Genomic DNA, 117,741 nt, shown 5'->3' with positions numbered 1-117,741 from the left:
CTAAGTCCTATGTTCCTATCAGGGAGATCATCTGACTAATGCAAAATTATGAGAAAATGCTAGATATATTTAGCTGTTCAATCAGACATCATCTGTAAAAAGAAAAGAAAGGCCTGCATTTGTATAGAGCTTTTCACGACCACTAGACATCGCAAGGCACTTTACAGCCAATGAAGTACTTTTGAAGTGTAGTCTCTGTTATAATGTAGGAAACACAACAGTCAATTTGCACTCAGCACACTACCACAAATAGCAATGTGCTAATGACCAAATAATTTGTTTACTTGTTCTGTTGATTGAAGGATAAATATCAGCCAGGACACCAGGGATAACTCCCTTGCTTGTCTTCAAAATAGTGCAATGGGATGTTTTACATCCAACCAAGCAGGCAGATGGAACCTTTAGTTTAACAGCTGATCCAAAAGACAGCACCTGCAACAGCGCAATTCTCTATCAGTTCTGCAAAGGAGTGTCAGCCTTGACTTTTGTGCTGAAGCAGAACTTGAACCCCGAACCTTGTGATTCAGAGGTAAGAGTACAACCAACTGAGCTACAGCACCACCATAAAAGAAAGAAAAGTTAAGACATTTCAGTTGTGTACCCTTCATCAGAATTGAATACTGATTTACAGACCTATTTCCAGAATTTTTGGATTTATTTCAGATTTCCAGTATTTGCAAGTTCTTTTTTTTTGTTTTTATCTAAATCTTGTGCATCACTGTGGGCCAGTTCTTGTCTATCAATATTCATATCACCCTCCAATGAACTGGACTGTCCAAGCAGGGGAAGGAAAAGATTGTTATGCTGGAGTGGGTACAATTTTATATTTTATCTTTTTAGTCAAATTTCCTAGATCACTCCCTGAACAAGAGTTAGAATAAGTAGGCAGAATTACTGAAATATGGGAAGGTGAAATTGCAATAGAACATTAACACATTAAACAAAAGCAAAATACTGTGGATGCAGGAAATCTGAAAAAATCAGAAAATTCTGGAAATTGATGTGGCTTTGTAAAGAAGGTCTGAAGAGAGATGCAATGGTTTTGTCATGGTTCATCCCAAGTGGCTCCTTGACGCAGGACTCTGTATTCTGCCGGCTGTTCCCAGGGACGCACACCGACAAAAAGATCAGTTGTGGCTGGAAGACCATCAATTTGGTGAAAGATACTCATTGGTCTGCCTAAAACTCACTGCTCTTACAGTGCATGGAGTTGTCCTCAACCAAGTATTGCAGAATGGCACATTCCAAGGTCCAAGACTATGTGCTGAGAGACACACTAAAGCTTGGGGAAATTGCCACAGAGGCATAATGGGGAAAAGCCACTGTCTGTGGTCTTCCAGCCATAGTACTCCGAGGGCTTGGACACTGTGTAGAACCCCACTCGCTGTATGCCTGACATGGAATGTGTATTGTGAATATCAAGACTATTGAAATTGTATTGAGGCATCTCAGAGTGGAACATATACTGCTTGGATAAAAGTTGAATTACATTACATTTCTGTAATTTTCGATTTGAAACGTTTTGGAATGCACTTTTACAAATGTTATGAAAAAAGAAGAAAGTGCTGGAAATACTCAGCAGGTCAGGCAGCATCTGTGAATATTTCTAGCATTTTCTGTTAACTGATAAAACGTCTCGTGAAATAAATCATTTTTGGAGTATTGAGCTGTGTGGTCTGGAATAAATCTTTCCCAACAACTATGTAACTCTGAGTACATTCACAGTTCTTGACTTTTTTTTTCCCGGAGTGGGACATGAACCCACTACCTTCTGACTCAAAGGCGAGGGTGCTATGAACTGAGCCACAGCAATAAATCATTTTTGGGGGCGGGGGGCGGGGGGGGTCGTTTTTGTGTTCATCAAGGTGAGTGATTTGAGTGCTAGAGGATGGAACACTTTACCTGTACTACCTTTTGGATCTAGTGTCAACCCAGTACATACAGGTTGTGTATACATACAAAATGCAGAGTAAAGTTCTGTCCATTAACATACACCATCCAAATGGATGATTCTGACCAGTTAGTATCAATTATGCTACATACTAAATAAGAGCCATTCAGTAAGATCATGGCAAGTCTCCTGTTGACAGGTGACCAATAGAAACTAGAGTACGTCTACCGAAACCCTCGGTTGAGTTGGGAACGTAACAGTTGCCAGAGAGGAGACAATAGATTAAGGTGAAACCAAATCTAGGCCCTAAAAAAAAACATTTAAAAAAATCCAAATAGCGAACTTGCCAAGTGTTGGCGAAGTTGCACAGCTATGTAGCCATTTCTGAGTTTGTTTATGAAAGTGCATGTTTCGGTGAGTGCAATACTTCTGTCTGTGTTGGTCTGTCAGTTTATAGCCGTGTTTAGGTGGAACAGTCTTAGACAAGCCGCTGTGCAGGATGATGCTGCTTTTACGCGTATTGATTGTGGGCTGAGGCTCTTCCTGCTGCCGCCCATTGCAGATTCTCCGTTAGTGTGCAGCTGCACAAACTGAAGGGCGGGCAACCGCGGACTGGAGGGAAAGCAGCCGCCTGGCCTAGCTTCGGAGCCCAGCCTCAGACACCCTGCGGGACTGACTGACTGGCTAGCCGGAGGGAGAGCAGCCACCTGGCCTTGGACACCCTGTGGGAATGAATGGCTTGCTAGAGGGAGAGCAGCCTGGGAGGCTGGCCTCGGACACCCTGCGGGACTGACTGAGTGGCTGGCAGGTAAGTAGCGAGTGGAGCGGGTAAGGAGCACAGTGTTGATGATCTGACTCTTGGAGGTAGTGGCAGCCATTGAGCCGATGCCTGTTGCCAGGCGGGGAAGAGTTTAGTTACTGGCGGCAATGCGAGCGCTGGCCTAGGGAGCGAATTGTGTTGCTGCTGGAAGGAAACACGTTGTCTCCCACTTTTTTAAATTTCTGTTTTATTTTACTTTTTTTAAAGTAACTTCCCTTGTTGCTTCTAAACTGCAAACTTCTAAACGTTCATGCTTTTCTTCTCCCTAAATCAAGGCAACTCGTTTCTTATCTAAAACAAAAACAAAAATACCTGGAAAAACTCAGCAGGTCTGGCAGCATCTGCGGAGAGGGACACAGTTAACATTTCGAGTCCGAATGACCCTTCAACAGAACTAAGTAAAAATAGAAGAGGTGAAATATAAGCTGGTTTAAGGGTAGGGTGGGACAAGTAGAGCTGGATAGAGGGCCAGACTCACTTTGACCCTCAAAACTGTTGAACCCCTTTCTTTCTCACCTTTTCCTTCTCCCTACTGTAGGAAGGCTGAAGTTTGCCATCGCCTAATCATTATCCCTTGGTTTGTGTGATCTTCGCTGTTTTCGTTCTTGGTATTCTGTAATATTAACGTTGGCTTTTGGTTTCTCCGTCTAAAAAGTGCTGATTGACTTCTCTTTACTGAAGGCATTCAGACAATGCAACCAGCAGTCAAGGTGGGCCAGCTTTACCAAAAGTTTTGGATCAACACTGGCTACAGTTTAGAAATTTAGCAAGTTAGTATAATCCAACTTAATATCTGCACACAATCTACTTATGCTAAAGCTTGGTATATATCGACAAATAACAGTTTTTTAACAGCCTAGCTATCAGAATGAGACCAGGGAGGCACAAGGGCTGATTGATGTATTGCAATTTCAGTGTTGCTAGTCAATAGCTATTAAAATCAAGGTCCATTATTAGTGATAGGAACAGAGTGCAGTTCCATTACAGTGTAAAATTCCATCTATGAAAACTCCTATGTTAATATGCAAGACACAATAATTATAAGAAAACTAGTGAATGATTTTTCATTTTTGCTTTATGAAGTGGTTATTGGGGATTATTGCCTCCAATTCCATGGTAACTCCATATTGAGCTCATTATCACTTTAATAGGTCAGATTCATCAAGTTCATGGAGTGAATTTCTCGTCACTGAGATAATGTGAATGTTTGAAGTGAATGAGCAAATCTTTTGGGTACCACCAAGCTTTGTTCATGGGTATGATAACATTGAGATGATAGAACATATAAATAGTTAAAGTGGAACTATCGGATAAAAACGCCATACAATTCTCTCAAATATATTTTGAAGTAAACTATTTTTGAGGTGTTTTTGCTGGATTGTTCATTCTTAAAATTGAAAGAATAGACATTGGTTTGATACAGACAGGTGGTGAAAACGAGAACTAGCAGTACAGTAAGTCCTCACTTAAAGTTGTGGTTGTGTTCCTGGAAAATGCAACTTTAAGTGAAACTTCAAGCAAATCAGATTTTCCCATTAAAATCAATGTAAAAGCTATAGTTAGGTTCTGTAGGGTCTCGTTCATCAGAAAAAAACATTTATGCCCTAGAAGTCAAAATTCTTTATATTGCTGGATTCCTATATTGTTAAAGAAATAACTTTCAAAATAAGATGAATTTAAAAATATAAAAGAAATATGCTAACTTTCAACACACCTCCTGCTTGCTGCCTCTTCTGCTCGCTGAACTTACTGCTCACCATACATCCCACTCCCTGACTCCCTCCCTCTCTCCAGCTCATGCCCTCTCCCACTCCTTGACCCTTCATTTCGCCGAACCTCCAGCTCTCTGCCTCTCTCAGTCACCGCTTCCCTCTCCTGAATCTTCTCTGTGAGTGAGGGCTCTAGAGATGAGCAGCAAGAGGCAGGAAAAGGCAGCTTCGACTTGCAGTGGGTAAAGCATGCGTTGGAGGGCTGGCGGTGAGAGGGAGGGTCAGGGAGCAGCAGAGGCCGTGAACCAGAGAAGAGTAATATGGACTCGAAACGTTAACTCTGTTTCTCTCAGATGCTGCCAGACCTGCTAAGGTTTTCCAGCATTTTCTGTTTTTGTTTCAGATTTCCAGCATCTGCAGTATTTTGCTTTTAGCTGTGAACCAGTGGGTTGGCAGCAAGTGGGAGAGTCAGGGAGTGGCAGAGGCCACGAACAGGAGCGTTGGCAGCGAGTGGGAGAGTCAGGGAATGGCAGAGGCCATTCCAGAATGGCACCAATCTGGTCACTTGGCCCTTCATCGGAGCTGGTGCAAAATGACTTCAAAATGAAATTCCTGATGCTAAATGCAAATAGGTGCCTCATTAACTGACCAGAATTAAAGCAGAATGACTTAAAGCAGAGCGTTACTATAGCTGACTCCATCATATGGAACTGAATGAAGCCAGCGTTTTCACATGAGCATTTTTATTAATGAGACCAAGTCAGTCTTGATTGTTTAAGATATAAGCGACTTATAGTTTTTATTGCTGTCATAAAACCAACTCTGTGAAATAAAATTATTTCCTTTTCAGCAGAAATGGAGCAGCCAAGTGTCCGTCTTTGGGTAAAATATGAAACCTTCATTGTTGGGGTCTTGCAGATCCCACCTCCTTCAAAATTCAGTATGCACTACCTTCGAAAGATGGCAACATACGTTCGAACAAAGGGAGGAGATGGTGGCTACCCCAGACTTTCTTGGCCCATGTGGAGGCACATCGCTTGTGGGAAGTTGCAACTGGCTGAATGTTTGGCATGGCTGTATTTTGAAACATTTGACAGTCTTCTTGAGAGAACTGCAGAGGAGAGGCTGGAGTGGGCTGAGGCAGTATCTCATTGCAGGTCAGAAGAGGAAATTGACAAACTGAAATACAAGGTATAGGCATTTTTTTGTACCAAATTAATTATTTTTCTGTGCAATAAGGAAATTATAGTTTTACATTTTAAGTTAGACATAGAACTTCCCTGTAATTTACTGTTGACTAGTGCTTGATGAACCTTGAGTAGTGATATAAAGAACACCCATTAAGAGCATGGATTGCATGAACAGGGTGTGCTGGCACAATACATGGATAACATCTCTACGCATACCCTAAATTGTGCATTTGTTTTATTAAAAAGCAATGCAGTGAGTGATTTCAAGTCTACATTGGAATGACAATTATAGATCTAAACTGCTTTTGTGATTTCTAACGTAATCCAGATTTCTTTGTTTAGAAACAGCCTCGTGAACACATTAGGTATCCATTATTCTCTACACAATTGACATTGCAATATTTTTTTGCCTGTTTCAAAAAGCTAATGGAATGGGAGTGATCAAACATCTCTAATGCCAGAGTTTTGACCCCTACCTGTCACAGGTAATTCAGTTTGAATCTCAGCCACCACTCTTACTTAAATTAAGTTTCCCTCATTCAGTCTTGGCCAGTAGATGGAACAGTGAGTCCTAGGGGATGTTTGTCCCAACTCAAAAAAAACTGTGTTTGCTGTCCATTGGTGGAGGAGCAAAAACTGTAATGCTGGACACATTTTTAATCAAGTGTGCTGCCACCTTAGCTGAAGAACTGTAACGGTAGGATAGGATGGTGAAGGGCGAGTTCACATAAGTTTTGCTCACTTAGTGAAATTTGCTCCAAGTGTAATGAAAAATTGGATTTTAAAATTGTTCAGTTTTTAATATGCAATGTAAATTTCAAATATCTTTCTTCATGAGTAATATAATACAGCTGAGTTTGTAAAATACAATTTTCCTTAGTTTTTTAATTGCCTTTTATCTGAATCCTTGAATGAAAGCCAGGAGTTCCTACATAAGTTAGTGATAGACGATCTGCTGTAATAATTGTTCCAACATTGGCTTGGTAAAAAGCTGTAATTTACAATAAATCTATTATACTGATTTATAGTGTCCCTAGTTAACCTTCACAGTGTGGTGCCTTCGTCCTTCAACCTTAACCTAATTCAATGCTGAACACAGATTAGGGCTGGTATCATGACAGCTTCCTGGTCCATGTGGGATTGCTATTTACCATGTGATGCATTGACTTACTTCCAATTACCCAATGGCTTGGTATTTTTAATTACTGTTGGCACCTCAGTAATAAATTTCTAACTGTGATTGTAACAGTAAATTATACTGTAGGACCTCTCACATCTTGTTGATTACAAATCAGTGCTTATAAAATCACATTTCGGAGAATTTGCATTACAAAAAAAGTGAAGGTTAAAAATGGTGTTGAATTAGAAGATTTTCTAATCTCAGCCCCAGCAGATCTTGACAGCTCCTCCCTTGAGGAATGAACTGATATCACTGGATAGGTATTTTGGGCAGGAGGCCACACGGAGGCATGGTATCTTGCGAATATAAAAAGCTGGGAAATCAGATGATATCCATATCAGTAGGTATGAGAAAATTCGGGAGAGATCAAGAGCATGTCCTCTGAGGCCATCAGGACTCGCATCTTATTGAAGAAAAGGTTACATGAGGATAAGATGTAAGCACTCAAAAGTTTATCTAATTTCCTGTAATCGTCAAGCAGTTTTTACAATGGATCTTGTTATGACATTAGCTTTAAATAGAGGAAAAAAACAAGAAATCAGCATTATGCTGTTGATAAGACCTCAGTGTTAACTGCATTGGAATAACAAGTAGTACTTTAATAGGTTCTATAAAAGGCTGTAAAGTTTTCAGAAATATCATTTTACTTTTAATACATTCTATGTTTGCAAGATACTTTATGGAAGACATTTATATATTCGATTTTTTTTTTAAAAAGCACTAATCTAAATTGAGCCATTTGTTTCCTCACAGCTATCAGTGGACACACTGCAGTTCCTGCTGTTTTTGTATGTTCAGCAGCTGAACAAAGTTTCCCTACGAACATCTTTGATAGGAGAGGAATGGCCAAGTCCCAGGTCACGATCACCTGATCTGGATGGAAAATCTAATTCTCAGAACAAGGTAGGCTTTTTTAAATGCTTCATATGCAGATAAGGGATGGTGCACAAACAAGGAAACTATTTCTCATAATTGTACTATTTTTTGAGTTCAACGAAAAGCTGTTCAACACTCAATATCAACTTGAATTAATTGAATTTGATGTTCTAGTTACAGTAATGAGCAGAAACTCTACCAAAGTACGTCAAGATGTAATTCTGCATTCCCCAATGTGAAAACTGACTTGTAAATAATTGCAATGAAGCTTTAGGAACTGCATGCCAAAAAGTTAATAGTTCTAAATAGGAATATTGTTATTCATTCGCTATGTCCCTTTCACAATTGGAGCATGCTAGTTTACTGCTGAAATCTTCCATCAGTACCTAACTCATTTTCAGTCCAAATAAATATTTGCAGTTTATTGATGCCTTTTGATTATAACTATTCACAAAGTTAAAATTTTCCTGCAGTATTAATAGTTATACTTTTGATTATATCAGTTCACTGTTTATTCATGTAAAACATGAATTTTAGTCAAATGTATTGTGCAAGTTTAAGGTGTATTTCTTTTAAGTCTTTAACTCAGTTCCTGAATGGCTTTGTGTTTTAAGCTCCTCTTTTTGTTTGAGTATCAAAGACCAGAAAAAGCCATAAGACCCATTTGTGCTTGCCTCCATTCTCTTCCTGTAGCTGATTTGAGGTTCCTCACAAAAAAATCCTCAATTGTTCCATTATAGGTCCCAGACCTGTTAATTATTATCCAAAATGATTTACTGTTGCCTCCCTCATGCTGCAATTACCTCTTTTTCCTGAGTTCATATATTGCTTCCTTAAAGGACTGTAAAGAATCAATCTTAGCTACCTCTGGAATCCTGTTCCATTGGGTCAGTCATTTTAGGAAAAGGAAAACTTCCAGACACCTAACTTTCTTCCATGGTTCCTCCATTTATGTGGGTAGCCCTATTCTGCCTATCTCCATCAACTCAAAATACACTACCCACTTTTATGTTGCTCTTACCTTTAAGCATCTTAAATACCTGGATCAGATTGCCTTAATCTCTCCATTTCTCCAGTGATACATATCTGCCACATCAAGTCATTCTTTATAGCTCAGTGCTCTCAGGCTGGGGATTGTCCTTGTTGCATTGCTATAGCAAAGAGTTAATGGGCTAAATGACCTCCCTCTGTGCTGTAAGTAGCTATGGTTTCAAGAGTCAGAATATTCTTCCTGAAGTGTGTGCACTAAAACTGGACCCACAACTCTAAATTAAGCCAAAGTTTTGTATAAACCAATTATTATGGTCCTAATTTTCATAAACTGTTCAGACAATGTTTGCCTTGGAAGATTTGAAGGAACATTCATTGGTCACTGTCACAGCTTTCCCCTATTTGTTATCTTTAAACACCACCCACTCATGTTATATTCATGACCTATTAACTCCACTTAAGTTGATAACTTCATATTTGGCTGTATTTAATGCTGTTTGCAAAAATCTATCTCCAGTCTATCCCAAATCCCTTATCCTCCTGTTAAAGTCTGCTGTACAATTTGGTGTCATTGACAAATTTTATTATTGCATTACCAATGTCCTCCTCCAGACCATCCTAACTTGGAAATATATTACCATTCTTTCATTGTCACTGGGTCAAAATCCAGTTCACTAATGTGTATAATAAACAGAAGAGGATGTAACACACACTTGGGACACCTACTTGTGATAGAATCCACTTGGGAAGCTACACCTTTTAAAAGTACCTTTGTTTACTGTCTCTTGGGCAATTTGCTATGCATATTCCTATTCCACCCCCACATCATGTAACCTAAATTTGGCATATAATATCTCATGTTTTATCAAACACTTAGTGGTGCATATGGTAAACACAAACAGTACATTTGAGTGTTTTTTTTCTAGATATTGAGGTGAGGAATATCAATCTTTGGAAATGCAGTGTTTTTTCTGTTACCCAATGTCAGCATCAATTTCCTCTACTCAATTTGGTAATTTTAAAATACATCTTGCAAAGAAAACCAGCAATTTTTTTTTTCTTTTCCACCAATCCTTACATCATTTCTTTGTTAAATTGCCAACATAAATTGGTCTGCACCAAGTTATTTGATTGTTGTTTAACAAATCATGACTCTATCCCAAGCTGTGATCATTTTCTATTGTTAGTTTTTTAAACATTTAATTGGATATTAACAATCTAGTAATGAAATGTTTTATAATAAATTGCTGAAAATTGTTATTTTTATCTCTATATAATCCAGAATATGGATGACCATAGCCATCTGGTATTTGTTCTGAACCACTTGTCAGAGTTGTTGGAGCTTCTACTAGACCCTGAGCAACTCACCTCTTCAGCCCACACAACCCATGACAGTATGGTATCTGTAGAAGCAGTTAAAGCATTGAACTTTCTCATAGAAGGAAGCATTGGTCAGAATGAAGTAATTTACCCTGTGCACGAACTGGCTCTCTGGCAACCAATTCTAGTCACATCTGGCTATTCCAGACTCTCCAAGATGTTCTGTTTCCATAAACTACAGGCTTGGTTGAGAAGTGTGTTGGGACCAAATCCATTCGGTACAGCAGTCTGCTTCCAAAAAGGGAAGAAACTAGCATGGGCACAGCAAGGTAATTTAACTGGACAAATCTTGAAAGTTAAAGCAGTATAATTTGTTGTAAAAGCAAAATATTGCGGATGCTGGAAATCTGAAATAAAAACAAAAAATGCTGGAAGAATTCAGCAGATCTGGCAGCACCTGTGGAGAAAGAAACAGGGTTAATGTTTTGAGTCCGTATGACTCTTCATCAGAACTGAAGCTCTGAAGGAGAGTCATACGGACTCGAAACGTTAACGCCATAATTTGTTGTAATCTGAGTTTGTCTTTTAGTTCAAGACAACAAAATATTTATGACAAAAAACTGTATGTAAAGCAACATTTTTGGGGGGGCAGTTGGGAGTTGGATAGTAAGCGAAAGTTCTGTTATTATTTTTGAGGTTCAGGTAGCAGCACTTCAGACAATTTTTCACTGGCCCATAAAAATAGCTACCAAGTTCAATAATTACTGCATAATTCTTTAGCTACATATTCCTGAAAACCCTTCCATATTATGCCAAGGCTGCCAATAATTTTTTTTTCCATTTTCTTTTCAATTCTCCACCCGTCTCTTACCACTATAAACTATCATATTTGGAAAGGAAATCACTCTCCAGCATTTGCTGATAGTGATAACTAGTTGTAAGGAAGTGTGTGGGAGCTGTCCAACAGTGACTTGTCTTTTTTTACTTCTTTTGGCTTAAAAGATGCACTTTTTGGCCTCTGCTCAGCAGCACTCTTTAACAGCTCAGTTGAAATTGGAAATATCTTTTAGGGTGATAATTAGCACCTGATTGTCAATCGCTCCATAGCCCACTATGTTAAACACTATACTGCATTCTTGGTCTTTTAAAATATATATTATGTTATATTGGAGATATACAATCGGGAAACAAAAGAATTACCACGAAGGCTGTCTAAAGTAAAGAGCATTTAAATGCTGCATTCCTTAACATGCTTAAAGTACTTTAATTTATGGTGACATGAATTGTGTTGACCAAATTTACACAATTAATACATTTTGGAATTTAAAAAATTGAAATTAAGGATTCCTAAAATTGCCTTTTTGAATTGTTGTAGAATTTGACATTATGGGCTGCATTTTAACTCTGTGTCACTATGTCAATGGGTTTCGAGTCAGTTAAAATAGGGCCTTATGTGTCACTGAATTTTGAAACATAGTTTTAACAATACTAAAATCTGCCAAAGTGCATATATCACTAAAATTTATTTGACTGGCAGGCAGGTTTGAAAACAACAATATTTCAAGTATTCAAAACATTTTTGGAATTGTATCGGCAACTATTATGTCGTCTTCCATGTGTGGCATGGTACTACATATGTTGACATGCTGTAAATTTTTTTTTTTAACTATGATGAAGGGAAAGTTTCCCCACTGAATAAATACATCACTTGATATTATACTGAGCCATACAAACCCAGAAAAGTGCAGATTCAAATCCTGATCGAAGAAAGCTGCCCCACAAAGATCTGGCTATAGGAGATCTCTGGGACTGATGTCATGAAGCAGGCTAAATCACATTGAAGAAATCCTACAGACAGCAAAACAGAAGTTAAAAGCACTGATTATCCTTCACTTTGAATCATTTTACCAAGAGCAAAATAAAGATAGGGACATACACACAAGATTAAGGTAGAAGCTGAAATAGCATAAACTTTATTTTTTATTCTTTTAAAAATCCATGGAATTTTATTATCATACTAGAGATATGTGTGGGTGTGTGTGTGTGTGTTCCTTAGTTGAAAGAGCTTGTGCTTAGATATTGGTTCGCGTACAGGATTTTTTTTTTCTTTATTTGCATCCATAGAGAAATACCTACCAAAATTCAGTGGCTTAACTCAAACATCATGACTTGAATAAAGTATGCAAGGTTGCCGACATGTGTGGAACTCGACCAGGTCAACAGCTAGTGAGGCAACAATGAGAGAAGTGCTTAGATGTGTAAAGCCTTCTATTTTGATTCAGTCACATATACAGTTTTTAAAATTAAATGTAAAAATCTTCTCAAAAAGATCCCGCTTTGATTTAAGACATACAAGTATTTTAAGATATCATTCAGGAATTACTCCGTACAGTGCCTTGGCCCAATTGTCCTCAGCTGCTTCATCAATGACTTCCTCTCCATCATAAAAACACATACATTTGTGTAATTCCTTTCCCAACCTCACAACATACCAAAACACTTCACACCCAGTGAAGTACTTTGAAATGTAGCCATTGTTATAATGTGGGAACCACAGCTGCCAATTTGTGTACAGCAAAACCTCCACAAACAGCAATGTAATAATGATCAGGTAACCTGTTTCTGTGACATTGATTGAAGGGAAAAATATATTGGCCAGCACAAAGGGGGAATGTCCCCTGCTCTTAAAAATAGTGCTGCGGGATCTTTTATGTCCTCCCTGAGAGGGCAGACAGGGTGTTACCTCTCTGATCTGAAAGATGACAGCCCGATGGTGCAACACTCCATCCAGCTTAGATTTTGTGCTCAGGTCTCTAATGTCATAAGTCAGGATGTTCATGATTGCAAGTTCTTCAGTTCTATTTGCAGTTCCTCAGTAATGAAGCCGTGTGTTCCCACATGCAGCAAGACTTGGACAATATCCAGACTTGGGCTGTTAAGTAGCTAGGAATGTTCATGCCACTAAAGTGCCAGGCAATGCCATATCCAATAAGATAAGAGACTAATCACCTCCCCTTATTATTCAATGGCATTACCATCACCAAATCTCCTACTATTAACAGCCTGGGGAGACACCATTGATCCGCAACATAAATATTGTGACTACAAGAATAGGTTGGATATTTGGCAGATAACTCCGCTCACAACTACAAGGCACAAGTCAGGAGTGCGATAGAATGTTGTCCATTTGCTTGGATGGTTGCAGCTTTTACAAGACTTGAGGAGTTTGACACCCATCCAGAACCCCATTCACCATCCTAAACATTCACTTCCTCCACTACTTGCACACCTAGGCTGCAGCGTGCACCTTCTAAAGATGCACTGCAACAACTTGCCATGGTGTCTTTGACAGCACATCCCTAATCCTAAAAGGACAAAGGCAGCAGGTGCTTAAGAACACCACCAATTTCAAGATCCTTCCAAGTAACACCATTCTGACTTGGTCATATGTTGCCTTCCTTCATCGTTGCTGGGTCAGCTGCCTACCTAACAGCGCTATGGGAATACATTCACCACCAGAGACCACAGCAGTCCACTAGCACCTTCTCAAGGACAGCTGGAGATGGGCAGTAAATGCTGGCCTTGCGAGTGAAGCCCACATTCTGAAAATGAATTTGGAAAAAAAAATGACCGCTACATTTATAGAGGCATGACCTTCTTAATCACGGCTTTCCTGATTCAATGGCAGTAATTAATTGAGCTGGCACCCATATATTATTTACATTACTATAATGAAGAGTAGAATCTTTTAGTGAATAGTTTTGGCGCTCATCAAATTATCTAGAGAAACTATATTATAACCATGTGATTTCTGAGACGAGTTTTAAATGAGTATCTAGTTTTCTGTTACATTTTAACTAATTTAAAATAGACTGAGTTATTGATCTCTAATTTAGATTGTGCTGTTGAATATATGACCATATGGCATCAAGTGGGTCTGCTGCAGCCAGCCACTGACTTTTGACATTTAAACAGTCCAAACAATATTACTGAGCTACTTCCTCTTTCTAAGTTGAAGGTACGACAAAGCGGGCAAAGATTGCATGCAATATTTATTCCGCACCTAAAGGCCACAAGGTGGTGGTAATGACACAAGTGTACAAGCAAACCCTGGCTAAGAGCTCGGATCAACTGGTTGGAGCTCATATTAAAATTCATCGCTGCAATGACTGCTATATATATCTCTTATCTCCTTTAAGGTGAGATTCATGTTTATGCAACAAAAAGGTTGACGAATTTGCATTAGTTTTAAACTGACAAAATATAGCTGACTCACTAAACAGCCTTATTGGTAATGTCAATATATTTTTATTTCTGTGAAACTGGTTTTATTTAGATTTTTGGGTAAGCTTTAAATGATCTAGGTTGTCAGAACTAATCTACGGACAATTATGCCATTACTTCACTGTTAGGAATTTTATATTACTTTTGTGTCATGAAAATGTATTAAGTAGAATACCTATACACTCAACAACAATTGATATTGATATAGCACCTTTAATGTATTAAAATATTCCAAGGTGATTCACTGGAGCAATATAAAACAAATTATGGCACCTAGCCATATTGAGACAGATAATCAAAAACTTGGTCAAACTGGTAGGTTTTAAGGAGTGCCTTAAAGGAGGTAAATTAGGTAGGGAGGGAATTCCAGAGTTTAGGGCCTAAGCAACTGAAGGCATGGAGCATTTAAAATTGGGGATGCTCAAGAGGTCAGAATTTGATGAGCACAGATATACCAGAGGGCTGTGGGACTGGAGGAGGTTAGAGATTGGAGGAACGGGCCATGGAGGGATTGGAAAGCAAGGCTGAGAATTTTAAAATCAAGACATTGCTTGACAATGAGCATAGTGTTGATAGGTGAATGGGACTTGTTGCATGTTAGGACATGGGCAGCAGAGTTTTGGATGACCTGAAGTTTAGGGGAGGGTAGAATGGAAGACCAGCCAGGAGTGCGGTCGAATAGTCAAGTCTAGAGGTAACAAAGTTGCCAGGAGAAGGATGGAGCCAGTAGCTAGGGAACAGAATTTAGAGTGGGGTGGGGGGAGGGCACAGTCTTCCAATATTTAATTGGAGGAAATTTCTGATCATAGATGTCGGTAAGCAGTCTGATAATTTTGTAACATTTGAGGAGTTGAGAGAGCTGTGTATCGTCAGCATACATATCAGAACTAATGCTGCACTTTTAGATGATGTCACCGAGGGGCAGCACATAGATGAGAAATAGGAGGGCGCCAAGGATAGATTCTTGGACACCAGGGTAATGGTACAGGAGCAGGAAGAGAAGCATTTGCAACCGATACTCTGACTACCATGAGATAGATAAGATTGGAAACAGATGAGGGAATTCCCACATAGCTGGATGACAGTGAAGAGGTGTTGGAGGAAGATGGTGTGGTCAGCCATTCCAAAGACTGCAAACAGACAAGAAGGAAGAGGAGATATGGTTTACCTTTGTCACAGTCATATAGGATGTTAGTAAAATTGTCCAGGAATCTAAGGTGAATGAGCTGCATTGTGCAGAAAATTGAAATACTAACATATTGCAGCTTGATGTGATACAATTTAACTTTGTGCCTGTCATTGCGATTTGCCAGATTGCGAGTCACTGTTGATAGCTGGTTTGTCTGCTGGAGGCACAAAATGGAGTCCTGGCATTTTTTGCACAAGAACGGCATAAAGTTCACCTGGACTACTCAAGACAGCAGCACTGGCAAGGGCCTTGGAGTGAGTTATTTGCTCGGTCCCAAGCCAGAAAGTGGTACATTACAGCAGGGGATTCAGATCTTTAGAATCTGAATTAGAATTAGGAAGAAGAAAATTTTGTAAAGTCAATGCATATGAAGATTTGTCTTTTTTTTCTGTATTCTTTATGTGCATATTGTTTTCTTGTTGCAGGTCTGTCAGTATCGAGAAGTGCAGAAATACAACCTTTGTTCTTGGTCCTGTTCAAACAACCATCCACGTCCATAGCTGTGATGATGTGAAAGTAATAGCTATCTGCCGCAGACTTTCAGTCTCATCATCTTCTTCATGTACTTTCCACTGTCTCACACCTACCAACCCTCTAATCATGTCTGGGAACATGAGCTTAACATTTGCTCCATACCATACTTACTATCCAATGTTGGAGGATCACATGGCTAGGACAGGGATAGCCACAATCCCCAATTACTGGAATAAACCATTGTGCATTGGTGTGGACAACAATGAAATGCCTGTCTATCAGCTGCTGTCCCCCAAAGAATTTTATCTATTTGTGATTCCATTTGAAATAGAGGGCGATACTATGGAGATCCCTGGAGGACTGCCGCCGCCGTATGAAAAGGCTATAAGACAGAGGGAGCAGAAAATACAGAATTGGCAGAAGACTATTAAGGAAGCAGGACTTAGCAAGTTAGTAATTATACACTGAAAATACTGATTGAGATAAGTGTCTCTTCCGTCTCCTTTCCTGAAGGTAGTGACTGTTGCTGGGAATGATTTTATTTGTGACAGTAGCACTCGTATTTGATGCCTAAGCAACCGTTTTTCATATTTGAATCTAAGACGATGATCGTCAGGAATGTTTGTCTGTGGAATCATCAGCACTAACCCATATTCTATCTTGATGTTCACACTGACAACCAGAAGCTTGATCCTCACTGATTTTATTTTTATGCTTCTCCCTCGGCAACCTAGGGACAGTGAGGCTACTTGTAATGCCTTTACTGTCACCCCAGTGGAGATCAGCGATCTCATTGAAAACTGATATTGAACTCGAACCTCCAGATCAGTGTAGCTCGGTATAAGGCGGTGATTTATTTATTCACTGCACCTTATGGTACAGTCATCCATCACACTGAGACCTGTCTCAGATTCACCCTTATAATAAAAATAAAATACTGGGGATGCCGGAGGTCTGAAATAAAAACAAAAATTGCAGGGAAAACTCAGCTGGGCTGAGTTAATGTTTCGAGTTCACTCTTGGATTTGAAACATTAACTCTGTTTTTCTCTCCACAGGTGCTGCAAGCCCTGTTGAGTTTTTGCAGCACTTTGTTCTTATTTCAGATTTACCTTTGACCTGGACTGCATTAGCCAATTTCAGTTGGGGTGTGGAAGGATGCTACTGTTAACCTCAGAAAGAGAAAACATTGGCAGGCATTTCCATTTCTGACTGCTATTTAGTGAGTCTGCTGTGAGAATGGTGAACGATCAAGGTCCTGCAGTAAAATACCGCCTGCAATCATTTGTGGAGTGGAGAACATGCATCTCTGGAAGGTCCCACATTCACTGGTTGTCATTTTTTGTAAAAATCCTGTTGTAAAGATTAGTAACTTTAAACCATATAATATTATCAGCAGAGCTCAGTTCTCTACTACAATATATACTAGCTATACAAATTCCTGTTAATTGCAGTTTCTCAACTTGTTGTAAAGGTGTAATTGTTAATCATTCAGTATCAACATCCATTACACAAGCTGTTAAGGTAGTTTTTCTCAATACTGGCAGCACCTATAATCAAATTAAATCACCCCACAACATTTTGCAATATGTAATGGATGCCCTGAGATAATTAAAGAATTGTCATTGAGAGACTCAGAAAGCTAGTATCGTTGCTCTAGTTTTTATCACTATTGTTGGCATTGTCTGAGCCCTTTGATTACTAGGCAGGCAGCTAATTATTCTCAGGTAACATTCTGTTTTGTTATCTTTGTAGTTGTCTGAAGCATTAAATGCTTTTATTCCTTGTATCCTTATTCCAAAGAAGCACTGTTATAGGCATAGAACTGCACATTAAAATTTATAATGGGAGAGCTCTGAAACATTTGGGCTTTGAATGCTGGCAGTAGAGCTTTGCATGTCTACTGCACTGCACCATCATGATAATGAAGATGGCAAACTATTGCGTTTGCAGTACATTAATTGTTAATAGTATGTTAAGTACAGAATGTGTTAATTGTGTATTTTAAGGATAAGGAAAATTGTATTGGATTCAAGAGCATAAACAAACTACATTCCAACTGAACTTCTGATCTCAATGATCCAGATTTTTGTGCTCAATGATTGGAAAATACATTTTTCCACTCTCATTTTAATTGTTTTTTCCTTCCACAAAGGAACACAGTAGTACAACCTTAATTTTGATTTGCATGTGAAAGTTCAAATCTGCAGGGTGGATGAGAGTTGATAGAACAAGGACTTTACTTGTTGTTCAGTTGTTGAACTTGGGGAAATGAAACAGATTCCTCATTTCTGACTTAACAGATTTATCCTGGTGGAAAGTTTTGAATATTTTCACAACTTTGCTAATATTATTACTGCTCTCTTCCAGAGAACAACGCAAGCTGTTTCAAAACCTGGTGGAGCAGGAGTTCTGTGAATGGCTAGATCAAACTGGACATCGTCAGCAGCTGGACAGTCTTATTCCAGCTCCTACTTCCTCAAAACAGACTACATGTTGATAATTCACGAGCTCTGTGATGAGATTTGCGTTCATGGCTATAACTGAAACAAATTTGGGCTTGTCCTTTATTGCACTTCTATCAAATATACATTCTTTGTGTGAGTCTGCATCATTCAATTGTAGTTGGGCCCTAATGAATTATGCATCTCATAAAAATGTAATACAACAAATTGTAAGTGCACATTTCAGACATTAGTGCCATTATTGTCTTTCAAATAGCATTACATTAGACTTTGTAATTTGGATCAACAATGTAATTCTTACAATTATGATACTGTTCAAAGGTTCATTTCATTTTTGTTCTTAGCACCAATATAATGGCAGTTTATACAGAATTTTTTAATTCATGCAGTATAGTTTTATACTTAGCCCTAATTAAAATTCACTTTCCACACAAGGAGCTTCAACCCTAACTGTGGGCTTAGCTTTAAGTACCAGGGACAGAGAGAAAAATATTTAATATTGCATAGGAATATTTTATTAGTTTATTTGAAGCATGTGTCATTTGCTCACTTCCTCAGCAGTCCTGAAAGCTTTCATGGTGTTCCTGACACCATTCAGAACTTTTATAGGAAATTTAGAGAGCAGTTTGTGTATTGCTCTAATAGTGTGTATTTCCTTAACCCCAGAGTTTTAATTTTTATTCAGTCGTATTCAATTCTGCCTTGGGTTTATTTTTATATAAGCTGAAGTAATTTAAGACTTCCCCCAGTGCTTGGATAGTTCTTCTTGTATTATCTCATTTTCTACTGATGCCCTTCTAAGCTGAGGCACCTGAATGATATCTTGGCTCTTAACCAAATTGTTGTGTGAACTGCTAACTTAGCCCTGTCGCAAGCACTCAAGTGTCTTTTCTTCTATGCTAATTGACAACCACAACCAAAGTATTTGCCCAAAACATTTTGCCCAACACTCAAACATTTTACTTTGCTTTTATCCCCATCATTATTTTTCTTCCCTACTCCCCTTGAGGTAAGTGTTTGCTCTATTTGCAGCAGCCATCCTTCTACATTGCTTACTTATGTGTCTATTATACACATGAACCTCAACAATGAAGAGTATTGACAAGTTGGTCTATTCTGGGGAGCATCGGTGCTGAGCTAGATCCTGGCCTGTATTATTTTTACAGATATGTATTTCCAACAAAGTTGATGGGTAGCAGTCAAGAGGAGGAAAAGTGGATGCTTTACCTTTCTTTAACAAAGGGATGCTGAGGCCCGTTGTATCACTCTTACTGCCAAGACTAAACTGGTGTCCCTCAAGTTCCAGTGGTTCAACTGTTTACTACCTAAACTTGCTGATCCAACATGGGAGCACCTTTCAAAAAAACTTTCAATCCATTTGAAAATCAAAATTGTTCAACATTTATCTTGAGTCAAAAGTTAAAAACTGGTTATTGTAACATTCTTGAACTGCACTTGTTTGGTCAGTAGCTTTTGTTGTAATTTTATCACTTTTAGGAATACTTTGCAATTGTCCATGACGAATAGCATTCTATGAGCACTCAGTATGGAATAATATGAAAAATAATAAAATACCCTCTGGTGCTAGTTAAATAATAAATTTACCTTTTCAACCATTTCAACAAAATATAAAATATTAAATCCCAACTATGCTGTGTTCCTCTGGTTTGTTGCCTAGTGCACCATACTAAATGCAACTATGAATTAATAAAACTGATGACATTATGTAAAATTAGCATTATTTCTGTTAGTGGTTTTATGGTTTCATTTTATTTCTATTCAATTTTAGGAAAGGTGAAAAACCTTTGTTAATTTATCTGTGGAGCAATACTTGATTAGTTATAATATTGTCTTCTGTTTTAAAAACTACCCTTGGTGTCCATTTTTCTGAGAACATGTAATGTCATCATTCAGTTCTGAAGATGGTCTTGGTCAGCTACAGGAGTCCCAACAATAGACCTTGGAATACTCCCGGCTAACTTTTCACGATAGGGAGATGTCTGCCTCCAGTTGGCACCTCTCTGCAGTATGTTAGCCACGAGGCAGATTTGAAAGAGTAAGTTATTTCTGGCCTTTTTCAGTTTTATTCTTAGCCAATTAATGAGCCAGCTCATTAGTATTAATTAACTAACTCGACTTCAGCTTCATCTTCCTCAATGCAAGTATTTAATTGTCACCTGTGGCCTTGATTGAGATTGTATAGGGAATCATGGATTTAGCTTTAACATATCCTTTTCCGGATGTACTAAATTATTCTGTAAATTCCAGTAAAGGCTGAGTGTGCATGAACTGTTTTATATTTTGTACACAAAATCCTGAGACTTGGGTTCACATCCTGAATTGCCTGTAAGATGAGTTGCTGATACCAGCCATACTACTTTACCAGATACTTCTTCATAGAGAGGCTACAGAAAGCTACTCCTTTCAACTAGTCATAGGCAGATAGCCATGAAACATTGTTATTGGAACTAAACGTGTGCGCGACTTTGGCCAACTAGGGTAGACAGCAGAGGGAACTTAAGATAAAATGGTTTCTGTAAGCAGGGTGAGATGTAATCGTGTAATGTGCTAACAAAGGCTGGAATGAGAAAATGGCATTTAGCCAACCGGGCCCCTTCCAATTACAATCCAAATACCATCCTCTTCCACCCCATCCCCAGTTCACCCCTTTAGGAAACATCAAGTCCCTTCCTTGAATAACATCAAGCAGTACTGTAAGTTTTATAATATTGTGGATTGTCTAAGTTGGTTTCCTTAGCAATAGGCAGAGGAATTAAAAAATAGTAGGCACCTTATCCTGGTCTATGCTTACGCGCTTCCCAATGGACAGATGAATATAGAGGTATTAACATTGAGGCTCAGCACGGGCGTTAAAGAGGAAGGCATACATCGAAAAAGTAAAATGTGAGTTAGCATTTGAAGCAGGAGTCCCGTACTGCTTGATGTCATTCAAGGAAGGAACTTAGTGTTTTTTAAAGTAAGGGGTGAACTGGGGATTGGGTGGAAGAGGAGGGTAGTTGTATTCTAAATGGAAGGACCCCGATTGGCTCAATGCCATTTTCTCATTCCAACCTTTGTTAGCACATTACACGACTACATCTAATAATGCTTACAGAAATCATTTCTTCATAAATTCCCTCTGCCGCGAATCTTCGTTAGCCAAGATCGCAAACAAGTTTGGTTCCAGTATCAGTGTTAACCAGCAAATCAGGTGCTTTTCAGTGTTTTGGAGTCTCTTAGCACGATTTTACTTTCGTGGCACGGTTTAATGTTGAATAACATTCCATTTAAAACACGTCAGTTCAGAGAAATAGGTTAAGGAATAATAAAATGCAGTTGTAATTTTTTGAACAAATAGATGTAACTCCAATACTTCAGACTTCTATCAACTGAGCGCGTCTCAGTCTGAAGTGGCTTGTGGTTGAAAAGTAAATGAAGTTTGTAAAATTATTTTTTGTTTATCGACTATAGCATAATACAATAACTAATCTGACAAAAGCTATAATTTATTTCCCACCTGTGTTTTACTTTTCTCTTGAAGACGTTGACTTAGGCTCGAAGGGCCGACTGGCCTATTTTGTATGTTTCTCACTAACACGTAATTTCACAGCCATTGGTATTTCGCACGGTTCTTATTCATCTGGTGCCTAAACTTGATCCTGTCCCCATTCATCTGCAGCCTCTGTTTAGGGGGATGAGTATATAACAACTGTTGAGGTTGTTTAACAGGAAATTGCACCGTTGAATAGGTTGTTTTTCCGCTGACCCAATTGTATCTGAAACAAAGAATATATTAATTTTACCAGTTCTTAGCTGTGCCAAGAATAATATCCCCTTCCCTAACCCAGGTCTCCATGGCCAATTCTTGCTGCAGCTGAGGTCAAGAAACACCACAGATCAGCGAATGACTTTTAGAGGTGAAATTTTTACCGATGAGTTGCCAGGACATCTGTTCGGAGCTTTATTTTTGTTCAGCAGCTTGATTGAAACAAATTACTCCAATTATTCTCATCGCTGATTGTCTACATGCTTTTATTGAACTGATTCAGCAAAGCTGGTAAATTTATCCACAACAATTGTCCAACAGGCATAACAAACAGTTAAGAGGAATTCACGCTCCAGTTATTTTATTATCCCATCAGTTTTTCTAGAAAACTTGCTGGATTTGAAACGACTGACTCGATATTTTGATCTAATTTCCATGACAAAAGAGCTGTATCCTGTAAATCCTGCAGCGTATAAAAGCACTGTCCATGTTTCTCATCGCACAACAGTTAGCAGAAGATTCCAAAGATGGGGAAAGTAAGTATGACTGAAGTATATTTTTGCCTATTTCATTTTTGTTTATGTTGTTTCGCAAGAAATTGCACAATGTTTAATTAGATTGTCTTTTGATGTCTCAATGGTATCTGACAAACTGTCCAATTTTGTCAGCCCTTAGCTGCGCTACAACAGAGCTGACAGCTTGCCATTTTCTTGTCCCGTGACAATATGCAGTTTGCTGACGCTAAAAGCGATGTTTGAAAACATACTGACAGGCTTGTGTTTAAATTTTCCCTTTTGTAAAGAATAGAACATACAATGGCTAACTAACGCTTAGCAACGGGATTCAGGTAAGAGGCGAAACAGGAGGCTCCTACAACGGTTGCTGGTACACATTGTGTCTGTAATAATGGCCCTAAAAAGGGACAGTTCAGGTTTCATCCCTGAATTCGCTAATCACTGGGGCAGTCGTGACAATACTAGGTCTACCAGCAGCCTGTCGAGAAAAGCGTATACTGGGTAGGATAGGATCGGTTTCGATGGAATATCTCTCAAAATCAGATAATCCTGCTGACATTCACGTGAAGAATGGTAAATGGGATTAGCAACATTTACTCTGATCTCAATGCCCCAAATACTGCGGTAAGGATTGGGATTGGTAGTTAAGATTACTTGCTTATTCAAGCCTTTGTCATTCAAGGTCTCACTCTTTATGATTTATAAACTACCAGGCAGGAGTGCCATATCCCCTACGACATCGAGCCAGGATAATCACAAGCATCCAAACCGGTGGTCCCAGAAGAAGTCTTTATTTCTGAAACCTGAGATGTACTGAGCAGCTCTTTCACGTACTCACCAGTGTGAATGAAGCTTACAAATTTTTGAAATCTCCAACTTGTTCCAATTCAGTGTAGCCAAGCATGACTGAATGCCTGCAAGGGAGAAGGAGAAATAAAGGTGAAAATTGGAGAAAAGGAAAGGGGGAAGCACCTCTCCATCCCTATAGAAGCTATATATATATATAAAATTCCTCTGTTGAAACTTTTGCGAATCATTATATGGATTTGACATCACTGTTTAGAAATAGAATTTTGTCTTTCGAATGACATGTCTGCCCTTTCCGGTGATGTGAAAGGTCCGATGGCATTAATTTATGAAGAACAGTGGACCTCTGCCCGGTGTCCTGGTCAATATTTATCCCTCAACTATGATCACTAAAACAGGCGATCTAGTCATGATTACATTGCTGTTTGTGGGAGCTTGTTGTCTGCCGTGTTTCTTTCTCATTATAACAGTGACTATGCGTCAAAAGCACTTAATTTGTAAATTACTTTTGAATACCCGGAAGATACATGCAATTCTTTTTTAGAACAAAGTGACCTACAAATTTTTGAAGTTGATAAAGGTGTAGAAAAAGCACAAGGGATCCTTGGCTTTATAAGTAGAGATATTGAATAGAAAAGCACAGAAGTGGTGATAACCCTTTATAAATCATTTGATAGATCTCAGTGAGAACATTGTGTCCAATTCTGGGCACCACATTTCAGAAAGGATGTTGAGGCTTTGAGTTGAGGAGGAGATCTACCAGAATGGTACTAGGAATGAGGGAATTCAGTTATTTGGAGAATCTAGAGTATCTGGAATTGTCCTCTAGATTTTATTTTACACAGCAAATTGTAATGGGAAGGGTAAACGAGGGCGGTATGATTCATGCTGTGTATATGGAATTTCAAAAGGCCTTTGATAAAGTACCACATAATAGACTTGTTAGCAATATTGAAACCCATGGGATTAATGTGACAGTGGCTGAATAGATACAAATCTGCCTGAGGGAAAGAAAGCAGAGTGAATGGATATTTTCCAGATTGGAAGGAAATGTGAAGTCATGTCCCCCAAGACTCGGTATTGGGAGCACTGCACTTTATATATATATATATATATATATATATATATATTAATGGCCTGGACTTGGGTATACATGGCATAATTTAAAAGTTTACAGATGGCAACTAACTCAAATCAGCAGTAAACAATGAGGAGAATAGTAACAGAATTCAAAAAGAGACAGACAGACTAGCAAAATGGGGGGGGTGCATGGCAGATGCAAGTGGCATTTACTCGACAATAACCTGGTCACTGATGCTCAGTTTGGGTTCCGCTAGGGCCACTCAGCTACTGAACTCATTACAACCTTGGTCCAAACATGGACAGAATAACAACTCAAGAGATGTGGTGAGAGTGACTGTCCTTGATATCAAGGCAGCATATGACTGAATGTGGCACCAAGGAGTTCTAGCAAAACTGAAGTCAATGAGAATCGGGGGGAAACTCCACTGGTTGGAGTCATACCTAGCAGAAAGGAAGATGGTTGTGGTTGTTGGAGGTCAATCATCTCAGTCCCAGGACATCACTGCAGGAGTTCCCCAGGGTAGTGTCCTCGGCCCAACCATCTTCAGCTGCTTCATCAATGACCTTCCTTCCATCATAAGGTCAGAAGTGGGGATGTTCGCTGAAGATTGTACAGTGTTCAGTACCATTTGCAACTCTTCAGATACTGAAGCAGATTGTGTCTATATGCAGCAAGATCTGGACAACATTCATACTTGGGCTGATAAGTGGCAAGTGACAATCGTGTCATACAAGTGCCAGGCAATGACCATCTTCAACAGGAGAGAACCTAACCATCTCCCCATGACATTCAATGGCATTACCATCACTGAATCCCCCATTATCAACATCCTGGAGGTTACCATTGACCAGAACCTGAACTAGACCAGCCATATAAATACTGTGGCTACAAGAGCAGGTCAGAGTTTGGAAATTCAATGGCGAGTAACTCACCTGATTCCCCAAAGCTTGTCGACCATCTACAAGGCACAAGTCAGGAATGTGATGGAATACTCTCCACTTGCTCGGATGACTGCAGCTCCAACAACACCATTCAGGTCAAAGTAGCCTGCTTAATTAGCACCCCATCCACCACCTTAAACATTCACTCCCCTCACCAATGATGCACAGTGGCAGCAGTGTGTACCATGTACAAGATGCACTGCAGCACCTGCCAAACCCATGATCTCTGCCAGCTAGAAGGGCAGCAGATGGATGAGAACACCACCACCTGCAAGTTCCCCCCCAAACCACACACTACCCTGACTTGGTGCTATATTACTGTTCCAACACTCACTGGATCAAAATCCTGGAATTCCCTTCTTAACAGCACTGTGGGTGTATCTACACCACATGGACTGCAGCGGTTCAAGGGCTAGGGATTGGCAATAAATGCTGGGCTAGCAAGCGATGCCCACAACCCATGAACGATGAACATATTTAAAAAAATTAACACAGAGAAGTGATTCATTTTGGCAATAAGAATAACCAAAGGTAGAATTTTAAAGGGAATGCAGTAATGACAGATGTGGGGATGTGTACACACAAGACTTTGGAGGTGACAGGACAAGTTGAGAAGGCAGTTAGAATAGAATATGGGATCCATGGTTTTATAAATAGAGGCATAGAGCAAGGAAGTTAGGGCTGAACTAATATTTCGTAAAGGTTTAATCTAACAGCAGAACTGTTGCCAATTCTGGACACAACACTTTAGGAAGGATGTCAAGGCCTTAAAGATGGTGCAGAGATTTACTAGAATGGTACCAGGGATTATTAGAGACTTCTCTTATGTTGTTCTCCTCAAAGCGGAGAAGGTTCAGAGGAGATTTGATGGAGGTGTGCGAAAGTCTTGAAGGGTTATGAAAGAGTAACTAAGGAGAAACTGTTTCCAGTGATGGAAAAGTCAATAACCAGAGGATACAGATTTAATATAATTGGCAAAAGAATGAGAGGTGACATGAGGAAAAATATTTTTACACTGCAAGTTATTACGATCTGGAATGCAGTTCCTGAAAGAGTGTTGGAAGCAGATTCATAATAACTTTCAAATGGGAATTGGATGAGTACCTGAAAAGGGGGGAAAAGTGCTGGGGCGTGGCACTAATCACACATATCATTCCATGATTCTGTGATCTGGAATGCTGTACCTGAAAGGGCACTGGAAGCTGATTCACTAGTAAATTTTAAAATGGAATTGGATTTATATTTAAAAGAGATAGTTTTGTAGGGCTATGAGATACAACAGGAGTGTGGGTGGGGCTAATTGAATAGCTCTTTCAGGCAGGATGGGCTAAATGGCCTCCTGTGTTTTATGATTCTATAACCTAACATCTTTGTTGATCTTACAGTACTACAAATGCAGTGAGATATGAAGCACTTCTGTAGCATTGTCCCAGGTTCATTGTTGTAAATCAACCAAATTATTTTTATTCTGAAGTGTATATAAAAATAAAAAGCAAATCTCAAAATCTAAGTTTGTAAGAGATCTTAGGATGGAAATATAATTTAACAAACTTGGTCAACAGCATGGTGAATATTTTGGCAGTCAAGCACCTGCATATTTCTATATTTAGGCATGACACGTTGTTAGAAATTATAAAAGACTAACCGATATTTTTTTTTGAGTAGCTGTTGCTAAACATGGAAATAGAAGAAAAAGATCCATCTTAATTTCCATTATATGTCAAACAACACGAGTTTAATTTTCCCTTTATTCAACTGTAGATCACTTTCTTTGAAGAGAAGAATTTTCTGGGCCGTCACTATGAATGTGACAGCGATTGCTTAGATTTTCACACCTCTCTATCCCATTGTAACTCGATCAAAGTTGAGAATGGGGCTTGGGCAGTGTACGAGCAACCAAACTTTACAGGATTCTTGTATGTTCTTACCAAGAGGGAATATCCTGACTATAAGAGCTGGATGGGATTCAATGATCATGTTGCTTCATGCCACAAGATCCAACAAGTAAGTTTATTCTTTTGCATACAACTTCTAAACATTTCAACTTATATTTATGGCAGCAGGTTGGTCGATACATTTGTAATAAACTCAAATATTCTATTGACTGTGCATAACTGGTGATCAAAAGAACAATTAACACTTACACACTGAGCATTAGAGTACCATGATATTTGCCTCTTCCTCCATTATAATACAGGTTTAGAATTAAATATCAGTAAATCAATCAGTTTTCAATATTTCTATACATAAATGGCACATTTGCTTGCAAATAGACAAGATAAAATACAATTTTAGAAATTTGAACACAATTTACAGCTTATTAAGTTTATGAAAAATAAGTTAAATGGGACAATAGCATACAATCTAATGTAAAATGTTTTCAAATTTGATCTACTTTTACATTGTGATATGGTTCAAGAGTTGATTATAGCATAAAGAGAACTGGTTTGGTTTAATCCAGTTTGTATGCCTAACTTTGAATAAAACATCATTACTGGATGAGCAAAGTACTGTGAATGCTGAAATTCTGAAATAAAAACAGAAAATGTTTGAAATACTCAGCCAGTCTGGCAGCATCTACACAGAAACAGTGTTAACATTTCAGGTCAGTGGCCTTTCATCATAACCCAGTTAGTAGATAATAGTTTTGGAAATGCAGACTTTCAATTCCAACAACATTGCTGGTCCAGCAGGTGAACTGATAGACAATACAAACCATTAAGGATCTGGGTACAATTCCAGTCAGTAATAGGCTCACTGATAACCAGGGCAACAGTAGAGGCAGTACAGTTCACCTCAGTGTTCCTGGATGAGTAAGGATGAAGTCAACAAGATTTCCGTCCTAGATTTCTATAAAATAAATCCTGATGGAAATGTGTGGATGAGACAAGATCTGTTGCGCTGTAATCGTCCCTATGTTTAAAGGGCCAGTTGACATAATTGACACTTACGGAACAATGGTACCTGGGCAGGCATCTAGCAAGAAATCATTGCTTTGAAGAGAGAAATGGAGCAAATTAATAGAACAACAAACAAGAAATAAATTCAGATTTTTAATGAGTGAATTAATGCCATTGTCTTTATGATGCTTTGTATTTTACAGACAGGCACAGGCAATTACAAGATCAGAATCTGCAATAAGGGTGATTACGAAACTCAAACAATAGAATATACAGATGACTGTCCATCTGTCTTTGAACAATTCCACATTCAAGATATTGACTCCTGTACTGTCCTGGATGGTGCATGGGTTTTCTACGAACTTCCGAATTATCGTGGAAAGCAGTATCTTCTTGAGAAGGGTGTGTACCAGAAAGCTGCAGATTGGGGAGCAACCACCTCAACAGTGCAGTCCTTCCGTCGCATCATTGTCTAACTTAGAAAGCAGTGTATTTCTTTGCAGGTTTCAATTTATTGATTTGACTCTAAAAAAATATTTAAACAGCATTAATAAAATACATTACATGTGTTTTTCTTGGAGGAAAATTTGCTGAATATTTAGGGGTCAAGTTTTGGCTTTGGACGCAATTGGAAAATTCTTCCCAAACTGTGCTTGCAATTGCATTGGTTAGGTTACACTTCAAATTTCTGCGAAAATGTTTTTGCATAATCACAAACATAAAATCTTCCATGAACCAGCATCATAAAATCGTAGTGTTTTTTTCCATTTGAAAGTATTCCTTGATGTATTTAAGTGTGGTAACCCAGTGTAGTTTTTACAAAATGGGTTTATCACGAAAAATATGCTCACCAACACCTTCTCAAGGACAATTAGGGGTGGGTAGCACCAATGCTCACATTCCAGGAACCAATATTTTTTTAAAAGTTCTCCACCCATGAGTAAACTGATTTAAAAATCACAGAATGACTTTTAAAAACTATACCAAACTATTTAAGTTTTATTGGTGTACACCTAGTCAGTTTCTTAGTAAGTAAAGTATTTTTTAATATGAAAATATTCTTAAAACATGCCTACTATTGCCTGTATGCCTAAGAAAATGAATGCAAAGTGAAGAGCCTTCCCAAACCAGTGCATTTGGCGGAATCTCTCAATTTTGACTTTGGGTTATGTCCAGTTTTGAAGGAAGGCCTGATTCAGGCAAATCGAATCTTGAACTAGCATAAAGGATTGCAGAAAACATGAGCCTAAGTGCTCTTGGGTGCAACAGATGTTTAAGATTCCATGATTGTACTGATATAATTAGGGGAAACTCTATTCACAAGTATTCATTCCTTGAAGCACAACTGTGCTAAACTAATGTACTAACTTATGTTATGACTCTAAAAAGTGCATGTCATGGTAAATAAGTGCCTAATTAAACAGCACTAGAATCAACAGCCTGCAGTAGCGATGATGGGGTTTATTGAAATTAAAAGACAAATTATGGAACTACTATATTGACTCAAATTAAAAAATGTTTTCTCTGAATTAAGTTGTGCCTTTTTTGTTAAGAATGAAATAAATTGTTACAGGGTAATCTGATTTCAATCATCCTAAAAAGCTTCATACAATGTTTTATCTGCCAATGGAATTCATTACTCGGAACAATGTAACTTCTAACTAGAAATTAAAATACAGGGCTAACTATTTCTTCTGGAATAAAAGGATGCACTAAGCTTTGGCTGTAACTTGCAGTGAGGGACCTCTATGGAATCTTACTAAATTGTCTTGTGTTCCCAGTAATCATAAGGGATATTTAAAATATTCAGAGACATTTAACCTTACTGAGCTGCATAAAATTTTCTTCTCTAATTCACTCACTTAATCTTAATTCTAAACTTATGATATAAAGAAGCAACCACTACCATGAATAAAAAAGTGCAAAGTTTTAGATTAATTTCTCTTCTGCATGTATTGAATGAAGTTTATCCTGACATACATATCCCTAACATTTTGGAAGCACAATGCAACAAGGGCATGGTAGGTCAAGGGAGCTAGTCCTGACATTTTCTGGAATACTGGAGTTGGAAGGTGAAATAAATGCAGACATGCTAACATCATGCATATACCATGGATTATTAAAATTGGTAATTATAAAATGGGGATAGAGTTCAGCATGGGTGTAATGTCCACTTAGAACTTTGTTGAGTTAACTTTATAAGAATTTCATTGATCTTATATTATACTGAACAGGCGATACTTCTATCACTGAACCACAACTGACACTTTGCTACTTAAACAACTAGGGTTTGGATAATTTGCAGATAACCTCCAATTGAGAAACTCCGGATTTTTTCCCAGCTCAACTATATCATGGAAGACCCATTATCACCAGGTCCAGCCAAATAGGACTGTGGTTAATTACATCCAGTCTTACAGTGCTATATTAGCCATACTAGGTCTCGGTAGAAAAATAATTGATCTAGGATTGAGGAGAAATCCTCTTTTATTAGTGCCTCTTCAAATAACATTAGATCCTCCAGTTGCATTACCCTTACAGAACTCTTAGTGTGCTCTAGAAACCATTATGAGAAACAGGCAGGCTATTGCTTCTCTAGATAATTTAGATTTTCCATATTTATAATCCAAGACATACAAAAGACAGCCAAAGTATGGAATTTGGAGTTGAGTGAAAACACACACATCAGGCATGTTAGAACAACCCTTGAAAATAACATTTCTACTGTTTGAATCTATAGAAAAGGTAATCTCAAGTGAATCGATTAGGTTATTTTGCATATTTGAGCACTTTGTGGGAGGGGTGATGGAACTGATTGGGTTGCTCTATAGTGCCAACATAGACTCGAGGGACTGAATGGCCTCCTGTGTGGTAATGAGTCTATAACTCTAAATGTTAATCTTTTCTTTCTACACTCAGTTGGTATTATTGCTAGGAGTCAGGTGGGTCTCCTGAACAAAAATATTCTCACCTGAAAAAGGTGGAGACATGACTTAACAAAACAGTAATTTCGGGTGTTTCCGAAGAAATCTCACAACATTTCACATTAATACCCCTGAGGGAAATTAAAATATGTACTGCAGTAACTGTGACTGGTCTGATCATTTGAAGATAGCATGCTTTATTATAGGAGGGATTCTATTGGTTCAACATGCCAGTGAGCTGTTTGACAAACAGGATCATCAGCTCCATCAGCTACAATGAAGATTTATTAACTTTCTGAGCAGGTTCAAATTCTTCAACATATCCCCTATTAAAAAGATGTTTTCAAGTCAACTCTTTCCAATGGTATACAAAAGAGAATCCTGTAAATATTATTAAAAGTAACTAACAAAATTTGTCTTTGAAAATGTGGGTTTACTTGTAACATGATACATTATCAGAAAATGTAATTATTGGTCAGATCCTAGAAAATGGCTAAGATTATGAATTGAACACCTTGCTGTGATGTAAGACTGCCTCAAATATATTGTGCCTAAATATTTACAAATTGGCCAACATTTTAAAATAAATTAGGAATCGACAATCATGGGTATAACTATTATGATAGAGTACAACTTAATATAATTTCCATGATAAAATATTTCATATATACCACCCCCTCCTAAACAGTATAAAATCCATCACATTTCTACTCTTTAGCTCTGAAGAATAGTCACATGGCTCGAAACGTTAACTGTTTCTCTCTCCACAGATGCTGCCAGAGCTGTTGAGTTTTTCCAGTATTTTCTATTTATGTTAGTATTTAATTTACAGCCACTTCTCTTCCAGGAATGCGTACCCTGAAGAAGTACTGCTCTTCTCTCCGACAGGATTTCCGTTTGTCTCTTTCACCCTGTTCACCTTCATTTCTTTCCATTTCCCTCCTGGTAGTTGACAAAATGTTTACCAAAACCCACTTTTAGTAATATTTCCTTCCTCAGCAGCTGTCTCTGTCTCCGACTTATCCCACGTGGATTCCAACTGAAGTTCCATTCCTCATGTTTCGAATCCACCCAGGATTACAGGTACCTCCGGGACATACAACATTCCTCGGAATGCTTTTCTCACCACATCCTGAGATCCACACTCAGTGCTATGCGCCGCCATATGTACACACTCGACCTCTCTCTCCAGCTGCACCAACTCACCCTATCTCAAAGCTGTCCTTGTCCCCAGTTCCCATTTCATTTTGTCTCATCTGACGCCTTAACAAGAAACTTTTTCCTTTCAGGTATTAAGGAACGCAAGCTCCAACAACTTATTGACACCAATGCCCATCTGGGACCCTCCACCCCTTTCTGTCCCTCTGACCCCATCCCTTCTTCTAATCCCAGCCCTTGCTGTGTATTCATTATATGCTCTGACCTTCTCCTCTCTGATGCTGAATGTTCTGTACCCAGCAAAGCACTCAATTTCATCCCCATACAGCCTCGCCTCAATGAATTTTGGGCTCAGCACAATGTTGAACTCTTCTTCCGTTGCCTTTGTCTCCATGCCACTTCTTTGGGCAGGAGTCCTCCACCCATTCAACGGTTCCTTTCACCCGCTTCCAGTATTCTCCCTTTACCTGGAACCCTCCCTCTGGTCTCTTACCTGCTCTTGATCTTTTCATTGAGAACTGTCGGTGTGACATTGGCCATCTTAATTTCTCTGCTCCTCTCTCAAACTCCAAACTGTGTCCTTCTGAACTCACTGCATTCCATTTTCTCAGGTCCAACCCTGACTTTATCATCAAACCTACTGACAAGGATGGTGCTGTTGTTGTCTGGCGTACTGGCCTCTACCTTGCAGAGGCTGAGCGCCAACTCTGGGACACTTCTTCCTACCTCCCCCTGGACCATGATTCCACCACTGAACATCAAACCATTGTTTCCAGGGCTGTCATTGACCTCATCTCCTCTGGAGATCTTCCTTCCACAGTTTCCAACCTCAGTCTCCCAACCTCAGACCTCCTTCCCAAAATCCACAAACAGTTGTCCTGGTACACCCAGCATGTCAGCCTGTTCCTGCCCCACAGAACTCATTCCTTTCTATCTTAACTCCGTTCTTTCTCCCCTTTAGTCTCTTCCCACCTACATTCGTGATTGCACTGATGCCCTACGTCATATCAACAATTTCCAGTTTCTTGGCCCTAATCGCCTCTTCACCGTGGACATCCAATCCCTCTACACCTCCATCCCTCACCAGGATGGTCTGAGGGTTCCCCACTTCATTGAATAGGTGCCTGAACAATCCCCATCCACCACCACTCTCCTCTGCCTGGCTGCACTTGTTCTCTCACTGAACAATTTCTCCTTTGTCTCACTTCCTCCAAATAAAATCTGTGGCTATGGGTACTCGTGTGGGCCCCAGTTATGCCTGTCTCTTTATGGGCTATGTGGAACATTCCTTGTTCCAGTCCTACTCAGGCCCCCTCCCACAATTCTTTTCTTGGCACATTGATGACTGTATCGGTGCCGCTTCATGCTCTCGTCTGGACCTGGAAAAATTTATCGATTTTGCTTCCAATTTCCACCCTTCTCTCACCTTCACATGGACTCTTTCCAACACTTCCCTTTCCTTCCCTGACCTCTCTGTCTCCATTTCTGGTAATAGACTGTCTACCAATATTCATTACAAGCTCACCAACTCCCACAGCTACCTTTACTCCTCACACACCCTGCTTCCTGTAAGGACTCCATCCCGTTTCCCCAGTTCCTCCACCTCCGTCGCATCTGTTCCAATGATGCTGTCTTCCAAAATGGCACTTCTGACATGTCTTCCTTAACCGAGGATCCTCCCCCACTGTGATTGACAGGGCCCTCAAACGTGTCCAACCCATCTCCCGCACCTCTGTACTCACCCCTTCCCCTCCCTCCCAGAACCATGATAGGGTCCCCCTAGTCCTCACTTTTCACCCCACCAGCCTCCGCATTCAAAAGATCATCTGCCGCTATTTCCGCCAACTCCAGCATGATGCCACCTCCAAACACATCTTCTCCTCACCCCCACCAGCATACCTTAGGGACCATTCTTTCCGTGACACTCTGGCCCACTCCTCCATCACCCCCAGCTCCTCATCCCCTTCCCACTGCACCTTCCCATGCAATCACAGAAGATGCAACACTTACCCCTTTACCTTCTCCCTCCTCACCATCCAAGACCCCAAACATTCCTTGCAGGTGAAGCAGCACTCTACTTGCACCTCCTTCAATTTGGTCTATTGTATCTGCTGCTCCCAATGCATTCTCCTCTACATTGGAGAGACCAAACACAGACTGGGTGACCACTTTGCGGAACACCTTCGCTCAGTCCACAAGCATGACCCAGACTTTCCTGTCGCTTGTCATTTCAACTCACCACCTTGCTCTCATGACCACATGTCCATTCTTGGCCTGCTGTAATGTTCCAGTGAAGTCCAACGCAAACTGGAGGAACAGCACCTCATCTTCCGATTAGGCACCTTACAGCCTTCTGGATTTAACATTGCGTTCAACAACTTCAGACCATGAACACTCTCCTCCATCTTCGCCCCTTTTTAAAATCCAATTAAAACATTTTTTTCCCACCACCCCACAACAGAGCCATCTGTCACTTGACCTGTTTTGCTTTCACAGACTGTTGACCCTTGTTCTGCTATTAACTCTATGCCACTCAGCCTCTTCTTTAGTCTTTAACACTACCATTAACACTCCCTTTGTCCTGTGTCCATGATGTCTTTGTCAAATTTCTCCTTAGTTCCCACCTATCCCTGACCTTTGTTCCACCCCCTCTTAAACAGTATAAGATCCACCATATTTCTACTTCTCTTTAGCTCTGAAGAAGTCATATGGACTCGAAGCATTAGCTCTGTTTCTCTCTCCACAGATGCTGGCAGATTTGAATTTTTCCAGCATTTTCTGCTTTTACTTAAGAAAATATTTCAGTTTTAGAAGGTGCACTTTCCATAAATAGGTGCACTTGGGTCTGTAGTTTTATTTATAAAAGTTGTAGGCATTTGGCTTGAGGAGCACCATAATTCATTTATTATATTCTTTCACACACATCCACTAGCTCAAGCTACCACTGTGCCTGTGCCAGGGTCCAAGCCTTGGACCATCAAGGATGTAAAATGTTCACTTCAGCTTAGAAAATACTTTCAATACTATAACAAAACAAGTATGTTTCAAGTTAATGTATTTGTAGACAAAGTAACCACCTCATTTTAAGGTACAAAATATAAAATATAAGGTATAAAAGATAGAAAGATAAAATGCATACATTGTAATTATTTCCAAAAATATATATTCACTTTTGAGAAAAACAGCAAAGTATCAGTCAACCTGATTCAGCTGTCTGGTCTCCAAGACCAAACTGCTTTCTTAGATAGTGCTGATTTCCTTAACTTATAGAAGTTTTTTATGCAGCGAGTGAAGGAGGTCTGGAATGCACTACCCGAGTGTGTGGTGGAAGCAAGTTCAATCGAAGGAGGAGGGAATTAGACTGTTATCTGAGAAAGAAGGATGTATGGGCTTACGGGGAGAAGGCAGGGGGATGGTACGAGGTAAATTGTTCAGAGGGCTGGTGAAGACATGGTGGGCCGAATGGCAGCGAGTAACTCAGGAGGTGAATTACTCGCTGCAGGATTCCTAGCCTCTGACCTACTCTTGTAGCCACAGTATTTATATGGCTATTCTAGTTCAGTTTCTGGTCAATGGTAATCCCGCAGTATGTTGATAGTGGGGGATTCAGCATGCTAATGCCATTGAATGTCAAAGGGTGATGGTTAGATTCTGTCTTGTTTGGAGATGGTCATTACCTGGCACTTGTGTGGTGTGAATGTTACTTGCCACTTGTCAGCCAACCCTGGATATTGTCCAAGTCTTGCTGCATTTGGACATGGACTGCTTCAGTGTCTGAGGAGTGGCAAATAGTGCTGAACATTGTACAATCATCAGCGGACATCCCACTTCTGACCTCATGATGGAAGGAAGGAAATTGATGAAGCAGCTGAAGATGGTTGGGCCAAGGACACTACCCTGAGGAACTCCTGCAGTGATGTCCTGAAACTGACATGATTGGCCTCCAACAACCACAACCATCTTCCTCGTGCTAGGTATGACTCCAAACAGTGGAGAGTTTTCCCTCTAATTCCAGTTTTGCTAGGGCTCCTTGATGCCACACTCAGTCAAATGCTGCCTTAACGTCAACGGCAGTCACTCTGACTTCACCTCTGGAGTTCAGCTCTTTTATCCATTTTTGAACCAAGGCTGTAATGAGGTCAGAAGCTGAGTGACCCTGGCTTAACCCAAACTGAGCTTCAGTGAGCAGATTATTGCTAAGCAAGTGCCGCTTAATAGCCCTGTTGATGACCCCTTCTATCACTTTGCTGATGATGGAGAGTTGACTGATGGGGCGGTAATTAGCCAGGTTGGATTTGTCCTGCTTTGTGTGTACATACATACCTGGGCAATTTTCCACATTGTCGGGTAGATGCCTGTGTAGTAGCTGTACTGGAACAGCTTGGTTAGGGGCATGGCCAGTTGAACTCATTCATCTTGTTATACTATGATGAAACAAAAATGGTTCCATTTTGTTAAAGAGCATTTCTTCTTAGCATATGAAAATGGCTGCAAAATAGCAACAATATTTTTTGCACCATTTTCAAATAGGATTCCTTCTATTCTAGTTCATACAAACATGCACATTAGGAGCAGGGGAAGACCATTCAGTCCCTTTGAGTCTGCTCCACCATTAAATATGATGGCTGACCTTAAATCTGCCTTCCTGCCTATCCCCCGATACGCTTTGATTCCCTTGTTAGTCAAGAATTTATCTACCTCTGCCTTAAAAATATTCTCCACTGCTTTCTGGGAAAGAGTTCCAAATACTCTCAACCCTATGGAGAAAAAAATTCTCCTAATCGCCATCTTAAGATACCCCCTTATTTTACAACTGTGTTCCCTGGTTCTAGTCTCTCTCAGAAGGGGAGGATCCTTTCAGCATCCACCTTGTCAAGTTCCCTCAGGATCTTATTTGTTTCAATAAGATCATCTCTCATTCTTCTAAACTCCAATGGAGATATATATATATATATATTATATATATATATAAAAATAACTGTAGCAAAACATCCCTACTTATATATTCTATACCCCTTGCAATAAACATTCCATTTGCCTTTCTAATCACTTGCCGTATCTGCTCCTCCTGTCATTTTTCACTGTTCAAAGCTGACAGGCAAATGTTATCTTTCAACTTCTTAGAAGCTAAGGCAATTACTGATTGACTTATTCTTTCATAATCCTTATGGGAACAGGGTGAGTGTTCAGAACACAGATTGCTCTCATGGTGGCAATTTTGAAATTATGGGGAAATTCACTTCCTAATACTAATTCAACTCCAAATTTTATTTTCATCGTGCTAACCCAAAAATAATTTTTACTTTTAAAATTTGCATTGATCCCTAAAAATGGAAAAACATGTTTAAAAAATGCCAGGGGTGTAACAATGTACATTTTTCTGATAACGACCAATGATGTTTGTCAAGATCATTGACACTTAAGTTCATAATATTTCACATGAAGCTTTCAACAAATTCAACAGAACAGCTGTTAGGTCATAACTTCAAAGGTTTCCAGGAGAGGTAACATTTCACTAATGAAGTTTCGGATTATACACTGGCTGTGCTCTGAGCCTCTAAGTACACAGGTTCATCTGATCTCGGGTAGCTGCAGTAGAACTGGTTGATGATTCAGGTGAGTTCCAAATGAGAAGCAGTTCCCTCCTCCTCCTATAACCAGCACTTGGTGCTCCTTCACTAACAACACACTACTGTGATTGTGCAACATTAGAGGCCACTTCACAAGATTCTGCAAACAAAGAGGAAATAATTAATAATCCAACTCAACATCAATAGCATAATGAAAGTTTTGTAATTGATATAGTTTCTCTCCACATTACTCTTACATCACGAGTAATGTCTTTTACCAAATCTGTGGTCAACATTTACAATGGAAAATCCAATGTCAACATTTGGCTGTCAGACTGAGGTTGCAAACCTCTGACTTCTGCACTGATCCAGCTTTTTTCAGTCTTGGACTTGAATCTACCTATTCTCTACCCACTAGCGGTTGAGGCTACCACTTCTTTCTTGTGCTCCCCCATCAGCTTTCAGCCGCTGACCTCTTCCCCATTCCAGATTCCCTGACCCACTTCCATACCTCTATATAGATACCCTCACTTTTTCACTTTGGGGCTTTCAATCTCCACACTGGATAAACCGACACTGAAATTTTAAAAACACTCAAAGTGATTATACCTTACACCTATATAGTATTAACTCATTAAATGTTTTCACAAATGAATTGCCTTTTTTAATCTCTATGGTTTGAATTTTTGTTGTTTACTTATCTTTCATGCCAAGGCAAGTGCACAGTGATTTGTTGGCTGTGTATGTAGTCATGGGAATGTCAAACAGTGTACTGTCTAATTTACCATGGAAGATTAGCTAGCATTTAAAAGCAAGTCAAAATGCTACTATTTAAGCTATTCATATTCCTCAAAATCATTCTAAAAATTAAGTTAATCATAATTACACCTGAAAAAATAATCAATTGATCTGTTTGATCCATGTTATTATTGTGCTTATTGAAAAATATAACAAACTTTTAAACACAAATCGAAATCCATAGTTTTTGCTTTCCTCCTGCTGATGATTTATTCTGAATTAGTTATATATATTCAAAAATGATACATCCCAGACAATATAGTCACAGTCCCCTTTGCATGAGTGACACCAGTCAACATTGTAAGCATAGTGTTAACAGGCCTTTGGCAAAAACTGCCCTCATATCTTACTTTGCCAATATTCTTCAATGCTAATCTCAAAAAAAGAAACCTAGTCCTTTGCCTCAAGTTTCACTCTCTTGATTTCTGAGCTCTAAATAATAAGAATTTCTAAGCCAAACAACAAATTAAAAACCTATGGGCTTGGATTTAGCAGTTGTAATGATGGTGAAACTGTCAGCATTCATCCTCATTACTCTTGTGAAACTGACTGACTTCTGGCATTTGCACATGAGCAGTTAAATGTGGAAATCCAGAATTTCTGTCATGTTTCCTCCCTCCTCCACTGTTGAGGTCCTCACAGATGGAAATCATCTTGAAGTCACTGGCTGTGAACTTTTAACGCTAGTATTCTCATTGTAAAAGCCCCTGAAAAAGTTATATCGTGTAACAGCTTGTTGATTGAGGTGCAACTTGGTTTTTAAAAGGCCATACAGGAGGAATGGGAGGAAGGGCTTTTTTATGCAGTGAGAGGTAATGGCCTGGTACTTGCTGCCCACAAAGGTGGCGTAAACACAGACAATGAGTTTAAAAGAAAATTTGATAGGTTCCAGAGGGAAATAAACTTACACGGCTATGGGAGGGGAATACAACTGACTGGGTTGCTCTACAGAGAGCCAGCATGGATTTGATAGGCTAATTGCCTCTTTCTGTGCCATTACGACTCTTACATCTTCATTTATGTGGGACCAATGACATGCAAGCTGACTTTATGGAACTAGCTTCTTTGAACTTGAAGCACAATAAGACAGTTGTGTAGTGAAATTTGCTGACAAGCTATGCCATTGATTGTTACCAGGTCTAAAATAAGCAAAAATGCTGAAGAAACAAATTTGAGAACCAAATACAACAGATCTATTTTGTTTTCATCTGATATATTGTTTGAACAGTTATTACTTACTGTGTCAATGCAGTGGTCAAAACTTTGTCCTGTTTTAAGGTCAATAAGAGTTACCTCATGGAGTGAATCAGAATGGATTGTCACTCCTCCCAGTAAAAGAAGTTTATCACCAATAATATGGGCTGTGTGTGAGTATCTGTAAAGTAATTACAAATTATCAAACATTCATAGAGTCATATAGTTTATACAGCACAGAAATAGGCCATTCAGCACATTGTGTCCATGCCAGCCATCAAGCACCTATTTATTCTAATCCCAATTTCCAGCACTTGGCCTGTAGCCCTATGGGGTTATGCTATGGGGTTTCAAGTGCTCATCTAAATACTTCTTAAATGTTGTGAGGGTTCCTGCCTCCACTACCCCCTCAGGATGAAAAACGTTTTCCTCAAATCCCCTCTAAACTTCCTGCCCCTTACCTTAAATCTATGTCTGCTGGTTATTGACACCTCCACTAAGGGGAAAAGTTTCTTCCTATCTACCTGATCTATGCACCTCATAATTTTGTATACCTCTATCATATCCCCCCTCAGCCTTCTCTCCTCTAAGGAAAACAACCCTAGCCTATCCAGTCTCTCTTCATAGCTGAAACGCTCCAGCCCAGGCAACATCCTGGTGAATCTCCTTTGCACCTCTCCAGTGCAATCACATCCTTCCTATAGTGTGGCGACCAGAACTGCACACAGTACTCCAGCTGTGGCCTAACTAGTGTTTTATACAGCTCCAACATAACCTCCCTGCTCTTATATTCTATGATCGGCTAATAAAGGCAAGTATCCCATATGCCTTCTTAACCACCTTATCAGCTGCTGCCTTCAGCGATCTATGGACATGTACACCAAGGTCCCTCTGATCCTCTGTGCTTCCTAGGGTCCTACCATTGATTGTGTATTCCCTTGCCGTGTGAGTCCTCCCAACATGCATCGCCTCACATTTCTAAGGATTAAATTCCATTTGCCACTGCTGTGCCCATCTTACCAGCCCATCTATATCATCCTGTAATCTAAGGCTTCCCTACTCACTATTTACAACACCAATTTTCGTGTCATTTGAGAACTTACTGATCATACCTCCTATATTCACGTCTAAATCATTAATTTATACTACAAACAGCAAGGATCTCAGCACTGATCCCTGCGGTACACCACTCGTCACTAGCTTCCAATCGCAAAAACAACCTTCGACCATCATCCTCTGCCTCCTGCCACTAAACCAATTTTGGATCCAATTTGCCAAATTGCCCTGGATCCCATGGGGTCTTACTTTCTTGACCATTTTCCCATGTGGGACCTTGTCAAAAGCCTTACTGAAGTCCATGTAGGCTACACTACCCTCATCTTCACAACTAGTCATTGCCTCGAAAAATTCAATCAAATTTGTTAGACATGATCTCCCCTGACAAAGCGATGCTGACTATCCCTGATTAATCCCTGCCTCTCCAAGTGGGGATTATAATCCTGTCCCTCATTATTTTTTCCAATAGTTTCCCTACCACTGATGTTAGACTCACTGGCCTGTAATTACCTGATTTATCCCTACTACCCTTCTTGAATAGTGGTACCACATTCACTGTCCTCCAGTCCTCTGGCACCTCTCCTGTAGCCAGAAGGGATTTGAAAATTAATGTCAAAGCCCCTGCATTCTCCTCCCTTGCCTTACATAGCAGACTGGGATACATCTCACCTGGGCCTGGGGATTTATCCACTTTTAAGCCCACTAAAATCGCTAATACCTCCTCCCTTGCAATGCTAATTTGTTCAAGTATATCACATTCCCCCTCCCTGATTTCTACACCTACATTATCCTTCTCCATAGTGAACACAGATGAAAAGTAATCATTCAAAACCTCACCTATGTCCTCTAGCTCCACACACAGATTGCCACTTTGGTCCCTAATGGGCCCTACTCTTTCCCTGGTTATCTTCTTGCCCTTAATATATTTATAAAATGCCTTGGGATTTTCCTTTATCTTGCCTGCCAGTGTTTTATCATGCCCTCTCTTCACTCTCCTAATTACTTTTTTTTTTAAGTGCCCCCCTTACACTTTCTATACTCTTCTCGGGCTTCCGCTGTTTTCAGCCCTTTTATCTGCCATAAGACTCCTTTTTTCCCCTTCTCCAATCTTCTATATCCCTTGACATCCAAGGTTCCCTGGACTTGTTGGTCCTACCCATCACCTTTATGTGAATATTTTGGCCCTGAACTCTCACTATTTCCTTTTTGAATGAATCCCACTGGTCTGATGTAGACTTTCCTACAAGTAGCTGCTCCCAGTCCACTTTGGCCAGATCCTGTCTTATCACATTGAAATTGGCCTTCCCCCAATTCAGGACCTTTATTTCCCGTCCATCTTTGTCCTTTTCCATACTACCTTAAACCTTACAGAGTTATGGTCACTATCCCCGAAATGCTCCCCCACTGACACTTCCACCACTTGTCCAGCTTCATTCCCTGAGATTAGGTCCAGTAGCATGCCATCTCTTATAGGACTTTCTACCTGCTGGCTCAAAAAGCTCTCCTGGATGCACTTTAAGAATTCCGCCCCCTCTAAGCTTATCACACTAAGACTATCCCAGTTAATATTGGGGGAAGTTGAAATCCCCTACTATTATTATCCTATTATTTTTACACTTCTCTGAGATTTGCCTACTTATCTGCTCCTCTATCTCCCCCTGAGTGTTTGGAGGCCTATAGTACACTCCCAGCAAAGTGATTGCCCTCAAGTTCTACTCATATGGCCTCATTTGAGGGACCTAAGATACCAACTCTCTTTACTGCAGTAATTGAATCCTTGATCATGTGCAATGCCACCTCCTCTTTTATACCACCCCCCGTCACACCTGAAGATTCTATACCCTGGAATATTGAGTTGCCAGACCTGCCCTTCCCTCAACCATGTCTCTGTGATAACAATATAATATTCCCATGTGTTAATATACGCCCTCAATTCACCTGCCTTACTTGTAAGACTCCTTGCGTTAAAATAGATGCAATCCAGCCTTGCATTATTCCCTTGTGCCTTAACAGGTCTATATTTGCTTTACCTTCCGGACTGACTTAGTTTCTCTTCTATATTTGGCTGTGCTTCGCCCCCTACTGTACCTCCACTCTGTATCCTACCCCCCAACCAACAGCACTAACAAACCTCCACGCAAGGATGTTGGTCCCGTTCTGATTCAGGTGCAACCCATCCGACTTGTACAGGCCCCACCTTCACCAGAAACAGACCCAGTGATCCAGGAAACTACAGCCCTCCCTCCTGCTCCATCTCTTCAGCCACGCATTCACCCTCTCTATTTTCCTATTCCTATACTCACTAGCACGTGGCACAGGGAGTAATCCAGAGATTACAACCTTTGAGGTCCTGCTTTTTAATTTGCTACCTAGCTCCCTAAATTCTTGTTGCAGGACCTCATCCCTCTTTCTACCTATGTCGTTAGTACCAATGTGAACCATGACCTCTGACTGTTTGTCCTCCCCCTTAAGAATGCCGCAGAACCGCCTGTCTGCACCCCTCATTGAGTCTCCTATCACGATTGCTCTTGCACTCTTACTCCACCCCCTTGTGCAGCTGAGCCATCCACAATGCCGTGAACTTGGCTCTGGCTGCACTCTCCAGAGGAACCTTCATCCTCACCATTTTCCAACAGATTCTTGAGTGAGATGCACTCTGGGACTTTCCTGACTACCTGCCTGCCTCCCTTATTCTGACTGGTGGTCACCCATTCCCTCTCTGACTGCACTTCCTTAAGCTGTGGAGTGACCACATCTAAAAACGTGCTATCCACGTAACCCTCAGCCTCGCGGATGCACCGCTGTGTCTCTAGCTGACGCTCAAGCTCCGAAACCCGCTGCTCAAGCTGGTCAAGCCAGTGGCATTTCCTGCACATGCGGTCATCAAGGCTGCAGGGAGTATCTAAGAATTCCCACATGCTACAGGCCATACAACACAGGGGACTGAGCTCCCTTGCCATATTTTTTGTTTGTTTTTAATTAAAAGACTATTTCCTTAAATTTAAGCCTTGCTCTGCTCACTGAAGTCTCGCTCTTTACAGCCCTGCTCTGCTCACTGAAGTCTCACTCTTTACAGCCCTGCTCCGCTCACTGAAGTCTCGCTCTTTACAGCCCTGCTCTGCTCACTGAAGTCTCGCTCTTTACAGCCCTACTCTGCTCACTGAAGTCTCGCTCTTTACAGCCCTGCTCTGCTCACTGAAGTCTCGCTGTTGACAGCCCAGCTCTGCCCGCTCCTTGGAGTTAATTTTAACCCTTATGCCCTCAAGGCCCTGCCACCAGCCCAAAGCTGGCAGGGACCTTCTTCAGATATGCAGAGTCCAGCAGCCTCTTCTTGGCCAACTGCCATTTGTTCTGAGCAGGAAATGGATTGACAGCACGTTAATGAAGCCTGGGAGTTAACGTAGCCCAATTTATCTCTCCACCAAACTTGCCCACTCACCGAAAACCTCAAGTTAAAATCAGGGCCCTTGTATACACACAAACTTTTCAGTTTTCCCAGGCTACAATACATTATTTAATGGGAAGGCTTATTGTACAATTTGTTTAGTTTTTACACGATATAGCTGTGAATAATGATGACTGCTCTTTAAAGTGTAAAAATTCACACAATCTCACAGTAGAGGCACTTTTACTCACATGCTGTGCCTGATGCTGCCAGCAGGTGATAAAAATGGCAAAAAAAGGATTTTATTTATCCTTCACTTTGATGAGCATGAAAATGTATGCTTAAATAAAATTGAAAAAGATAATAAGATTAAAAATAAAGTATTAATCATAATTTGAATACTCATAACAAGCAATGAAATAAACTGGGCTTACATGTCAGAAATCTCCCCAGGTGCTATATAGCCAATGAATAGAGTATAGTCAGCACTGTAATCTTTACATTATTCTTGACTAAACCGATTGTCAGAAATTAAAAACCTTGGGACAACTAAGCTGCTTGGCAGTCAGCAGACAAACTAACTATTGTACCTTCCTAGGTCACTAAGAATATCACTTGACAGGTGACCCAAAGAATTGTAGTGATAATGCTCGGTTGTATCAATGGAGGATAGCATAGGATACAGGCAAAACAAAGAAAAGAGAGGAAAATCACTATCAATTTTGGTTTGTGCTATTAAAGGGATTTATATTTGTACCGTGGAATGAAAGAAGAAACTGCTTCTATTCTATCCCAAATGAATCCAGACCAGGTTGGTCTAAGATGGAAAATGGATGCCAAAGGGATCTGAGTTGCTCCTAATCCTCCAGCAATCAGCACACCACCTTTCCATGAGCAGGCACTGTGGGAATGACGACTTTCTGGAATGGGCCCATTAACTGGAATCTGCAAATGAATAAAAAACGTGCATCATTTAATTAAGTTTGTGGTTGTAAATTCTGATTTTAGGATTTCAAACAGTAACTTTTTTATATCCTAAATTAGGATGCTTGTGGAACAGTTAACATACTATACCTATCGAGATGTTTCATTATCCCCTCTTTCAGGATGCTGTATGGTCTACCCACAAGAGATATTCAGCCGACTGGCCTGTTGTGTCCTGGGTTGTCCTTATGTACCCTTTTAATGACATTTTATGTTAGCTATTTTCAGATCTTGAACACTATTCCCATTTCTAATGATTCCCTAAAGAAACTGTCAAATATGTGGCTAATTTAATAGGTCACTTTTTTATTCATTCACGGTATATGGGCTTCGCTGGCTGGGCCAGCATTTATTGCCCATCCCTAGTTGCCCTTGAGAAGGTGGTGGTGAGCTGCCTTCTTGAGCTGCTGCAGTCCATGTGGTGTAGTTACACCCACAGTGCTATTAGGAAGGGAGTTCCAGGATTTTGACCCAACGAGAGTAAATGAACGGCAATATATTTCCAAGTCAGGATGGTGAGTGACTTGGAGGGGAACTTCCAGATGGTGGTGTTCCCATCTACCTGTTGCCCTTGTCCTTCTAGATGGCAGTGGTCGTGGGTTTGGAAGGCGCTGTGTAAGGAGCATTGGTGAATTCCTGCAGTGCATCTTGTAGATGGTACACACTGCTACTACTGTGCGTCGGTAGTAGAGGGAGTGAATGTTTGTGGATGTGGTGCCAATCAAGCGAACTGCTTTGTCCTGGACGATGTCCAACTTCTTCAGGGTTGTAGGAGCTGCACTCATCCAGGCAAGTGGGAAGTATTCCATCACACTCCTGACTTGTGCCTTGTAGATGGTGGACAGGCTTTGGAGAGTCAGGAGGCAAGTTACTTGTCGCACGATTCCTGGCCTCTGAGCTGCTCTTGTAGCCACAGTATTTATATGGCTAGTCCAGTTCAGTTTCTGGTCAATGGTATCCCCCCAGGATGTTGATAGTGGGGAATTCAGTGATGGTAATGGCATTGAACATCAAGGGGCGATGGCTGGATTCTCTGTTGTTGAAGATGGTCATTGCCTGACAATTGTGTGGCACGAATGTTACTTGCTACTTGTCAGCCCAAGCCAGGATGGTATCCAGGTCTTGCTGCTTTTGGACATGGACTGCTTCAGTATCTGAGGAGTCCCGAATGGTGAACATTGTGCAATCATCAGCGAACATCCCCGCTTCTGACCTTATGATGGAAGGAAGGTCATTGATGAAGCAGCTGAAGATGGTTGGGCCTAGGACAGTACCCTGAGGAACTCCTACAGTGAGTCCTGGAGCTGAGATGACTGACCTCCAACAACCACACCATTTTCCTTTGTGCTAGGTATGACTCCAGCCAGCAGAGAGTTTTCCCCCTGATTCCCATTGACTCCAGTTTGGCTAGGGCTCCTTGATGCCACACTCAGTCAAACGCTGCCTTGATGTCAAAGGCAGTCGCTCTCACCCCACCTCGGAAGTTCAACCAAGGCTGTAACGAGGTCAGAAGCTGAGTGGCCCGGGTGGAACCCAAACTGGGCATCAGTGAGCAAGTGCCGCTTGATAGCACTGATGATGACCCCTTCCATTACTTTACTGATGATGGAGTAGACAGATGGGGTGGTAATTGGCCGGGTTGGATTTGTCCTGCTTTTTGTGTACAGGACATACATGGGCAATTTTCCACATAGCCGGGTAGATGCCAATGTTGTAGCTTTACTGGAACAGTTTGGCTAGGGGCGCGGCAAGTTCTGGAGCACAAGTCTTCAGTACTATTGCCAGAATATTGTCAAGGCCCATAGCCTTTGCAGTACCCAGTGCCTTCAGCCATTTCTTGATATCACGTGGAGTGAATCGAATTGGCTGAAGACTGGCATCTGTGATGCTCGGGACCTCCGGAGGAGGCCGAGATGGATTATCCACCCGGCACTTCTAGCTGAAGATTGTAGCGAATGCTTCAGCCTTATCTTTTGCACTGCCGTGCTGGGCTCCTCCATCATTGAGGATGGGGATATTTGTGGAGCCACCTCGTCCAGTGAGTTGGTTAATTGTCCACCGCCATTCACGACTGAATGTGGCAGGACTGCAGAGCTTAGATCTGATCCGTTGGTTGTGGGATCGCTTAACTCTGTCTATCATTTGCTGCTTTTGCTGTTTGGCACGCAAGTAGTCCTGTTTTATAGCTTCACCAGGTTGATACCTCATTTTTAGGTATGCCTGGCACGCCCTCCTTCACTCTTCATCGAACCAGGGTTGATCCCCTGGCTTGATGGTAATGGTAGAGTGGTGGATATGCCAGGCCATGAGGTTACAGGTTGCGTTCGAGCACAATTCAGCTGCTGGCCCACAGCGCCTTATGGATGCCCAGTCTTGAGTTGCTAAATCTGTTTGCAATCTATCCCATTTAGCACGGTCGTAGTGCGACACAACACGATGGAGGGTATCCTCAGTGTGAAGGCGGGACTTCATCTCCACAATGACTGTGCAGTGGTCACTCTTACCAATATTGTCATGGACAGATGCATCTGAGGCAGGCTGGTGAGGATGAGGTCAAGTATATTTTTCCCTCTTTTTAGGACTTGGCCAGCTCGGTCAGTAGTGGTGCTACCGAGCCACTCTTGGTGATGACATTGCGCCCTTGCCATCTTCAGTGCTTTCTCCAAATGATGTTCAACATGGAGAAGCACTGATTCATCAGATGAAGGGGGGGCGGTACGTTGTAAACAGCAGCTTCATGGAGTCCAGAGTCAATGTTGAGGACTCCCAGGGCAACTCCCTCCTGACTGTATACCACTGTGCCACCACCTCTGTTGGGTCTGTCCTGCTGGTGGGACAGGACATACCCAAGGATGGTGATGGTGGAGACATCTGCTGGGACATTATCTGTAAGGTAGGATTCCATGAGGGTGACTATGTCAGGCTGTTGCTTAACTAGTCTGTGAAACAGCTCTCCCAATTTTGGCACTAGCCCCCAGATGTTAGGAGGACTTTGCAGGGTCGAAAGGGCTGCGATTGCCGTTGTCATTTCCGGTGCCTGGGTGCTCCGTCCGGTTTCATTCCTTTTTTGTGTCTTTGTAGCAGTTTGTTACAACTGAGTGGCTTGCTTCAGAGGGCATTTAAGAGTCGACCACATTACTGTGGGTCTGGAGTCACATGTAGGCCAGACCAGGTAAGGACGACAGATTTCCTTAGTGAGCCAGATGAGTTTTTACAACAATCGACAATGATTTTATGGTCATCACTGGACTTCTAATTCCAGATTTGTTATTGAATCCAAATTCCACCATCTGCCGTGGTGGGATTCGAACCCTGGGTCTCTGGATTACTAGTCCAGCGACAATACCACTACGCCTTCACCTCCCCGTACTTCATAAGTACTTTTGTATAAAGCCCATTAGGAAGGACCCAATGCCTGCTTCATTTTGACTTTTCCAGCCACAATTAACTGCCCCATTGTATTTCTTTCACTACTTCCTTCACTCAACCCCAAATTCAATTTCTGTGCTGAAGAAAAGTCTCCTCTGTGAACACAAGAGAGTTAATTTTGTATGTATGTCATGCCTTGGTCATGACATTATGTCACCTCTGGCATCTGTCAATGGGCTGTATATTTCCGTTTTTACCTACTTGATGCAAATCTATTTATAGAAATGCTTGATTTTAAAAACTATTTCCCCACTGTACTAACTTCACCTTCTGCTTTAACTTTCCTGACTAGTTTCTTAATCTTTGCTACCTTATTTTTATATTTGCCTTGGTCCATTGTGCTACCACTTGCTTTATATTTTAGGCACAATTTCCTTTGTTTTTCAACACCACATTACTTTCATTGTTGCTCAAATTGGTCTTTTCTCTCTTACCTTGAGTAGTAAAAGTCTGTTGTGTGTGTAAAGTATTTATAAACGGGATCAATAAAAAGCAATGGAACTGCAAATGTTGAACAACAAAAACAAAAAAGATGCTGGGAAGGCTCGTGTAGCTGATTCATCAGAAATGGGGAAAATTACACGGCTAGCATTTAAGAAAGAACATGACAAAGGGGAAGGAAGGAAAAACAGCACACCCATGAGGAAGTAGAATGGGCAATCATGTTTAAATGGAAAACAGGAAAAGGATCTGGTTTTTCTTAAATGCTGTTCATACCATTTTTGCCAGTGGTGGTGAAAGGTTCATTCCTGTAACAGTAACTAGTCTGTTCCCTCCAAAGGAGCTCACGGTCAGGTTGAACGTTTGTAGCATTTTTTGTTTTTATCTCTAAACGTGATCCATTTATCTTCCACCCCTATCCCTCTAATAGTGCTTTCCAGTGCAGTTATTTTTCATCCCTCAATACTTAAAATCAGCTTTTCTAAAGTTGCATGTTCTCAGTGTACATCCATCATATTCCATCATAAGCTTATACTCCACCACTTGTCAAGATACTCTGAGCTACTCTACCATCTCCTCACTGTACTTAATATCAGGTCCAATAGCACCTTTGTTCATGTAGGTTCCCCTAGGCTAATTGTTCCATGTAACTAACAATCGATTATTGTGTCTTGCATGATGGCTAATTTCTTTCCCTTTGTGCAGCTCATCCATATCCGATGTTTCCCTCTTCTTTGTCCTCAGAATAGATAAACCCAACTCTGCGAGAGTCAAGTTCTCCTTCACATAAAAGGCTGCACATACCACTGCTTTTTCCTATCTCTGCAAAGTAATTTGTAATCCTGTACATTTGCCTGATCCACTGTTGAATCAGATCTGTGATGCTCATGAATTCAGTCTCCCTTTCCAACAAAGATCTCAAAAGTTTCCCAATTTATTCAAAGACTTTTAGCATTTACACATAGAACTTTGAAACATCCACTTTCCCTCATCCTTAGTCTGATGTGTTTATTTTGTTATTATTTCTTTGTGTGGTTATATCCTTACTGACATTAAATGCCAAGAGAACATAAAGCTTAAGATTTATTAGGATGACTACAAAGATGGGAAGCTACAGTCATAAGAAGAGACTTGATTATTTCCACTGCAGCATAGAAGGTGGAGCGGTGCCATAATAAAGGTTTTTAAAATTACAAAGAGCTTTGGTAGAACAAATAGGGAAAAAACAATTCTCCTGGTTGGGGCGTAAGTGATGAGTGTCATCAATTTAAAATTATCAGTGACAAGTTAGGAGAAATTTCTTTACACAGAGAGTTGTTGGAGGATCGAATGCTATATCACAGGGAGTAGTTGATGCACAGACCACCATCATTTAATAGAACGTTGGGAAAATTTCCTCCTGAAAGAGGGAATAACGAAACATCTAGATAGGTACAGCACACTAAAATAGCTTTAAACAATAATGATTTCACTTACATCTGCCCAGCTGTAGTCTTCCAGGTTAAGGAAATGCCAGTCACTTAGTACCAATTCTCTGGAAGAGCGACCACCAAAGACAAACAGATATCTCTGACCTTTTTAAAAAATGTAATGATCTTCAATTAGTCATAAAACACAGCAGTTCTAAACAATGATCGTATTGGTTTTCTGTTAGCATTTTGGAAAGAATGGATCATAAATTAGAAATAAAAGCAGGGCCTAGAGGCCATCTGGTAATACCGGTAGTAAATCCCTCAGCAGACTGAATCTCAACCCCAACTGTCACTGAAACTAAACGATCTCCACTGGAGGTGACCCGGTTAATTTATGGTGAGTTGCATAAGGGAACTTTTTTTGGTCCAGATTTTGGACTAGGGGCGGGCGGGGGAAAGAGGGACCACAAGTACAATCATCAGCAAAACAGGCAATGACACTGTCAGTACCTTGGCTGAAATTTATTCTTTTTTTTAAATTAGAGAACAAAATGGTAATGAAATACAAATATCCATCTCAGTTTGTAGCATTTTCTGAGAAAACTGAAATTTGATTTTTTCTTTTGATGCTGTAATGTTTCTGAGATTCTACTTTTGTAGCTCTGCAACTCCCATTAAACTTACAGCTCTATCATGGAATCTGGAGCAGGGATAAATTTCAACCTCAAGATTATGCAAATGCAGATAGATGCCAAATGACCAAATATGAAGTTGCAATTAAATTTCCAAAGCTAGTAATTTATTTCCATTTGTGTTTTTCATTGGCATTTATAATGCTAGAAATTGGAAATAGAAAGCCATAAATTATTTTAAATCCTTTATTACAATTTTGTCTTGTTTTGTAATTAATGGAACTTATATATAATATAATCTTTTTCTGATCTATTATTTTTACCTTTGTGAATCACTTCTGTTGCTGTGTGTCGCCAGCGTGGTAATGGCGCATTACCATTGCATTCGATCTCCTTTACTGACAAGCTGATGCTGGAGGTGGCACCATCACCCATGTCACATTTCATACAAAGAAGATTTGTGATTGGCTTCAGTGGAGACGTACGGCCACCAAAGATTATACAACGACTGTCACAAAGTGCAGTCATGCTGTGAAACATTCGTTCAGCTAAAACATGAACAAAAATACAAGCTTAATATACACCAAGTACAATAGATTACGGATCCTGTGAATATTTAGTAAACATTTCCAGAGCAGGCTCTATATGTGAACCCATAAAGTCTTGGTAAATTTCAGTGCAAACCATTTAACTTACATACAGATTCCAAATATGTTTCTGCATGAATTATTTTTATATCTAATTTTTGTCAATGGTATTTTTTGAAAAGTGCAGCAAGTCGAAATATTACTGAAAACTATTCTGGGATTAAACAAGCAAGAATAAGGGTGCTTTCTTATAATTTTTCTTCTACCCCATCCTCTGATAACAGCATTGACTGCTTGGTTGGTATGTTTCATTACCCAAATGGCTGTTATTTATGTTTTTACAGTGTCATCAACCTCTCAACAGAAGGGGGCATCACAGCTAAGCCCAATCAAGTTCTCAAGCAACATTCACCACACACACTCCACGTGATATCGAGAAACAGCTGAAGGCACGGGCTTACTGGAAAGGCTATGGGCCCTGACAATATTCTGGCAATAGTGCTGAAGATTTGTGCTCCAGAACTTGCCACGCCTCTAGCCAAGCTGTTCTAGTACAGCTACAACACTGGTACCCACCTGGCAATGTGGAAAATTGTCCAGCTATGTCCTGTATGCAAAAAGCAGGACAAATCCAACCTGGCCAATTACCGCCCCATCAGTCTACTCTCAAACATCAGTAAAGTGATGGAAGGGGTCATCAACAGTGCTATCAAGCTGCACTTGCATAGCAGTAACCTGCTCATTGATGCTCAGTTTGGGTTCCGTCAGGGCTTCTCAGCTCCTGACCTCATTACAGCCTGGGTTCAAACATGGAAAAAAAGAGCTGAACTCCCGAGGTGAGGAGCGAGTGACTGCCCTTGACATCAAGGCAGCATTTGACTGAATGTAGCATCATGGAGCCCTAGCAAAACTGGAGTCAATGGGAATCAACGGGAAAACTCTCCACTGGTTGGAGTCATATCTAGCACTAACAAAGATGGTTGTAGTAGCTGGAGGTCAATCATCTCAGTTCCAGGACATCACTGCAGGAGTTCCTCAGGGTAGTGTCCTGGGCCCAACCATCTTCAGCTGCTTCATCAATGACCTCCCTTCCATCATAAGGTCAGAAGTGGGGATGTTTGCTAACGATCAAACAATGTTCAGCACCATTTGCAACTCCTCAGATATTGAAGCAGTCCATGTCCAAATTCAGCAAGACTTCGACAACATCCTTGGGTTCAAGTGGCAAGTAGCATTCGTGCCACACAAGTGCCAGGCAATGATCATCTCCATCAAGAGAGAATCTAACCATCACAAAATGACATTCAAAGGCATTATCATCACTGAATTCCTTCACTATCAACGTCCTGGGGGCTTACTATTGACCAGAAACTGAACTGGACTAGCCATAAAAATAGTGTGGCTACAAGAGCCGGTCAGAGGCTAGGAATCCTGCGGCGAGAAACTCACCTCCTAACTCCCCAAAACTTGTCCATCTACAAGGCACAACTCCAGAGTGTGATGGAATATTCTCCCCTTGCCTGGAAGAGTGCAGCTCCAATAACACTCAAGAAGCTTGACACCATCCAGGACAAAACAGCCCGCTTGATTAGCAACTCATCCACAAACATTCACTCCCACCGCCACCGACGCACAGTGGAAGCAGTGTATACCATCTACAAGATGCAATGCAGGAACTCACCAAACCTCTTTAGAGAGCACCTTCCAAACCCACAATACCTACCATCTAGAAGGACAAGGACAGCAGACACATGGGAACACCAACACTGGAAGTTCCCCTCCAAGCCACTCACCATACTGAATTGGAAATATATCGCCGTTCCTTCACAGTCGCTAGGTCAAAATCCTGGAACTCCCTCCCTAATAGCACTGTGGATGTACCTACACCATATGGACTGCAGCAGTTCAAGAAGGCAGCTCACCACCACCTACCTTCTCAAGGGCAATTAGGGATGGACAATAAATGCTGGTCTAGTCAGCCACATTCACATCCCATGAACGCATAAAAAAAAAACACATACACTTCCAGCAGGGATCAATGGATAGCAATCTGGATTGACATCCTAATGCCAACCGTTTCACTGAAATCAAGAGCATAGACTAGGGACTGAAACTGGGTCCTATTTGGTCTACATGGCTCAGTTATTCACTGGATAAACTTGCAAACCCATAGGGGAGCCAAACAATGGATTTAAAAACAAAATATTTACTCACATATACACCACATAGGCATCAGAAACCTTTGTATAAAAATATTGTGATTTTAAAAAAATCCTCTGGTTCTGCAATCCCTTCCCAATCCTCATCATCCCATGGCCTGTCATATAATATCTATGACCTGAAAGGATGGGAAAGCAACCTGCTCCCACTCCTTGCCTTGTGCCGAAGGCTTTGAGAAACTGGTGTTTGCCTAATTCATACTATAATTATGGAATATATTATATTGCTTTAATTTTATCTTGTGTTCATTGAGGTACTGGATTGGTTCTTGGGATTCTAAAAATTGAATACACACTGGTGATAAAGGTCAGTAACAGCTTCTTCTCCTGATCACTGTCCACTAGTCCCAGCAGGGTGAGCACGTATGCAGGCATCAGATTAGAACATGATCAAGCCCAGCTGTAATGCATCCCATAATTCAATAGCTGTTGACACTTATCGTCCAAGTTCACATATGAAGGATAAGCATTAGGATAAAGTGCAACTGTGGTGTCGGCATCTGCGAAGCTGTACCCCAAAATTAATTATCACCTTCAGAAGAAAAACGGAACAAATGGGCAAAATACAGATTGACAATGCTTCTCGCTGCTTCTCTGACAAGATACCAACCAACCTTTAATACTTAGCTGAGGGCGGGGAGGGTGGAAGAAGGAGGACAGGTATTATTGCTTCAAGCAACTTAAGCTTTCAGTGTGGCAATATGGAATGTGCCATATTATCCAAGGCATCAGAAATTCAAACATTAGTTACATTTTCAAGGTACTGAGTATTACCACTGCTATTTTTAAACTTACTCAATAAATGGATTGATCCCTGATCTCTAACAGAGCTGCATTTCCAAACGGGTCCATTTTTAACCATCAGTGATACATTCCTGAGGCGTCCATGCTGGCCACCTCTGCTGCCAAATCCTCCACTGATAAGAACTACATTGGGGGCAATAAGTGAAGAACAATGGGCAAACCTCCTCAGGAAAGGATTCTTTGTTTCTGTCTCACACAGAGGCACAGAGATCCGCAGTGGAGCAAGAGTATCTAATTTGGGGATATTGAAGTCTGTAGAGAGAAAATATATATATATTTGGGTTTAAATAGTCACTTGGTAATACAGAACTTGAGTATTGCTGAAAAAGAAATATGCTGTCAAAGCTTTCATCTTGCTCTCATCAGGACGGAATTGCAAGAATACCAAATCTCAAAGGGAAAACAATTTATACTGCACAAGAAAAGGGTACTGATTGGTTGGCAAGTGGACACTAACTGGTGGAGGCGTTGCCACAGAGAATGCACCAGGGAACAGTTAACCGCCAAGCTTTTGTTTAAATTCAAACCAGGCAAGTCAACTCTGATGGGTTTAGGCATTGCCATGGAGAATGAGCCAGGAAATGGCTGGCTCCCAAGCTACTGTTTAGTTGAAAAATGCACAATGTGTGGACATATTCTATTTGCTTTCTATTTCGTCCTGATGAACTTAAGATGAAAAGCTTCAAAAGCATGTCTCTTCTTTCAGCAATATATTTGGATTTGAAAAAAGTGCAGCATTTTACCAGTGTTCACAAAAGGTAGCATTTCTACTGCACATAGTGGTCTAGAATAGGCACATCTCCAAGCTACAGCGCCACTCATGAATTTGATATCTTTTAGCAATTTGAAATTGATTCCTTATTCCTGGCTGTATGTATAATTGAACATAATGACTCCATTTTTTTATGTACATGCACACAGTAGACCAAATATCTCAACTTAAATGTGAAAACTGAAGGAAAAAAATCTTTTACTGAACTTTTACTTAGAGTTGCTTAGTGCAGTTAGAGAGAGAAAGATAGTCAAGTGCGGACATTGGAGACGAAGACCTAGCAGCCTTGCTCTTGAAACAATTGAAGGAGAAATTGAGGGTTAAAAACTGAAGATTAAGAAAAATTGGATAGCTGGATAACATTGAGAAATGGACAGAGGGAGCCTTGAAGAGAGCCAGAGAAGAAGCAAGACAATGCTTCACTAATACAATACTAAGGCTACGGTGAAAGCGAACATAATTGTTCATTCTAAAACAAATACAATATTATCCATCAGATGTGGATTTTTCTCTGCAGAATTTGGGGCTAAGGATGGCATGGCGATTGATGTCACTGTCGGTGCTGGATATGTGGTGTTTATTTGTTGCAACATCAACATCTGATCTATTAATCTGTTGCTACCTTCAATCTTGGCAGACTTGTAACTTGGAGCACTGGGTTCCTACTGGCGCTGGTAGTGATTAGGTATAGTTGCTGCGAGAGATTAAGTTTAATGGCACACACTTATACATATGAGAGAGAGAGAGAGAGAGAGAGAGAAAGAAAGAAATATTCCTCCTTATAGTAAGTCAATTTCTGAAAATGGAGTTAGTATGTACAAGGGAAGCTATATCTCAAAAGTCAATTAAGTCCAGTTCAACAATAAAGGTACAAAAAAGCTTCAGAATATTAAAGAAAGGTATGCTGTTAGATTTCAGTCAATGGGAAAGGAGAAGACAACACAAGTAAATGCCTGATCCCAAAGAGTAATAATGGAAGATGGATAAAGTATTTTAAAGGCGGAACCAGAGCTGATACTGAAAACAGAACCATTATTTGTGGAGAGACACAACCATCTGATTACACCCACTAGAACACAACTGGACCTAACCAGGCAGTCCACAATAAATAAACCACAGCCACAACAACAGAGCAGAATAGACCTTGACAGGTAATCAACCAAGTGAGCCAGAAAAGAACTGGAATCTATGATTAATAAAGCATCTCCCCCAAACCTAATAACGAGAAAGAAAGAGTAATGCAAACGCCATACAATAACAATTTTCATGTCAGTGACTTTATAAGAAGTGTTCTTACAGGGCCTGTTGAAGTTTATTATAGTTGATACAAATGTTGCTGTTGCTGATGAAATGCTCATAATTAAACGTTTCTATTATTTTGAGGAAGGAGGTGCATCAATTATCATATCCATAGCCAAAAACAGCAAGTTCCCTGATTGCTCTTTATGACCTCACAGCTTTTGTATGCTTTCCAGTGATACAGTAAGTCCTCACTTTAAATCACCCTGCTTAAAGTTGTTCTGCTTTAACATCATTTACTCTTCAGGACCTTTTTTTCGATTTGCATCGCCATTTTCGTTTCTATATTGTGCACACTCTGCCTCCCCCAACCCACAACACCCACCCCAGCACTCTGGGCTAGCCGTTGCCATATTTTGATGCTGGAGTCGCCGACGCAGTCACCAGAGGCTCAGGCTATGGGGAGAGGGAAAAGCCCAAGATCTGGGAACAAGAGTGTAGGGCAGAGCATGAGTGAGGGGGAGTTAGCAGACCCCTGGCTTCTTCCGCAGCACACCCCACCCCCGTAACGGAACCTTCTGCGGCGTACCCCGGGACAGGGGCTCGACCCCTGCAGACTGTCAGGAAAGGATCCAGGCTCTGGGGAGAGAAAGATAAAGGTAGAGATAGGGAAAGGAAACAGAGAGAGAGTGGAGGGGGGGAAAGGAGAGAAAGACAGAGTGGTAAAGGAGTGAGAGAGAGAGAGACAGTGAGGGCAGGACAGAGTGGGAAAGGAGAGAGAAAGAGAGAGTGTGGAAAAGGGGGGAGGGAGAGAGAGAGAGAGAGAGAGGGAGGGAGAGAGATAGCGAGAGAGAGAGGGAGGGAGAGAGACAGTGGGAAAGGAAAGCAAGCAAAAAGTTGAGTCGAGTTGAGTTTCAGGAGTGCTGTGGTGAGACACAGAAGCTGTGCTCCTCGGGGCTTGTTTGGGTGATTTAGTGCTAACTAATTTGAATTTATATAGTATTTATGTTATATTCAGTGATTTATTTTAATTTGCAAGTTATTCATGCTGGAAATGCACAATGCTGCACATGTACGATACAGTATTTCAACTTTTCCATTGGTTTTTCAGGCAAGAAATGTCCCAAGGAACCCAACTCTGACTTTAACATTGATTCCTATGGGAACCCATGATTCACTTAAAGTTGAGATTCTCAGGAATGCAACCACAACTTTAAACAAGGACTTACTATATGTGGTTAAAATGGCTAATCAACAAAGAACACAAGTCCTTTCTAGTTTGTTACCAATCAAACAATAGCAAATACTTCAACTTTCCTGTCGCTATGGCGGTGTATGAAAATAGCTTAAAGCAGTGGTTTCCAAAGTGGCATACAACAGATGTCCCATGGGGTACTTTTAAGCCTCCCCCCTCCGTCCAGAGGTTCCCAAATATAAGCGTCTCAGGTGCTCAGACTCAAGCGCCGCCATTCACCTTCCTGCTCACTGCTCCTCCAATCACAGGGTGCTTCACTTCTACACTTGCTGCTAATAGGCACACTAGTGGGATGCACTCATGCCTATTAGCAGCAAGCGTGGGAGAGAAACAACCTGTGGCTGGGGGAGCAAGCGAGCAGCGGGGAGCTGAATGGCAGCACACGAGCCTGACCAATGGTGCAGCAGTGGTGCGGGAGCAGCTGCTGGCTGAAACACTATCCCGTGGGAAAGCTTGGCCTCCAGGGCAGCAGACTGTTGGGTGGACACGGCCTGCCTGGCCGAGGCCATCACCCTGGTGGAGCCGTTTCACAAAGGTACAAAGGAGGTAGAGGTGGGGAGTTTAGAAGAGGGGATGCTGTTAGAGTGATCCTGTGGGAGGGTGGTTTGGGAAGAGGAGCTGCTGAGTGAGTTGGGAAGAGCAGCTGCTGAGTGAGGGAGAGGAGGGATTAAGAGGGGTTGCTGATTGAGTGATTCTTTGGGGGGGGGGGGGGAGAGGGGAAGTTTATTGATATATTTCTCCCAACTTCAAGTGCTTATGCTCTAACAAACAAGCTCATCCATCACATTAATGGTAAGTAAAAAAATCATTATATGTTTACCTGTAATGTGTAATTATAATGATTTACAAAATGTGCAGTCATTAGATGGGTAGTTAAAAAAGAAGCTGCCTGTAGGTATGCAAAAAAGTTTGTAATCTAAATAGAGGTACACACGACCAAAAATGTTGGGAACAACTGGCTTAAGATTTGAGCTATGGGCCAATGTAAATTAGAAATGACCAGGCAAATTTTCATTATCTCCCTGCCCTCAGAACATTTCAGCAAATCTAAATATAAAAGATGACAGACTTTTAAAAAAATAAATTCTCAAAATTGAGTTACATAGTTCAGTTTACTTTTCCTGACCTTACCTGGAGGAGGATGGAGCAACAGACACTCTTTCAGGTCTCCTTTTGACGCACTCAGAATTAAATAGTGAGAACACTTTAGATGCCATTCCTTGATGATAAATGAATAAATGATGTGGTAGGGAAAGAGAGGTAAGAAATATTTCTCAAATGAATTTAAGTATTTGAAATATTACGAAATGAGAAAATATCATGAAACGAGGAAATATTTGCTTTAATTAGTTAGTATCTCGTAGGGTAACTTGCACAATAACAAATCCATCTACTTACACATGTTAATTGATAAGTATCTGCAATTGATTTGAAATTGGGGCAGATTAATGGCGTAGGTTTACTGTCATCTGCCTAACTTGCCCATGATAGGTGAAAAAGTACTTCCAGTGAACATTTTTTTTGAGTCAGGAAGAAATTTTACTTTTGAAATAGGTTTACAATGCATAAACCATTCTCAAGTTTTATTTTGGCATATTTATCCCAGAAATTATGGAACCGAATTGATATATATGGAAAATTGAAAGACTGTTCCACTGCTCAAATAGTTACATTTAACTGTAACATGTTACATTTACCTCATACTCATCAAAAGGTTCCAACATTTCAATCCTTCGTTTCTCTTCTTCCGGAATAAATCCAACATAAAACTCGTTCATGTCAATACAATGACATTTCTCCCAGCCCTAAGAGAGTAAGGGACAGATAAATGCAATTGTTACCTGGACAATAACTTGCTTCTGTATATTTGCCCAGTCATAAATTCTACTCTCGGTATTATGCGCTTTAATATTTGCACAAAGTGATTGAAACATCTTTCCCTCCCATTTTTGCAGCCTCCATTTGCAGACACATCTGAGATTTGTAGCTTGTCATATGGGGGAACTATTCACACATCATACTTCAAAATAGCCAGGGTAGCTCAAACTGGGAGAGCATTATGATGGATTCTCATGTCACTTCAATGGATAAGTGTACAGCAAATAAAAAGAAAAAAAACTGGTTTACAATTTAGGTTGTTGTCGTCTCATATGCGACGTTAGATCAAATCTTGATTTACATAACCAATTGCAAATACTGCATATGAAGTCAGTGTTGGAGGAATGGATGGAGGCATTGGCTTTGCACCACACTCGCTTGTTGGGAAGGCACTTGACTCTGTTCTCCTCAAATGTTGAAATCGCTTGATGCCAGAGACTTCTCCATTTGGGTCTGGCAAGGTTTCTTCCCCCCCACCCCATGTATTGAAATCCAGTTTGCAAGCTGAGGTTGGCTTTCAGATTGTCTTTACATCTAAGTTTGGGACGTCCTGTGGTGGAGGTTCCCATGATCAGCTGGCTATAATGTACTGCCTTTGGTATGCCGGAATTCTCCATGTGAACATGACCAACGCAGTGAAGCATTATAGCGAAGATTTAAAGGCATTTGGTTTAATCCCAGATTACAGTAGCAAAGTAAACTTCTAGAATCATAGAATGATACAGCACAGGATGTCATCTATTCCACTGTGCCTGTGCTGGCTCTTTGATAGAGCTATTCAATCCATCACACTCCCCTACTCTTTTCCCCAAAACCTGGTAAATCTTTTCTTTTCAAGACACTCAACAACTGAGCAGCCACAGCCCACTGGGATAAAAAATTCCAAAGATTCACAACCCTTTGAGTGAAGAAATAATCCCGATTTCAGTCCTAAATGGCTAACATCTTAACCTGAGACTGGTCCCTTTAGTTCTATACTCTCCAACCAGGGGAAATAGTTTCTCAGCATCTACCTTGTCAAGCCCTTCACAATTAAGGCAAAGAGTTTTCACTGTTTTTTCTCCCTGGCCCATATACAACTGCAATTAAACAGGTAGGCAAGAGATTTACCCTTAGGAATCTAGCAATTCAGAGCTGGCTGCTAGAAAGCATGCAAGATGACTGCCAAATTTTCCTTCTGTTTATGTGTGGGGATAGCATTACCCATATCAGTAGTATCAAAAATTCTTTTGCGCACAGGAAAATTAGACCTACGACCCACCACTACATAGCATCATGCACTAACATCTAAGATGTCACCCTCCTTTTCAATATTTTAATAAATATCTTAAAAGACTTGGAGATAAGGGTAGATTAACATTCATCAAATTACCTCTAGGACCCTGGTTTTAACCCAGTCTGGACTGATGGGGAGAAAACCTATGAGGATACTTAGTGGAAATAAACCAGGGCAATCAACTTTCATCCTAGTGAGCATTAGTTCTACAGCACAAAGCTGCCTAAAACAGTGAACAAATTGGTAAAAATTCAATACCAATAACTCAGAGGTATGGTGCTACATGAAGTGTAAAAATTCAGAGGTCCATGAGGTTGCTCATCTATGATTAGAACTAAGCAACATTGATATTTCATCTATGCAAGTCATTTTGTAATTGGCCTCTACCACAGCTGACTAGAAACTGTTTGATGCTGACACTAGATCATAAAGATAGAAGGTGCTTCTCTCAGCATTTCATTTTGATGAGTACAAAGTGTTAAATATATCTTTTTGAAATATTAGTTAAGGTTCTTACAGATGATATTAAGATCCTTACAGATTTATCAAGCTCAAGATACTTACTTTAGAATTTAATGGGAGGATAACTGAATATGTAGACCATATGTTTTATATCCGACAAAACGTACCATCGCTGTCTAATTATAAAATACATGGAGGGTATTCATTAAATTATCTTCACTTTTGGAATATCATCACAGAAGTCCTCATTAAACATTAAAGAATCCGTTTGAGAATTCAATCTTGATTTTGAACTTAAACATCTTTTCACCGCTTTAAAAAAAACTGTTAATATACATTTCAATGAGATTTTGTCAATAACATCCTTGTGGATACTGACTTCCGTAGCAAATTGTGTTGCTTTTTTCACACAAATAAAGGGTCAGGTCAAATACACACCACTATAGCCTCTCCTTCCAGTAGTGGCGCTGTTGTTGGTGAAAAAACATATATTTGAGCAGGTGAGAAGTGGATCAAAGAAATTAGAAGATTTACACTGTAACAAGTTTGCTGTGTGGAGAACGCACAGCATCATAATTGTAATAGATGGAATATCTGAGATATTCAACTGACCTCATTTAAAAAACGTTTCCGTTGAGCTTCCTTTCCAGGAAACTGAATAAGTGCATGCAGTGTGGAGTTCAATTGCGTAAAATGTCGCTGCATGACCTGGCCAAAAGGGTCATCTGGACGTATCTGCTCATAGACAACAAACACTGCTGACGAAAATCGGTCCGCTGCCCAATGGATTACTGCTGAAGAACTAGACAGATATTTCACTTTGTCACAAATCTTAGACTCATTACTTAAAATACAATCTCTTGGTTACTCCAGAAATAACCGAACAAAAAAAATAAAGATTTCTATTCTCTTCACAATTAACTGACTCTTCTCTGAGCTAGAATTCTGAATTATTAGGAATACAGTGCTGAGGAATAGTCAGGCACCTGCAAAGAGGCCTTTGTCAATGATGCCTAATAGGTTGTTACCAGAGTTGTCTGGCCACTATTGATGATGGGAACAGCAATTTTCTGTCCCTCAAAGAATAATACATTGTCTTTACTGTACACCACCTATGATGTTTAAGGATCTTTAAGAGTTGCTGACAATGTTCACCAGTTTGGACATTAAACGCCTGCAGGATTTATATTCAAAATATTATACCCTTGCATCCTATGAACAGGACATCATTTTTAAATGTTTTAGAATGGTTCCTTCTCCCTAACATCCAGGCTGATAAGAGTGGAAGTGGCAGCATCAAAGTTGTTCTGTGTTTTTCATTGGTAACTACAAATTAGAACAAATTCTAACTATTCCCACACCAAGCTTTCTCAAATTGCTTCAAATTACCTGGAATGCATAAACTAAGCCATCACTAAGCAGAAACAACAGCTATGGCTCAAATTTGAACTTTGACAATCTCCTGGCTAACAACCCAATTGCAATGCTTAAATATTGCAACTATGAAGCAGCCAATAATTATTCCTTCTCTTAATTTGAAATTTGTAGTGGTTTGTTCTCAATTTAGATACACCGGACCATCAGTATGGAAGATTGAACAGGTCTGTAAGAACAAACACCTTTGCTGCTTGTCTCTTTGAAAATAGCTGCACACCCAGAAGCCCAGTAGAATAAGGCAGCATTAATCAACCCTGCAAATCCTTACCTTTCATCTTTCATATATGTCAGTACAACTTCTGATAGTATCAGGGTCGGGCAAGCAGGGTTTAGGCCAGTCTCCATCAGTACATTATCTAACTCCACTATTTCAGTCAGGTCAATGCCAAGCAATTTGTAATCCATACCACTAAGATACAGGCGACCTGCAAATCCAAAAATGAAATATGACTATTAGAAAGACTGTCAAACCAAAATGAGATGTTTGAAAAAATTTAAGAAAATCAAAATGTATAATGTATTATACAATTCCTGTATAATTGTTTTTCTTAAGGTTAAAAGTTTTGTTTGCAGTATGTACAAATTGGTAGCCATTGTCTATAGAACATATAAAAGGCTCAAAAATGAACATTTGTGGTATACATAGACATCCAAATTTTTAATGTCATTTCTAATATATGTTTAAACATTTTGTGCAACCTTAAATTCGGCAATATGAAATTATGAGACAAACATACTGAGCAGTCCTTGCATGTAAGCTATAATCCTAGTTAGCAGGAATGCTTGATATCATTTACCCATTGTATCATTGTCAAAAGCCCTGCCAAAGTCAGCAAGCATTTTCAATGAAGCATGTACTTGAAAAATAATCATACCCATTTGGGCTGGTCTAATTTCATCAATGCAGCCTATGAGGTCCACAAATTCCTGCTTGTTTTTAATCAGAGCTGCTTTGCGCTGAACAACATCTGGAAAATCCACCTCATATACAATCACATTTTTCAGCTCCCCGTTTGCCTTTAGCCGAAAGTACAAGGAATCAAACCCAGCTCCAAGCGAGAGGATCTGTAGAAATGGGAATGCATACAAAGCTACAGCATTGAGTTTTAATATATTACTCTCATTTGCCATCAGAACATAAATGTTCATAATAAGTATGATCCTGATATATGCATGCAATTACTCACAATTCAGTTGCACATTTGTAGGCTTAAACAGAATAAATTTTCTATATCTTTCTGAGAATATGCCCTGACAACAGATTACAAAATATTTAGAATATTGTTTCTTGAAACTCAGTTTAGACTCAGTGAGAAAATTGACAGATAAACAAAAAAAGACTATCTATTCTAAGGTGATGAAGCACTGAGTACTGTATTAAGATACAAATTTGTTTGTGGTTCCTACAAGCACAGTTCCCAATCTTGATTGGCTGGTCTGATTGAGCCACTGAGCATTCTTCACAGGAAAGAAGGGAAAAATCACACCCAATCATTACCTTGCACAGCATGGAGATAGCCATATAATAGCATGAGCAAAGGGACAACAATTAATGGCCACATGCTTTCCTGCTTAGTCACAGAAATGCACTGTGTGGGACTGAAGAGGGGCAACATAAAGGTGGGAAGTTACATATGTTTAATAACTATTTTCATGTAGTGAATGCATTTGTAGCAGAACTAGGCAAAATTCCCCCCTATACTCACCTGTCTCTGAGAGTAACTCGCTGTCTGTTGCAAGAAGCAACGCAGACTATAATCCACTGCCTTTGCCCTCACACAGTAACCACTTCAGAGGGAAAAAAAATAAAATTAGAACCATTCTAAAACATTAGTGCAAATCTCAGACTATTCCAAGATACAACATCTCTATTAAAGTACAAATTAGTGGTTAAACAGTTCATCCTCATCAATTTCAAGGCTTTGGATGGAATCCTTAGTCAAGCTCAAACTCCCTAAACTGATGAATACATAATTTATTGACCAAAGTGCAGAAAACATTTCTCATTTTGGTTTACAACCCACAAAAATCTGCATGAAGTTGCAATTCATGCAATGGGTTTCTTTGTTAGTAACAAACAAAAGCAGTGCTCTGAATAAATTCAATGTTGAAGCCATTTTTGTGTTGGTACTCATTTAATCTCGATTCCAAGATTGGCATCTGTCATCTGGCTCCCTAATTCTGATAAAAACGTCAAAGGTTTAGCTTACTGTGGATGTACGATTCTGCCAGACCGAGTTACATGATCTAGATTATTTACAGATTCACAAAATGGTCACAGTATAGAAGGAGGCCTATCAGCCCATTGTGTCGTGCCAGTTCTCTGCAATACTTGTCCCATATCACTGCAAATTTTCTCTCTTCAGGTGCTTAACTTCATCCCTTTTGAAAACCATAATTGAATCTGCCTCCACCAGGCCTTTCAGGCAGTATATTCCAGAACCCAACCACCTACCATGTAAAAATGTTTTTCCTCACGTCGCCATCGATTCTTTTACAATCGCCACACATCGGTATTTCTTGAGCCTCCACCAATGGGAACAGCTTCTATCTACTCTGCCTAGGACCCACTTGATTTTGAATGCAGAATCACTTAATCATTACAGCACTGAAGGAGGCCACTCAGCCCATCATGTCTGCATGGCTCTCTGAATGAGCAATTCACCTAGTGCCATTCCCCCGCCTTCTCCCCAAAACCCTGCACATTCTTCCTTTTCGGATAACGATCTAATTCCTTTTTGAGTGCCTCAATTGAACCTGCCTTCACCAGACTCAGACAGTGCAGTTCAAATTCTAATCAATTGCTGCATGAAAAAATTATTCCTCATGCACCATTGCTTCTTTGGCCAATTAGGTTAAATCTTTCATGATCATTCTTGATCCTTTCACAAGTGGGAACAGTATTTCCTTATCTAGTCTGTCCAGATGCCTCATGATTTTGAATACTGCTATCAAATCTCCTCTCAGCCTGGTCTTCTCCAAGGAAAAGAGTGCCAACTTCTCCAATCTATCTTCGTAACTGAAGTTCTTCATCCCTGGAACCATTCTCATGAATCTTTTCTGCACCATTTCTAATATTTTCACATCTTTCCTAAAGTGCGGTGCTCAGAACTGGGCACAATACTCCAGTTGAGGCCGAACCAGTATTTTATACAAGTTTAGCATAACCTCCTTACTCTTGCACTCTATGCCCCTATTAATAAAGTCAAGGATGTTGTATATTTAATTAACCGCGCTCTCAACCTGCCCTGCCACCTTCAATGACTTATGCACATATACACTCACATCCCTATGCTCCTACACTCCCTTTAGAGTTGTACCTTCTATTTCATATTATTTCAGGGCTCTTCCTACCAAAATTAATTCCTTCACACTTCTCTGCAATGAACTTCATCTGCCACTTACCCGCCCGTTCCATCAGCTTATCCATGTTCTTCTGAAGTTCTACACTATCCTCTCCACAGTTCACAATTTCCATTTTCTTCTCACTCAAGGGGCCTTTGAGCAAATCTCAGAAAGATAAGGTTTTGCATAGCATTAAACATGCATTTGAAATTAAAGTTGAGGTATGAAGAAAAGAAGCAAATTGCTGAGCAAAAATAAAGCAATAAATTGATAACTAAAGAGTGATGAATAAAGATTACCAGACAGAGTCTGCCTGTCTGGCTCATTCTCAATCTCTTGATGCTCACTCACCCTTGCACACTGTGTGAGTGGGCATTGATGTGTGGGGGTGAGAATGAGTAGGAACCTGAAACTAGGAGCGAGCTAGACACACACACACACACACTTCCCACGCCCTCACCCCCTCCCCTACACTCTTGCGCCACCCCCCCAACGACGCACCCTCACACTCTTCACCCCACACTGACGCACCCTCACTCTTCCCCCCTCCACACTCCCTCACACTCTCCTCCCCTCCACACCCCCCTCACACTCCCCCCTCTACAGCCTCTCTCACTCTCCCTCCCTCTACAGCCCCTCACACTCTCCCTCCCCCTCACACACTCCCCCCGCCACACTCCCTCATTCTTCCCCCCCACCACACTCTCTCACATCCCCCACAACACTCCCTCACTCTCCCCAACCCCCCCAACCACACTCCCTCACTCTCTTCACCCCACAGTCCACACACTCTCACTCACACACTTGGGCAGCGAGTCTTTTCAGTCTCACCATGCTCGCACCATCACATCCTCTTCTGGCCTGCAGCGAGTCCCTCCTTCTCCTACCTAGCCTGAAGCAAATCCGTCCTTGCCTGGCCCAGCCGGGCCTCCCCCACCCAGCACGCTGCAGTCTCTCTCTCCCCAGTACCTGTGTTTCCGGAGCCCACTCGATGCTGCCACTGTTGCTGTTCTTCCAATCACAGACTGCATCTCTCTCACATTTGCTGTTGTTAGGCTTCGTTATGAGAGAGGAACAGCCTGTGATTGGAGCAGCAGTTTCTTTAAGAATCTTCCACTGCATTTACCAGCATTTTGAAAATGGGGGCCAAATTGGGGAGCCTTGCGGGCCACATCCAGCCTGTGGGCAGGAAGATATACATTGTATATATTAATGTATACCAGGAAGAGCAAGGGTCCAAACACTGACCCATGGGGAACTCCATAGGAACATTCCTCCAGTCCGAAAAACATCCATTAACCACTACTCTCTGTTTTCTGTCACTCAGCCAACTATTTTTCATGTAGCTCCTGAACCTTTTATTCTATGAACTATAACTTTGCTTGCAAGTCTGTTGTGCAGCACTGTATCAAATGCCTTTTGGAAGTCCATGTACACCATCATTACCTCAATCACTCTCATCAAACCTCTGTTATCTCTTCAAAAGAAACTCCAGGAAAATAGTTAAACACTATTTTCCCTTAACAAATCCTTGTTGGTTTTCCTTAATTAACCCGTATTTGTCATGTGACTTAATTTCGTCCCGAATTATTGTTTCTAGAGGTTTCCCCACCACAGAAGTTAAACTGACTGGCCTGTAGTTGCTGTGTTTATCTTTACACCCCTTTTTGAAGAAGGGTGAAACATTTGTAATTCTCCAGTCCTCTGGCATCACCCTTGAGTCTAAGGAAGATTGGAAAATTATGCCTCTGCAATTTCCAATCTCACTTCCCTCAGTATCCTTGGATGCAACTCACCCGGTCCTGGTGCCTTATCAACTTTAGGTATAGTCGGTCTATCTAATACATCTCCCTTTTCAATTATAAACTCAAGTGTCTGAACTAACTCCTCTTTCACAATGACCCGGGTAGTACCCCCTTTTTGGTAAAGACAAATGCAAAGTATTAATTTAATACTTCAGCTGTGCCACCTACCTTTTAGTCCCTAAACAGCCCCACTCTTCATTTTACCTTCCTTTTACTATTTGTATGCCTATAGAAAACTGTTGGAATTCCTTTTATGTTAGCTGTTAGTACCTTCGCATACTCCCTCTTTGCTTCTCATTTGTTTTTTCAATTCCGCTCTGAGCCTTCTATATTAGTCCCAGTTTTTAAATTGTATTATCCACTTGACATCTCTCATAAACACACTTTTTCTGTTTCATAATAATCTCTATCTCTTTCATCATCCAGCAAGTTCTGGATTTGTTTGCCCTACCTTTCCCCTTCATGGGAATATACATTGACTGTACTCGAACCACATGTTCTTTAAAGGCAGTCCATTGATCAGTTACAGTTTTGCCTCCTAATCCTATTTACATGCCAACAGGAGACTTTGGATTCCCTTTTATATTAGCTGCCAGTCTCTTTTCATAAGCTCTCTGTGCCTCTCTTATATTCTTTTCACTTTCCCTCTGAACTTTCTATATTTTTAGCCTAGTTCACACTTGTAATATAAACCAGACATCTGTCACATACATCCCTTTTTATTCTTCACTTTACTCTCTCTACCACTTCCATCATCAAAGGAGGCATTGCTTGATCTGGCTCTGGGGAATGAATGTGGGTCAAGTGGATCACGTGTCAGTAGGGGAACATTCACGAAGCAGTGATCAAAATATCATAAGCTTTAGGTTAGCTATGGAAAAGAATAAGCAGCAATCTAGAGTAAAAATAGTTAATTGGTGGAGGGGCAATTTCAGTGATGTGAGAATGGATATGTCCTAGGTAAATTGGACTGGTGTGAGAAAGAGGGGTTCCTTTTCATGGGACCCTGGCACCCAGTTCAGGGAATGGAAGAAGCTGTACTGATGGGACAGGTTTCACCTGGACCACCATGTCCTAGCGAAAGGGTAAACAGGGAGGTGGTAAAGGCTTTAAACTAGTAAGAGGGGACTGACAAAAAACATCAGTCGAAATGTAAACTTTATAGTGCCTGAAAACTAAGGAAATAATTAAATAAGGGACGATATTGATAGCAAGGGAATAAATTGAGTTATAAAAAGAGAGTCTACAAAGATGATTAAACATAAAAGTTAAAAAAACCTATCAAAAATGAGTTAAAATGTCTGTACAGCAACACATTGTGTCCATAATAAAACAGGAGGGCTGGAGGCAATCATACATTAGGAAAAAACAGACATGGTATGGGGTTATTGAGACATGGCTACAGAAAAATAAAGACTAGAAATTGAACATTGCAGGGTATAACGCATTTAAAAAAGATAGAGAAGGAAAACAGGGAGGTCGAGTGGCTATACTTATTCAGGTTAACATAATGACAGTAGAGAAAAGGGAGGTAACTATCAGCAAGACAATAATAGAATACATATGCATTTAGATAAAAAAGATAATAAAGGATCTATCATATTAATGGGTGTAGTCTACAGGTCATCAAATAATGGAAGGGAGGTAGAAGAAATATGCACACAATTTAGGGAACTGAGTGAACAGTACAGAAAAATAATAAGGGGGGATTCCAATTACCCTGATATTAACTGGACAGAAGAGATAAAAGAAATAAAAGATAAAAGAAGTAAAAGGGATAGGGGAGTGGAGTTTCTACAGTGTGTACAGGAATGAACTCCTTTCAAACCCAATTAGTAAAATGCCCAGCAAGGAAAGGCTTACTATTGGATCTGGTAGTAGGGAATGAGCCAGAGCAGAAAAGAGAAGTAAAAGTAGGTAAACAGCTAGGCAATAGTGACCATAAAATAATACGCTTTAAGATGATGATTGAGAAGGACATAAGTATGATAAGAAACCAGGTTAACAGATTGGAGAAAAGCTGATTTCAAGAGGCTGAAAATAGAACTTGGCAACAGTAATGACAACAATATTACCAAACAAAGATGTAGAACAACAATGGGAAACATTTAAAACCGTGTTCAACAGAGTGCAGGGAAAATATATTCCGTTATAAGAAAAACTAAACACTAGTGAGTCTCCATGGATAAATAAAGACATAAGGTAAGAGGCATACATTAAGCACATAGACAGCAGAGGAGTGCATGAATAGTGAGAATACGAACAGAGCAGGACAGAAGTAAATAAAAAATTAGGAAGACAAAGTGAATTATCAAGGACCATTAAACAAAATATTAAAATATTTTACAGGCACATCAGGGCCATTAAAGGATGGCCAGGATAATACCACAAGTAACGACTGCGAGATGGCAAAAATATTAAAAAATTGTTTTTTTCGTATGTACCTGGCAGATAGAAAAGTTAGACATGACATTGAATGATGAAATGAGCAAAAATGAATACATTTACAATCAAAAAAAGGGGGATGCATTGAATAAACTAAACGAGTTCAACCATAATAAAACCCCTGGTCCGGCTGGATTGTATCCAGGTATTTTAAAATAATTTAGGGAAGAAAGAAGAGGCATTACAACTCACATTTACTAATTCATTGGAAAAAGGTGTAGTGCCAGAGGACTGGCAGATAGCTAATGCAATTTCTACACTTAAGGAGGCCAGAACATTTCCAGGAAATTATGGACCAGTCAGCTAAATGTTTGTGCTAGGAAAGTAATGGAATCCTTATTAAAAGGAGAGAATAGGAGAACATCAAGAAATTTGAAAAATAATAATGAAAAGTCAGGATGATTTCAAAATCTTGCTTGACCAATCTTAATTAATTTTTGAGGTGGCAACAGAGAGATTGGATGGTGACAATGCAGGAGATGTGGTTTGTCTGGATTTTTAAAAGGCCTTCAATAAGGTGCCCCATAATAGACTAATGAATAAGGTCAGAGAATGTGGAGTCAGGGGACAAGTGGCAGAATGGATTGCTAGCTGGCTTCAAGACAGAAAGCAGGGTAAAGGGTAGTTTTTCAGTGTCAGAAGGTAGGAAGTGGTGTTTCAGAAGAATCAGTGCTGGGACCACTGCTGTTCACAAATCATATTAACAATTTGGACTTTGGAACCAAAACACAATTTCTAAATTTGAAGATGACACTAAATTGGCGGTGAATAGTCAATACTGAGAAGGACTGCAACAAATTACAGGAGGACATTAATAAACTTGCAGAATGGGCAAATAATTATGAAGCTCAACACAGATAAGTGTGGGGTAGTGCATTTTGGTAGGAAGAATAGGGAGGTCACTTATTACTTGGTAAGTGCAAGTCTAGGTGGGGTAGAGGAGCAACAGGATCTCTTGAGTTCAAATACAGGAATTCAGTAAAAACCTGCCCAAAGTGTGGTGAGAATGTGGAACTCACTACCATAGAGTGTCGTATATCCGATGTAATCTTAGTATGTAAACTCTGCCCTTTACACTATTATCTCAGTCTATTTTAGGATAATTAAAATGGTGAAAAATTAGGAACAGTAGAGTTCAAAGAGATTCAGGCATCCATGTACACTAGATCACTCGTGGTTAAGTACAAAAAAAAATTAAAAAGGCTAATGGAATGTTAACCTTTGATACCAGAGGGCTATGATATAAAAGGAAGTTTTGCCACAGCTAGACAAAATCATGATTGGACTATATCTAGAGTACTGTGTACGATTCTGGGCACCATACATTGGAAAGGATATGCCGACCTTGGAAGGAGTGCAGTTCAGATTTATCAGAATGTTACAGGGGTTCCATGGTTTAGATTATCAGAAAAGATTACATAAACTTGTGTTCCCCAGAATATAGTCGGTTTAGGAGTGATTTGATTTATGTTTTTAGGATTTTGAAAGGAATTGATAGAAAATTGATAGAAAAGAGTAGATAGAAACTTTTTCACCAGTGCAGGAATTTGGGACAAGGGGAGAAGAACTATGCTGCCTAATGCAATTACACTAGCAGCTTTTAACAACTGACCTGGCATTTTTTGAGTTGTTGACCATCTGATTTATTTGAATAAAAACAAAAAGCTAAAAGCTACTGCGGATGCTGGAAATCCAAAACAAAAACAGAATTACCTGGAAAAACTCAGCAGGTCTGGCAGCATCGGCGGAGAAGAAATCAGTTAACGTTTCGAGCCTTCATGGCCCTTCAGCAGAACTGAAGCATAGTAGTTAGAAGAAGGGAGAAATATAAATTGGTTTAAGGTGGGTGGGGGGCGGGGGGGGGGGGGGGGGAGAGAGACATTGAGGGTGTGGTGATTGTGGAGATGAGCAGATAATCAAAAGATGTCACAGACAAAAGGGTCAAAGAGGTGTTGAAGGTGGTGATATCTGTCTGAGAAAAGTGCTAATTAAGAATGGAAGACAGGATATTCAAAGTACAGCTCTAGTGGGGGTGGGGTGGAAAGACTAACAAGGTTTTAGTTTTAGATTTAAAAATAATGGAAATAGGTGGGGAAAGAAGAATCTATATAAATTATTGAAAAAAAAGCGGGGGTGGGGGGGGGAAGAAACGGGGTGGGGATGGGGGGAGGGGGAGTTTAAGATCTAAAGTTGTTGAATTCAATATTCAGCCCGGAAGGCTATAAAGTGCCTAGTCGGAAGATGAGGTGCTGTTCCTCCAGTTTGCGTTGGGCTTCACTGGAAGCCCAACGCAAACTGGAGGAACAGCACCTCATCTTCCGACTAGGCACTTTACAGCCTTCCGGGCTGAATATTGAATTCAACAACTTTAGATCTTAAACTCCCCCTCCCCCCATCCCCACCCCGTTTCTTCCCCCCCCCACCCCCGCTTTTTTTTCAATAATTTATATAGATTCTTCTTTCCCCACCTATTTCCATTATTTTTAAATCTAAAACTAAAACCTTGTTAGTCTTTCCACCCCACCCCCACTAGAGCTGTACTTTGAATATCCTGTCTTCCATTCTTAATTAGCACTTTTCTCAGACAAATGTCACCACCTTCAACACCTCTTTGACCCTTTTGTCTGTGACATCTTTTGATTATCTGCTCATCTCCACAATCACCACACCCTCAATGTCTCTCTCTCTCTCCCCACCCCACCCCCCCCCCCGCCCCCCACCCACCTTAAACCAATTTATATTTCTCCCTTCTTCTAACTATGCTTCAGTTCTGCCGAAGGGCCATGAAGGCTCGAAACGTTAACTGATTTCTTCTCCGCCGATGCTGCCAGACCTGCTGAGTTTTTCCAGGTAATTCTGTTTTTGATTTATTTGAATCCTTGTCAAATACTTTACTGGGTCAAATTTTTTGTTAAGGAAAACACAATGAAGCCTGAAATATGAAGTCTGCAGAGTGCTATACATTATACCTTCATTCATTCACTTTACCAATATAGTTTTAAAAAGTGGAAGCAATTTATTAAACGTTTATATCTACAAAAGTAAAAATTATAGCTGATTGCATTATTATTAGATTCACAAAATAACAGTCGAGTTCGTATAAAAACAATAAAGGAGGGAAAAAGATCAGCCAGGGTTACCACTCCACTGATTCTTGCTGGATCAAAATCCTGGAACTCCCTTCCTAACAGCACTGTGGATATACTGACACCACATGACTACAGTGGTTCAAGGCAGCTCCCAAGCACCATCTCAAGGGCAATTAAGGATAGGGACCAAATGCTGGCCTTGCCAGCAGCACTCAAATCCCAGGAAGAAATAAAAAAAAGTTTTCCACACACTTAAGTATTGAGTACTGCCAACATCTGAAATTCTGAAGTTTTTTAGCCATTCATTTTGATTAAAATTACCTCAACTCTAAAACTGGTTATTATTAGCACTAACAAAAATATTCAAACAGAAAATTACCAAAAAACAAAAAGGATCTTAGTTATTTATAATCTTGTTTCTGATTTTCCCAAGAGATCGTGATACTCCACTTAAAAGGCATATAAAATTCATCATGTAGAAGTGTTCACCAAACATACGAAAAGCATTTGCCAAACACATGGTAATTTTTACTCCATCATCACAACCTGAGTACTGAGTTAGCTGACCTTGTACGTGAAATGGTACAAGTGCCTTCAGCTCTCCTGGGCTCTGGGAAAAGGTAGGGTGGGGTGGTGAACCATTGACAGTTTCCACTCCACTGATTCTTGCTGTGGACAGGGTGGGGCACAATTCTGACCCCTTCGTCCACCTGAAGAATAACTTACTAAAGCTCTCAGGATGAGGTATGGTTCTCAAGGAATGGTGCCAAACGTAAATCAATGTTTTCAGAAGAGGACAGAAAATAACAAAATTGCTTCATGATGTAAGAAAGGTGACAACAATGAAACAACATGACTCGAAAGCCATCTCCCTTTAACATGCAAGAAGCATAAAATGCACAAATAATTTTCACATCATCACCAAATAATTGGATCTATTGCATCATACCGGTTTATAAGTGGAGCTCTTCTGGTGGCTTTATTTACAAATCCTTTGAGGAAACCATCATTGAAGTAGCCTAGACTGACCATTGAACACTTGCTAACGATGCTGCTATCATTTGTACCCTGGACCTGCAAACAGGTTAAATAAAACAATGATAGTGTAAATGGGAAACATTTTAGTACTGTATAGGATAACAATATTTATACACAAAAAAGGACATCTTTGACTTAACTTCAAGTTCCTTTTTGTTCTTATAGTTATTAAATTTGAATGAAAGAGCAATAGCAGTCTCCAGTAAGGGAATTTCTATTTTAAGACAAAGCAAAACTGAAGCATGATTTGAAGAAGGTTCCAGAAGGCACCAACTACCATTGTTAGCTTATAGATGTTAACAATGACAACTTGACAAGGCAGAAGTAACTAACTTGTATCAGATATGAACCAGGCATTGGGAAAGAAGAGAGAACAGAGAGTAGAAACCAGCAAGAGGTTTAGAGGAAGTCCTTTGGTACAGTGAAGCTTACCCCAATCACTTTCAGAAAATAGATTTCCATATAGATTGGCCTCCTTTATGTTGCATTAAAATTCAATTTAATATATCTAGATTAAGTGCCTATAATGGTAGTAAGTAGGATGGGTTGTATTTCAGTCAACCTTTTCACTAAAAGATACATCAATGCTATACATCAGCATTTGACCCCAATGCAGCTTTTCAAACTTGGTACTCTTTTTTATTAGGCATAATTTCTTAAAGCAATCTGCAAGCCTTCCCATTTTCATTGGTTCTATAACTTGTATTTTTCTATCTTCCTCTTGCTTATATACACCTGCTATCCAATGGAATATGATAATGGAAGATTGGGTGCAATGAAGAGGATTTCAGTTGTGTGCATAAACAGAAGTTTTTAAACTCAACTAGATTAAAAGTAGAAGGGAGGTGTTTCTCCACAGAAAAGAAACAAGTCAATAGGGTCAGCCTCAGCACTTGTTGCAATTACAGACCATCACTGGCACAGATCCAAGACCTGGTTGTAAAGCTGATCCCTCATACAAAGAATGGCACATGGCATCAGGAGATCCAAAAGTAAAAGCAAAATTTAAATAAGTAAATTGGGGATGCGGGGAATAAGACAAATTATATTGTTATCAGTTTTCTATGAACTCTACTGGGATGAAATGAAAATGCTGAAGAAATACTCATCAGATATTAATACCAATATGTCAACCCGATTGATTTTGATAAACATTATTGGAACTTTATTTGATATCAGATTTCAACATGAATGTTTAATTGCACCAGACATTTTAACATATCCAACACTGAGTAATAGAATTTAAATGCAGGCAGCCAACAAGTACATGGTTTTAAATCAGATTTATATTTAGTCCTTGTCAACCCATATTGGCTCATTGTAATCTAATGCATGACCAGAGATTTGAGCACATAAACTAGATTGACACTTCACTACAATGCTGAGGGAGTGCTGCACTGTCACGCAGATGGCATTAAACCAAGATGCCTGCTCCTTCAGGAGGGAATAAAAAATATCATAGAATGATACAAGTAGGGAGATCTCCCAGCATCCTGGCCAACATTTATCCTTCAACCAACATAAATCGCCTGGTCAGTTATCTCATTGGTGTCTACTGGGCTGTAACTGCTGCATTTTTCTACATTGCAATAGCTACACTTCAACAGTACTCAATGGCTGAAGTGCATGGGATTTTCCTGAGGTCATGAAAGATGCTATATAAGTTTGTTTCATATCTTCACATACTTTTTTCCCTTCAAGAATAGTGGGGAAGTGTTGGAAGGATTAGCAGACTGATTATCAAACTGTTGAACTGCATCATGGAAGTCTCCGCTTCTTCCTCGAACAGAGGCCCAAACAATCCCCATCCACCACTACTCTCCTCCGTCTGGCTGAGCTTGTTCTCACACTGAACAATTTCTCTTTAAACTCCTCTCACTTCCTCCAAATAAAAGGTGTGGCTATGGGTACCCGCATGGGCCCCAGTGATGCCTGTCTCTTTATGGGGTATGTGGAACATTCATTGTTCCAGTCCTACTCCGGCCCCCTCCACAACTCTTTCTCCGGTACATTGATGATTGCTTCGGTGCTGCTTCATGCTCTTGTCTGGACCTGGAAAAATTTATTAATTTTGCTTCCAATTTCCACCCCTCCATCATTTTCACATGGTCCATCTCTGACACTTCCCTTCCTTGACCTCTCTGTCTCAATTTCTGGTGATAGACTGTCCACCAATATTCATTACAAGCCGACTCCCACAGCTACCTCAACTACAGCTCCTCACACCCCGCTTCCTGTAAGGACTCCATCCCATTCTCTCAGTTCCGTCACATCTGTTCTGATGATGCCACTTTCAAAAACAGTTCCTCTGACTTGTCTTCCTTCTTCCTTAACCGAGGTTTTCCACCCACAGTGGTTGACAGGGCCCTCAACCGTGTCCAGCCCATCTCCCGCGCATCCGCCCTCACGCCTTCTCCTCCCTCCCAGAAACATGATAGGGTCCCCCTTGTCCTCACTTATCACCCCACCAGCCTCCGCATTCAAAGGATCATCCTCCGCCATTTCCAGCATGACGCCACCACCAAACTCAGCTTCCCTTCAGCCCCCCGGCAGCATTCCGCAGGGATCGTACCCTCTGTGACACCCTGGTCCACTCCTCCATCACCCCCTACACCTCAACCCCCTCCCACGTCACCTTCCCATGTAACTGCAGAAGATGCAACACCTGCCCCTTTACTTCCCCTCTCCTCACCGTCCAAGGGCCCAAACACTCCTTTCAAGTGAAGCAGCATTTCACTTGCACTTCCCTCAATTTAGTCTACTGCATTCGTTGCTCCCAATGCAGTTTCCTCTACATTGGAGAGACCAAACGCAGACTGGGTGACCGCTTTGCAGAACACCTTCGATCTGTCCACATTACCCAGACCTCCTTGTCGCTTGCCATTTCAACACTTCAACCTGCTCTCATGCCCACATGTCCGTCCTTGGCCTGCTGCAATGTTCCAGTGAAGCTCAACGCAAACTGGAGGAACAGCACCTCATCTTCCGACTAGGCCCTTTCCGATCCCCTTTTTTTCCCAATAATTTATATAGATTTTTCTTTTCCCACCTATTTCCATTATTTTTAAATGTATTTCTATCCATTGTTTTATCTCTACCTTTTAGCTTATTTCGATCCCTTCCCTTCACCCCACCCCACCCCCACTAGGGCTATCTGTACCTTGCTCGTCCTGCTTTCTACCCTTAAATAGCACATTCCTTAGATAATATCACCACCTTCAACACCTCTTTGTCCTTTTGTCTATGACATCTTTTGGTTATCTCCACCTATCACTGGCCCTCTATCCAGCTCTATCTGTCCCCCTTCCCCCTCAAACCAGCTTATATTTCAGCTCTTCTCTATATTTACTTAGTTCTGTTGAAGAGTCATACGGACTCGAAACGTTAACCGTGTTCCTCTCCGCAGATGCTGCCAGACCTGCTGAGTTTTTCCAGGTATTTTTATTTTTGTTTTGGATTTCCAGCATCTGCAGTTTTTTGCTTTTATCATGAATGTTCCTACTGTGGTCAACACGTCCTTAAGTAGGACTGAATCTGGAGCTTCCACATAAGTCAAAATTCTCATTAATCCACAATTACTCCCCAGCCTCACATCTCATGCCAAAGCAAAATACTGCAAATGTTAGAAATCTGAAGTAAAAACAGAAAATGTTGGAAATATTCAGCAGGTCTAGCAGCATCTGCGGAGAGAAAAACGGGGTTACCGTTTCTTGCTGAAGAGCTATGACCTGAAACGTTAAATTTGTTTCTCTCTCCACAGATGCTGCCTGGCCTGATTATTTCCAGCATTTTCTGATTTTATTACATTTCATGCTTTTAGTTTGGCTTCCAATCCAACATTTGTCAGTACTTTCAGCCGTCCTCTCTGGCTTGAACTCTCTCTCCTACCCTTAAAAGCAAATCATTCAACTGTGCTACTCCTCCTCCCAAGATTTCCAACACTGCTTGTCGATTTCTGACATCTTCCGTCTTACCACCTTACCAGTTGCTCTGTAAGTTTACAAAGCGGCTTCTGACACTTCCTTTCCTTGACCTCTCTGTCTCAATTTCTGGTGATAGACTGTCCACCAATATCCATTACAAGCCTACCGACTCCCACAGCTACCTCGAATACAGCTCCTCACACCCCGCTTCCTGTAAGGACTCCATCCCATTCTCTCAGTTCCTTCGCCTCCGTCGCATCTGTTCTGATGATGCTACCTTCAAAAACAGTTCCTATGACATGTCCTCCTTCTTCCTTAACCGAGGTTTTCCACCCACGGTGGTTGACAGGGCCCTCAACCGTGTCCGGCCCATCTCCTGCGCATCCGCCCTCACGCCTTCTCCTCCCTCCCAGAAACATGATAGGGTCCCCCTTGTCCTCACTTATCACCCCACCAGCCTCCGCATTCAAAGGATCATCCTCCGCCATTTCTGCCAACTCCAGCATGATGCCACCACCAAACACATCTTCCCTTCACCCCCCCCTGGTGGCACTCCGTAGGGATCGTTCCCTCCGGGACACCCTGGTCCACTCCTCCATCACCCCCACCTCCTCAGCCCCCACCTATGGCACCTCCCCATGCCCACACAGAAGATGCAACACCTGCCCCTTCACTTTCTCTCTCCTCACCGTCCAAGGGCCCAAACACTCCTTTCAAGTGAAGCAGCATTTCACTTGCACTTCCCTCAATTTAGTCTACTGCATTCGTTGCTCCCAATGCGGTCTCCTCTACATTGGAGAGACCAAACGCAAACTGGGCGACCGCTTTGCAGAACACCTACGGTCTGTCTGCAAGAAAGACCCAAACCTCCCTGTCGCTTGCCATTTTAACACTCCACCCTGCTGTCTTGCCCACATGTCTGTCCTTGGCTTGCTGCATTGTTCCAGTGAAGCCCAACGCAAACTGGAGGAACAGCAGCTCATCTTCCGACTAGGCACTTTACAGCCTTCCGGACTGAATATTGAATTCAACAACTTTAGATCTTGAACTCCCTCCCCCATCCCCACCCCCTTTCTGTTTCTTACCCCTCCCTTTTGTTTTTTCCAATAATTTATATAGACTTTTCTTTTCCCACCTATTTCCATTATTTTTAAATCTATAACTGTAATACCCTGTCAGTCTTTCCACCCCACCCCCACTAGAGCTGTACCTTGAGTGTCCTGCCATCCATTCTTAATTAGCACATTCTCTTAGATAATATCACCACCTTCAACACCTCTTTGTTCCTTTGTCTGTGACATCTTTTGATTCTCTGCTCCTATCACTGCTTGCTTGTCCCTACAACCACCCCACCTTAAACCAGCTTATATTTCACCCCTCTCCTAACTTTACTCAGTTCTGTTGAAGGGTCATGAGGACTCGAAACGTCGACTCTTTTCTTCTCCGCCGATGCTGCCAGACCTGCTGAGTTTTTCCAGGTAATTCTGTTTTTGTTCTGGGCTCAATGTGCTCAGGGAGTGAATAAATATAATGGCTGCCGTGGCCGGACCGGGGCCAGCCCCAATGCAGCGCCACTTTGGTCCGAGATGAAGACCTGCCTCCTTCCGCCACTCGAGCCCCTAACCCAGAGAAACTATCACTCACAGCAATGTCCTTCCCAGCCTGTCTCTTGTTCCTACACCTTTTGTTTCTGGTGCTGACAGTAACACTCTGCCCGCTCATTGCGCCAGCTGCCAAGGGACTCCGCGCGTGCGCACTGCCAAACGGGCCGGCTCTGTATGTCTGCGCATGCGTCTGCTATTCCCAAACTCATAGTGCACCGGCGCTCCGAAGACAGCAGGAGGCAGTCAGCCATGTGTGAGCACTAATAGGAAGATATTAGGATTTATTTTACTTAATCACGTGAAAACCTTTCAAAGTGGATGGTAATACTAGTGTTGTACCGTCGTCTAAAAGGGAAGAAAAGGAGAGGCCGAGTATTTTACATGTCAGCCAGCCTAAATTTCGGTGTTGGGCATTGGAAAACATTCTGAGAGACAGTACAAATCATCATTTAGAAAGGCACAGATTAATCAAGAGCAGTCAGTATGGATTTGTTAAGGGAAAGTTGTTCTGAATAACTTGATTGAATTTTTTTGAGGAGGTAACTAGGAAGATTGATTGAGCATAGTAGCACATTTGATGTTGTCTGTGTGGATTTTAGCAAGGCTTTTGACAAGGTCCCACATGGCAGTCTGGCCAGAAAATTAAAAGCCCATGGAATCCAAGGGAGAGAGGCAAGATGGATCCAAAATGGAACAAAGGGTAATGGTCAATAGGTATTGTATTTGTAACATACGAACATACGAAATAGGAGCAGAGGTAATCCATTCGGCCCTTCGAGCCAGCTCTGCCTTTCAATAAGATCATGGCTGATCTGTCTGTTTTGAACTCCACATTCCCATCTACCCCCAATAACCTTAGATTCTTATTAGGCAAGGGAATCAATCTACCTCTGCCTTAAAAGTATTCAATGATCCTGTTGCCACTGCCTTCAGAGGCAGAGTTCCAAAGTTGAACAACCCTCTGTGAGAAAAAAAATTCTCCTATAAGGACGTCCCCTAATTTTAAAACAGTGCCTCCCTAGTTCTGGACTCCCCCCAAGAGGAAACATCCTTTCCACGACCACCTTCTCAATACTGTTCATGATCTTATATACTTCAATCAAGTCACCCGACACTCTCCTAAACTCCAGTAGAAACAAGCCAGTCTGTCTAACCCTTCCTCATAAGACAATCTGCTTATTCCATGTATCAATTTAGTAAACCTCCTCTGAACCGCCTCCAATGCATTTACATCCTTCCTTAAATAAGGAGACCAAAACTGCACACAGTATTCAAGGTGTGGGGCGGAATTGTCCAGATGTGCACTAAATGTGGTAGTGGGCGGGTAAAATGATGTTTTGCCCGCTGGCCGCGATGGCGGGTTTTAACACCATATCGTCCCAAACCCGCCACATTATTTATGCATTCCTGGGAAACATGCCGTTTCCATGGTGAGTGGGCTCTTATTCGTCCACCCGCCATCACCTCGCCACTTCATCACACCAAGTGCCATATTTAAAGTCCAGCTGCGCGTACACATGTCAGTGCTTACAGCCAAGAACTGCTACAGGGAAGATGTCCATGAAAGGGAAAAAGACTGCAGCCGCCAGGTTCAGCGACGCGTCACTGGAATGCTTTTTGGATGCCGCAGAGTTTCCCCTGGGATGCCCAGTACAAGCTCGGGAACATCGGGAAGGGATGTCCGCTGCACTCCTCAGATTGTAAGGCACGATGGAGGAGTCCATCCGCTTTCAGTCTGAGCTGATAGTGCCGGCATGCCAATGCACCAAGGTCAACACTGGTAGGACGGCGGCCACCATTGAGACCTTGGTCCAGGACATTGCGCTGCAGCGTGGGATCAACTCCATCGCTGATGCCAGAGTTGACCTTCAACAGTGTGTATGCGAGGGGGGTGCCAGGCAGCTCGATCTCACTCCAGCTACCCCTTCTCAAGGAGTCAGCCTGGGCACCTTGGACACCCATAGGGAGGAGGATCTGCAGGTGTACCCCTGAGCCCTTCCATCCAAGTGACTCTGGGAATGTCCGGCCCATACGAATCCCGTCTTCCTGTGACCTCAGCAGCTACAGCTCCGCAGGCCAAGAAGGGTGCCACTGCCACACAGCAGGACTCCGAAAGCAGACCGTGGCCCTCCAAGTCTTGGCCCTCCAGAGGACGCCCGCCAAGGTCATCATTCCTGCTGTTGTTGTCCGGGGAGCACCAAGACATAGGGCAGGGTTAGGAAAGTTAAGAAGAATTAGTTGCACAGCCTGGGCAGGGGTGTTAATCACTTGTACATACTGTTCACTATTGTCAATAAACTCCCAAGAATATCTCCCTGCCTATGGATCCTTGTTCTGATCAGCAGTGTTCTTGTCACTCAGATGTGAAACCTTTCTGCATAAGATAAATGTCTCAGTCCAGGGCCTCTTCCCTTTGCTCTGTGCAGCCTTCAGACCAAAGTGATGGTCCGGCCTCACACTCCCTCTACACATTACTGATGCCTGCATGGCCGTTTCCCTTGCCCACCCTATCCCCTACCCTGAATGTTTGTGCACTATATTCAACAGCTGGGCTGCCCTTGACTCCACCACATCACCGCCCCCCAACAACGTCAAGACTGCCCTTGACCCCCTCCCCCCAAATGTCACCTCAACAGCTGGGCTGCCCTTGCGCCCCCCCCCCCCCCCCCCCCCCACCCCCCGCCACTGACAGGTCGCTTCAATGGCAGGGCTGCCTTTGAGCCCCCACCACCACAAGTCTCCTCATCCCTTGCCCTCCCGCCCCATGATCCTCAAGCTTGAAGTCCAACCCTGGCATAGACTGCACATTGTTACTGTGTGCTCACCTCCGAGTTCTCCTCAAAGTCCAGCCCGCCAAGGGCACACCTTTTATGTGCTGTTGTGAAACACATCAGTGTGCTTTCCTGCTGATATGGATGGATGATCCAGTGGGGGGGAGGATTCGGGTGGGCTGGCCTAATAATGATGTGCAGATGTATTACAATGAGGTTCCCAATGTCCGATGGCAGGAAACACAGCCCGCTATTGGCGGGCTGAGCGGATGATCATGAACTGGTTCACCCTGTCATGAAACTGATTGCACCATGTTATCCGCTCACACCTCCGCACACACCACACACCGGCAGACATGGAAAATTCCGGCTGTGTTCTCACCAATGCCCTGTATAACTGAAGCATAACATCCTTATTTTTAATGTTCATTTCCTCTTGTAATAAAGGATAGCATTCCATTAGTCTTCTTAATTACTTACTGTACCTGCATACTAACTGTTTGTGACTCATGTACTAGAACATCTAGATCCTTCTGCACCTTGGAATTCTGCAGCTGTTCTCCACTTAAGTAATACTCTTTTTTTGTTCTTCCTGCCAAAGTGAACAACTTCACATTTTCCTACATTTTACTCCATCTGCCAGATTTTTGTCCACTCACTCAACCTATTTATATGTGTCTGCAACCTCTCATGTCCTCTTCACAACATACTTTCCTACTGTCAGGAAGATATAATAATTTCCATAATGTTATTGGAATTTATTGTAAAATAGAGTAATAGTGGGATGTGTCTATATGTGTCTGTTTGTGTGTGTGACTTAATTGAAATAGAGGCAGTTCGTCTGGGTGCTTTGATGTAAGAAGAGAAGTTAGGTTTAAAATGTTAATTAGGTAAATATGAGAAAGTTTAGAAACATAGGTATCAAGGGAACATTTGCATTTTTAAGTAGACTAGATTGTTTTCAAAAGAGGGATTGAAATGTGTCACCTAGCCAGGTGAAGTTTAGAAAGAGTGTGTTTATTTTTCCCAAAGATTACTGGTAAAACTTAGTGCTATGAGAGATTTTTATTATCAGAAAGCTAAAGTCCAAAGATGGGAATTTGCATTCAAAGGGGAGAATATGTATAAAGGAGAGAAGACTGTTGTAAGGGAGGCAGTTTAAGATCCAAGAAGTGTGAAAACTTCAGCCTGTATGTACCAAATTGCTGCCTCCGGAGACTGAAGTTAAGAGAACTCACTTATAATTCGGCTTGTTCAGGGCATCATGTTTCTTTGCCTGGGCCTTTAAAAATCTATGTGTCTTACTGTTGCCTTAACAAATGTGTAACTGGGAGTTAGATTGATTGGGGGATTTAGAAGTTATCAAAGTGGTAATTTGTAGATCCATGTGTGTATTTAAAAATCATTTCTCTTATTAATAAATGTTTAATCTAGTTTTGTAAAACCTGTAAGACTTGGTGGTCTTATTACTACTGAATTCAAGGCACGCATCTTGAAATTTATACAAACTGCAAAATAAGTTGTGGCAGTTGTTTCAAGTTTCCCTTTGGGATTTGAACAATTCAGCATTTACCATCGGCTGTGCCATATCTTTGTGTCATCTGCAAATTTAGCTACCATGCCTTCACTCCCCTCATCTAAATCATTGCTATAAGGTGTAAGAAGTTGAGGCCCCAGCACAGACCCCTGCAAGACTCCACTTGTCACATCCTGCTAATCAAAAAAAGACCCATTTATGCATACTCTCTGTTTTCTGCCAGCCAGCCAATCTTTTATCCATGCCAATATGTTACCCCCGACACCATGAGCTTTTATTTTCCACAATAACCTTTGATGTAGCACCTTATCAATTGCCTTCTGGAAATCCAAGTACAGCATGTCTACAGGCTCCCCTTTATCCACAACACATGTTACCCCTTCAATAAATTGGTTAAACATGTTTTCCCTGTCACAAAACCATGCTGACTCTTCCCAATTACCTTGAGTTTTTCAAAGTGCCCAGCTATAACCTCCTTAATGATCAATTCTAACACCTTCCCCATGACAGATGTTAAGCTAATTGGCCTAAAGCTTCCTGTTTTCTGCCTCCCTCTCTTCTTGAATAGAGGGGTTATATTTGCTACTTTCCAGTCTGATGGAACCTTTCCAGAATCTAGGGAATTTTGGAAAATTAACACCAATGCATCTACTACCTCATTAGCCACCTCTTTTAAGACTCTAGGATGAAGACCATCAAGAACCAGATACTTGTCAGTTTGCAGCTCCATCAGTTTGCTCAGTACCACTTCCCTAGTGATTGTAATTTCACCAAGTTCCCCTCTCCCTTCCACCTCCTGATTTACAGCTTTACTGGAATGTTTTTTGTATCCTCTATAGTGAAGACAGAAGCAAAATATTTGCTCATTTCCTTCATTCTCACTCTCTAGAGAACCAACACACTACTTTTTTCTTTTTGAAATACACGTAGAAACTCTTGCTGTCCATTTTTACATTTCTAGTTAGCTTCCTCTCATACTCTAATTTCTTTCTCCTGATTGGATTTGTTAAGGGAAAGTTGATTCTGAATAACTTGATTGAATTTTTGAGGAGGTAACTAGGATTAAACTTTTAGTCATTCTCTGCCGTTCTTTATATCCTCACCAATCATCTGACCTGCCACTCATTTTTGCGCAGTCATACACTTTTTCCTTAAGTTTGATGCTTTCCTCAACTTCTTTAGTTAACCACGGATGGTGGGTCCTCCCTTAGAATTTTTCTTTATGGTAGGAATATACTTATTCTGGTATTCTGAAATATCCCCTTAAATGTGTGCCACTGCTTCTCTATTGATCTATCCCCTAGCCTAGATTCCTAGTTCATTTCAGCTAGCTGAGCTTTCATGTCCACGTAGTTGCCCTTATTTAAGTTTAAAATACTAGTCTTAGACCCAATCTCCTCCCTTTCAAACTGGATGTAAAATTTAATCATATTGTGGTTTTTGCTACCTAGGGGTGACTTCACTCTGAGGTCATTAATTAATCCTGTCACATTACACAATACCAAGTCTAACATAACCTGCTCTCTGGTTGGTTCCAGAATGTGCTGCTCTAAAAAAACTATCTCGAGAGCATTATATGAACTCCAGGCTAATACAGCCAATCTGATTTTTTCCAGTTTATATGTAGATTAAAGTCACCCATGACTGATGCTGTCCCTTTACCACAAGCACCCAATATTTCTTCTTGTACACTTTGCCCTACATTATGGTTACTGTTAGGGGGCCTGTAGAGCACTCCCACAAGTGACTTCTTTCCAAACTGATTCTACATCCTGATCTCCTAAACCAAGGTCATCTCTAACTATTGCACCAATGCCATCCTTGATCAACAGTGCTACCCCACCACCTTTACCTAGCTTCCTATTCTTCTTGACTATCATATACCCCTCAATATTCAGGAACCAATCCTTTTCATCCTGAAACTATCATAATGGCTATCAGATCATATTTATTTACTACAAAGTGCGCTATCAATTCATTTACTTTGTTATGAATGCTATGCGCATTCAGATACAGAGCCTTTAATCTTGTCTTTTTGTTACCTTTGTAACATCTAGTCTTGACTTTTGGTTTATTCTTAGGTTTTATCTCTCTGTCCCTTCCTGCTATTCTATGACCCTCATTTCCCATATTATTATCATGGTCTCCTGCTTTGAATCTACCCTTTAATTTGGCACATCTACCCAAGCTTGATCCCTCTCCCCCCTTGTTTAGTTTAAAGCCCTCTCTACCTCCCTAGTTATGCGATTTGCAAGCACACATGTCCCAGCACGGTTCAGGTGTAGACCGTCCCAACAGTACAGCCCTCACTTTCCCCAGTACTGGTGCCAGTGCCCCACAAACTGGAACCCACTTCTCCCACACCAGTCTTTCAGCCATGCATTCATCTCTCTAATCTTATTTGCCCTATGCCTATTTGCTTGTGGCTCAGATAATAATCTAGAGATTATTACCTTTGAGGTTCTGCTTCTTAATTTGGTACCTAGCTTCTCATACTAACTATGCGGAACCTCCTTCCTTGTCCTGCCTATGTCGTTGGTACCTGCATGGACCACGATGACTGGATCCTCCGCCTCCCATTGCAAGTTTCTCTCCAGCCCTGAGCATATGCCTTGAACCCTGGCACCGGGCAGGCAACACAGCCTTCTGGACTCTCGCTTTTTGTTGCAGAGAACAGTGACAACCCCCCCTCACTATACTGTCCCCAACTACCACTACATTCCTGTTTGCTGCCCCCATTTGAAAGGCTTCCTGTACCATCGTGCTATGGCCAGCCTGCTCATCCACCTTGCAGATCTCACTTTTGTCCACACAGATTGTGAGTGCCTCAAACCTGTTTGACAATTTTGAAGTCTGAGGGTCCTCCACTACTGTCTGCTTGGTCTCATTGCCTACCTCACTGATAGTCACATCCTCCTGTCCCTCACTGCTGACTGGCGGTCTGTTTTAGACCACCCTATTCTAAGAGGCATGACCATCTTCTGGAACAAAGTGCCCAAGTATTTCTCCCCCTCACTTATGTTGCACAGTTTCTACAGTTCGGCCCCCAGATCAATAATCCTGATCAAGAATTCCTCTAGCTGCTTAAGCTTTCTGCAGGCATTTTTGTCATGGATCGCTTTAGCGTCCAAAAGATCCCACATTCCACAGCTAGAACATAACACTTGTCCTGCCATTTTTACTTAGGTTATTTAGTTAACTTTATGTAATTACTCACTTAATTAACTTAGAATAAGTCCTATGTGTACCATACCTCTTTCCCCCGAATTCCCACTTGAACCTAATTCGCTACTCACTCAGTCTCCATCTCTGTCTCCGTCTCACTCTGGCATAGTCACCCATCTCCTCGCGCACCCCTTACTGACCGTGTGGTTTGAAAAGCCTGTCTCTTTTTTGCACCCTCTGATGAATCATTAGCTAGTTTAACTTCCTACTACAGTAATTAACATCACTTGAGCCAACTGCTTTCAGGTGATTGACAGATAACTTCCACTCCAGGCAGTTTTCTGTTTAATAAGCTAACCTATGAGAGGCCAAGATAGAGTGGATAGGATGGACCTATTCCCTTAGCAGAGTGGTTAATAACCAGGGGCATAGATTTTACTAGAAGGCTGTTTCCAGTGGGGTTCCACAGGGCTCAGGACTTAAATATAGGAGGCTCAAAAGGTTTGCAGATGATATGAAAACTGGTTATATGGTTGACAGTGAGGAAGGAAGCTGTAGATTGCAGGTAGCTTTCAATGGGCTGATTAGGCCAAAAAAGTAGTAAATGGAACTTAATCTGGGGAAATGGGAGCAATAGAGAGGAGAAACAAGGCAAGGGAATATACAATAACTGGTTGGATTCTGAGAAGTGTAAAGGAACAGAGGGACCTTGAAGCGTTTGTTCACAGATCTCTGAACATAGCAGGACAGGTAGGTAGGGTGATCAAGAAGGCACATGGGATACTTTATTTTATTGGCTAAGGCCTAGGGCATAGGCAAAGCAGGGAAGTTATGCGAGAACTGGAAACATTAGGTAGACTTCAACTAGAGTAAAGTGTAAAGGTCCTGGTCACTGCTTTAAAAGATGTGATTGCACAAGAGAGGGTACATGGGAGATTTATGAGAATGTTGTCATGAATAGAGAACTTTAGCTATGAAGATAGATTGGATTGTCTGGGATTCTTTCCTTTGGAACAGAGGGGGTTTAGGGGACATTTAATTAAATTTATGAGAGGCTGAGATAGAGTGGATAGGACAGACCTATTCCCTTAGCAGAGAGGTTATTAACCAGGGGCATAGATTTAAAGTAATTGATAGAAGAACTGAAGGGGAGTGGAGTAGTAAACCTTTCCTCCAGAAGGTTATGAGTGTCTGTTAAACTGCCTGAAAGGGTGAGATGGACAGAAATCTCTGCATTTAAAAAACATTTGGGTATACATTTGAATGGACAATGGTAGAAATTTAGGGTCAAGAGGACTGAAAGCTTTGCCATTAACGGTATGTGAGAAGGAGGGCAGAATGTACAAGAGGCCAGAATTGGGAGGCCTGAAGAACACAGGCTGAAATGTTGTGCTGGAAAATGTTGAAGAGGTGTTGTGGGGTGAGGTGTGAGAGCATGGGGTTATTGTGAAATTGGACAAGGATGTTGAATTGAATATGTGAGGACAGGTTAGACGAAATTTAATAAGGCTTCTGGGAGGGTGAAACAAGGTGAGCTGGAGAACATAATTAAGCAGAAGCTAAAATTTTGGTTTCTCGATGGTGGGTTGAATTTTTGAAATAAAGTCAGGGTGGCATGTCAGTGGCGGAGGGGGCATCACACCACCCAGTGGCGGGAACCTATTTACATATGTACTTGCATGGAATGAATATTTATTAAATGGGAACTTTATCATATTAAGCCCTACCTTCAAGATTAAGTCAATGGTGCACGAGAAACTTGTGCCTCCTGTTTCCCGACAACTTAAAGGTGGATGTACCAGCCGAAGTTGTTCATTTTTTGAATCTGAGGTGAGGCTTTATCCTTTTGTCCAATCACTCAATGCTGCAAAACTCTTATTCTTATCAATGCCCTAACAAACAACTGCAAATTCCACATTTATCTTGATACCAAGAGCAGCTGAACACAGGCAGTCAACAATGGTCTGCCACAGGGGTTGGTGCTCACATCAGTATTTTTCAATATCCATACAGCTGACGTGCCCTGCACCAGATTCCAGAAGCTTATCTCTGTCAATGACATAGCACTACTGATGGAGGAATCAAAGCTAGAGGAAGCAAGTAGGACATTCACAGTGACCTGGACCTACTGGAATGCTAGTTCCAGACCTGATGCCTCCACCCGATCAGAGAAGACAGTTGTGTCAGTGTTTGACCTGAGCAATGACAACGCTGGGAAAGAATTCAACATTCCTTTCTGTGAAAGTCAAATTGCCCATGACCCTCAACCAAAATACTTCAGGGTCACCCTGGACGGTGTTCTCCCCAATCTCACACCAGCCAAAAAGTCAGAAACATGTTGGAACATCATGGGGGAGCACAGCAGGAACACTTTGCATTGCAACAGTGGCCTGATTCTGCTGCAGAATACTGCTCATCCTCATGGTTCTGCAGCCACCACAGAAAGATCATGGACCTCCAGCTAAACACTGCCATGAGGACAGTGCCAGACATACTGAAGTCCACTCCAACCGACTGACTGTCAGTGTTGTCTCACATTACTTTGCCTGCCTTTCACTGGAATGCCATCATGCTCCATGAAATGGAAAAAGTTATGAGCAACACCAACTTTCCCATTCATGAAGACTTGAAAAAAAAAAACACATGAAAAACACTTCGCATCATGCTGACCATTCTGGGAAGCTACTGCTGTTTCATGCAGCTGGTACCATCCACTATCCAGATGGATGAGATTGTGGGATGCATGCAGCATAATAAACTAACATCTCATCGCTGATCAAACAGCAGAGGTCCTTGGCTTCATCCTCCTTCAAGGATAGTAGACAGCTCTCAGCTGAATCTGCACAGTGCATGGATAATGCAGCCAATAGCTCTATTAGGAGAAGATGAAGGATGACCAAAAGTTGGATTATGACCATAAGTCCTAGACCATGGAACGCATCACAACAACCTGCTCACTAAAGATCTGTTGTGGAAGACACCTCACCTCTTCATTTGGCATCCCAGGAAGCCATTGAATGGATAGCCAAACTAGACATCCCACGGACATGCAACCACAGAAGGTGCAACACCTGCCCCTTTACTTCCCCCCTCCTCACCGTCCAAGGGCCCAAACACTCTTTTCAAGTGAAGCAGCACTTCACTTACACTTCCCTCAATTTAGTCTACTGCATTTGCTGCTTCCAATGCGGTCTCCTCTACATTGGAGAGACCAAACGCAGACTGGGTGACCGCTTTGCGGAACACCTTCGGTCTGTCCGCAAGCATGACCCAGACCTCCCTGTCGCTTGCCATTTCAACACACCACCCTGCTCTCATGCCCACATGTCCGTCCCTGGCCTGGTGCAATATTCCAGTGAAGCTCAATGCAAACTGGAGGAACAGCACCTCATCTTCTGACTAGGCACTTTGCAGCCTTCCGGACTTAATATTGAGTTCAACAATTTCAGATCATGAACTCTCTCCTCCATCCCCACCCCCTTTCTGATCCCTCTTTTTCCAATAATTTATAATTTTTTTACACTATATTTTTTTCTTTTCCCTCCTATTTTTAAATTTATTTCGATCTATTGTTTCATCGCCACCTTTTAGCCCATTTCGATCCCTTCCCCCCACCCCACCCACACTAGGGCCATCTGCCACTAGCTTGCTTCCCTTAATGTCCCCATTAGCACATCCTTTAGATAATATCACCACCGTCAACAACCCTTTGTCCTTTTGTCTATGACATCTTTGGCAGTCTCTTCTTGGCCTCCACCTATCACTGGCCTCCTATTGAGCTCTCCTGTCCCACCCCCTTCTACCAGCTTATATTTCATCTCATTTCTATATGTCTTAGTTCTGATGAAGGGTCATACGGATTCGAAAGGTCAACTGTATCCCTCCCCGCAGATGCTGTCAGACCTACTGAGTTTTTCCAGGTATTTTTGTTTTTGTCCTATATTTCCAGCATCCACAGTATTTTGCTTTTAGACATCCCATTGTATACTTTCTTATCAAACAGAAGTAGTAGTTGGCAACTGATGCCTTGGTATGTGTATCGCTTCATCTTCCCACCCTCCAAGACTTAGGTTTAGATAAAGTAGACAAAGAAAAACTTTCCTTATTGGTTGATGCTGCACGGACTAGGGGACACAGATTTAAGGTTTTGGGCAAGAGATAGGGAATAAGTGGTAATGACCTGGAACTTGCTGTCCACAAGAAGCAGAAATTATTAATAATTTCAAAAGGAAATTGGATAGGCACTTGAGGAAAACAAACTTGCAGGACTATGTGGATGAACTGGAGGAATGGAACTGACTGGATTACTCCACTGAGAGTAGGCATTGACTCTGGGCTGATTGACCTCCTCCTGTGCTATGGTGACTCTATCTTCTTCAGTTTGCCAAAAGACAGGTCCTTGGCAATTATTTGCTGAACCATGGCAAAGTGCTGTGATATTTTTACTACAGGCAGGGTGTGGAAGTGGGCGCGGAGACTGCTGATCGAACCTCATGCTGTTGGATGGTAATCTGATCCATGTGCTAGTCGTCTAGACAACTGAGCTAACTGGCCCTCCATGAATAATTGATGTGCTTTAAATCATTATCCATTGAAATCCATGTCCCGAAACCCAGCTGCTAAATGGTGGGGACAGTGAGAGATAATTCAAATGGAGTGTAGGAAAAATAACATATCACAGAAAGACAGCTGAATATGAACTCAAAATATTAATAAAGATCCTGAAATCCGATGCCATAAGAAGTAATTTAGTATATTCAGTTGTCTTGGAGCAATGGTCCTAGATCATTATTGGGGGATATTTTTCAGTTGTAGGCTTTTTTAGAATTGTCAGCGTTTTGAAGTTTCAAACTTCCCCATCCCTCCCTCCTGCCCCTCACTGCCCCACCCCCCCACCCCCCTCCCCACCCCCACCTAACAGCACAATGCATGTACCGACACCACGTGGATTGCAGCAGTTTAAGAAGGTGGCTCACCACCAATATCTCTAAGGGTAGATAGGGTTTCGCTTCATAGGGCACTGGCATCCATAATGGGGAAAGTGGGAGCTGTACTATTGGGATGGTCTTCACCTGAACCATGAATGGCCAGTCATATAACTAGGGTGGTAGAGAGGGCTTTAAACTAAATAATGGGACTGGGGAGGGATCACATGAGGGGAGTTGTGGTAAGAGAAAGGACAAGTCAATCAAGCCAGATATCGATATGGGTAACGATAGACCAGAGTGTGGCAGGAAGGGACATAGTGAATAAACTTAAGAGTGCACCAGCAGATAAGGTCAGAGTTTGCAAGAATGATAAAAAGACAGAATTAAAGGCTCTATATCTAAATGTACTCAGCATTCGTAACAAAATGGATTAGATAGCACAAATAAAAATAAATATGTATGGCCTGATAGCCATTTCAGAGACTTTGTAAGGTGGGCAGGGCTAGGATGTAAATATTCAAGTGTATTTGACACTCAGAAGGACAGGAGACTAGGAAAAGGTGGTGGGATAGCTCTGTTAATTAAAGATGACTTTAGTACAGTAGTGAGAAATGACCTTAGTTCAGAAGATCAAAATGCAGAATCAGTTTGGGTAGAGATAAGAAATAACAAAGGTAAGAAGTCACTTGTGGGAGTAGTTTATAGTCCTGTAACAGTGGCTACACTGTGGGACAGAGTATACAGGAAGAAATAATGGGAGCTTGTAAGAAAGGTACTGCAATAATCATGAGTGATTTTAATCTTCATACAGGTTGGACAAATCAGATTGGCAAAGGTAGCCTAGAAGATGAGTTCATGGAGTGTATCTGGAACAGTTCCTTAGAGCATTACATTTTAGTGCCAACTAGGGAGCAGGCTATTTTAGACCTGGTAATCTGTAATAAGACAGGATTAATTAATGGCCTCATAGTAAAGGAGCCTCTGGGCAACAGTGATCAAGGTGAGAAGCATGGGTCTAAGACCAGTGTCTTAAACTTAAATAAAGGCAATTACAAGGCTATGAAGACAGAGTTGACTAAAGTGAACTGGGAAAATAGGTTAAACGGTGGCACAGTAGAGAAGCATTGGCAGACATTTAAGGAGCTGTTTCATAATTTTCAGCAAAGATATATTCCATTGAGAAAGAAAGACTCTACGAGAAGAATGCACCATCCATGGCTAACTAAGGAAGTTAAAGATAATATTAAATTGAAAGAAAAAGTGTACAATATGAGAAAGATTCATGGTAGGTCAGGAGATTGGACAGATTTTAGAAATCAAGGAATGACTAAAAAAGTAATAAGAAAGAAGAAATTAGAGTATGAGAGAAAGCTAGCTAGAAATATAGAAACAGATAGTAAGAGTTTCTACAAGCATTTAAAAAGGGTAAGTGTTGGTTCCTTACTGGGTGAGACTGGGAAATTAATAATTGGAATCAAAGAAATCGTGGAAGCGTTGACCAGATATTTTGTGTCTGTCTTCACTGTGGAAGAGGCGAAAGGTAGGATGGAATTTAAAACTATCACAATCACTTGGGGAAAGGTAGAGAAAACTATCAGAACTAAAGGCTGGCAAGTCCCCTGGACCTGATGGCCAACATCCAAGGGTCTTAAAAGAAATGGCTGCAGAGATAGTAGACACATTGGTTGTCATCTTCCAAAATTCTTTAGCTTCTGGCTGGGTCCCAGCGGATTGGGAAATCGCAAATGTAACACCTCCGTTCAAGAAAGGAGGGAGACAGAAAGCAGGAAATTATAGACCAGTTCGCCTAACATCTGTTATCGGGAATATGCTAGAATCCATTATTAAGGAGGTAATAGCAGGATATTTAGAAAATCATAATACGATCACGCAGAATCAACATGATTTTGTGAAAGAAATCTTGTTTGACTAATTTATTAGAGTTATTTGAGGAAGGAACAAGCATGGTAGATAAAGGGGAACCTGTGGATGTGGTGTACGTGGATTTCCAGAAGGCATTTGATACATCAAAGGTTACTACATAAAATAAGAGCTCATGGTATAGGGGTAACATATTAGCATGGATAGAGGACTGGTTAGTTAACAGGATGTAGACAGTGAGGATGAATGGGTCATTTTTGGGTTGACAGACTGTAATTAGTGGAGTGCCACAGGGATCAGTGCTGGGGCCTCAACTATTTACATCTATATAAATTACTTGGATGAAGGGACCAAACATATCGTAGCTAAATTTGCTGATGATACAAAGATAGGTAGAAAAGTAAGTTGTAAAGAGGGCATAAGGAGTCTACAAAAGGATTTAGATAGGTTAAGTGAGTGGGCACAAAATTTGGCAGATGGAGTATAATGGGGGAAAATTTGGCAGGAAGAATAAAAAAGCAGTATATAATTTAAATGGAGAGAGACTGCAGAACTCTATGGTTTAGAGGGATCTGGGTATGCTGGTACATAAATCACAAAAAGTTAATATAGCAAGTGATTAGGAAGGCAAATGGAATTCCGGCCTTTGTTGCGAGAGGAATCGAGTATTAAAGTAGGGGGAGTTGCTACAGCTGTACAGGGCCTGAGTGAGACCGCATCTGTGTACTATTTTAGTCGCCTTATTTAAGAAAGGATATAATTGATATAATTAGAAGCAGTTTAAAGAAGGTTCACTGAATCCTGGGATGAACGGTTATCTTCTGAGAGAAGGTTGGGCAGGTTGAGTCTATACCCATTGGAATTTAGAAGAATGAGAGGTGATCTTATCAAGAACTAGGGGACACAATTTAAAAATTAGGGGTCTCCCATTTAAGACTGAGATGAGGAGATTTTTTTCTCTTAGAGGGTCTTTACTTTGTGGAATTCTCTTCCCCATAGATCAGTGGAGGCTGGGTTATTGAATATATTCAAGGCTGAGTTAGAAAGATATTTGATCGACAAGGGAGTCAGGCTTTATGGGTGGCAGACAAGAAAGTGGAGTTGAGGCCAGAATCAGATCGGCCATGATCTTATCAAAATGCTGAGCAGGCTCAAGTGGCTGAACGGCCCACTCCTGCTCCTGATCCTTGTGTTCTCCTGTTTTTTGATGCTGTTTGTCAACTTATTATAGTATTGTTGACTCACATGTGCACAGTGGTATGATTTTAACTACAGCACTATTTGTAATTTCAGTACATTGAGCCTTTCCTTAGGGTGGAATTGTCCCAGGTTTGCGCTATGTGCTGTAGAGGGCATTAAAAAGGACGTTTTAACCCGCCGGCCACAATAGCAGCTTTTCACGCCGTATTGTCCCATTCCCGGGAGGATAACTCATTTGTGGGAAACAAGCCAGGTCGACGGCAGGGCAGCCGCTGATTTGCCCGCCCCACTGTTGCCTGAGGCCTTCAGTAAACCGGGCACCATATTTAAAGGCTGCCCCTGCACAGAGCTAGCACTCTTCAAGGGTTAGGAAGCTGCTGAAAACTGAAGGCTGCCAAAGGCAGGAAGCATGCTGCGCCCAGATTTAGCGACGCCTCCATCGAGCGCCTACTGGACACAGTGGAGGCCTGCCACAATGTCCTCTACCCCCACTCTGGGCGAAGATCAGCCAGCAAGGTCACCAACCCAGCATGGGAGGTGGTGGTCAGCACCAACGCCCTGCAAAAAAGGACAGCCAGCCAATGCAGAAAGAGGATGAATGATCTTTGTTTCGCCAGGGTAAGTCACTTTTCTCATCATTCTCCACTCACACACTCACAAACCCATCACACATCCAAGGTCATCACAGACTTTGAAAATAGAGCCATACAGCTGGCCAGAGATTATCCAGACCATTCCTGTGCTGACGGTGAGGTTGGCGGCGCTAAACCAAGTGAGGATCCAGCAGTGCAACATCCATCAGACAACCATGCTGTGAGTCAGTTCCTCTGTTCCACAGTCCCCTGACATGCACTAATTACCTCTCCTTGCTTTCACAGGCACAGCTGGGAAGCAGCCGAGGGGATCCACGACCCAGGGCCTCCAATCAAGCTCCAAAGGCACCTTGGAAGAAGAATCTGATGATATCCTCATTGAAGACCTGTCACAGCGCTCATCCACACCCTCCACCAGCACAGAGACACACCTTGGTGAGACCTAACTCTAGAGTAGCCTTGAGGTCACAATCTGGTGAGAACATCACACTGCCTGATCCACAGCAGGTGGCGGCAGGGACTTCCCAGGTTTCTGGCACTCAGAGGACTGCTGGAGGCCAGAACACTGCTGAGTCCGAGTCAGATGAGGAGCCTCTGGGCTCGATCATACTTCAGTTGCTGGAATTGCAAAGGCAAGCTCGGGAACATCAGGAAGGGATGTCCGCTGCATTCCTCAGATTGCAAGGCACGACGGAGGAGTCCATCTGCCTTCAATCTGAGGTGATAGAACTGGCATACCGATGCACCGAGATCAACACTGGTAGGGTGGCGGCCCCCATGGAGACCTTGGTCCAGGACATTAGTCCTGCACTGCTGCGTGGGCTGAACTCCATCGCTGACGACATTGTTGGCCTCCAACTGTGTCAATGCGAGAGCGATGCAGGACAGCTTGATCTCACTCCAGCTCCCCCTTCTCCTCAAGGAGTCAGCCAGGGGCCCTCGAACACCGATAGGGAGGAGGATCAGCAGGTGTATCCCTGGGTCCATCCACCCAGGTGACTCCGGGAGTGTCTGGCCCGCCTGAATCCCCTCTTGCTGTGACCCCAGCAGCTCCAGCTCCACAGGCCAAGGAGAATGCCATTGCCACACAGCAGGACCCCAAAGGCAGACCGGGGTCTTCCAGGTCTCGGTCCTCCAGAGGATTCCTGAAAAGGTGGTCATAGACAGGGTGTAGCAGGCTGCCTCCACCTCCACTCTGGATGTTGGGGGAGCACCAAGATGTAGTGGCTGGGTTAGGAAGTTTAAGAAGATGTAGTTGCACAGCCTGGGCACGGGTGTTAGTCACTTGTACATAGTGTTCACTATTGTAAATAAACCCTCAAGAATGTGTCCCTGCCTATGGCTCCTTGTTATGATGAGCAGTGTTTCTGTCACTCAGATGTGAAACCTTGGTTCCTGCATAAGATGAAGGTAGGTGTCAGTCCATGGCCTCTTTCCTGTGCTCTGTGCAACCTTCCCAGCACACTGATGGTGTGTCTTCTCAGTCACTGGACACATCAGTTTCATTATTTTCTTTGTGTGGCCTCAGCACCTTTGAGGTGCCGCTGGCCCCCCATCTCGTCAGCATTTGCGTCCAGTGACAGTCTGGTCCTGAAGGGTTCGGCTCATGAAGGATGCCAAAATTTCAGGAGAATAAATTTTCCCCACTGCACCTCCATGATATGTCCCTGTTCACAGAGAGTAAGCGATCTGCTATCAGCCAGACAAGAGTCAGACATTCACATAAGCTATGTGAGGATCTATGGAGTGTCCCCACTGCATGTTGTCATCATCTCCTGGAATGCAGGGATTATGAGCATCTGCTGGTCTCCATGACAGGAACCTTATCACAGAGGGTATATGCGTTGCCATCAGCCAGACAGGAGTCAAATGTTTACAGATGCAATGTGAGGAGCTATGGAGTCTCCTCACTGTATGTCGTCATCATCCTCCTGGAATCTAGCAGCAATGAGGGCCTCCTGAGTGTGCCTCCCTCATCTGGACAATGCAATGGCCTCACCGCAGTCATCCTCACCTTCGAGGACCTCATCATCCTCATCCTTGTTGATGTCCTTCTCATCGGAGGAGATGTGCAGCTCTTCCATCTCCTCCTGACACGTGGAATTGTGATATAGTAGCCATCACTGAGATGTGGTTGAGGGATGGGCAGCTCAACATTCCGGGATATAGAATCTTCAGGCAAGACAGGGGAGGAGGTAAAAGAGGAGGAGGCATTGCATTATTAGTTAAGGAGTCAGTTACTGCAGTAAGGAGAGATGATATCTTGGAGGGGGCATCGAATGAAACTTTGTGGGTAGAGCTTAGGAATAAAAAAGGGGCAGCCACATTGTTAGGTGTTTATTACAGACCCCCAGATAGTCAGCGGGAAATTGAGGAGCAAATATGTGCACAAGTTGCGGAGGTGTGTAAAAACAATAACAATAGGATAATTATATTAGGTGATTTCAACTTTCCCAACATTAATTGGGATAGACATAGTGTTAAGGGTTTGGATGGAGTGTTTTTCTTGAAATGTGCACAGGAGAACTTTTTAGGTCAATATTTAGAGGGTCCAACAAGGGACGGCGCAGTGCTGGACCTAATTCTGGGGAATGAAGCCAGACACATGGCTGAGGTGGTGGTGGGCGAGCATTTTAGTGATAGCGACCACAACATGGTATAGTTTAAAACAAAAACAGAATTACCTGGAAAAACTCAGCAGGTCTGGCAGCATCGGCTTTTAGCTTTTTGTTTTTATCTATGGTATAGTTTAAGTTTGTTATGGACAAAGAAATAGACAAGTTGCAAAAAGATGTTTTGGATTGGGGGAGAGTGGATTTTAGTAAAATAAGGCAGGATTTGGCCAAGGTAGACTTGGAACAGCTACTTGTGGGGAAATCTACAGAGGAGCAGTGGGGGGCATTCAAAAAGGAAATGGGGAGGGTATAGGCTCAACATGTTCCCTCTAGGGTGATAGGAAGGAGTAACAAGCCCAGAGAACCATGGATGACCAGAGATATTCAGGTTACAATGAGAAGGAAAAGAGAGGCTTTTGGAAGGTACAAGGGAAGCAAATCAGCAGAGGCATTAGTGGAGTACAGAAAGTGCAGGGTGGAGCTTAAGAAAGCAATTAGGAGAGCAAAGAGGGGATATGAGAAAGCTCTGGCTGGTAAAAGTAGGGAAAAATCCCAGAATATTCTATAAGTATATCAATGGGAAGAGTAGGGCCCATTAGGGACCAAGGGGGAAACCTATGGGTGGAGCTAGAGGGCATCGCTGGAGTGTTGAATGAATACTTCACATCCGTCTTCACCCAAGAGAATGAGGATGAAGGTTTCAAACTTGGGGAGAGAGACTGTGAGGTTCTTAAGCAAATTGATATAGGGAGTGACAAGGTATTAGACGTGTTGGCAGGCTTAACAGTGGACAAATCTCCAGGTCCGGATGATTTGTGTCCCAGACTGTTGAGGGAGGCAAGGGAGGAGATCACAGGTGCTCTGACCCAAATTTTTAATTCCTCTCTGGCCACGGGGGAGGTGCCAGAGGACTGGAGAACAGCTAATGTGGTTCCGCTATTTAAGAAGGGCTATAGAGATAAGCCAAGGAACTACAGGCCAGTGAGTCTCACGTCAGTGGTAGGGAAACTATTGGAGAAAATTCTGAGGGAGAGAATCTATCTCCACTTGGAGAGGCAAGGTTTGATCAGGGATAGTCAGCATGGCTTTGTCAGAGGGAGGTCATGCCTAACAAATTTGATTGACTTTTTTGAGGAGGTGACCAGGTGTGTAGATGAGGGTCATGCAGTTGATGTGGTTTATATGGATTTCAGCAAAGCCTTTGACAAGGTCCCACATGGGAGACTTATAAAGAAGGTAAATGCACATGGATAACAGGGTAATTTGATAAGATGGATTCAAAATTGGCTTAGTTGTAGGAGACAGAGGGTGATGACAGAAGGATGTTTTAGTGACTGGAAGCCAGTGGCGTACCACAGGGAACTGTGCTGGGTCCCCTATTATTTGTCATTTATATGAATGACATAGATGACTATGTGAGGGGTAGGATTAGTAAGTTTGCGGATGACACAAAGATTGGCCAGGTGGTTAATAGTGAGGTTGAGTGTCTTGGGCTACAGGAAGATATAGACGGGATGGTCAAATGGGCAGGTAAGTGGCAGATGGAATTTAACCCTGAAAAGTGTGAGGTGATACACTTTGGAAGGAGTAATTTGACAAGGAAGTATTCAATGAACGGCATGACACTAGGAAGTTCTGAGGAACAAAGGGACCCTTGGCGTGTGTGTCCATAGATCTCTGAAGGCGGAAGGGCATGTTAGTGGGGTGGTGAAAAAGGCATATGGGACACTTGCCTTTATCAGTCGAGGCATAGGTTACAAAAGTAGGGAGGTCATGTTGGAGTTGTATAGAACCTTGGTGAGGCCACAGCTGCAGTACCGTGTGCAGTTCTGGTCGCCACATCATAGGAAGGATGTGATTGCACTGGAGGGGGTGCAGAGGAGATTCACCAGGATGTTACCTGGGATGAAACATTCAAGTTACGAAGAGAAGTTGGATAGACTTGGGTTGTTTTCGTTGGAGCAGAGAAGACTGAGGGGCGACCTGATCGAGGTGTACAAGATTATGAGGGGCACTGACAGGGTGGCTAGGGAGCAGCTATTCTTCTTAGTTGAAGGGTCAATCACGAGGGGACATAAGTTCAAGGTGAGGGGCAGGAGGTTTAGGGGGGATGTGAGGAAAAACTTTTTTACCCAGAGGGTTGTGACGGTCTGGAATGCACTGCCTGGGAGGGTGGTGGAGGCGGGTTGCCTCACATCCTTTAAAAACTACCTGGATGAGCACTTGGCACGTCATAACATTCAAGGCTATGGGCCAAGTGCTGGTAAATGGGATTAGGTAGGTAGGTCAGGTGTTTCTCAGGTGTTGGTGCAGACTCGATGGGCCTCTTCTGTACTGTGTGATTCTGTGAGCTGCTCCCCCTGTGCAGCGTCAGGTTGTGAAGGGCACAGCAGGTGACGACAATGCTTGACACCCTCAGTGGACTGTTTTGCAGGGCTCCACCAGACTGCTCCAGGCACCGGAACCTCATGTTCAACATCCCGATAGTTTGCTCCACCAAGTTGTAAGTTGCAGCATGAGCCTCGTTTTACCTTTGCTCTGCTGCAGTCTGAGGCCACCGCACGGGCTTCATCAGCCACATTCTCTGTGGGTAGCCCTTGTCCCCGAGGAGCCAACCCTGCAGCCTCTGTGGACCCTGGAAGATGTCAGGTATCTGAGACCTGCTGAGAATGTAGGAGTCGTGGACACTCCCTGGGAATCATGTGCAGACCTGCGTGATGCATTTGTGGTGGTCGCATACCAGCTGAACATTCAATGAGTGGAAGCCCTTGTGGTTGATGTAGTTGACTGCTTGTTGCCACGGAGATCTGAGTGCTTCATGAGTGCAGTCGATGGCACCTTGCACCCGTGGAAACCTGAGATCTGGGCAAATCGAATCGCCCTTGCTTCCTGGCTTTCCTGATCCCGGGAGAAATGCACCAAGTTGTGTGCCTTCGCGAAGATGGTGTCCGTGACCATCTGGATGCATTTGTGGGTGGAAGCCGTAGAGGTCACCTGTAAAGCCCTGAAAGGAGCCACAGTCACTTGGCCACTGGCAGTGGATACCCTCCATGTCCCCATGGCGTGAAATCCTGTACAGGTGACATATGTGACTGACCAATATCCTAGACATGCACAGTTTTCGGCGACACTGGTTTTCGATCATCTGCATGAATGACAAGCACTCTCTGTAGATCCTGGATCTAGCTAGGCACCGGCCCACGACAGCTCGCTGTGGCACTTCAGCAGCATGCACAGGAGCCCCAGCTCCTTCCTGAGGGTGCTGCTCCACCCTCTGCCCAGCCAGGCACCTCCATCACTCTCTTCCCCTTTATCTCCACTCCCTGTATGCCATGAGGCATACAGCTCCTGATGTACTACAGGATGAAAGAGAGAGAGATGCGTGGGTTAGCATGGGCATACTAAGAACCTCTCTTGGTTAAATCTGAAGACCCCTTAATGCATGCTGTAGAGTGCTGGCCACCACTTGGATGGTCAGAGTTTAGTGCGCTGCATGGCTGCCCTAAACCACACCCACCTCTGCCCCACTCCACCTGACCGATTGGCGGCAGCTTAGCCCACTGGACTGCATGCTGTGCTCTCAGCTCAGGCACAGGCATCCTCCTAACCCGCGCTGCAAGGCTGCACTATTAGCTTGAACCATGGGGGAGACTGATTCAAAACTGAATGACGATGTTGCAAGGGGCTGTGAGCACCTCCATGACTGCTCCATGGCCAGCTTTTGCAAGGAGATTGTACAACTTGCCCAGTCATCCAATTGTTCTGCAGTCCACTAAAATGCTCATTAGTTTGCAGTCTGTGCCCGAGGGTTGAAAAGCTCAGGAGCATTTGGTGGCAGTTTCATGCCTCTGCATTGCTTGAGTGGGCAGATAAGCTTGTCACTGTAGCAGCACCTGAACTATCTTAGCTGCAGAAGAATACTCACTGTATACAAGGTTTCCCTAATGTGTGTCTGCTTCTCTGCCTCCTCGCCAAGCATGTGCTTCTGCACCACCATCAGACCATGCTGGCTCCCCACCTCTCAACTCACCCCAACCGCAGTGCAGTCCTAGCCCCGGCACCACACTATCAGCCAGCCGGGAAACAGCAACTTGCCTGTGCCCTCGCCTGAATGCACGGGGCCTCTTCCTTGAAGTCGAACGGGGTGCGCGCCTCCAAGTTCCCCTCAGAGTTCAGCTCACCAGGTGTGCGCCTTTTAAATGCTGTTGTGAAACCCGCCGACATGCCTGGATGATACCAGCGAGCAGAGCTTATAATTATATGCAGATGTATTAAAACATCTTTTGGTTATCTCCTCCTATCACTGCTTGCTTGTCCCAACAACGCCCCCCACTTCTTCCCCCCCACCCCCCCCCTTTAACCAGCTTATATTTCACCCCTTTCCTATTTCTACTTAGTTCTGTTGAAGGTCATGAGGACTCGAAACGTCAACTTTACTCTTCTCCGCCGATGCTGCCAGACCTGCTGAGTTTTTCCAGGTATTTCTGTTTCTGTTTTGTATTAAAATGATGTTTCCAACGTGCGGCAGCAGGAACCCTGAAGGAAAAAACAATGAAAACTGGGAAATAAGAATACTTGTCCAAACTGGTCTTGTATACCTTAACATTTTTATTCTTTTTTTTATTCATTCATGGGATGTGGGAGTCGCTGGCTAGGTCAGCATTTATTGGAACACCAGTAAAACTGGGAAATAAGAGTACTGGTCGAACTGTCTTTTTTATTCTGGGAGACATGGCCCACCACTGACGAGAAGGGCAGATGATCACAAACTGGTTTCATGACAGCGTAAAAGCAATTTTTGGCCTTCTTGCCATATTGTCCACGAACACCTGTGATGACGCCCAATGCCAACCGGGAAAATTCCGGCCTTCGTATCTGATTTATTATGCGAACATACGAATATATGAATTAGGAGCAGGAGTAGGCCACTTGGCCCCTTGAGCCTGCTCCACCATTCAATAAGATCATGGCTGACCTGATTGTAACCTCAACCTCACATTCCTGATAACCTTTCACCCCCTTGTTAATCAAGAATCTATCTAGCTCTGCCTTAAAAATATTAAAAGACTCTGCTTCCACCGCCTTTTGAGGAAGAGGGTTCCAAAGACTCACTATCCTCTGAGAGAAAGAATTTCGCCACATCTCTGTCTTAAATTGCGATTCCTTATTTTTAAACAGTGATGCCTAGTTCCAGGTTCCCCCAGAAAAGGAAACATCCTCTCCACATCCGCCCTGTCAAAACCCCTCAGAATCTTAAAAGTTTCAATCAAGTCACTTCTTACTCTTCTAAATTCCAGTGGATGCAAACCTAACCTTTCCTCATAAGATAACTTGCACATTCCTGGTATTAGTCTAGTAAATGTTCTCTGAACTGCTTCTAATGCATTTACATCTTAAATAAGGAAATCAAAACTGTACACAGTACTCCAGATGTGGTCTCACCAGTGCCCTGTACAAATGAAGCATAACCCCCCTATTTTTGTAATCAATTCCCCTCAGAATAAATGATCACATTCTATTAGATTTCCTGATTATCTGCTGTACCTTCATACTAGCCTTTTGTGATTCATGCATTAGGACACCCAGATCCCTCTGAATCTCAGAACTCTGCAATCTCTCACCATTTAGATAATAAGCTTATTTTTTATCCTTCCTGCCAAAATGAACAATTTCTCATTTGCCCACATTATACTCCATTTGCCAGACCTTTGCCCACTCACTTAACCTATCTATGTCACTTTGTAGCCTCCTTATGTCCTCTTCACAATTTACTTTCCTACCTAGCAAGTTCCTGAATTCTTGGGGGCACTCTTAGTTGACCCTTTTTATGGCTCATTAACAACGTGTCATATCTTGCATATTTTTAAAACATTTTCTTTCAATTGTTTTTCCTCTGATATACTTTCCTTTTCTTGGACAACAGTGATTCCCTCAGTGGGGTACCACAGAATGGAATTGGTCCCCATTGCCTTAGCCCCATGTGCCCTTTATTTATATTTGACTCTTAACAGGGAATTCTGGCAGGATATTGGACTGCAAAGAATATCATAGCTAAACCTGTCCTCAACTGGTGTCACAAGATCACCTGATAATTACGGTGAGCAGTCATTCATGGATCCAGAGCAAGAACATCAATATGTCTTACATTACTTTTGTTTCTAACAAAGACAAAACAGTATTGTAGACAGAATTAGTTTAAATCACGAACGGAAAAAGCCTGTCTTTTGCCCTCAGTGATGCTGACAACATTGGAAAAGGATGAATTTCAGAACCAAGGGCATTGTACTGCAATGATAGGCACATATAAAAGTATAAGATATATATTCAGCTTAAAGAATGATTAAGATTGAAACACCGAAGCTTTTAAAATACAGTCTTGTCATCATAACAGTGGGTAGTGTAAGAACAGGAGATTGCTGTAATATCAAAGGGAAAATGTTGCTATAGAGTATGCAGCAAAGCTTGTTTACAACAAAGCTGTAGCTCAAGGAAAAGTAATGATATGAAATATCAGTATGGTGTGAAAGGTATTGTGTCTCTCATCTCTGTTGGCAATCGGTTCGACAACTGATTGGTCATAGAACATCAAACAGTGCTTTATCCAGAAGAAAATGGACCAGAAAAAAGATGGTATAGTAAGAAATGCCATAGGCTGAATTTTAATCTGCAAGAGTATGTGGGTTCAGGTGGAGGTGTGGGGTTAAAACTGGAAAAAAATTGACAGTGTTTGGGTGGCTGGCTCCAACTCGCCAACTTCCACAATTCACTGAAGGGTGTTAGGCTGCATGTGTACAATTCTCTTGGAAGAGGCAGACTGTCAATTTCCATATGCTAATTGCTCATTGGAGAGAAATTAACACAGCGTTTTCACTTTAACGTCAGATCCACAGAAGTATTTGAAGTGCTGTGAACTGTGAAGAGGATAGTGATAAACTTCAGTGGACATGGGCAGGCTTGTGGAATGGGCACATGTAGGAGATGAAATGGTAAATTTTGGTAGAAGAATGGGGAGAGGCAATAAAAAATAAATGGCACAATTCTAAACAGGGAGACCTCGGGCTATATGTGCAGATATCACGGAAGGTGGCAGGTAGGTTGAGAAAGCAGTTAAAAAGCCATATGGGATCCTAGCTTTATAAATATAGGCATGGAGCACAAAAGGAAGGATGCTATGATGAACTGTTATACAACACTGATTCAAACTCAACTGTAGTATTGTGTCCAATTCTGGGCACCTCATTCTAGAAGGATGTGAAGGCATTAGCGAGGGTATAGGGAAGGTTTACAAGATCCAGGGATGGGGGACTTCCAGTTATGTGGATAGATTGGAGAACCTATGGTTGTTCTCCTTAAAGAAGTGAATGTTGAGAGCAGATTTGATCGATGTGTTCCAAATCATGAAGGGTCTAAGCAGATTAGACTGGGAGAAACTGTTCCCATTGGTGGGAGGGTTGAGAACCAGAAGACATTGATTTAAGGTGAATGGCAGAAGAACCAATGGCAACATGGGAGAAAACTCTTTTAACGCAGTGAGTGATTAGTATCTGGGATGTACTGGTGTGAGGGAGTGTGGTGGAGGCAGACACAATTGTGGCATTCAAAAGGGAATTGGATAGCATTGAATCATAGAATGGTTACACCAATTAAGGAGGCCACTTGGCCCATCATATCTGACATGAAACTATCATATTTTTCACAATATGGGAGTGAGTGTGGATGGCTCTGTCTGTGTGACTGATTTAATTGAATTAAAGTCAGATAGACTGCAAGTTGGAAATTGTCAAAACCGTAGTTGAAATGCTAGTGAGTGAACTAGAGTAAAAGGGTCAGTAGATTAAGGTGTAAAGGAAATTTTTAGATAAGTGAAGGGGTTGTTTGATTTTCAAAGGGATGGTAGGCTGTTTACAACTAACAAGATAAATAAGGCAAGGTTATTATGTTTATTTTAACCAAAAGGAAAAAGGCTATGTTGACAACATGGAAGATTTTTATATTATGGGAAAAGTAAATTTCCAAAGGCATGTAGAACAATGGGATTTTACACATTAAAGAGAGAGAAAAACAAATAAAAAGAAGGATGAAAGGTTATGTGCGGGTGGCTGTGTAACACCTTGAAAGGTACGCCATGTAAAGCAGCCTTGGGGAAAAGCCGCTAGCCACGTTTGCAGAAGTCTGCTGTATCCAGTAACTAAAGTTGTGTTAAAAAGCCTTTAGAATTCCACTGCTGAGTGGGTGCATGTGGTAACTTGGCTGGATTGCCTATTAAAAGTTAAAATCTATTTTGGACTGTTGCCTTAAAGTGGGTGTGTAGTTGGGAATCAGGTTAATTGAGAATTTTGGGATTTGTCATAATATCAAGTAACTGTAATCTTATGTCTGCATTTGAATTCTTTTCTTTTGTTAATAAATGTTTTAATTTAATTTTTTAAATCTCTAAAATTGTTAGTGGACTCACTACTTCTGAATTCAGTGCACAAATTTTCTCGTAATAAAAACAAATTGCAAAACTGTTGTGATAGCGTGGCCAGGTTTTCCTTGTGGATTTGGTCCACCTGGCACATATCACCTGCCACATCATAACAGTATTTATGCTGGCTTTCTCCAAGAGCAACTCAACTAGTGCACTCATACGAACATATGGATATACGAAATAGGAGCAGAAGTAGGCCATTCGGCCCCTTGAGCCTGCTCCACCATTCAATAAGATCATGGCTGATCCATTTGTGTTTCAAGTTCTACATTCCCATCTACTCCTGATAATCTTTGATTCCCTTGCTTAACAAAAATCTATCTATCTCTGCCTTAAAAATATTCAGTGACCCCGCTTCCACAGCCTTCTGAGGCAGGGAGTTCCAAAGTTGTACAGCCCTCTGAAAGAAAAAGATTTTCCTCATCTGTGCTGCTTTGGACTGCATTAGAGTGCTTCAGTTGGAGTTTGGTGAGAGAGAGACTTTTAAAGGTTAATTTCTATCTAAAGTCAAATCTTTCTTTAATTTAGCAACTAACTAAAAGTTGCTGTTTGGGTTGGGAGAAGGTGAGCTTTAGTCCAGCTTTAAAACAGGGGTCTTACAGGCCCTGCTTTCAGCTGCTGCTAGTTAATTAGTTAAATGGGTAAACAGGTTTTCGGAAGCTAGATTCAGATAGCATAAAGGCAAGCCATCTACAGTGCTGCCTTTGTCTGCACTGGAGTGCTGCTTTGGGCTGCATTAGAGTGCTTCAGTTGGAGTTTGGTGAGAGAGGGAAGGAGGGATCCTTTCATTTTCTACGTTTCCTCAGTAAGAAGAGCAAAGGCTTTGGTACATAGGACCTGGTGAGTATTTCTTCTGTCCTTAATATTCTCTAAACTAGAGGAAGTAAAAGTAAAGGGAATAATTTAAGGGTAAGCCATGGCAGGGCAGCTTGGCCAAGTGGAATGCTCCTTCTGTGCGATGTGGAAAGTCAGGGACTTCCAGTGTCCAGGGCGACCACATATGCAGGAAGTGTCTCCAGCTGCATCTACTCAAAATCCATGTTTCAGAGTTGGAGCTGCGGCTGGAATTGCTGTGGAGCATCCGCAAGGATGATATCTTTGTGGATAGCACATACAGTGAGTTACGCCGCAGGTAAAGAGTGCACAGGCAGAAAGGGAATGGGTGACCGCCAGACAGAGTGAAAGCACTAGGCAGGTAGTGCAGGAGTCCCCTGGGTCTATCTCCCTCTCTAACAGATTTTACATTTTGGATACTGCTGGGGGAGGTGGTTTCTCAGGGGAATGCAGCAAGAGCCATGCCCGTGGTACCACGAGTAGCTCAGCTACACAGAGGGGGTGGAGAAAAAAGAATGGGTGGGCATTTGTGATAGGGGATTCTATTGTAAGGGGAGCAGATAGTCGTTTCAGTGGCCGCAGACGTGACACCAGGATGGTATATTGATCCTGATGCCAGAGTCAAGGATGTTACTGAGCGGCTGCAGGACATTCTGAAGGGGCAGGGTCAACAGCCAGAGGTTCTAGTTTATATTGGTACCAATAACATGGGTAGAAAGAGAGATGAGGTCCTGAAAGCAGAATATAGGGAGCTGGAAATAAATTAAGGGGCAGGACCTTAAAGGTACTCCCAGTGCTGATATCAGGAATAGGAGAATAGACCAGATGAATGTGTGGCTGGTGATATGGTGTAGGAGGGAGGGATTTAGATTCCTGAGGCATTAGGACCGATCCTGGGGAAGATGGGACCTGTACAAGCTGGATCAGTTGCACCCCAGCAAGACCGGGACCAATATCCTCGCAGGGGTATTTGCTGTTGCTGTGGGGGAGGATGTAAACTAGAATGGCAGGGGGATGAGAACCTGACTGGGAAGACAAGAGAGGGAAACGAAGATAGGAATGAAAGGCAGAAAAGTAGGAAGCAAAAGTGGAGGGCGGAGGAAACAAGGGCTAGCAGCAAATGGAGCCATAGTACAAAGCAAATGTGTAAAAATGTTAAAAAGTGTCTAAAGGCACTATATCTGAATGCATGCTGCATTTGCAATAAGGTAGACGAATTAGCAGCGCAAATAGATGTAAGCGGTATGTTATGATTGCGATTATGGAGACATAGCTGCAGGGTGACCAAGGCTGGGAACTGAATATCCAAGGGTACTAGATATTTAGGACGGACAGGCAAAAAGGAAAAGGAGGAGGCGTGGTTAGTTAAGGGTGAAATAAGTGCAATAGTGCGAGAGGATATTGGCTCAGAAAATCTGAGTGTGGAATCAGTCTGGGTGGAACTAAGAAGCAACAATGGGCTGAAAACATTAGTAGAGTTGTGTCTAGGCCTCCAAACAGTGGTGATAAGGTAGGGGACAGCATTAAACAGGAAATTAGAGATGCATGTAACAAGGGTGTGACAGTAATCATGGTTGACTTTAATCTACATATAGACTGGGCAAACCAAATTAACAATAATACTGTGGTGGATGAATTTGTGGAGTGTGATGAGATGGTTTTTTAGACCAGTATGTCGAGGAACTGACTAGGGAACAGGCTATTCTAGGTTTGGTATTGTGCAATGAGAAGGGGTTAATTAATAATCCTGTTGTGTGGGGCCCTTCAGGGAACAGTGTCTATAACGTGATAGAATTCTTCATTAGGATGGAATGTGAAGCAGTCCGATCTGAAACTACGGTCCTAAATCAAAACAAAGCAAACTACGAAGTTATGAGGCATGAGTTGGCCAATATAGATTAGGGAACTTCATTAAAAGGCATGATGATGGATACGCAATGGCTAATATTTAAGGAACGAATGTATGCATTGCAACAGTTATGCCCTCCTTCCTGGCGCAAAAGCACAACAGGAAAACAGGCCCAACCATGGCTAACAAAAGAAATCAAAAATAGTATTAGATCTAAAAAAGAGTCATATAAAGTTGCTTAGAAAAAGTAGCAAGCCTGAGCATTGGGAGCAGTTTACTGTTCAGCGAAGGGGGACCAAGAGATTGATTAAGAGGGGAAAAATAGAGCATGAGACTTAAACTTGTAAGGAACATTAAAGCGGGCTGTAAAAGCTTTTATAAGTATGTAAAAAGAAAAAGATTAGTGAAGACAAATGCCCTTACAGCCTGAAACAGGAGAATTTATAATAGAGAACGAGGAAATGGCAGAGCAATTAAACAACTACTTTAGTTCTATCTTCACGGTGGAACTTCACAGAAATAATAGGAAACCAAGGATCTAGTGAGAAGGAGGAATTGAAGGAAATTAGTATTACTAAAACAATAGTACTGGAGAAATTAATGGGACTGAAAGCTAATAAATCCCCAGGACCTGATAATCTACATCCCAGTGTACAAAAGGAGGTGGCCATGTAAATAGTGGATGTATTCGCTGTCATCTTCCAAAATTCTGTAGATTCTGGAACAGTCCTGGTAGATTGGAGGGTGGCAAATGTAACCCCACTATTTAAAAAAGGAGGGAGGGAGAAAACAGCAAATTACAGACTGGTTAGCCTAATGTCAGTAGTAGGGAAAATGCTAGAGTCTGTTATAAAGAATGTGATAACAGGACACTTAGAAAAGATCAATGGGATTAGACAAAATCAACATGGATTTATGAAAGGGAAATCATGTTTGGCAAACCTACTGGAATTTTTTGAGGATATAACTAGCAGAACAAATAAGGGAGAACCAGTGGATGTGGTGTATTTGGATTTTCAGAAAGCTTTTGATAAAGTCCCACATAAGAGGTTAGTGTGCAAAATTAAAACGCGTGGGATTGGGGGTAATATATTGGCATTGATTGAGAATTGGTTAGCAAACAGGAAAAAGAGAGTAGGGATAAATGGATCTTTTTTGGAGTGGCAGGCGGTTACTAATGGTGTACCAGAGGGATCAGTGCTTGGGCCCCAGCTATTCACAATATACATCAATGATTTGGATGGGGAAACCAAATGTAATATTTCCAAGTTTGCTGGTGACTTGAAACTTTGTGGGAATGTAAGCGATGAGGAGGGTGTTAAGAGACTTCTAGGTGATTTAGACAGGTTGACTGAGTGGGCAAATACATGGCAGATGCAGTATAACGTGGATGTGTGAAGTTCTCCACTTCGGTAGGAAAAACAGAATGGCAGAGTATTATTTAAATGGTGTTGATTGGGAAATGTTGATGTGCAAAGGGACCTGGGTGTCCTTGTACACCAGTCACTGAAAGCAAGCATGCAGCTGCAGCAAGCAGTTAAGAAGGCAGATGATATGTTGGCCTTCATTGCGAGAGGATTTGAGTACAGGAGCAAGATGTCTTACTGCAGCTGTACAAGGCCTTGGTGAGACCACATCTGGAGTATTGTGTGCAGTTTTGGTCTCCTTACCTAAGAAAGGATATACTTGCCGTATAGAGAGTGCAGCGAAGGTTCACCAGACTGATTCTTGGGATGGCAGGATTGTTTTGTGAGGAGAGATTGGGCCAACTAGGCCTGTATTCACTGGAGTTTAGAAGAATGGGAGGGGATCTCATTGAATAGTATAAAATTCTGACAGGGATGGAAAGACTGGATGCAGGGATGTTTCCTCTGGCTGTGGGGTCTCGAACAAGGGGTCACAGTCTCAGGATACGGGGTAGGCCATCTAGGACTAAGATGAGGAGAAACCTCTTCACTCAGAGGGTGGTGAACCTGTGGAATTTTCTACCGCAGCAGGCTGTGAAGGCCAAGTCACTGAATATGCTTAAAAAGAAAACAGATAGATTTCAGGACTCTAAAGGGGCCTGGGGGTATGGGGAGAGAGCGGGAGTATGGCGCTGAGATAGAGGATCAGACATGATCATATTGAATGGCGGAGCAGGTTTGAAGGCCCAAATGACCCATTCCTGCTCCAATTTTCTATGTTTCTATAAGGGTGCCCCCTAATTCTGGACTCACCTACAAGAGGAAACATCCTTTCCATGTCCACTTCACCAAGACCATTCAGAATCTTATATACTTCAATCAAGTCACCCCTTACTCTTCTAAACTCCAGTGGAAACAAGCTCAGCCTGTCTAACCTATCTTCATAAGACAACCTGCTCATTCCAGCTATCAGTCTAGTAAACCTCCTCTGAACCGCCTCCAATGCATTTACATCCTTCCTTAAGTAAGTATTCGAGATGAAGTCTCATCAATGCCCTGTATGACTGAAGCATAGCATCCTTACTTTTATGTTCAATTCCTCTTGTAATAAAGGATAGCATTCCATTAGCCTTTTTGATTACATGCTGTACCTGCATACTAACATTTTGTGACTCATGCACAAGATCCCTCTGCAGCTCAGAATTCTGCAGTCATTCTCCTTTTAAGTAATACTCTGTTTTTTATTCTTCCTGCCAAGGTGAACAACTTCACATTTTCCCACATTATACTCCATCTACCAGATTTTTGCCCACTCACTCACCTTATCTATAACTGTTTGCAAACTCCTTATGTATTCTTCACAACATACTTTCCTACCTATCTTTGTGTCATCTGCAAATTTAGTTACCATCCCTCTCCTCCCCTCATTGAAGTCCTTGATATAAATTGTAAAAAGTTGAGGCCCCAGCATAGACCCCTGTGGGATTCTACTCGTCACATTCTGCCAATCAGACAAAGACCCATTTATGCATACTCTTTGTTTTTGCCTGCCAGCCAGCCAATCCTCTATCCAAACTAAAATGTTACCCCCTATACCATGAGCTTTTATTTTCCTCAATAGCCTTTGATGTGGCCCTTTCCCTGTCGTTCTGCGGGTTTTTTCTTTTCTGGCGCTTATCAAAGATGCTATATCAATGCAAACGAATTCCTTTTTCATTCCATCAGCTAAATAAGAGAAAAGAACTGGAATCAAACCTAGAATCCTTCTGGTTCAGGAACAATGATTTTACCCTGAATTGTTGGAACACATTTTATATTATAATAATTTAGCATGTTGAATTCCCCTCTGTCAACATCCTGGGTATCACCATTGATCAGAATTTTAACTGTACTAACCAAATAAATACTTTGGCTGCAAGAGTAGGTCAGAGATTGTGTATTGTGTAATTAGGGACTCTCCTCCTAACTCTGTTCACCACCTATAAGGCACAAGCCAGCATTGTGATGAAATACTCTCCACTTGCCTGGATGAGTGCAGCTCCAACAATGCTCAAGAAACTCGACACCATTCAGCATAAAGCTGCCCACTTATTTGGCACCAACTTCACCACCTTAAACATTAATTCTCTCCACCACTAATGCACAGTGGCAACAGTGTGTATCATCAACAAGATGTACTGCAGCAACTTGCCAAAGCTCCTTCTACAGCATCTTCCAAACCTGTGACTCTACCACCTGGAGGAGCACCACCACCTGCAAGTCCTTTCCAAGTCATACATCATCCTGACTTGGAATTATATCACTGTTCCTTCACTATCGTTGGAACTTCCTCCTTAACAGCACTGCGGATGTGCTTACACTACCTGGACTGCAAGAGGGCAGTTCACCATCAATTATGGATGGGCAATAAATGTCAGCAATGCTGACACCCTTGAACAAATAAAAAAAACTTATCCATCAAAATTCAGCCAGTTTTAATTTAATAATTTTAATTACATTTTAGTTGTCAATTTGATTGCATGTCATTGAGAAATGCACGGATTAATTGAACCCTGAACAGGAGGAGCTGCTGTAATGGTTTGTACATTGCTGTTTGAAGAACGAATCCACAGGAGGAAAACAAGCTCCATGAGCACTGGTGACATATCAAATGTTTTTTTTAGAGGGAAATACAGAGTCAAACTGTTTTTTGTGACAGAATTAATATTTAACTGTAAATAAAAATTGCAAGAGACGTAAAATGGACTGCCAATTCACTACCCCCTGATTTAACAGTCAAGATCTATCCCCAAATGCCACTTTTTTCTTCTTTAATTTAATTGTGAAGTATAAAAGCACTTATAATTAACCAGAACGAAACACTTTTAACTTAAAAATGTTAAGTTTTCCGGGGAAGCTTAACCTGAAATCTCCAACAGATGATGTACCATCAATTTTGTATTTTCTATATTTAGATTTCCCCTTCAAACTTGTATGTACTTATGACTTATTTCTTCCAATACAAGCACATGTATTTTGACCTTACCTCAAGCTTAAGTTATTTAAGTTACAAATCTTATGTAAATATTTGTTCAAAGGAAAAAAGACTTGTATCTATATAGAATCTTTTACAACCTCAGGATGTCCTAAAGCACTTTATAGCCGATGAAGTACATTTGACGTGTAATCACTCATGCAATGTAGGAAACACTTCTCATTGTGTTATAGGTACGTAGGACTTAGGAGCAGGAGTAGGCTATTCAGCCCTATGAGTTTGCTCCGTCATGCAATAAGATCGTGGCATCTGGTAGTGGTCTCAACTCCACTTTCCTGTCTGCCCCCCATGACTTTTGACTCCCTTGTCTATTAAAAATCTATCTTGAATAAATTCAATGACCAGCCTCCACTGTTTTTGGGGGAAGAGAATTCCACATGCTAACAACCCTCTGAGAAAAACAAATTCTCCTTATCTCTGTCTTAAAAAGGAGTCCTTTTATTCTTAACTAACGCAAAACGAAAAAATGCTGGAAAAACTCAGCAGGTCTGACAGCATCTGTGGAGAGAAAGACAGAGTTAACGTTTCAAGTCTGTATCATATGGACTATATCATATGGAGGCTAGAACTGTGTCCCCTAGTTCTAGCCTCCCCCACAAGTAGAAACATCTGCCCAATATCAAGTCCCCTCAAAATCTTATATGTTTCTTGTAAATTCCAATGGGTATAGGTCCAACCTGTTCAAGCTTTCTTCATAAGGTAAACTCCTCATCCCAGGAATGAATTGAATGAACCTTCTCTGAACTGCTTCTGATGCAATTATATCTTTTTTCAAAAAAGACAACCAAAACTGTACACAGTACCCCAGATGTGGTCTCACCAAGGCCCTGTGCAGCTGCAGTAAAACTTCCTTACTCTTATATTCCATTCCCCTTGCAATAAATGCCAAAATTCCATTTGCCGACCTCATCATTTGCTGTACCTGCGTACTAATATTTTGTGATTCATGTACCAGGACACCCTGATCCCTCTGTACGATCGAGTTTTGCAATCTTTCTCCATTTAAATAGTATGCTGCTTTTCTGTTTTTCCTGCCAAAGTGGACAAGTTTACATTTTCCCAACATTATACACCATCTGCCAAATTTTTGCCCACTCAATTGACCTATCTATATCTCTTTGCAGACTCTTTGGGTGGAATTTTCTGTGCCTGCTAGCGCGGGCGTGCTCAGCAGCGTGAGCAGACAACATGGTGAGAAGGCCAGAAATCGGATTCACGACATCGTGATGCCAGTTTTTGATAGTCCCTGCCATCGGACGTCAGGAACCTCATTGTAATACATCTGCATATCATTATAAGACCAGCCTGCCAGAATCACCACCCCACCCCACCCCACCCCACCCGATTGGACCGTTGGCCCACATACACCGACATGTTTTACAACAGCATATATAAGGCGTGCACTTGGCAGGCTGCACTTTGAGGGGAACTCAGAGATAAGTGCACAGTAACATTGCACAGCGCTCACTAGGGTCACCTGCTGCACTCCAAGGCTGTGGCAACTTGGGAGGGTGGGGGCAAAGGCTGCCCTGCGGTTGAGGTGTGTTGGGGGGGGTGGCAAGGGCTGCCCTGTGGTTGAAGGTAGTGCACAAGCATGTGCAGGGTGCAAGGGAGGGAAGTGGCCACACATTAGGGAAACCTTGTATAAAGTGACCTTTCCTCTGCAGCTGAGACAGTTCAGGCGCAGCCACATTGACATGCATGGAGTCGGGTCTCTAGTTTATCTGCCCACACAAGCAATGCAGAGGCATGAAAGTGCCGCCAAGTGCTCCAGAGCTTTATACCTCTTGGGCACAGACTTCAAACTAATGAGCATTTTAGTGAACTGCAGAACAGTTGGATGACTGGGCACGTTCTACTTGCTAAAGCTGGCCATGGAGCAGTCATTAGTGGAGGCGCTCACAGCTCCTTGCCATGTCATCATTCCGGTTTGGACCAGTCTCTCCCATGGTTCAAGCTAACAGTGCAGCCTTGCAGTGTGGGTTCGGAGAATGCCTGCGCCTGAGCTGAGAGCACAGCATGCAGTCCAGTGGGTGAAGCTGCCGCCAATCAGTCAGGTGGAGTGGGGTGGAGGCTGTTGGGGGTTCGGGCAGCCATGCAGCGCACTAAACTCAGGCCATCCAAGTGGTGGCCAGCACTTCCTGGGATCCGTTAAGGGGCCTTCAGACTTAACCAAGAGAGGTTCTTAGTATACCCAAGCTAATCCACGCATCTCTCTCTTTCACCCTGCAGGAGGAGTATATCAGGGGCATGGAGCCTGGTGATCTAGTTGTGTGCCTTGTGGCGTACAGAGAGTGGAGACGATGGAGAAGAGAGCAACGGAGGTGCCTGGCTGTGCAGAGGGAGGAGCTGCACCCTCCTGGAAGAAGAGGTGGCTGTGGCTCCTGCACACGTCGCTGAAGAGCCACAGCGAGTTGTCGTTGGTCGGCGCCTAGCTAGACCAATGGTCTATAGACGCCGCCTTTTATTCCTGCAGATGACCGACAACCAGTGTCACCGAAGACTGCACATGTCTAGGGAACTGGTCGGTCACATCTGCTAGCTACTGCAGGATTTGGTGCCATGGGGACATGGAGGGCATCCACTGCCCGTGGCCATGAAAGTGACAGCGGCGCTCAATTTCTCCACCAGTGGCTCCTTTCAGGGCTCCACAGGTGACCTCTGTGGGATATCACAAGCCTCCACCCACAAATGCATCCATGAGGTCACGGATGCCATCTTCGTGAGGGCACACAACTTTGTGCATTTCGCCCGAGACCAAGAGAGCCAGGATGCAAGAGTGATTGGATTTGCCCAGACCTCGGGTTTCCCCCAGGTGCAGGGTACAGTCAACTGCACTCACGTGGCGCTCAGATCCCTGTCGCAACAAGGGGTCAACTATGTCAACCGCAAGGGCT

At 41.8% G+C, this 117,741-nt stretch overlaps 3 protein-coding genes across 4 annotated transcripts; 2 read left to right on the top strand and 1 right to left on the bottom strand.

Moving 5' to 3' along the window:
* Positions 1–2,255: 2,255 nt before the first annotated feature.
* On the top strand, positions 2,256–20,122 carry tbccd1 (TBCC domain containing 1). Of its 2 annotated transcripts, none has more exons than XM_078551783.1 (7): positions 2,256–2,699; positions 5,274–5,611; positions 7,544–7,693; positions 9,939–10,305; positions 13,989–14,175; positions 15,875–16,372; positions 18,293–20,122. In XM_078551783.1, the coding sequence occupies exons 2-7, from the start codon at positions 5,276–5,278 to the stop codon at positions 18,420–18,422; spliced, it is 1,668 nt and encodes a 555-aa protein (XP_078407909.1). In that variant the 5' UTR covers positions 2,256–2,699; positions 5,274–5,275; the 3' UTR covers positions 18,423–20,122. The 2 variants fall into 2 exon arrangements, with proteins under 2 accessions (XP_078407909.1, XP_078407910.1); XM_078551784.1 differs by having other exon boundaries at positions 5,271–5,611.
* Positions 20,123–22,538: 2,416 nt separating this feature from the next.
* Positions 22,539–29,167, top strand: LOC144686501 (gamma-crystallin S-like). Its single transcript, XM_078551790.1, has 3 exons — positions 22,539–22,689; positions 27,262–27,504; positions 28,604–29,167. Exons 1-3 carry the CDS (start codon positions 22,681–22,683, stop codon positions 28,874–28,876), a joined length of 525 nt encoding a protein of 174 aa, XP_078407916.1. The 5' UTR covers positions 22,539–22,680; the 3' UTR covers positions 28,877–29,167.
* Positions 29,168–37,730: 8,563 nt separating this feature from the next.
* Positions 37,731–80,714, bottom strand: lcmt2 (leucine carboxyl methyltransferase 2). The gene is made up of 14 exons (XM_078551779.1): positions 80,602–80,714; positions 74,946–75,070; positions 65,019–65,100; positions 64,188–64,377; positions 63,581–63,737; positions 62,488–62,677; positions 59,957–60,064; positions 59,391–59,478; positions 54,985–55,245; positions 51,707–51,931; positions 50,816–50,913; positions 45,243–45,430; positions 40,090–40,225; positions 37,731–38,212 (listed from the first exon to the last, which is right to left on the bottom strand). Exons 1-14 carry the CDS (start codon positions 80,677–80,679, stop codon positions 38,054–38,056), a joined length of 2,085 nt encoding a protein of 694 aa, XP_078407905.1. The 5' UTR covers positions 80,680–80,714; the 3' UTR covers positions 37,731–38,053.
* Between the last annotated feature and the right edge of the window lie 37,027 nt (positions 80,715–117,741).

The sequence above is a fragment of the Cetorhinus maximus genome, chromosome 11 (genome assembly GCF_964194155.1).
Source record: "Cetorhinus maximus chromosome 11, sCetMax3.hap1.1, whole genome shotgun sequence".
In the NCBI taxonomy this organism is placed as follows: Eukaryota; Metazoa; Chordata; class Chondrichthyes; order Lamniformes; family Cetorhinidae; genus Cetorhinus; species Cetorhinus maximus.
Note: the sequence above shows the minus strand (reverse complement) of the source record. Positions and strands in the feature narration are given on the sequence as shown.

Excerpts from the sequence above, each read along its gene's own strand:
- tbccd1 (XM_078551783.1), top strand. The coding sequence starts at position 5,276 with ATGGAGCAGCCAAGTGTCCGTCTTTGGGTAAAATATGAAACCTTCATT. Across the intron at positions 10,306-13,988 it reads ACTAGCATGGGCACAGCAAG|TTGAAGGTACGACAAAGCGG; the intron begins GTAATTTAACTG and ends CCTCTTTCTAAG. Across the intron at positions 14,176-15,874 it reads TATCTCTTATCTCCTTTAAG|GTCTGTCAGTATCGAGAAGT; the intron begins GTGAGATTCATG and ends TTCTTGTTGCAG.
- lcmt2 (XM_078551779.1), bottom strand. The coding sequence starts at position 80,679 with ATGAGCGGGCAGAGTGTTACTGTCAGCACCAGAAACAAAAGGTGTAGG. Across the intron at positions 75,071-80,601 it reads AGGCTGGGAAGGACATTGCT|GTCCAGGGTACAAATGATAG; the intron begins GTGAGTGATAGT and ends ACCTGTTTGCAG. Across the intron at positions 62,678-63,580 it reads ACATATATGAAAGATGAAAG|TTCTTCAGCAGTAATCCATT; the intron begins GTAAGGATTTGC and ends ATATCTGTCTAG.
- LOC144686501 (XM_078551790.1), top strand. Across the intron at positions 27,505-28,603 it reads CATGCCACAAGATCCAACAA|ACAGGCACAGGCAATTACAA; the intron begins GTAAGTTTATTC and ends TGTATTTTACAG.